The 120,726-nt window shown below is 35.8% G+C and overlaps 2 protein-coding genes, 1 non-coding gene and 3 pseudogenes across 14 annotated transcripts; 2 read left to right on the top strand and 4 right to left on the bottom strand.

Moving 5' to 3' along the window:
* The first annotated feature begins 6,482 nt into the window (after window positions 1–6,482).
* Window positions 6,483–87,355, top strand: PHC3 (polyhomeotic homolog 3). 12 transcript variants are annotated; one of them, XR_005653320.1, is made up of 19 exons: window positions 6,483–6,632; window positions 9,083–9,245; window positions 12,694–12,849; window positions 13,946–14,023; window positions 27,693–27,851; window positions 29,869–29,967; window positions 36,443–36,689; window positions 42,185–43,056; window positions 43,348–43,395; window positions 47,307–47,460; window positions 50,086–50,336; window positions 53,866–54,025; window positions 58,017–58,131; window positions 60,880–61,012; window positions 61,129–61,335; window positions 66,405–66,617; window positions 76,363–76,437; window positions 79,990–80,115; window positions 81,934–87,355. XR_005653320.1 is itself a non-coding variant. In XM_039865006.1 (16 exons), the coding sequence occupies exons 1-16, from the start codon at window positions 6,619–6,621 to the stop codon at window positions 66,557–66,559; spliced, it is 3,036 nt and encodes a 1,011-aa protein (XP_039720940.1). In that variant the 5' UTR covers window positions 6,483–6,618; the 3' UTR covers window positions 66,560–75,976. The 12 variants fall into 12 exon arrangements, 7 of the variants coding, with proteins under 7 accessions (XP_039720940.1, XP_039720943.1, XP_039720945.1 ...); XR_005653316.1 differs by having other exon boundaries at window positions 61,104–61,335; XR_005653319.1 differs by lacking the exons at window positions 79,990–80,115; window positions 81,934–87,355 and adding an exon at window positions 61,514–64,867 and having other exon boundaries at window positions 61,104–61,335; window positions 76,363–79,265.
* Window positions 33,976–34,099, bottom strand: LOC120604771 (small nucleolar RNA SNORA40). Its single transcript, XR_005653419.1, has one exon. It is a non-coding gene; the product is annotated as a small nucleolar RNA SNORA40 (small nucleolar RNA).
* Window positions 74,812–77,388, bottom strand: GPR160 (G protein-coupled receptor 160). The gene has a single exon (XM_039865014.1). The coding sequence runs from the start codon at window positions 77,354–77,356 to the stop codon at window positions 76,340–76,342; it is 1,017 nt and encodes a 338-aa protein (XP_039720948.1). The 5' UTR covers window positions 77,357–77,388; the 3' UTR covers window positions 74,812–76,339.
* Window positions 87,356–87,694: 339 nt separating the features above from the next.
* Window positions 87,695–88,308, bottom strand: LOC120604374 (60S acidic ribosomal protein P0-like; annotated as a pseudogene).
* A 15,504-nt stretch (window positions 88,309–103,812) lies between these two features.
* LOC120604375 (mitotic spindle assembly checkpoint protein MAD2A-like) lies at window positions 103,813–104,412 on the top strand (annotated as a pseudogene).
* A 7,651-nt stretch (window positions 104,413–112,063) lies between these two features.
* LOC120604705 (uncharacterized) lies at window positions 112,064–112,182 on the bottom strand (annotated as a pseudogene).
* Between the last annotated feature and the right edge of the window lie 8,544 nt (window positions 112,183–120,726).

Raw genomic sequence — 120,726 nt, 5'->3', positions numbered from 1 at the left:
CCTGTCCTTGTGAGTCACAGTGTAGACAGAAAAAATAGGCAAGAAAACAAATGAACAAATATACAATTACAAACTGTAGTACCTGCTCCAAAGGAAATAAATATGGTGTAGTGACAGAGAATAATGGTGGAGAGGAGTCTATAAATTGATCAGGAAAAATATATCCAAAGAAACGACATTCATGCAGAGAATTAAAGGGAAAGAAGGAACTACATTTACAAAGTATGGGAAAGAATATTCCAGGGTTGTATGGAAGGCCCTGAGGTAAGCAAAGCTTGATATGTTAGAAAAACTAAAAAGAAACCATACACAATGACACGGAAAGATATATTGTTAAGCCAAAAAAGGTGCGGAAGAATATGTTTGGTCCAATGCCATCTTTAATAAAAGATATATGCACTTATATATATGTCATGTGAAAAATCAAGAAGAATATACAAGAGCCTTTTAATAATGATTATTTGGGGACATGGAAAGAGTGGATTTTCACTTTCCACTTCATATATATTTCTGCATTATTAAAAATTTTGCACAATTTTATATTCGGGATCGACTAAAGCTAAATATTAAAATCAAATTCAGTATCTTTGTACGCTTCTGCTACAAAGCTTTTCCCCAACTTTTCATCCGTTTACTAGCTTTGCTTGTTCCCTACAATGTATTTTGTTCTACCTCCTGTCATCTCTGGAATTTTATGTATTTAAAGAGACTTATCTATCATAAATAGAAAACTAAATTAAGGTTTAATATAAAACTGATATGGCACTGTTTATTTTAATACATTAAGAGCATATAGGCAAAAATTTATTCTTGGATACTGACACTAAATATTTTAAAATATAACAGATGCAAGTTAAAAAATGTATAATGATAACTTTCAAAAGTAAAGACTACCTTATAATTTTAAAAAATCATAACCTTTGGAAATAGAATTGGAGGATTATTTTCCTTTACTTTGAGCATAATAATATGGGACAAAAATAACCAAAAAAAGTGAGCAATAATAATAGCTGTGCTGAGTGAGCATTTATTATGCTCTACTGTTTGTATACATTATTTCGTTTTTTTACTTCTACAATAACTGTGGTAAATATTCCTATTTTTCAGGTTAGGAAACTAGGGATAGGAGACGATAAGTAATTTCATTCATTCAATGCATATTTATTGAGCACTTAATGTCTTAAGAATTGGAAATACAGTAGTGAACAAAACATGGAGCTTACAACCTGGAGGTTGATGGAAGTAGTGAATAAATAAACAAATATGCACATAACATAACATCTGGTGCATTTCAGTGTTGTGAAGAAAACTGAAGTGGGCTAGGGACAGAAAGTCAGAAGACAATATTAGGGTAGATGGTGGGGAGTACTCTCTGAGCAGAGTTCTAAAAGAGCTGAGGAAGTTAGATCTGCGCGAAAGGCATCCCAGCTGGGGAATAGCAAGTGCAGAGGAGAATAAGCAAGGCCAGTGCAGCTAGAGTAGAGTGAACAAGAGAAAACTCTGGGCTCTCTGCTAAGTGTGATGGGAAGCCTCTGGAGGATTTGAGAATCAAATCAGTGGCATGATCTGATTTACGTTTTAAAAGCTTACTTAGGCTTCTGGGTGGAGAACAGACTGTAGAGGAACGAGAATAGAAACATAGTGACCTATTGCAGTGGTCCGGTGGCTGGGCCTTGGCTGATAACGGGGGAGTTAGTGAGAAGTGTCCAATTTGGTTTGTATTTTGACAATTTCATGCATGTTCATGGTAGTGTGGCCAGAGGTGAGGTTATATTTTAAAGGTGGAGTAGATAGGATTGCAAGAGATCACACTGCTTTGAGTGGAAGAGCCAGAATTCATATCTGTTTGTCTGATTCTAAAGCCCTGTATATAACAGCTCTTCTAGGCCGCCATGATGCTAAGCAAACACTAAGCATAAAAGCAGAATAGAAGTGCAACTATATAATATCTTCAAGTGTTAATTGAACACCTACTCTCTTGAAGTAAGTCTTTGGGGCACAAGGCAAAAAGCTCTGGACAGGATCTGTAGGCGATCAAAGTTCAAATTTTTCTTTTGCCATGGATTCTTCCTTAGTGTGGATCACATAACATCTAATGTCCCTTACAGCTTTAGTGTTCCATGTTTCTACTATTTAGCACCTAAGGAGATACATTAGAGAAATTTATACAGAGAAGCCCACAGATATGCAAGAGAAGATTAGACTTACAAGCATATGATTAACATACTGATTATTGCTAGAGGAGATGAGAGGTGGCAGGACTATAGTCTGTCTTTTCAGTTTCACTACTATTTGGTTTAGGAAAAGTATTTGGTTTTAGTGTATTACTTTAAAGGAGAAAACGCAAGTCTGTACATTGTGTCATTTCAAGCAGCATTGAACACCTATTGCATATTTAGGCATACTCAATGACATGTATTGAACACATCTAGGTGAGGGAAGACTTTGCTAAAAAGTTAAAAAAAGAAAAAGAGGAGTTTTTAGATTTACACATTACTTTTTTAAGACTTTACAACAATCTTATAAGATGTTGTCTCCCCTTTCTTCACATTATAAAACTAAAACTTGAAGCCGTTCAACCACTTGCCTAAGGTAGCTCACTTGGTAATGTAGCTAGCCCAGTATTCAAGTCTAGGTTTGCTGGACTTTTTGTCTCACCACATAGGATCTTATGAATGTGATCACAGGCTAGTTCAACCATAGGTCAGAGTGTGTGCTGCATTAACTACCTTGAAAGGGTCCAGCACAAGGTGATCAGTGCCATAGAATAGAGGTCAGCAAACTTTTTCTGTAAAGGGCCATATAGTAAGTGGACCATTATGGTGTCTGTTGCAGCTACTCAGCTCTGCCCTTGTGGCACAAAGACAGCTGTAGACAGTACATCAATGAATGAGCGAATATGTGTTTAATAAGACTTTCTTTAGGGACATTGAAATTTAAATTTCATATAATTTTCACTTGTCACAAAGTTTTATTTGTCTTTTGATCCCCCACACACACACAACCATTAGAAAATGTAAAAATCATTCTTAGCTTGAGAGCTGGACAAAAACAAGTAGCAAGCTATATATGGCTTGAGGGCTTGTGTTAATCCGTTTGGGCTTGTGATACTGTGATTTATAATAAATATATAATAGGTCTTTGACCTCATTCTTGGCACAGAGCTCCTAAAACCCTTGTAATTTTCTAAGTGAAGATGGCCCTAAAGCTGTGTTTTGTTATGTTAATGAGGTGACTTTTGGACCCCACTTAGAATGTGAGTTGTTTGCCAGGAAAGCCAATTATGTAATTATAGTCCCATTCCCTTCACCCTCTGTCTCCAGGGAGGGGAGAGGGACTGGAAGTTAAATCAATTATCAATGGCCAATGATTTAATCAAACATAACTATGCAATGAAGTCTCCATCAAAACCTAAAAGGACAGGGTTCTGGAGAGCTTCCAGGTTGGTGAACACATGAAGGTGCTACGGGAGTGGCATGCTTGGAGAAGGTTTGGATGCTCAGTGCTCCTTCCTACATATTTGGCTCTATACACCTGTTCCATCTGGCTGTTCCTGAGTTGTATCCTTTTATAATAAACCAGTGATCTAGTAAACAAAATGTTTCTCTGAGTTCTGTGAGCCACTCTAGCAAATTAATTGACCTTGAGGAGGGGGTTGTGGGAACCTCTGATTTATAGTCACTAGATCAGAAGCACAGGTAACAATAACAACCTAGCCTTGGTACTGGAGTCAGAAGTCCAAGGAGAGTGTCATTGAAATCTCCAATCTGTTGGCTGTTGATCAGAAGCACTAGTAACAGCCTGGGCTTTTGACTGGAATCTGAAGTGCAGATGAAGGGACAGTTTTGTAGGATTGAACCCTTCACATGTGGAATCTAATGTCTGGGTAGAGAGTGTCCAAGAATTGTTTATTGATATGGGAACCACCCCTCCCCTCCATATTGGAAATTGGGCTTCAGAACACCCAAAAGAGGGCTACTATAACAAATTACCATAGACTTGTGGCTTAAACAACAAACAATTATTTCTCACAGTTCTAGAGGCTGGGAAGTCCAAGATCAAGGTGCTGTCAGATGTGGTGTCTGGTGAGAGAGTTCTTTCTGGTTTGCAGAGGGGCATCTTGTTTCTGTAGCATCACATGGTAGAGAGAGAGAGAGAGATCATCTCTCTCATGTCTCTTCTTATAAGGGCACTCATCTCTTTTATGAAGGCTCTACTTTGATGACCTAATTACCTTTCAGAGGTTCCAAATACCATCACATTAAGGATTAGGGCTTCACCATATTAGAGAGAGGACAAAAATATTCAGTCCATAGCAATTTATGAGGGGAACCTTGGCATCTTTGAAGAGCTCTGATATCACTCCTTTCTGTAGGTCAGACCTTATAGTGGGAACTGCAGTCACTGAACTGGGAAACCTAAATGCAATAGTAGTAATTGGATCCTAGGGTGGCAGGGGCCAAGAGGCAGGACAATGGTACACTACCAAAAAATTTATAGTGTTACTCTTTCTCCTTTCATCAAAGGGACCTACAACCTTTTACCAGACTAACTGTGCATTGGGAAAATGGAAATAATCAGATATCTCGGGGACTACGGGACACTGGCTCTGAACTGGCACTAATTCCATGAGACCCAAATGTCGCTGTGGTTCACCACTCAGAGTAGGAATTTATGGTCAGGTTAGGGTTAGGGTTAGAGTTTTGAAATGTTTCTAGAAAATAATACTGGTCTGACTTTAACACATTCTGACTTGTAAAGCCAATCTGCATGAAGTGATGATATAGATATAGGCCTTAGATAGTCAAAGGAAAGATAGATGAAAAGGAAGTATTTTGGCTCTTTTATTCCAAATACCCCTTTGACTTATGCATTTGCCATCTTTAGGTCTAAGATTGCTTTCTTCATTATTGTTTTTCTCAACAAAAATTTCAGTAATACCAATGGACAGTTGATTACTGAGTGTTGAATGACAATGACATCACGTGAGCATGTCAGAAAAAAAAGAAAAGTAGTAATATCTTATTTTTGAGCATCTACAAGGAGTTTTCAAAGGAGACTTTCTCAGTGAGTTCTCTCAGGAGTCGTAGGAAGGGAATTGCTCTCAGAGAGGAAAATATGGTAAATAAACAATGTTATGAGATGGGAACAGAAGGTGAAAGGACAATTTAGCTTACATCAGAAGTGTTCTTTTCCCCTCTCTAGCGAGACTGTGGAACACAAGATTTTTAAGATTAAGTATACCTTACTTTTCATTAGACCACATTACACTTTATGGTAGATTTATATCAGTACTTTCTCAGTTCTTGAAATTAGTGCGACTCCACCAGCTTAAATGCAGTGGGTGGCTCCATAGTGTAGTGGTTAGCACATCTGCTTTAACGCAGAAGGTCCTGGGTTCATGCCCCAGGTGGAGTCACGGACATACCCAGGGTGCCCTGGGCACCTGCCACAATTGCACGAGCTCGTGGGAGGAGACACCTGGCTTTCAGAGATCCAGTTCTTAAGGGGAGACTGCAACATATGCAGGTCAGAGGTGGAAGTAGGGGGGTCGGGGGAGAATTAAAGAGAGGGAAAAAGAAAAAAAGAAATGCACAAAGAAGACATTGTTTGTGATCACTATGCTTTTTTTTTTTTTCCTGTGAAAGGCAGTAAAGGTTTATTATTCCTTGAACTTAAGGTTTCCAAAGCATGCAATGGATGTTTCAGAACACATTAGATTGTGTGGATATCTATAAAACCCATTCCACTCTCCAGATTAAGACTTCTTAGAAGAAAGGGACTTCTTATACTCACCTTTATGTTTGTCTCATCCTGACTCACAGTAGTTGTCATATCTATAACCATATTAGCAAACTAGTAGCCATTCCAAGTTTGCAAACCACATTAGCAAACAAGGTTGCCCTCTACAAACCAGAAAAAAGGCTCTCACCAGACACCACATCTGACAGTACCTTGATCTTGGACTTCCCAACCTCTAGAACTGGGAGAAATAACCGTTTGTTTTTTAAGCCACCCAGTCTATGGTATTCTAGTTTGCAATCCCTACTAAGTACTCAGTAAATTCAAGCCAAAGACATAAATGATATTCACAGGATAATCAAGATGATTCCTTAACCACCCGCCTGACCAGCATCCAGAACACTTTGAGCGGAAGAGAGGGGACTGCTGGTTCAGATTCCAAAAACTAATGCGTCCCAGGTAATAACCTTGCAGCCACCACGGCATTTCCTTTCCCTCTGAGACCTATGCATCCAATAATCCTTTTGGTATTTTCTTTTATCTCACTCTGCAGTTTGTATAGGCTTTGATATATTTTATATGTTCTTACAATTTTTAATTTAATAGTCTAAGCAGGACTTTTCATATTTTGGTTACAGACCCGTCCCCAAGAGGAAGAAGACCCTAGGCAAGAGAAAGCGAGGGGCTAGAGGTGAGCCACTGGTACCTAAATTGGAGAAACCTGGTCACTGTCCAGAGACAAGCAGAGCCTGAGTTTCAAGGGTGGAATTGGGAGCCGACGACCCCACGTGACCTCGGGGGCCCGAGCCCACCCCGCCTCTCCGCCCGCCGCCGGGGGGCGCATGCGCAGCCTGTGTTAGTGATGGAGGAGAGAAGATGGCGGAAGCGGAGTGAGTGACTTGCTGGTGACTGATGTCGTAACCGGGGGGCGAGTGGGGCAGCGACACGTCCCCAAAGGGAAAGCTCAGGGCTCTTTCGCGGACAGTGCGGGGAAAGGGAAACTCGAGAGCTTCCTTATCATGGAGGAGCTTGCTTGGCCCGTGTCGGGAGGCGGAGGCGAAGTGTAAAGCGTCCAGTTAACCTCGAAGCGGGAGCGCCCCTTCTACCGTCTGGTCCAGGATCAGCGGGGCCCTGCGCGCAGGATCACCCCTGAGACCTCGGCCGCTAGGGTTTTCTGGGGGATGAGCCCCTGTGGGCTTCTCAGGCTCTGTCATCCCTGCAAGCGGGCCCCGCGGGCAGCCTTGTCACGGTTGTCCGCGCCGGGGCCCTGCGGAGGCTGGGTAGGCTGGGCGAGCACTACCAGGCCTCCTCTGCGCTCCCTTCTTTCCCGCCCCGGCGCCACCCTACTCCGTGGGAGAGCCCGAGATGTGGAGCAGCTCGCCACCCTCCCCCGGCAGGCATGGAGGAGGTGTCCCAGCGCCGGCCTTAAAGCAGAGAGGTCTCCTGCGGGTCTGGCCAGGCTGAAAACACCCTGGAAAGAAAGATCTTCTTTCCTTTAGGTCTCTGGCTGCAGAGTGGATGACTCCCTAGAGGGCCACATTCTTGTGTGGCGGTGTGATGGTATGCATAGTTAGCGACGCAAACTTAGTGTTTCCTGGGTAGGCCTCTTGTGCACCAGGACTGCCGGATGTATTTTGCAGGCATTTCTGTGCGTAGACGGTGGAGTTACAAAAATTGTTCTTTTGTGCCAGGTGTCCAAATTCATTTCAGTGGTTTGGCCAGTTCCACTCACCGATGTTTAGACTTTGCCTGAAATTGGATTCTCTGTGACCATTTTTGGTTAATTACTGAACTGCTTACCATTGGGTTTGGATTTCAGGATATGGTTGAGCAGAATAGCACTCTAAAAGGACTAGAATTTCAGCTGGGGTTTTTTTGCGTATCCCTGGTACGCAGTTCATAAGTGTTATGACGGCCAGTAATTTGGAAAAAGTTTACATTATCTACCACTAAATCTGTATAATGTTGAACAGTTTGATTTGAGGCTGTAATTTGATTATTGGAAGGCAGTTTTAAAAACTATTTAAAAAACAGAAGCACCAAGATGTATGAGTCACTTCTTAATAAAAAAAAGTAAGCGAAGTTAGCTTCCCCCTTTTTTCTTTCATTTTTCCACTTATTAAATAGAGATTTTTTTTAAACGTTTGATTCCCTGAAGAGCATGTAAATATTTACATAAATGATATAAAGAACAAAGAAAACTTGTACATAAAAGTACACCATATGGGAGTAATGTATACGAACATAATTAGTGCCCAATTCCTTTGTCTTTTCCTGAAGTAGAAAGTGTTCTTGTTACATTCTTGTCAGTGCTGCTAATGTGAGGTGGGTCAGATTTTGTTTCTCAGAAGAAAAGACAGATAAAACCAGTATATTCTCGTGTGCTTTTCCCCATTGTGGTGCATTTCTAACCCTACAAAAACTACTCATTTCAGTTTCTAACAATATTGTGGCCCTCAGAATTGACTTAAAATGTTGTTTGACTTTATTGAGATACAGATCCTGTATACTTAGTGGAATTTTGTACAATAGTGAAGTGAATTTGTTATAGTGGATGGAAAACAGTCAATAAGTCTTGTACAAAAATGTACTTTACTGTCCATACTTGAGGAAAGTGACATAATTCTGCCGCTTTCAAAATTTCAGGCGGTCCTTTGTGAAAAAGAGATTTTTTGTAAGGAAGTGGGGAAATTGTTGTTAGCTGCTTTTTTACCCAGAGTAATCTGCTTATAAGAGTTATAAGAGTAATCTGCTTATAAGAGTTATAAGTTAGATGTAGTAATGACAGTGTTGTTAATTAATTATAGGAAAAGCCAGTGTGTTTTTTATTAATTTTTTTCTAAGAACTTATTTTTAAAGCAAAGTGTATACAGTAGCCAAAAATGAAGTTTATTAATGCAGGTCCTTAGACATCTTATTTAACGTATAGATAAGAATGACTTTAATTTGTAATTACTATGGTCAAAAGAATATAAATATTTTAAAGTATTCTGATGTCGCTTGGTTTTTTATTTTCCTAGTTAGTTTAGTATTCTCTCATCACCTGTTTTGGTTTCAAAACACTCATCTTTCAATAATGAAAAGATAAGCTTTAGGCCAATCTTTATCTGAGTCACATATCCTGAATCATTTTAATTCAAATTTAGTTGGTATTAAGTATTAAATGTGTATATTTGTGAAGTACTTTTTCTAAGTGCTTATAGTGATTGTGGTATTTGTATTTTGAGGGCCACTTTAGAAATTTAGACTATTGTTGATTATTTCTTTGAAATAATTAAATATTCTATGAGCCTGTAGGATAATGCTTTTGCCAATACAAACCCTTTGTGTTATTTACCAGATTTAAGGACCACAGTACAGCTATGGATAGTGAACCAAACCCTGGAACATCTGTTTCGACAACAACCAGTAGCACCACCACTACCACTATTACCACTTCCTCTTCTCGAATGCAGCAACCACAGATCTCTGTCTACAGTGGCTCAGACCGACATGCTGTACAGGTATTTCAGTTATAACGATGGATAGGCTAAGACTTAGGATGTCATTACTTTTTGCTTAAGCCAGATGAATCTGTTGTTTCTTATCCTCCAATAAGTTACACGATGTCCTCTAAATGAGTACAGTTAGAATTGTTAATGCTTGAAACAAGCAAAAAGTTAATAATCATTCTATTGAGAGAGTTTACAGTTGTCAGCATGTAGCTTATACAGTGATATGTTAAAATTATACTTGGAAGGTCTCTAGCTGCTGCTACAATGTGGAGACAATCTAGAGTTCTAACATGCAGAATGGCTCTAGGTTGTTATGGGTTATTTTATATTTAAACCCAAAATATAGACTTAGGGAGATCTATTCAGGTCTGTAGATGCTTTAAGAGGTTCATTTTAAACCCACGTGGTCTGAGAAAGATTCATTCTAAAGCTCTTAGGAGCAGAGTGAGAAGGGAATATTTAACTAGGAAAAGTCTTAGGCTCTTCACTTAGTTGAGAAAATGAAGTTTACTTGGTTTATTTATAATAATGGCAGTTGAGGCAATGTGTTACTGCATAAAAAGGGCATGGACATTGCAGTCTGATATGTTCTTTGTTTGAATTCTACATTTATCTGTTTATGAAGTTTCAGGCTTAGATTTTAGTAGCTTATGTTGCCTTGAGAGGCATAATCTTCTTGAGCCTCAGGAAACTGTAAGATGAGGGTGAGACCATCTACTTGATTAGTTATTATGAGGATTAAAGGAAACATCTAGAACTGTGCGGGCACATTAAATATACCCAGGAAATAATAATAGCTAATATTTATTGAGCAATTGCTATGTGCCAAGCATTTGGTAAATGATTTACATGGATTATCTCTTTTAATTCTCACTATACCTCTATGAAGTAGATACTATTATTATGTTCGTTTTATGTATGGGAAAACCGATGTTTTAAGTAGGCTAAATAATTTTCCTAAACTCATATAATAAGTTCTCTCACTTTAGATTTGTGCCTTTAACTACTCTGTGATTTATTTTTTCCATTATACCTGCTTACTTTATAGAATTCCCATAGTTGCATTCTACCCTGAAAATAACTGATACAGTCCTCTTCCCATTCATTTTTTGTAGAGTAGCTATCCAAGTATAATGGCTATTTAACTGTTCTATGTTTTAGGATTTTAAACTTATACCATTGGTAGAATCAGAATTGTTAGAGATCCAGTCAGTTCAGAAATTCAAACCGGAATGCAGAATTTCTTAATGTTCTTTACCTTTCTCTGAGGCAAGGGATATAGGGAATAGGATCTAAATCTTCGAGCATACAGATAGGTGATTGGGTATTTTTAATATGCCATTTTGTTCTCTAGTTTTTATCTAAGCTGGATGTGCTAAAAAATAAAGTGTTACTCAGATATAATGTACAGCATAGGGAATATAGCCAATAATATCATAATAACTTTGTATGGTGATAGAAGATTACTAGACTTGTTACAGTGATCACTTTGCAAGGTATATAGATGTCAAATCACAATAACACCTGAAATGAATATAATATTGTATATAAGCTATATTTTAATAAAGTTTTTAAAAAAATGTTACTGGAGAAGTATAGATACAGATATATCTCACTGGTTTGTATGAGATCACAGAATTGTTTCCCTTAAAATGTAGTCAAATCAATCTTTATCGAACTATTATTGAACCTAAGTAGTTCTTTAATACCTTCCAGCTTTCTTTTTCAGTCCCGTGAATTCTGTATAACCTCCTTGTTTGTTCTTTTAGAGGAACAAAATAAGAACAGTGTGCTATATTTTTAACTTGTGTTTAAAAAGTCTCTCTCCCATGAGTATAGCATTGAACAGTAATGAAAGACTATACTGACAATAGAAAAAATTACTATGATAAAAACATCTGTCAAAGAGATTATTCATTTGTTATTTCAGTTTGATTTTAGAATTTTGTTATGGAATTAGAAGAACACAGATAGATTTACCTGACCAAAAGAGACATATTGTTATAATTCTAAATTACTTAATGCTGGGCTATAGTCCCCTGAAGCTAGGGGTCAGAAGCTTATATTGATTTTGTGACAGGAATCAGTAGCCAGGTATAGCATTTTGTGGTTAAGAGATTAGATGTGAACACATGAAAGCAAGCAACACAAGGAAATATGCTCTCTTGGAATTTGGATAAAGAAATTCATGGCTTTGTGGTTCAAAGTGTCCTGTCTCAGACTCTCATGCTGTAGGATATGGCTCTATCACTCCTGTAATTCTTTGAAAACTCTAGTTTAATGCCGCTATTAGGGTTCTTTGCCATTGGGCATGATATGACTTTGGGATGTGGTTGCAGAGGACTGGCATAGTCATGACTTACCAGTACCAGTTGGGACAGATAAAGGATTTTCTGTTATTAGAATATTTGACTTTTCTACATTTATCTATTTATGAAGTTTCAGGCTTAGCTTTTATATTATAATAAATATTCATAGTGATTTACTTTTATAGGAATTTTTAATAAGAATAGTTTTAGTCCGTTGACATGATTAAAACAAGGAATTGCTGACATTTAAAAAAATTTGAAAACATTTGAAAAATTACATTTGAAAAACTAATTTTATGAAATAGAAATCACTGTATTTTTATGTGATTATTAATTCCCATTCTAAGTTTTTCAGACATTTAGAGAAAAATACAAAAGAGAAGATAAAATTCACCTCATCTAACTACCCATCGGTAGTCTTTTAATGTTTTCCTGAATATTCTTTCAAATTTTTTAACATAAAAATGGTATCTTACTCTATACACTCTATTTAATCTGCTTTTTTCACCTATATATTTGGGAAATTTTTTTGTTAATACAGATATATCTGTGTGATTCAATATAGTAGCTCTTAGCTGCATATAGCTATTTATATTTATATTAAAATTAAGTAAAATTAAAAACTCAATTTCTTAGTTGCAGTAGCCACATTATAATTGTTCAAGAGACACATGTGGTTAATGGCTACTATATTGGACAGCACTGATCCACATTACTATTAATAGCTGCAGGATTATACATATTTCTCTCTACACCCAAGCCCTGAATTCTATCAAATTTTGTCCAAAATAGTTATATCAGTTACATTCTTACTAACATTTGTGAGAATGTCTTGTTTCCCAGTTAGTAGTAGTATTTTAAAACTTTATCCATCTGAAAATTGGAAAATAGTATCCTGTTTTAATTTGTAAGTTTTGACTACCACTGTGATTGAAGATCTTTTCAAATGCTTGTTTGGCCCTTTTTTCTTTTGTGAATTGCCTATATTGGATAGTTTTAATTTGTACAGATTAATGAATCCTGGTGATATGTAATTAGGAGAGAACTGTGTTAAAAGCTTGATGATGTAGAATATTAAAGTAGTGAAATTTTAAACTACTTTTTTAATACTTTTATGGTTTGACATTTGTTCAATTGACCTATCACAGGTAATTCAACAGGCATTGCATCGCCCCCCCAGCTCAGCTGCTCAGTACCTTCAGCAAATGTATGCAGCTCAACAACAGCACTTGATGCTGCACACTGCAGCTCTTCAGCAGCAGCACTTAAGCAGCTCCCAGCTTCAGAGCCTTGCTGCTGTTCAGGTGAGACCGAAATAAGAATTATGAGGCCAAAGTTGATGTTATCTATGGATAATTACTAACAATAAATATATTGGGTATTTTTTCAGAGTTCTCAAATATTTTGTGATTATTTTTTAAGGAAATATAATAGGCTGCCAAATGGAAGTTAATTTAAAAAAATAATGGATCTTTTTGGTTCCACTAACTTTTGTACCACTGATTTTTATCTGCATCACAGAAATGCTGTGCTTTTGTCATGATTTTGTGTGTAAAAATCTAGGTACAACAGTGAATACTTAGGGTTACATGAATTATATTTACATTTTAACAAAAAAAGGTTTGTGTTTTTTTAGTATTCAGGTAATTTACACTTACTAAAAAAATTAGTATAAAATTGTTTATAAGAAGTAAAGTATCCTTTTTCACCATCCACTGCCATTTTTCACTTTTCAGAAGTGGCCACTATCACAGTTTAATATGTTCCCCTCCAGAAATTTTTATATAAAAATATGCATATGCACCTTTCTAAAATCTAATCATACTATACCTGCTGATAACAGGACGATTTTATGATTAAATGCTTGTGTCTTAAAAAATATTTTCATTAATATTCTACTGTTTATTTAAATAAAATTACGTGTGAGGTTTCATCTTCAATGTTATTAGAAGATCTCAGTTGAGTGACTTGAAAAAGGTTTATTTCTGCTGTAAACACCTTCCCAGCTGTTGCTCTTTCTTGGTAGTGTAATTTTAAATAATATATTCATGATATGAGTTAGGAAACTGAAACCCACTGGTACTTGATGTAGCTTCAGTTTCTTTTTCATAACGTCGGAGTGGTGATTCCATTTCAAAAAAGACAGACACCTGTAGAGTAAAACTGATGAAGAGTGTAGCTATTAAAATAAGACCAGCTTTTGGGTCTTCTGTTTTCGACATTCAGCTTTTTTTTTTTTTCTTAATCTTTTTGGCCAAATCTTGATCCACGTTGATTATAGAATGAATTGGTTCCTATGTAGACGTTTTGAGTTCTTGTGGTTTTGTGGTATTGTGGTACCAGAAAGTTTTTAAACTTAAGGTTTTTATAGACTTATTATTAAAGCTCTTATTATTTTAGGCAAGTTTGTCCAGTGGAAGACCATCTACATCCCCGACGGGAAGTGTCACACAACAGTCAAGTATGTCTCAGACATCTGTAAGTGCCCTAATTTTTTCCCTAGATTTAAAAATTTTAATTATCGCTTTCCACAAGTAAACTGTTAATATTTGCAAAGCTGTTACATTTGTTGAAGTGCTCTTTGAGTAACAAGTACCTAGAAATAGGAATGATAAGGTTCAAGAATTTAGAACTAATATTTAACTGTGAAAATCTGGGTCTTAAAAATATTTTTGTGTTATTTCTTATACAGGCTTTCCCGCTGATTATATTCAGATCTTTTGTGATTCTAAGTGATTGTAAGTGATTGCAGTTTTGAGTGTAATGAAAACCTGAAATATACAATACAGGATTATTAGGCTATGCATTTACTGTGATGTACTAAGGAATGTCATATCCTTTATAGACATCTAAATGTTTCTAGCTTTTTCTGTGAAATTCACGTTTTAGAAATTACACTTTTCAGCTTACACTTACTTGAGTTATCTGGATCAAATTTACAGGTATCTACTCAAGAGTATTATTTATTTTGAGAAAGGGAGTAAAAGAAAGCTAATTTGCTATATTGCACATGTACTGGGAATTTGCGCAGAGTTTCCTTGTTAAAAGAAATTTAACAGTAAAAATTCACAAAAGACCTGCATTGGTAATTTTCGAAAGAAAGACTTTTTGGTTTTTAAACACATGAAAATATATTTATCATATTATTAATAAATGTATATAAAACGACAATGATATACTGTTTTCACTCGTCAAATTAGAAAACAAAAACATTGAGACAGTACCCATTGTTGGCAAGGTTGTGAGAAAGTAGGTAGACTCATACACTATTAATGGAATGTAATTGGTACAGTGTTTCTGGAGGGTTATTTGGTAATGTGTATGCAAATTTAACCTGCGCATGCCCTTTCACGTAGCACTCTCATTTTAAGTGATGTCATTTACTGACAATTATGTAAAAATGACATAATTATGCAAATATGCATGGTTTATAATAGTGAAAAATTATAAACATAAATGTTCATTAATTGAGGATTAATTAAATGGTAGTTAACTCATTCAATAGAATATTAAAGCTACTAAAAATGCTTTATGTGTGTTTATAGAGAGACTTAGATTTTTATTAGGCATTAAGTTGAAAAAAGAAGTAAGAATGTCTAGTATGATCTCGTTTAACTTATTTAGGTTATTCAGTTTTTCTTTTAGTTCCAAACTTTCCATTTAGTTTTTCTTCCTATCTTCTCTTTCTTTGCTGAGAGTACATTTTTTTTTCATTTCTTTCAAACAGGCTCATAACTGCTCATTCAAAGCATTTTTATGATGATTGCTTTTCATTCAGTTTGAGGTCTTTTTGCTTCTTGGTATGATGAATGATTTTTGATTGAAACCTGGATGTTTTCATTATTATGTAATGGGACTATAGATCTTATTTAAACTTTCTTTTTTGGCTGACTTCTGAAAGGGAGCATGTGCCACCTCGTGACTATCATATAGGAGTAGAAGTCCAGGTTTCCCTCTTGGTCTCCATTGACACCAAGGGGGGCACTCTCTGTAATTGCTGAGTAGAGGTGAGAGTTCTGGCTCCTCACTAGGCCTCCACATATGCCTTCCTGGGGAAGAGGGATAGGACTGCCCTGTAACTGTTCGCCACATGGTCTCCACTGATACTGCAGTGTTGGGGTTTGTTGTTGGTGGTCGTCTATTACTGCTTGGCTGGGGTGAAAGCCCTGGCTCTCAACTTGGCCTTCTCTGACACTTACCCTTTGGAGGGAGTGGGGGTTGGGCACCTCATGACAGCCCGGTGAGGGTGGCAGTTTAGGTTTTTGCTGGCGTGGGTGTTGGTGGGGCCACAGTGTTTTCTGTGGTGTTTGGCTGAAGTAGAGAAATTTTTGTCTTAAAGATTTCTATGTTGCTAGGCTGTCCCTTTCCTGGTCTTTTATTCTGGAAAGAGCAGTCTTCCATTGGGCCTTTTATTTACGTGCATCCATCACTGTTTCTGGATTATCGACTTCTTTAACTCCAAGTTTGGGTTATATGAGATGAAAAGAAAACCCAAGGGGTTTACAACCAATGTTGTTCACTGTGTCCTGAGGTCTCTAGCCAATCTGCATACCTCCACCTTTTGGGATTGTTTTAATGTTTATTTTATATGTAACATGCAAGGTTTTTAGTTGTACTTAGGGGGAGGAATAGGGAAAAGTATGTCTACTCCATCTTCCTAGAAAATCTGTAATACACAACAAACTGTTAATCAGTGGTTATCTCTGAGGAAGATTGGAACTTCGTTTTGTTAATTTTTAAATTGCCTAAATAAAAAATATACTATTGCTATCTGAGACAGACAATACAAATGTATAGAGTAAAAGTGACTTCCCCCTTCAATAGTCTCCTTTACCTTGACATAGTTTTTTTGTGTGAAGCTTTCCTGTCTTTATTACTGTGCATTTCTATATACTAATGTAAATAGATAGGCCTATGGTTAATTTTATTTGTTTTAATATAAGGAAGTGCCATCATTCTGTATATACTTCAGAGTCTTTGGGCATTTTCAGCCAGAAAGGATTATGTGGCTGGAAATTGCAGTCATAAATCTCTAAATGACTCAAGGGCTGTTTGTGTCTCATTCCCTTTCTCTTTCTTTGTTGTTTTTCAGCTCTGAAAAATCTACATTAATCCCAGATGTTTTGATTTTAATTCACTATACTATTCTGTCAAAAAGGGAAAAACCTTATTTTTAATGGTTTCTAGTTACGGTGCTAGACCAAATGAGCTTTTGAAGCCCAGTTTTATGACTTCATTCATACATAATAGTCAGTCCACAAATATTTATTGATCATTTATTATGTGCCAGATACCCTTTTGGTGCTGGAAATATAGCAACATAACAGACAAAATCTCTGTCCTTATAGAGCTAGAGAGAGACAGATAGTCAGCTAGTATATAAAATGTCAAACTGTGGTAAGTACTATAGAGAAAAATAAAGCAAGGAAGGGGAATGGGATGAAGGAATTTGCTATTTTTAATGAGGGTGGTCAGGGAAAGTACTGCTAATAAAGATGGCATTTGAAAGAAGGCGAAGGAGGCAAACATGCTCAAGGAACAGGAAAGAGGGTTGTGTGGCTGGAGTGGAATGAGTGGGAGTACGATTTAGAGGTGACGTTAGAGACATAATTGTAATTCAATTACGAGATCATAAAAGCTTTGGGTTTTACTTGGCATGAGTTCAGAAGCTATTGGAGAGTTATTTCAGTAGGGAAGTGATGTGATCTCACACAGATTTTAACTTAACTATATTGCTGAGAATAGGTTCTAAGGGGCAAAGATAAAAGCAGGGAGACCAGATAAGTGGTTATTGTAATCTAAGAGAGAAAGATGCATGGCTTGGACCATGACGGTGATGAGTGAGATGAGGAGTGGTTAGCCACATTCTGAATATTTTTTTCTCCAGTATTTTATTATAGAAATTTTGATGTTTTGAAAGTAGAGCTACCAGGAAATGGTGATGGATGAATGAAAGATGTGCAGAAAGGTGAAGAATTGAGGATAACTCTGTTATTTTAACTTGAGCATCTGGAAGGATCTGCCAAAGCAGGTGTTGGAAAAGAAAATCAGGAGTTTGGTTTTAGACATTTTAAGTTTGGTATGTTAGATACCTACCTGTATATGTTGAGTAGACATTGGACATATGAGTTTGGAGTTCATGTGGGAGGTTTGGTGATTAGTGATGTCTTGTGCATCATTGAAAATTCAAGTCATGAATACATGATGACTTCACTATCAGTTGTGGAGTATCATGAGAGAAAGTTTGGTAGAATGGGGACAAAGGACCTGGATTCTAGTCTTAATTCTATGACTGACTGGTGACGTGACTTAGGGCAATTCATTTAATCTCCTTACACCTTAGCTTTCTTTTATGGAAAATTAAGGTGTCTAATTAGATGGTTTTTAGTCCTTTCATCCAGATGTCCCTGGGTCTAGATCAAGGAGAAAATGCAAGAGATAGTGCTATGCGTTGAATTGCATCTCTCCCAAATCCATATGTTGAAATTCTAAACTCCATGTGACTATATTGGAAATAGAGTCTTTAAGGAGGTGATTTAAGATTAAGTGAGGTCGTAGGGATGGAGCCCTGATCCAGTAGACCTGGTGTCCTCATAAAAGAGGAAGAGACACCAGAGATCTCTCTTTGCTATGGGAGGACACAGTGAGACGGTGGCCATCTACAAGCCAGCAAGAGCTCTTATGGCCGGCACCTTGATCTTGGACTTCCCAGCCTCTAGAACTGTGAGAAATAAATTTCTGTTATTTAAGCCATACAGTCTATGGTACTTTATTATGGCAGCCCAAGCAGACTAAGATAGATGGGGCTCTGGGCATTACCTTAAGCTGTAGTCAGAACAGTTCTGTGATCTGTTTGAATCTGGGAGTTCTGGATAAGATTGAGTTTGAGGAAAGGTTTTTCTAAAAACAAAGTTTGAAAACCAGTAGTTTAGATGTTAATCTAATATTATTTCAGAGTTTCTTAAGTACTTTATATATATATTATAAAAAACAGTGCCTGTCATGTAGCAGGTGTGGAACATATTTGTTGAAAGATGAAGTTATTGGACATATAATCAATTAGAATGTGTAATGCATAAAATTTTAATTCTTGATTACTACAAGTTGATCATCTGCAATGCAGAGAATCATTTTAGAATATATTCTGATTGCCTGCAGTTGTGTCATAGAAGAAATTGTGTATATACTTTGACCTCAGTGATGAGATTCTTTTGTTGCCAGTTATGGACAGGCAGCCAATTAGCAGGTACTGTATATCTGTTCTCCAACATTGTGCTAGTTTCCCTGGGGGTACAGATGAGTCAAAATCCCTTCCCTCAGGGACAGTAATATACATTTAAAGAATTATGCCTAGACAAATCAAATAGTAAGTAACATAACAGTATATAATTAAGTGATAAATGCTGTGGGAGTTAACAGAAAAAAGATCTTTGGGGATTGGAGTAGTTGAGGAACTCATCTTGTATGGGATTTAACCTGAACTTTAAGAAATATGTAGGATTTACAGAGGAGAGGATTCATGATGCGCTCATGATCCTGAAACAGCAGTGCTTACTTTCAGGAATTCGTTTCTGAGTAGGATTCTGTGTTTTCTCTCATGCTCATGGGGATAATCTGTGCCAGTACCTCCTTGTTTGAATGCCCACTTGGTCCCAGGCATGGTGTTCAGTGCTGAGGATTCCAGGTGAAAGAAAGTTTTAGGGTACAGTGTATTACAGGATACAGAAATGTAAATAGTCAAAGGACACTGTGATAAGAGTTTTCTTTTAATAGAATATCTTCTAATAACTACTTAAAAAGGGTACATGGAAGATAAACTTAGAATCCTTATAGGCCTGAAAATCCCCTCCCCATACCTTTTTAAATAATTATTTTTATATAAATTCTACATTGAAAATAATTTTTCTTAGGAAATTTGAGAGCAGGGACCATTGTTTTAAAAATTTTAGTATTGCTGAAGACAAGGATGATGTTAAGTCTCATGATCATTCCTCTGGGGGCAGTTGGTTCTTTTTCTCTTCAGCCTAGACAGATCATTTTAGATTTGCCTGTTGAGCTTTTTTGGAGTTTCATGAGGATGCATCTAGATGTTATTGTGCAGGACACTTGTTGGACTCTCTTAGTTTGAAAACTAGATGTTTAGTGTTCATGTATATGAAACTAAAAAAGTTTTTAAAAATATTTCTTTCTGTTTTCTCTGTTTTTTCTTTCTGGAGCTCCTTAACTGGATGTTGGTCTTTCTTGATTGATCCTTTTATTTCTTTTAGCTTTCTACTCATTTTCTGTCTTTATCTTTTTACTCTGTTTTGGGATATTTCCTTGCCTTTTTAAAAAACTCTTTTATATTTAGAAAAAGTTAGTTCAGCCATTGTATTTCCAATTTCTAAGAGCATTTTCTTATTTTTTCATAGTATCATGTTTTTCTGTATTGATGAAATATTTTGGAATCTCTGTTACAATACTTACCAGATTTTAAACCACCTTTTTTTCTGTTTCCTGAATAATTTATTTTCCTTAGGAACTATCTTGGTCTTTTTCTTTCATGCTGCTGGTTTTTCTCTTATAAGAGAAAGCAATTTTCTCTAAAAATGCTTGGTTTTCTGCTTATATTTAAGAATGATTATATATATGTATTTATTTTTATTTATTTATTTATTTTTTATTATTTATGCCTACAGCGCCTGGTCTTCCTAGGTGGTCTCCTATCCAAGTACTAACCAGGCCCGACCTTGCTTAGCTTCTGAGATCAGACACCAGACTTGTTCAGGGTGGCATGGCCATAGACCATTTAAGAATGATTATATATATTAATCAAGGTCCGTTTCTTCCATTGCTCTGAAGATCGGTCTGCTCCCAGTAGACCTCTTTCCTTAGTGGAAAGGCTGATTAGAATTTCTGTATTTGCATGGGGAATAGCAGCGTTGGTGACAGTGGGAAGAATATATTTTTGACGGGTTTAATATTGAAGGTATGCAGGTAGGAAGCTGGCCATTAGTCTGCTGAGCAGCTGTTTCAGAATAAGGAGAATATTACTTCAAGGTACGAGTGTCCATGTGGTTCTTTTACTTAGAGGAGGCCTTTCTTTCTAGGTCTCAATGCCTATTCTAGGTGGGAGAGGGGTGGGGTTATGACTGGCAAATCTGTATCATGGGTAGACCTGTAGATGAGCCTTCAGTTTCCAGCCTCACTTCTTAACTTTACTTCCATGTCTCTAAATTGTGGGTCTAAATTCACTCCGGTATATTTTTTTCATGTATTCTGGACTATAGCTTCCAGCTCTCTGTTTCTTCCATCAGTATGATCTCATCTTTGAGTCTAGAAATACGATGAAATAACTTGATACAGATGGCACCTTCCTCTGTTTTTTTTTTTTTGCTTTATTTGTGTTTTTTGTTTGATGATGTCCTTTCATCCCCAAGTTTTTAAAAGAATATTTAAACCTACAGAAAAATGGAAAAACTAAGCAGTGACCTTTGCATACCCTTCATGTAGCTATCTATACCAATTGTTAAGTTTGCCATATTTGCTGTATCTCCTTCTCTGTTTTCATATACACTATTTTCCTGATCATTTGAAAATAAGTTGATGACATCATGACCCTTCAGTCCAAAGTACTTTAGCATGTATTGTCCAAGACGGAGATTGTCCTATATAACCATAGTACCATATCACACCTAAAAAAGTTAATATTAAGAAATAATATCTATTATATATGCGATATTTAGATTCCTTCAGGAGTCTCCAAAATACCTTTTATTCTCTTTTCTCCCATCTAGGATTTAATTAAGGATCACACATTGCCTGTGGATAATATGTGGATAATATGTGGATAATATAAAAAAGTATGCCTGTCTTCCTCCCTCCCTTCCTACCCCTCTCTCTCTTTTTGCTTTCATGACTTTTGAAGACCTCAGGTCACTTAATGGAATATCCCAGAGTCCAGATTTGTCTTTTTTGTTATTGTATTAGCTCTTATTTCAGTGAGTTTTAGTAGTAGAGAAAGCAAATAGGTGTGCTCAGACCATTACCCTCTGTATTTATTGTTTTATAAACATGATTTATAATGGCTATATAATATTTTATCTCTTGCTGGCAGTTTTAATTTTTTCTTTTTCATTTTGTCATTATAAGTCAACCTGCATTGAATATTCTGTTATGTATTTTTGGATACATATCTAGTTATTTTCTTTTTAAAAATTTACTAAGAGTAACACTTATTGGGTGAATGAAATTATTTTTAGATCAAGAACCTTAAAAATGTTCAGGTTTCTCTAAAAATGTCTAAATCAGCTCAACCACATATAAGTGAATCCATTACGAATTTATTTAAGAGAAAATTACTTGCTTTATAACATCATTCTCAGTGTTCTATTGCTAATGTCCTCATCCTCTGTTATCTATTTTAAGAGGTACTTTAAGTTTTAAAACTTTTCAAGAATTTTAAAAAATATAATTTCAAGTGATTGAGCTTAAAACCCTATTGTAAAACTTATTACTAGTCTAAAATGAAACTGTGACCTGAATATTTATATTGTCATGAGCATCTTTACTGCATTCTGGTAAAATATTCCAGTAGTAGAGAAAAAGTAAAAAAGTGTTAAGTCCCCTTCAGCCTCCTTTCCCTGTCAGTCCTTCTGTCTCCCCAATTAGCTGGATATCTCTCCAGATCTTTACCTATGCATCATGGACATATATAGCATAAAGAAATGTGCATGTATATTTAACACATTTTTTTTAAACACACAGTAAACACAGGTAGGTATTCTGCATTTTGTTTTTTACACTTAACAATGTGTCTTGAGATTTTTTTAGGTTAGTACACAGAGCTCAATCTCACTTAAGCTGCTCTGTGTTGCACAGTATGGATGTGCTTTATCCTATATAACCATTGTATCTCAATTACTGGATATTTTAAGTTACTTCCAATATTTTAATGTTTCAACATTGCAGCTTTCTAGGGTATCGAAATCTGAAAGCAATTGGGGAATTGTGAGATTTTTTGTTTATTTGTTTTGCTGTTGTTTTTATAGCTTGTATTGCAGAAAATAGAATTAAAGGTTTTCTCTAATAGTGTAGGCATTTTATTTCATTTCATTATTAAAAATGTACATTCCTTAAAAAAGACATCCTTCATGGGTAGATATTATTACTTGAAATTTCTATATAGTGTTTTACACTTCTAGATATTTTGAATTACTCACAAATTCCCACTTAATAATGAGGCAAGAAAATTTATATGCTTCTCTAAAGTGATAAAACAATATAGCAAAGTAAACATTAAGAAAAAGGAAAACAGCATTTCCTCCTTGATTCTGAAGTTAATCCCTACCTAGAAAAGACAAAAACTGAAAAAGAAAATATAAATCATCCCAAATTTTACCCCTAGTAGACATTATTCATCTTTAACATCTTGATGACCAGTCTTCCAGGGTGTGTGTGAGAAATCTAATTATATACAGTTTTATGAGTACAGTAGTCCCTCCTTATCCACGGAGAATACGTTCCAAGACACCCAGTGGATCCCTGAAACTGCAGATAATACAGAACGCTTTATGTACTATGTTTTTTCCTATGCATACATAACCTATGATATTGTTTAATTTATAAATTAGATATGATAAGAGATTAACAACAAAAACTAAAAATAGAACAATTATAATAAAATTATGTGAATGGCTTTGGGGCTGTTAAGTAAAATAGGGTTACTTGAACACAAGCTCTATGATACTGCGACAGTTGATCTGATAACTTAGATGGCTACTAGTTGATTAATGGGTACAGTGTTGAACAAAGGGGTGATTCACGTTTTAGGCAGGACATAGTGGGATTATGTGAAATTTCATCATGCTACTCTGACACACGATTTAAAACTTACGAATTGTTTATTTCTGGAACTTTCTATGTAGTAATTTTGGACTTGTTGACCACAGAAAGTGAAACCACAGATAAGGGGGAACTACTCTGCATTATTGTGTGTATTATACAGTGCAGTCATTTTCTCTCAACATGTTTTTCTCAAATGATATGTATATATACATACACATAGAGATTTGTATATAATTATGTAAGTGGGATTATACTTTACATGTTATTCTGCAGTTTTTTCACTCAACAATGGGTCATTAAGATATTTTCATGACCTTTAATACAGGTATACATCATTCTTTTAATGTCTGTGTACTGCGTCTCTCTGTAGATATACTTGATTGATTCTGACCAGTCAAATGGTAGCAATGGCTCTCAAATGGGCTTTGGCTTTAGGGAGTACTTTGGGCCAGAGACTCTGTGTAACCTTCTTTTGGAGGCACCAAGAGGTGGTTGGCCATTAAGTGGCTTTTCTTGTCAGACTTGGTGACTCTTGGAATTAGTGCCAGTGGGGAAAGAGCTTCCAGTAATAGGGCTAAAGTTTCTTTATGAAGTGTAGGGTTTGAGGTATGAGGTGCCAGGATTGGCCAGGGCTTTAAAGTAAAAAGGAATTAAGAGTCTTGGGATGGAATTGACAGAGAAAGTAATGGAAAAAGTTAAGAGCATCTGATTCAGGTCAGCAGAGCAAAGCAGAAAATAGAGAAGAGCCTTATCAGTTGTGGAAAGGAAGGGAAGTTTCTAAAGTCAGGCCAGCTGTGGTGATGGGCCTGTGCAGAGGTAGGCACTGATCTCCTTGCTCTCATGGGTTGGGCATTCTTTAGTAGGCACTGCCTGAAATGTTATATACTACATGAAATGTAAAAATAAACATATTTGTCCTTTGGTCTCATAACTTAGACAAAGTGGAATGCAGGTGGTTAGGAAGTTACTATTTAGTTTTCTTACTTCCTTTTTTCTTTTTTAAGAAAAGCATTCTGTTTGTACTTTGTGTTCTACTTCCTTAAAGAGTACTTTCACATATTTTGGCTATCAGCCAATCATTTTTTAAAAAGACTTTTATTATGTTTTTGTTTAAGGAGTGTGTGGTCTGTCTTTACTAGAGTCAGTTAGCCAGCCTCTCTCTCCCTCTCTCCCTCCCTTTTTTCCTCCCACCTTTCATCACTAACTGAAAAAAAAAGTGCCAAGGCATTATTACTACAGAATGACCCAAATTAGAGCTTTCAGGATATAGGAAAGCCCCCTGAATGTCAAAATACATGAGTCAGAAAACCTGGATACAGTTTTATTCTGCTAAGTGATTTCATCTTTGGAGCAAGGCTTTATCCAAAGTATGTATTTATGGAGTGATGTAGAAAAAGAATAAGGTCGTGGGGGATTATTAATAATATATAGCACATCAAAAATATAGTTGTGCTAATATCACCACACTATATGCATTTTTACTCTGCTTAGTTAGGGGCTATAACAATTTTTTTTCTCTCTTGAATACATACATGCTCTTTGTCATGAGCTTATATATTACATTAAAATAGTGAAGTATGCCTTAAAATAACCTGACTTTTATTAACTTAATTAACTTATTGAATGAAGGCACTTTTATAGATATTGGATATATAAAGATGAACAACACATGGTCCCCACCCTTAAGGAAATTATTTAGAAGAATGAGGTATAAGTATATGCTAGAAGTATATGGAAGATAACAGGCAAAAAGGAGAGTTCTACTATGGGATGTAGGGATGCCTGCTCTCTATTAGAGTAGAATATATTTGAGAGGGAGTTGTTACTATATAGGTGGGGATGGGGTGGGGTTTATGGGTAGGGGGGTGATCAGTTCAGTCCTAGTGCATTGTTACCAGGGCTATATAGTTCTGAGACATCATGACATTGCAAATAGCTTCATATGACTAATGTGAAGGGTGTGTATGGAGAAGTGGAAGGAGCTGATGCTAGAGAGTCAGGGGAGGTTGAACATTATCCAGAATATTTTTAAGTGGTTGACTAATATTAGTAAAATCAGGGAAAAGTTATCTGGCAAGTAGGAGGAGGCAAGATTCCAAGTTAGGGAGATCAATTTGCAGCTATTTAAGTAATCCAAATGAAAGTGCCAGGTGCCCAGATTCTCAAACTAAGTGATTAAAAATCAAGATGAAAACAAGGAGAATAAAAGTGTAGAAACAGTAAGACACGTGGGTAAAGGAGAGGGAGGAACCTGCTTTGGAAGATTTTAGAAATGCCAGTTTCCATCTGAGGAGAAGGTGGTTTAAGAAGGAATGATGATGAGTTTGGTGTTTGAACATCTTTAGTTTGAGTTGGTAAGAGACTTCCAGAAAGATGTGTTCTGTAGGTATTTGTAGCTGGAACTCAGAATAAAAGTTTGTCATCAGGGGTTGAGAGTCATCAGGTTTGAAGTCTTTGAAACTATGAGAGTAGATATGATAATCTAGGAATTCAAGAAGAAAAGTGTTGAGAACAAAGCATGAATATTTGGGGGTTGGGCCTGAAAGAAGAGCTGGTAAAGAGGGTTGAGAGAGAATGGTCTGAAAAGCATCACTGAATTTGTTGATAGAGGGCATCGGTGGTTACTGCTAGTGGGGTTTTACTGGTGTGCTAGAAGTAAAAGCCAGACTGCAGACTAATTCTGTATATTATATTGTGTTTCTGTACTGAATTACAGGTTTAAAAATTTTATTAAAATTAAATACTTAAGAGATACAGCAATTTTAGAGAATTAACCAACTCTTGTTTTTAAAAACAAAAAAGTTTTTAAAAAACTTTTATTTTAAAATAATTATAGACTCAAAGGAAGTTAGAAAAGTAGTAGCAAGAGGTCTTCCTGTATAGTCTTCATTCAGCATCCTCCAGTCACTTGTTCACTTTAACAAATGTCCTGGACTAGTGCAAATGCTAATGTTTGGGATGGATTATGGAACTCTACAGGTAGTGTAAATTTTGATTCTGTACCCTCACATGGCACAAGCCTGGAGTTTTGATTCTTACAGGAGCCTCTTACCCTCTTCTGGGAGCAAGGCAGATGGCAAGCTTCTTTCTTGTTTCTCAGCTGCTTTTTCACATATTGAACAACCTTTTTGAGGACCTTGGCTCAAAATAGGGGATTTACCTGCAACTATCCTATGAAATAGGCTCGAAATCAGGTATTCTATATCTATAGGCCAGTATCCCCTGAGACTGTTTTGGTGTCAACTGGAACTTTACATCTTTGAGTTTTTTCCTTTCTGGCACCTAGAAATTTCCTTCTCCCTTTCCCTTTTTTGAATTCAGCTGTATATTCTAATTTTTCATGTTGATCTGGCATTTCAGAGAGTGCATGTGGCACAAGGATGTATTAGTCCATTCTGCCTTATTGCTTGAATCAAAAGTCTAGTAAATGATTTCTTAATTTTATTCTCCACTTTATCCACAAAAATAATTTGAGGTCAAATTATATTACTATTGTTAAAAATATTATTTATTTTTAAAGTGGATATTACATACATATGGTATGATATTGGAAAGACAAAAAAGGGCATACATGTCTTCCTTCGCCCTGTTCCCTACCTACCCCACCCAGTGTGCCTTCACAGATACAACCAGTTATTAGTCTCTTATGTATCCTAGAAATAGACTGTGCACTAGTTTATTCTTTAACAGATATTAGTCTCTTATATATCCTAGAAATAGACTATACAGTTTTAAATTTTAAAAGTGTTTATAACTTTATAACAAATACTTAGGATTTTTCCATCTGTTCAACAAGTAGCAATTGTAGTTTTCTTCTCTCAGAGCTTTTGAGAAGGAACGTTATACTAATTGTATATTACATGTATGTTTTTTATATATATGAAAGGATTATCTGTTTTAATTTTTGTTTACTTCATAAAACCCTCAGAATGTGACAAAAACTGACAAAATAGTGTAAACTGTTGATTTGAATGTTTTAAGTTACGTGGACTATTAAAATAATAGAACATTAGCCTTAATTTTGGGGAGATTGTGAAAATGATATTTTAAGAAACTGGAATCTTATTGAGACACGTTGAGGATGTCCTTTAAAATTGTTCTAATTACTAATCAGTAAACGCCGTCAGTTTTCATATGTGCAAATAATTGCCCAAAGCAGGAGGGGAGGGGCGGGGGAGACCATCTATTAAAGATGAAGCCCTCTCTTTTAGGTTCCTTTACCACTATATATACCATTGATTGTCTGACTACAACTTGATGAAATTCAGTGACATGGAAGCAAGAAATGGAAGCCTTTGACCTAATATGTTTTCTTCCTTAGATCAACCTCTCCACTTCTCCTACACCTGCACAGTTAATAAGCCGTTCCCAGGCTTCCAGTTCTACCAGCGGCAGTATTACCCAACAGACTATGTTACTAGGGAGTACCTCCCCTACCCTCACGGCAAGCCAAGCTCAAATGTATCTGCGAGCTCAGATGGTAAGATGTGAGCTACCAAATTTTTTCAGTGTTCAAGGACTTGAGAGAGATCAAAATGTTTCTTCATTTGATGCAATTAGAGACATTTTTCATATTTAAGAAATGTTTAACAGTTTTTTATGTGCATGTGCTTAGCCCTTGTACATTTATGTCATGAAAAATTCTACTTTTAATTAGTAGGCCTTCTTGGTGTATCAAATAGTAATTAGCAACATTGGGAGCTAACATTTCTGTAACATAGTGATTATTTTTTAATAGCAGATTTCATTGATGTCAAACTTTTTTCCACATTTTAACATCTCTGAAATTGAGATGCATTTTATAATTGATGGCATCTTACAGTTATAATTGGTGATATATAAAAGCATTGTGTATCTTTGATATCTTAGATTCGATGAAATAGAAATGTTAACTTGGTTGTTAACTTTGTTCGAATTTATATTGTGGAATCTTCTGAAATCTGGATTGGAAATCCTGGTAATTTACCAGATAATTCTTAGCTTTGGTTATTTCCATCTCAAATTCCGTAAGGTGATTTGTGTTTTTGTACTCATTTTGATCTTTTATTAATATAAGAATGTTAATTTGGCTATTTTGTATTTTAGTACCTACTAATTTCCTAATTTAACTGTTGAGCTTCTTTAAGGAATGTAGAAATTGGTTGACATTTACTTTATTTGATGTCTCTACAGATAGCTGGAAAAAAGCTCTGGCCCTAATATATATTTTTTTATTTTTTTGTCCGATGAACTGAATATATATATCTGGATCCCCAGATTTCAACTAATATTGCAAAGAAAGTTTCCCATCATATTTCTAACAGAAAGCAATGACATGACCCACCTTTTATTTATAGATTATTCAGTAGCTATTACCATGTTTCTGGATTTTTCGCCCCCATGAAATCTTATTTAATTAATAATATGCTTTAAAATTAGGCTGAACCATTTGAAATGGTTGTAATTTGACTGTTTTTGATCCTTTGCCAGTTTCATATGATTTAAGCTAAATAGAACATCTTCTCTTTAGGTTTAGTGCTTTCAGCTCTATGTTCTGGAAATTACTTTCTCCTGAAAGTTATACTTTGTTGTTTAATTCACTTAAATTTAATATATAAAAGACTGAAGTTTAAAAGATCCCTTGATTAGTAATTTTAAACAGGAATGGTTTTTGAAGAACCGATTAACTCTAGGCAATTTTGAAATAAAGTATTTACACATTCTTTGAAACAACTGTCATAATTTACTAAGTTGGGTTGGATAATCCCTGGGTAGATTGTATTGCCTTTTTAAATTAATGGTCTTCTGTTTTAGTATTGAAAAAGTCAGTTCAAAAGAGATGATTATAAGTAAATAAATCGAGTATGTCTTTCCTTCCTTTATTATTAGTTTTTTATGTGAAGCTTTTTTGCAAGCTGTTTTGTTGTTGAATTTTGACATGTTGTGGCATTTACTTTTAGAATGAATTTTTCTTTATAGGTAATTTTAAAATAAAGGGCAACCTAGGTTTGTAATGCAGATCCTATGTAATTGAGTGAAATATGATAGTGGAATAGTGGCATGGTTATCCTTTGTGATAAACAGGACTGAACAGACTTTTGGGTGTTTATTTTCATGTTTCTAAAATTTAATTTGTATTCAAGAGTCGTGGCTGTGGTTGTCTAATCCTGCCACAGTAGTTTTGAGTTGGGAGAAGTTTAAATATAATAGCTTATTTGGGGCAGAATTTGGTATGAGGATTTCATATTACCAAAATACGTATTCTTTTTTGAGCACTGATTTATTTTTCTACTCATCAGAATCATGAGCTGTTTCAAAAATGTTTGATTTCTTTTTTTTTTTTTTGAGTTCTCTATTATCAGAAACTTCTCTTTGTCATGTAAACCCTTTTGCTTAGGAGGAAGTCCTAAACTGCATTGTCTTTCTGTCACAGATTTCAGTCTCTTGCCTGCTATACATTGTGTGTGAGACATGTTCTTTTGTCTTAGGGTATTTTTTTGGTTTTTCTGTCTGTACAGCTGATTTTCACACCCGCTACCACTGTGGCTGCTGTACAGTCTGACATTCCTGTTGTCTCGTCGTCATCGTCATCTTCCTGTCAGTCTGCAGCTACTCAGGTGAGCTTGTCTAGCTTCATAATGTGGTACTTGAGGTCTGGATCTTCAGGTTAAAGATAAACATATATTTGTGCTTAAGTTACTGATGGATTCAGTGCTCTTTGTCATACATTTCAGATAGAAATTTAATAAAATACAATAATAAGAAATTTTTTTCTATAAAAATTATAATACCATTAAACAGATACCTAGGTTATGTAACATTAGTGAAATGAGTTTTTGCTATGACATTGTATGTTTAGTTTTATTGTAAAGCAGACATATTTCTCTTAAGTGAGATGTATTCTTTTGTGTAGATTCTTTTGTAAGCAGTTATCTAACAACTAAGTCAGATGGTTTTTAAGCTTAAAAATGAATCAAATTGGGCAAATTTTAAATTAAAAAAATTGAATAGAATATTCAATGAAAAAATGAATAGAATATTGAATATAACTTTGGTACTACAGGAAAAAAGGACCTTAACTTTCTCTTCACACCATTCACAAATATAAAACTAGAAGTAGAAGGTAGACCTAAAGATAATAGCCAAAACTATAAAACCTGTAGAAGAAAACGTAGGGAATATCTTTACGACTCTAGAGTAGGCAAAGCTTTCTTAGGTCACAAAAAGCACTAACCATAAAAGAAAATAATGACAAATTGGACTTTATCAAAATTAAAAACTGTTCTTCAAAAAACACTGTTACAAAAATGAAGAGGCAAGCCACAGACTGAGGGAAAATGTTTACAGTACATGTATCTGACGAATGACTTGTATTTAGAATATACAGAGTATGCTTACAACTTAATAATAAGATCATGAGCAACTCAATTACAGATGGAGAAAAGATTTGAAGACTTAACAGAAAAAGACATACAGAAGGCCAATAAGCACATGAAAAAATGCACAGCATCATTAATCATTATAGGAATGCAAATAAAACCATAATGATATCACTGCACACTCACTAGAATGGCTGATATGAAGGAGACTGGTGAGAATGTGGGGCAACCCTCCTACATTGCTAGTGAGAATGTAAAGTGGTCCAGCCACTTTGGAAGACAGTTTATCAGTTCCTTATAAAGTTAAGCATATGCTTAACATGTGACCCAGCAGTTCCACTTGTAGATGTTTGCCATGAGACATTTGAAAACATGTATTCACGTAGATATATATCCATAAATATGCATAGCTCTGTTCAGAATAGCCCCAAACTAGAAATAACCAATGTCCTTTAACTGGTGAATGGATAAACAAATTGTGAGTTATTACTCAGAAATAAAAAAGAACAAACTACTGATGCATCTCAGAAACATTATAATTAGCAAAAGAAGCCAGACACTAAAGAGTATATATACTCTGATTCCATTTATATGAAATTCCAGAACAGGCAAAACTAAAGTGAAAAAAATCCAGTTGGTGGGCCTGGGGCAGAAGGTTGGGGAGATTGGGAAGAGGCATGAGTGAACTTTCAGTGAGATGAAAATGTTCTATATCTTGATTGGGGTGGTGGTAACCTGGTATATAGACATCAAAACTCATCGAACTGGTTTGTTCATTTCATTACATGTAAGTTACACCTCATTAAAGTTGATAAAAATGTATTGAGTAAATTTTAATTTAAAATGACTGAGTAGAATATTACTTTGTATGAAAATAATTTGATATTTTTCCCTAGTTAATGTTTTAGACTATATATGGTAGAAATTGGTGTATCTTAGGGTCATCCTTGGCTTCTTATTTTTAATTTAGTAGTCTCAGTCTTCTGGTAAAAAGCAAAAAATGAGTAATAATAATCTTTGGTACTTTTTATAAAACCTCTTTATATATTATTTATAAAACCTCTTTATATATTATTTAATAATAAAGGCCAGTTTTCATATATCAGCATATAAAGATGGTGATCAGTTAAACTCGGGTTTCTCCTAACGAGCTCTGTGACCCTCCTTAATTCCTTCCCTTTGTTGGACTTCAGTTCCAACATATTTACAAAATGAGAACTTTGTCTTTGTTAACTTTAAGATTTTTTCAGCTCTAAACTTTTATATGTCTCTTTGTGGAATAGATTTATTGAAGTGGTGATCTTATTGCTTTGTTTCAGTTTATTAAAACCTAATAGAGCTAGATAATGATCAATTTCCAGAATATTTTAAATTTTATTTCTTATTTATACTTTGTCCCAGCTAAAATTTTAATTGAGTTCTAAGATACATACAATAAAAGAAGATAAATTGAAAACATGCAAGAAAAACACAAATAAAGGAAAGTGGCATGGAGCTAGGAGTGAAGTAGCTATTTAGATTACATGCATGAAGTCCTGCATGCACTTAAGTTCAACTCCCACTCTAGTCATTTACTAGTAATATATGGCTTTAGACAAGTTACCAATCATCTCTAATAGTTATATATACTTGCAGGGCCTAAGTCGAAGAATGAGTGATATGTATGTTTAGTATCTGGATCATTATAGGTACTCATTAGTACTTTTTTTCCAAGGGAGGGAATAGGGGTATCTGGGTTCATATTCTGACTTTAGCAGTAATTGCCAGCTTTGTCACTTGGTAGTTGATCGATTTTAGACAAGATCATAGTAGAGCATAGGGTTTATAACTTTGGACTCTAAAGCCAGATGTTATTTAATATGAGATACATGCTCTACCACTTTCTCAGTGTGTATATCCTTAATCTCTTGCCTGTTTCAACAATATAAAACAAATATTTAGAAAATAATTATAATGTGTACTTCATAGGGTTATAGTAAGTATTAAATATGTTAAGTGAAAAACAACAGTGTCTGGTACATAGCTAGCACTTACTAAATGTTAGCTGTTATTGTTACCTGTGCTAAGCCTCAATTTCTTCACTGTAGAAATAATAGCTCATAGTTGTTACAGGGAATAAATGAGACAAAAATCATAAAGTACCTAGCTTAACTACCTGGCACTTAAAGATATCACATGCCATTAATTACTATTTTCGTTATACATTCTCAAAAGATGAGTCACAAATTTGGTTCTTAGCTTTGAGGTAGCTAATGGTAAAGAGAGAAGTGCAGCCATTTAAAGGATTTACAGTTTCCAAGGTAAAATAAACCAGTTATTAGGAAAATACAACTAACGTGCTCTAGAGCACAGTCTATCTTGTGGATTCTTATGGAGAAAACATCTTACGATGTCTTTAATAGCATTATGAACATAGTCAAAGTAATTTATGAAAGTGACTTCAGTTTGATGTGATCCAGGTATGTGGCTCTGTGATAATCTGACCTAATTCAAGGATAAACTTTGAAGAACCAAAGGAATGGATTAACCTTTAGGAATTTTTCTACAAATGTTTTTCTCTGCTGTGCTTTCGAAATGGTAGTGAATGAGGCTGGCAGTGGTAGGTGATGCTAATACTTTCAATATTCTTGTGGTCACTTTCCTCAAGTTCATGGTTTTTATTTTTGAAAAATTTGTGCTCTAATTCGTTGATTTTAAAGCTAGTATTTGCAGTTTTTAAAACAGTTTGTAATTGAGAAATACCAAATTCGAAGTTTTATTTTAATATTTTCAACTGATAGAAGTCAGTATAAGTTAATTTTTTCTTAGTATTAATATTTATTTATAGCATATTGTCAGAAATGAGAAAATTGGAATATCCTACCCTTATTTACTATTTTAAATCTTCCATCCCTTCTTTCCACCATGCAAAAAATTTTTTTTTAGTTTTAAAAAATGTGATTTTCAAAAAGATATCATAGGACTAAAAGTATGATTATGGCAAAGTAAGATATCTTATTTATCATGGCTATCTGGGAAATGTTAGAATTGAGGAGAAAACAGCCCTTTGGATTAAAAATCTAGAAACTCAGCTCTTCAGCTAGCAATGTGGAATTAATTCTTAGTTTCCTCATCTGCAAAGAAGGGATGGTACGATTATTCATGCATTATTTGTTAGATCCAAATGAAATAATTTGATCATAGGAAAAGTTAGATGAAATGAAAGTTGGACATTAGAGTATCCTAATATTCTTTTTTCTTTTAAATCATGTTCCTTCTTGTATGTTTCAAAACTCATACTGAATGATGAGTTCTGGGTTGCAAAAGAGGATTTATTTTTTACATCTTTATATTCTTTATTTAGAAAGGGTGGGTTCTTTTTAAAAGTGAAGCTCTGTCAAGGAAATCTGATTATGTGATCTTTCTATTAATAGCTAAATTATTGTGTAATATACTTTAGAAGTATAGTTTACATGTTTGAAATTTGTTGCAATTGTTTAAGCCAAGATGACCATAGATATTTTAGCCATAGTCTAAAATCTATTTATATGTAGTGTATAATATATAAAATGCACACATATACATTTTCTTTCAGAATTCCAGAAAACAAATGGAAAATTAGAAGAAAAGAGTATATTATTCTATAGGAATGAACTGCTGCAGATTTTAGGGTTCATTGTGTCAAATTTTCATTTACATTGTGAATATGCTTTTCATTTGAAGGAAAAATTTCAAATTCTCAAGTTTTTAAGATTTTAATGTATCTTAGATATTCATTGAGATTTTTTGGTTAAATGTGAACAGATTTTAATGTTAGCCTAAGAAGACCATAAGTAGAACTAAATACTTACCCTCCCTCCCCACCCCCCCCCAAAAAAGTTCCATGTTATATTTCTGATAGAGGAGTATACCTCAGACTTCTGGAGTTTCTATTATTTATGCAGCACTGAACTGTGGGGTGTACAAAAATGAATGTCAGAGATGTGAGAGCCTGCCAGCCAGAGTCTCAGCATTTCACAGACAGATATGAGTAATTCTGAAATAAGCTAGACATTTGTCAGTTCTGTAAACCGATATGATCCAGATTCTGTGAGAAAAGCATTATATAGGGGAAGAGAAATGATTTCTAACCAGGGACTTCAGGGAAGTTTCTTTGGGAGAGTGAGTAGGATTTTAACTGAGCCTTGAAAGAGCTTTGAGGAAGAGGGGCATTTTAGGCAAGGGGAACTTGAGCAGGGCTCTAAATGAAGGGAAGGCAAGGCAGTTTGGATAAGAGTGAGCAGAACATTTTGGGTAGAATATGAGAACTGTGGACTGGAGTGGTGGAAAATGGGACTTGAAGTAGTTTGGGCCTAGACTTTGGAGGGCTTTGAGTGGCAAGATGAGAAATATAGATTTTAGCATATTTTATTTTTGCATTAAATTTCAATAATACAGCAGTTTTTGGTCCACTTATATTGCTATGAAATATTTGACAAAAATCAGAGAAGATACTCCATATGGTCTCACTTAGAAAATTCTTTCAGTAGCTTAGGATAGAATTTATTAAAACCTCAAATGCTCTGAAGTAAACATTTGTTTAGTGCCTGCTATTGGCTGAACACTGCATTTAGTACTGGGAAAGAGAAAGTAAAGCCTTTGAGTATCAGTTAATGATACAGTTGTAGAGACAGAACACACATGAAACTAAAGAATATTGATAAAGTCCCAATCTATCATTTGCTTTGTCACATTAGAATCTCTTACTTCAATTTCCCTCCCAGGGCCAGTGCTAGCATAAATGTATTTGGTGCATTCATTCCAGATAGGCAAAAACTTAGACAACTATTGGAGAGGCATTTTCTGCTTTGCTGTTTGGAAGTGTTATAAACTTCAGGAGAGAGTAATTGGGATAATCCTTGGCACCATACAGACTGGCAGTGTTTAGAATAGCCTGGGGTATTGACAGGAGCCATCACAGAAACCATTTCAAGGCCATGCACAATCTTTTCAGTTCATGAGGTCTCCGTTCTCACAGGCATGTGAGTATTCTGTAACAACAAAATTTAACTTATCTTAAAATAGGAGTTAATGAGAAATGCTTCATATAATTATCACAATGAAGTAGGTAATTTGATGAACTTGTTTTCTTACAAGATTAGTGTTTCTTTATAATCTCTTGAGAGCTGGTAACTTTTTTTTGGTTACCTGTATCTCATCTTTATTAAGACAACAATATTGTACCCATACTCTCCTAATTATGTGTAGTAACTTCTCACAAGTTTATGAGGTGCTTTTAACCTTAAAATATTTCACAGTCCTGGCATGGAGAAGTGAGACTGAAGTTGAAGGAGTTGCTCATTTTACCCTGTACACCCTGGGCTCTCCCACCTCTGCAACTTTGTTCAAGTTTTCCCCTTTTCTGGAATGACCTTGCTCTTCCTCCTTCTCTTTGGCTGTCTCCCAGCTGATAACTAAAATGCAATATGTTGCAGAGTAATTTACTCATATTCATAGTTCATTTGCTGTATATTATCTATATATTTATCTATGAATGCCACTTAATATTTAAGATAAGATTACTTAGAATAATAACTCCCCTTTCCTTCAGGATTAATTAGTTGTTTCAAGTGCTTGGTGCTTTATGTATGAAAAGCATACTATAAATGTGTTGTCATTTTGTTATAATGGGAATGATTACCACATCGGTTAATATCACTTGTTTCATCCTTATTTTTTGTTATGTGGTTCTCAGGTTCAGAATTTAACATTACGCAGCCAGAAGTTGGGTGTGTTATCTAGCTCTCAGAATGGTCCTCCAAAAAGCACTAGTCAAACTCAGTCATTGACAATTTGTCATAACAAAACAACAGTGACCAGCTCTAAAATCAGCCAACGAGATCCTTCTCCAGAAAGTAATAAGAAAGGAGAAAGTCCAAGTCTGGAATCACGAAGCACAGCTGTCACCCGGACATCAAGTATTCACCAGTTAATAGCACCAGGTGGGATAAAACTTTGTTGAAAATAGTTGCATTATTCATTTTCTTAGCAGGCAGAGCAAAACAAAAGATGTTCATTGCTGGAACAAGAATGATACTTTTAAAATATTTTAAAATGTGCATTTCTTAAGTTAAGAAAAAGAACATTTCAATATTGAAAAAAAATCAAAAGAGTCCAATAGCTAAGACAAATTACAATAATAAAATAGTGGTTTTTTTGGTCAGTCGACATTTGAATAACATCTTTATGTGCTGGTCTCATTATAGCAACAAAACCTTTTATTGCTTTGACAACAAGATTTGTCTGTAGCTTATTTAGTATGCTCTAGTTGTCATAGGTGAAAATTTATCACTTTCCAAAAATAAGAATTATGCATAATGATTTTCTTTACTACATTGCCTTTTTTCCATCTCTGATTTCATCTCAGAAGAAGATGTTAGAGAATCAACTAAGTCATTTTCATTGTTGTTAATCTTTGAATTCCACGTGCACTTCGTCTGCTATTTACAGATAACCTTGTTACAGGGTTCTCATGCTGAAAATGCTGGGGCCATCCAGAGTGAGTTTCATTACTATCTCTTCTGTTCATCTCAGAATTTCTCAGTGTTGAGCTTTCTTCATGTCTAATAAGATAAGGAATTATCTGCCTTCTTTAAAGTTAGCACTATTTACTTTGTCATCGATTGCATCTTTTTTTACCTTCTCATGATCTTCTCTTGTAGTTATTATTGTATCTTTTGTCTCCCTCATGCTGGATTTTTTCCTTTGCTTCTCAAGATTTAGGTCTCCCCTATTCTTAATATATCTGCACATATTTTAATACTAGTGTAATTATTGTTTATTGAAAGTATGTGTATGTGTGTTACGCCCTGGGCTAGACACTTCACTTTTGTTTCATTTAAAAAAAAATCCTCTTTTGATCCAACCTCATCAGGTAAGCATCTTCTTTCTATCCTTTTATAACTCTGCATTACTTTTAAGGATTCGTTTTACACTACCAGAGTCTGATTTTTCTCCACCTAAACCTATTTCTCTTTTCATGTTTCCTCTGTGCTAATATTGCTAACATTCTCTACATCACCCAATCTCAAAATGTTGGAATAGTTTGATTCCCCTAGTTAGAAATCTCTCATTACTTTGAAGCTGTATAGCATTTTTATGCTCCTTTATAGTACTTTTTCTTTTATAGTTATTTATATACTAACTGATCTTAGCTTTTCTATTAGATAGTAAATTCTTTGAGGGTAGGATAGTAATATCGAGCACTTATGTGTCTGGCAGTTTACATTTATGAACTCTTGCAATCTTTCTTCACATTCACCTTTTCATCCTTTTATCTGGAGAGCACTGTTACCTTACATGTACTGATCTACAATAGGTGGACAGTAAATATTTATTGGATTAATAATTGATTTTTTTCCATTTGAATTGTGGAAGTTATAGCACAGTTTTTTCCATTTTTACTAATTAGGTATCACTGCTTATGCTTAAACCTAGATTAAGTGCAGACTTTGTTATAATGTTTAAATTAATAAATATATTCATAGTATAGTTAGATGTGAATTTTTTTATACACGTCTGTGTGCAAGATCCTACTCTCTCTGTGGCTTGACAACAGGATTTTTATACTGAATTATCCAGAGTATTCTTAGCCTCAAACCGGTCTCTGGCCCATGTTGATAGGGGTCAGTGAGGAGGCAGCAGTGACCTACTGTGCTTGGAATGACTGCTCATGGGACAGTTTTTAGTGATGCCCTAGTTTTGATAGATGATAAAGGAGGGTAAGTTAATTTCCTTGCAAAGGGAATACTGCCTTCAGAGAAAGCTAGGAAATCTTTTAGGGTTAGTTCAAGCAAGGGAGATCTATTTTCAGATTTTCGGTCTCCCTGAATTATCAATACCTGGTTCTAGTTGACACTTATTCTTCCCCCCTTTATTGATAGTGTGATAATTTCCCTTATTCTGATGGGAATATTTTATGTAGGTATGGAGGTGACCAGAAAGCTGAAACCATCAAAGAGTCTCAGGACAAATGCAATTCCAAATTCAGATCTTATGTGTATTAGCCAAAATCCAGTATTCCATGGTGTCGTTGATTAGAAACTAAACCAAATGGAACATCCTAAATCACATAAACTTTTGCAGCTATCAGAGTTATAAATTTGTTAAAATTCCTTCAAGCCTTATGCTACAGTTATTCAAAGCAACTTGTATTTTTTAGAAAGTCAAAAGCTATATTTTCCCACCCTTTTAGTTTTTCTGCTCTTGCTATTGGGAAGTTGTTTTGAAGCTATTTTTTTTGGAGATGTTCGAATTGATAATTTGTCCTTTTCCTCAGTTAGAGAAGCGCTTGATCCTACAGATCACTTTCAAATATTAAAAAATCTATTTGTGTTCTGATGTAGTATTATAATGGACATGGTTATTGTTTCCTTGTATGTATTTCTAGGGTGCTTAAATCATTTTGTTTTATTCATTTCTTCTTGCAGGTGGCATTCCACTTGATAGTTAATAATTCTATTTTTAATATATAATGATAAACTTTAACCAGATGTCTAGAAATTGTTATTTTAGAGCTCAAGTTTTTTATAGTACTTTTAGAGCTTTTATGAAATTAGTCTAGTTGGGAAAAACATAACACCATTTTTTGCAGATATTAATTCAGTGTGTAGTGAAAAGTCTACATTAGTTTACTCAGGCTGCCATTAAAAAATACCATAGACTGGGTAGTGTAAACAACAGAAATTTATTTTTTCACAGTTCTGGAGGCTGTAAAGTCTTAAGATCCAGGTCTAGCAGTGTTTGTTTTTTGGTGAGAGCTCTTTTCCTGGTTTGCAGATGGCTACCTTCTAGCTGTGTCCTCCCATGGCCTTTCATCTGAGTGCTAGGAGACAGGATAGCGAGCTGTTAACTCGTTTTATAATGGCACTAATTCTGCTAGGTCAGGGTCCCACTTTTTTTATTACTTTATTTAACCTTAATTACTTTCTTAAAGGATTTATTACCAAATATAGTCACATTAGGGCTTAGGGCTTCAGTATGAATTTTTGGGGACACAAACATTTAGTCCATAATAAGAACCCAGACTCAGGACTGTGAGTTCTTGAGATTTCACGCAAGTCACTTAATGCTCAGAGTTTCTTCACTTGTAGTACATTGGATTTGTGTAGTACCCTGTCTTCCTCATGGGGTTGTTGTAACTATTAAATGAAATAATATATTTAATAGCTTACAATAATATATCTAATTATTTATAGAAATTAAAGAATTCTATTACATGTGTGAGAGATGATGCCAGTCATTAACTATCCAAATATAAGACCCCCGACAATAATAAAGTGTGTATTAAAATCAGAGAAGTAAACAAACATGATGATTCTCCAAAGCTCTAGGGCTCTTTTTATACAGAAATATTGTTTCAGATATCCTTATAATTATTTTGTAATATATGTTCTTGTCAGTTGGACTTATGTACTAATATATAATAGACTCACTTCGATTTCTGACCAAAGAAAAATTTCATCTTGGTAAAAGGATAAACTGTTAATCTATTGAATTATCAACTCTAGAATATAAAAAGATTGTTTACTTGCTAGAGCACAGAAAAAATTTTTATTCCTATGACTATAATATCCATTGTACTCCAAGAATATGTAAATTTTAATTATAACCTAAAGAGTTGAATTAAAGTGGGCCTTGGCTATTATAAATGGGAATAATAATATGTACCTACTCCACGGGCATTTTTTTTTCATATGAGAGATGCGAGAGTACCTTGAGCCCCTTGAAGGAGAGGCTCTGTATAGAAATCCAAGATTTTATTGAATACTTTATATAGAGTCTTTATCAGTACATTTATAAAGTGCTGACATAAATTTTTAGTCTTAGTTTGAAGTACCAGGCTAGTTATGTGAAAATTATTTTGTTAGATGGAATTTTAGATCTAAAATTCTTTTTTTCCTCATAATTCATGGATATTTATTGAACTTTCTAAATGCCTGTTTCTTAAGATGTTAACCAGATGTTAATTTCCTTAAAGGATCTCCAGAATTTTAAATATTAACTAACCAAAAGCAAAAATTTGGTTAGAAGTTGTTAGAAGTTTTTTATAAGGCTTTTGTCACAGTGTGGTTGAATATAAAAATAGATGCAAGACATTATAGCCTATCTTAACATTCTGAGATTAGGAGAAATTTTTGCCTTGTCTTTAGTTCTATTTTAAGAGTCTCATGCTGAGCTAGCCAGGCTTTAGATCTATTTTAAATGTGTATAATTTTTACATGATATTAATCCATTTTTTCAGTTTGTCTTCTAGTAAACTGAGTTTCTTCTTTTTTAAATTTATTTTCAGTTACAGTTAATATACAATATTATATTAGTTCGAGGTGTAAAACATACTGATTGTACATTTATATATAGTGAATCCAATTTCCATTCTCATTCAGATAGAGAGGATTTCACCAGCATCTCTCTGTGTATAAACATACGCACCGATATGCAGGAGAGGCATAATGATGGAAATACTTGATTTTGCTAATTCTTACATATATCATCCCTGTTGTGAGTTGCTCCTCTGTGGGGAAATCTGGTACTATCATTTACAGATTACTCTAGGTTTTTTCGTTTGTTTTTGTTGAGGGAGAGAAGTAAAACAAGCTCCTTTGTTTAGACAATATGGACTTCTGATTGCTTTACTCTCTCTGCAAGCAACTAGTGGTCTCCTGTATTTTGAAGGGCCCCTAAAATTTCATTTCTTAGTTATAGCGATTATTTGACCATGCTCTAGAATTCACATATCTGTTTTGCTTAACTGAATTAACTTTTTATGCAAAACATTTTTTTCGTGAGTCAGGTAATACCAACTCTTCATCTTGGCTAAGTTTGGAAACTTATTTGAGAGGCTTTATAGTAATTACATTGACTAATTAGTTGGAAGAATGTTTAGACACAGATTAGAAAAGATAAGACCTTTATTCTATAGATTTTAATGTTGCATTTTTATGATTTCGAAGTTATCTTTATATTAAACTTGTTTAGTGATACTGCTCTCTTCACCAAAGAAAGAATTCAAGTGGATAAACTTTGTTAACAGTTAATGTATTATAGAAGTATACACTTGAAACCTATATAACTTTATTAACCAATGTCACCCCAATACATTTAATAAAATTTAAATTATTGAAAAAGTAAAAATTAATGCAGTTATTCTGGGGACCTATAAAATATAATAAGAATTAATCATGCATAGGTTCAGATTCATAAAGTGTTTTAGGTGATTTTCTTTTGGAACTTACCACAGTGTAACTTAATTTATGAAATCTTTATAGTTTTCTAAGGAAAAGTTGTTTGTCATATTTTAAGTCACTCTTGTCTGGAAGACTTTTAATAGATTTCTGATGTTTATAACCTTCTGATGTAAAAACTTTCCTCCTTTAGATTTAAAATTTTCTATGATATTTTTAAAATAAATACTAATTGTCATTTTTTTCTCTCACAGCTACATATCCTCCAATTCAGCCTCATCCTCTAATAAAACATCAGCAGATTCCTCTTCATTCACCACCTCCCAAGGTTTCCCATCATCAGCTGATACTACAGCAGCAGCAACAGCAAATTCAGCCAATCACACTCCAAAATCCAACTCAAGATCCACCCCCATCCCAGCACTGTATACCACTCCAAAACCATGGCCTCCCTCCTGCTCCCAGTAATGCCCAGTCACAGCATTGTTCACCAATTCAGAGTCATCCCCCTCCTTTAACAGTGTCGCCTAGCCAGTCACAGTCGGCACAGCAGTCTGTAGTGGTGTCTCCTCCACCACCTCATTCACCAAGTCAGTCTCCTACTATAATTATTCATCCACAAGCACTTATTCAACCACACCCTCTTGTGTCATCAGCTCTCCAGCCAGGGCCAAACTTGCAGCAGTCCACTGCTAATCAGGTGCAACCTACAGCACAGCTGAATCTTCCATCCCATCTTTCACTTCCAGCTTCCCCTGTTGTACACATTGGCCCAGTTCAGCAGTCTGCCTTAGTGTCCCCAGGTCAGCAGATTGTGTCTCCAGCATCACACCAGCAATATTCAACCCTGCAGTCCTCTCCAATCCCAATTGCAACCCCTCCACAGATGTCAACATCTCCTCCAGCTCAGATTCCACCACTGCCCTTGCAGTCTATGCAGTCTTTACAAGTGCAGCCTGAAATTCTGTCCCAGGGCCAGGTTTTGGTGCAGAATGCTTTGGTGTCAGAAGAGGAGCTTCCAGCTGCAGAAGCTTTGGTCCAGTTGCCATTTCAGACTCTTCCTCCTCCACAGACTGTTGCGGTAAACCTACAAGTACAACCGCCAGCACCTGTTGATCCACCAGTGGTAAGCCCTTGGAAGCTCTTTGACTTTCTTGCTGTATTGAAAGTAAAAACGATTTTCTCCCACATTGTGTTATATCGCTAGATCTACATGCCTATGAATTTAAAAAGCTTGAAATTTCCATCTGTCAGTGTCTGACAAACTTGTTGTATGGAAAGAAAAAAAATTTGCTGTTTGTTGTAGTGTGGTTGCATGCTTGATAATTTGTGATGGTTATTAAAGTCCCTCGTTAATTTATTACTATTTAAACAAATCCATCTGCTATCTTTACAGAGTTGATTTTTTTTCCCCAAGGGAATGCATTTGAACCAGTGTCATCTGCACAAAGTTTTTTCTCTTAAGGTGATTATCCTTCATAGATCCCTTCTGTTGGCTTGTATGTTCTTAAACGTATGGTTTATCTAGCTAACCTTTTTTTGGTGGTATGCATTCTGAAGGCCTGGGCCATTAAGGGCTTTTGTTTCAAGGTGGAGGTATGCTTGTATGATGTACATTTTTGGTAAAATTATATTTTATAATTAAAATTTTGTAAAAACATTTATTCTAGGAAAGAATCTGACTTTGCCAAAACATTAACTCTAAACCATCTTTTAGAATTATTCAACTTATGATTTAAATTTCTTCTCAGGGAAAATACGTACTTAAAATATCTCTCATTTAAAAAGCTAAAAAGAATCTCAGTGGATGAATTGAATACTGAGGATGAAAAAAATCCATTGGGAGGAGTAAAAGTTTTGAAAAATTTAGATTGTGGTGAAATTTACCAGAATAAACCTCTAAAAATGGTACATGTTGCCTAAAATGAAAAATGTTTTTCTTCAAACATTCTCTAAAGCACTTTTATAATTTATAAAACAATTTACAGTAAAAATTAAATAAGGTCTCTAAATGTTTAAGAATGATTAAATTCATAATTAATTTATAACTTATGAAAACAGTTCCCAAAGAAGTTTTATATCAAACCTCACTGAAGAGATTTTATTACTTAAAGACTAATAACCATTAGCCCAGAAAAGAAGGGAGTTTCAAAGTCTATTCTTTAATGGGAAACATTTTGGTTCTCAGGATGCAGATTTATAAATTCTTTATTCTCGTCATTCAGACTGGCCTTAATAGGCGTAAAGAGGATTGAATTCCACTTCCTATTCACTTTTATTAAAAACAGAACTTGACAAAAAAAATAATGGGCATCTAGAAATAAGTTTGTCATTCAATTATCATGTCTCTGTATTTTCTTTTAATAGAGTTTCAAAGAGTTTACAGTGGATATTGTAACATAAAAACACAGGCTTCAAAGTGTACAGTACCTTCAAAGAATCAAATTAAATTTATATTCTCACTTTCTAGTTCAGTGAATTGGTTTTTAACAAGAATAAAATTTCTCTGTATGCCTTGTTTTTCTAATTGTTTTTGTTAGGGTAAACTTTGAAGGAACATATTTGAAATAGAAATATCAAAATAATTAAATGAAAGCTAAAAATATTTATAGTCTTATTTTGTTACTTCCTGTCATCTCTTAAAAATTTTTTAAAAAAATTTGTCACCCCAGTTTTGGAAGTTTTTTTTTTCCATAAAAATAACTTTAGGTTCTCTTACTGGTATGGGTCATACTTGCTATCAGTGTTTTCATGTTATATTTCTTTTACTTTTCTTTGAATATCAAAGCCTATTTATTAAATTGTTATCTTTTTCTTTTATCACCTTTGATCAAATCTGTTTGTTTTTTTATCAAATGACATTTTATGAATTACACATTTCTTCATAGTTCCCTGGTTTTCTCAGATATTTAAAATATAGAGATATATTTACTTAAGAGATGTGAAAATTTGAAAAATAAGTGTGAATTATCAAAGTAAAATCAATTGTGTTTTTTAAAAAGATATATCTATAAAACTAAGATTTTTCATTGACATTTAGGTGTGATAAGATTTGGTGAGAGTAGATCATTTAGAACTAATGTTCCATGGTTTATTTAAGAAAAGGAGACAGATGGGACTCATATACTTTATTGAGGTAGATTTGTCAGGCATTCTAGTTTTAGAGTAGTTGTAGTTATGAGCTAAACAAAAATTGTGATGTGCAGTTTTCTGATGATCTTGTAAGCTAAATCTCTACTTCTTTGCTTTATTTAATATTTTAGTTGTTGCAATTTAGGTTTTTTTTTTAACCTGATGATGCTGTCTGTGACAGATCTATTTTTGCCTACTTTTATTCATTAACTTATTTTGTCTTTACATGGGAGATTTGGAAGAAAGTGTGTGTAGTTAGGTTTAACTATAAAGAATGAAAAGTATTCTACAGTATTCTTTGATGGATTATTTCAGAATATGCTATTTGTGTTATGCTTCGCATTATTTTTTAAAAATCAGAATTTTATGCATGATCAGACTTTGATTCCTTAAAAGGTACTGTAGTAGGTGTTTGAAAAACTTGAGACAACATTAATATTAAAGAGAGTTTCAGCATTTTTAAAAGAGATAATGATCTTTGGAAGGAAAGTAATATCTAAAAAAAATGCTACACCTACACAATTGAACTGGTTGATCAATCCATACTTGTCTAATTACCTCTGAATCAGAATTCCCACCACTCCCTTAAATTAAAATAATCAGTACTACAGTGGATGCCCCTCACTAGAAGGTCTTTTTTTCCCCTTTAACCTCCAGGACGTTTTTTTGGATGACTTTCCCTGTATTGGACGTTATCATTTTAAAAGAGTTATCATGAACAGATATTAGCAGTCATTGTTGCATTGTGCAATAACAAACAACTACTTTCACTTCTGGAGATCCAGACATAAAGCAAGAAATCTCTCTTGGTGAAACAGGCTTCCAATGTTCCAATGCAGGGTTATGAACAAATAGTTTTTAAAATGTTGTCTACTTAGTAGCTAATCCAGATCACAGTTCTGGATATTATATTTGATATAAAATTATCAGTAACAATGAGACTTAAAAATTTTTTAAAAAGCAAAAGAAAAGATTTCTTAGTAGAGGTTTAGAAAGTTAGGAATATTTTTTTTTTAATTTTCGCTGTTGTTGGATATGCCTTTGTAGATGAAGTAGTAGTCCTTTTTATAACATGGTTTATGCTAGTTTCAGAAATCTTGACATTTTTCTATTTGATTACATATACATCAAATCATCTAACTTTTTCAATTAAAAATACACAATATTAGATATCACTTAAAGTGTTTTGAAAGTTTGTTGAAAGGTTTTTTGTTTTAACATTTATTAGAAACATTAATCAGTTTGGGTAAGTAATCTTAAGAACTCACAACCTTCGTAAATTTAAGTAATCTTTATACATAAAAAGAAGGGAGGTGAATTGCTTTGTGGCTTTTTTTTTTGTAAACTGTCATCTTTCAAAAATAATGGTTAAATAATGATAATCTAATGAAATATTAATAAGTTATTTTTAGTTATGAGGTTCCTACTCAGAGTGCTTTTGAGTCCATGTTTTCTTTTTAAGTATAATCTTTACCATTGGATAACAAGGTAATTAAGTTAAAGACTTAAAAACTTTCTTCTATAAGTATGGAAAATATTAAAGAACTAAAATTAGTGTCTCAAATGGTTTAGGATGAGATGTGTGTGTGTATGTGTGGATTATTTCAAGGATAGATATTGTCTATTTACTTGATATTAGCTTATAAAAAATCATTAGATTCTTGAGTAGATCAGAAGATTAAAGAAAAGATGTAAAGATATAATTGCTTATATACCTTTTTTGTAGGTACTCAGACATTACTTTTCATAATTTAATCTTTAATTCACATAAATATAATAAAGAGCTTGGGATGTATTCCTTTAGTCGGTATATTTCCTGATATGTTGTGTGTCATTTTGGAGATTTACTTAATGTGCTTGTGAAAAATAGCATCTATTTTGATTTATGATCATTAGAAATTAACAGAAACAATAGTAAATTCCCAGAGTACATAAAATCAAAATATTTCTTTTAATTCACAAAATTAAAAGTATGGCTTGACTTGACTCACCTTTTTGGAAAGCTTTAGTGAGTTGTAGCCTAGATACTGATCTGCAACTTACTTTTAGTAAAATATCATCAAGTATTAGGAAAACTTCATTTGAGTGAATTTAAGAGTTTTGTTTTCAACCTGTCATATAGTCTTTTTGCCTTGTTTTTAAGTTTAAAACACTTAGAATTTATTTTTTTAAAATTAAGTTAGGAACACCTTATTAAATGTATTTTTAGAAACATTTTAAGGTGGTGTGGTTTGTCATTTGCAGGTCTATCAAGTAGAAGATGTGTGTGAGGAAGAAATGCCAGAAGAGTCAGACGAATGTGTCCGGATGGACAGAACCCCACCACCACCCACATTGTCTCCAGCAGCTATAACTGTGGGGAGAGGAGAAGAGTTGACTTCCGAACATCCTTTGTTAGGTGAGGGAATATCTAAGTTGAGGGGAATTTTTATTGGATAAATGTTAATAATCAGAAAGTTTTTTTTTTTCATGAGAGATGGTATTAAACTAATTTGTTATGTAATTAATTGCAGGAAAGCATACATTAGAATTCAAGATTTTTTTTTGATGAGGGACAATTAGAACAATTAATGAGGAACCACCCAAATGAAAAAAACATCATAGCCTTCTAATTTTTAGTGGTTTGTACAGATGTGTTTTATATGCCCATTCAGATTCATGTGTCAAGCTATTTCTAGCTTACAAATTGGAATAAATCAACATTCTATCAAAAGATTTCAGTTATACTTTCCAAAATCACAGAGCGTTCTAAGTCATATCTGACAGTCTTAATAATTGCTTGCGATCCAGACTGAGTAAATGCTTTTCAGAGTGTTCTTTCCCAGACAGTACTTAAATTAAACCTCATTAATTCTTAGTGGAGACATGGATTAAAAAATTCTTGAGCGTAAAGCATTCAAATTCACATTCAGTACTTCAGTGCTACTTTTTAGTTCAAGTAAATCTTTTATATGCTCCTCCTTACAATATCAAAGTGACCGAATCCTAGATATTTTACTAAAACATCAGTATGACCTATCGCCCAGTGTCGGGGTCCTAAAAAAGGATACATTCTGTGTTAGGTTTTTGTTTTTTTTTCCTGTCAATAATTCATTTAGGTGATAAAGTAGCTCACACTTTAAATCTTTTCTGCTGCCAGTTTTAGTATGGCCCATGAGCTGTGGATGGTTTTAAATTTTTTAAATGGTTGGAAAAAAGTAACATGTCATGTGAAAATTATATAAAGTATAAATATCATTGTTCTTTAATAAAGTTTTTCACAACACATCCATGTTCATTTGTTCAAATATTACCTATGGCTGCTTTTTTTACTACTGTAGCAAAGATGTGTAGTTGCAGAGATGATATTGTCTTTTATAGAAAGTTTATAGACCCCTGCTCCTGCTAATAATAATGTTAGTTCAGGCTTTGTTGTAAATATTCTGTTTTTTTGAATATCTCTTGCCCCTTGTGATCATTCCAGGTAAGAAGAACCACTGTAACAGGCATGGAAACAAATTGTAGTGTGACAGTGACTTTGCTACCAAAGCAACACTTGCCCTCTTTTCTTCAGTATGCCACATCACTAACCCTTCGGTTCTCTTCAGCTTTTATTCCCTTACTACCATTGTGAATCTCTGGAAAGCATAGAAGGGGAGAAATCAATTTTCTTCCAATTTTTTTCCCCTCCTGAAAAATAGAAAATATTTAGTCAATAAAATTATATAAAATGTTTAAGACAAGTTTTTGCCTTTGCTTATTCAAAGTAATACTTCAAAAGAGATTTAAAAAAATCCATAGTATGAAATCTTTGTAGTTTCTGTACACTAGAAATGAATTTATGTTGTTGCAGATTTTCTGGAATTTTGATTTAAAGACAAATAGCAGATTGCAGTAATTGGATACTAACCTTGCGTTATGACTTTAAATACCCAATGAGCATTACTAATGGTACTCAAAGGAAATTTAAACATTTTTGAAATACCGAAACACAAGAATGTCTTCACATTTTTTTCCTCTCAGGGTATAGTCCGATATCCTGTCAAGCATATCCATCTGGCTAAACTGTCTAAGTACAATGTAGACTTGAGTCTTCCTGTAACTTCATACTTGTTACTCTCCTGTTGTATTTAAGTGGGAAAAACAGGAAGGTTGATATTTAGAATAACTCATCAAATCATGAGATAAACTAATGTGCAAAAATTGAGGGACTATTTCCATCTAGGATTCAGTTTTCATAAATCTCTGCTCTTTTAAAATTTTTCTCAGATATCTGTACTCATTGATATTCTCAGCTATCAGCTAGTTCTGTATTTCCACTTAAAGGTTTGGTGCTATTGAATGGATAGGTAAAGTCTGCATCACAGGCTGCCGGGTCTTATCTTATTGTGGTCCTCAAGAGTTTGAGGAGGAGGTATCACAGTGATTTAGCTCAACATTTTGCAATTGCCTGGTACTGCGGTGTTCTCCCTGACATACATAGTACCATTGAAGAGTTGTAAAAAAGACCTCAAAGAACATTCGTACATGGATTTGGATTAGCCTTACTGCTTGAAATACAGGTGATGCGACCTGTGTAGTTCATTAAAATCTCTATTTATTCTTTGGATTTCATGATCTTTTTTTATCTAAGCATATTTTCAAAGTATCACTCCTCTCCCCGCCATTTGGAATATATAAACAAGAACATAGGAAATTTAATACCCGTGTAGCTTAAAAATTCTTTTAACGCAACAATTTCAATAATTATTTCTAAACTGACATTCTAGAACATATTCATGTCTTATGAGACTGTTCTAACCATGGTTGAAATGACAACTGAGCAAGTTATTTCTTCTTCTGTAAAGTGAGGATAATAGTAGTTTTTATCTCATAAAGTCATTGTGCAGCTTAAATGCAGTCATAAATAAAAAGTTTTTAGAATGGTTTTTTAAAGCACCGGAAATTAACTATTGTTGTTGTTAATGATTATTCTTGATTTTTCTTTCAAGTCTGCCTGAACAGAATGCTAAAGATTAAAAAATTGATGTTTTTTTTTTTTCAGAGCAAGTGGAATTACCTGCTGTGGCATCAGTCAGTGCTTCAGTAATTAAATCTCCTTCAGATCCTTCACATGTTTCTGTTCCTGCTCCTCCACTCTTACTTCCAGCTGCTACCACAAGAAGTAATAGTACATCTATGCCCAGTAGTATTCCCAATATAGAAAACAGACCTCCACAGGCCATTGTTAAACCACAGATCTTGACCCATGTTATTGAAGGTTTTGTGATTCAGGAAGGATTGGAGCCATTTCCTGTAAGTAACAAGCAAATTTATATTTTTAAAATTATTCATGTAGCATTATTTAAAATTTAGTCTATTATTGCTCTCTAATAAGAAGCTTATAGTTTTATTTCAAAAAAGTTGTCATTCTTTTATCTAGAATTTATGTCACCTTTATGTGTTCCTAATATATTTCTGGAATTTTATGCTAGCTATTTAGATAAACTAAGGAGAAAGTTTTCATGCTATAAGGATATCAGTTTTATAATTTTTATAGAAAGGTAGTTGGAAGTTTACTCCAATGAAATAAACTTTTCTATTTTTTCTTCTTAGGGGACTGAAATGACACCTAGGTGTATTTTTCTTTAAATGGTATTTCTTGTATAATGTGATACTTTGGAAACTTTAACTTGAGTACAGAAAATAATAACTTTCCAGTGATCTAATACTTCTGTGTTACCCAGTTGATGGTTTATAATTATCAAATAGTAGATTTTTTCATTATTCTTAAATCTCAGCCTTCAGTCAGACTTTTAAATGCTTTAAAATGTTCACCTCAAAATGAAGGTACCTTATCTATCACTAAAAAGTCTTATAATTTGAGAGTAGCTATATAATTTATATGCTAATATCTGGAGATAAAACATTTTTCCTTAGAAAATAAAGACAAGTGGCCAAAATCAAAGAAAACAAAATAGTTATTTTTTTTATTAAGTTTATTGGGGTAATATTGGTTAATTATATACAATTATGTAATTTTCAGGTGTACATCATAATTTGACATCTGTATATTCTATTGTGTGTTTTCCACCCAAAGTCCAGTTTCCTTCAGCTAGTATGTATTTGATCTTTGATCTCCTTTACCCACTCACCCTACGAAATATTTTATTTTGAAGTCCTTTGAATTGTCTGACTTTTCAGATTTATGGGTAGTGAAGATATTGCATTGTGATAGTTGGTTGCTTATATCTTCAGTTTACTATGTGTGTATTAAACTTGGATCCCCTATAAGAATCCTGATTTACTGAGTGGAGGAAGTCTTTTCTCCCTAGTCCTCAGTGTTTGGATCCTGGCTCTGAATTTATCAAGTCACTTAGTCTTTTTGATCTTCATTTTGCTCAACTAGCAAATGGAGATTAATACTTTGCTCTTAGGATTGTTATAAGGATTAAATATGCATAAATTGTTCTATGTAGTACCGGGCACTTAATAGCCAGAGCTATTATTATCAGTTATTACTAGTGACAATTACAGTTTTGGGTTTTTTTTAGATTATAAAAGTAATACGTTTTTTTTTTTTAATGGAAAATTTGGGAAATGTACAGAAAAATCTCCATTAATAACCACGATGTATATATTTATATGTTTTCATATGATCAAGATTATTATTTTATATAGTTCTGCTTTCACTTAGTATATCTTGAGCATTTATTTTCTCATGATTAATAGTACTTTGGAAACATTTTGAATAACTATGTTTCACTTTATGCACAAACATAATTTACATAATTCTTCATTATTGTTGGACATTTAGGTTTCCACTTTTTCACTATTCAAGTAGTCCTGAAAAGAATATCTTTGTACATAAATTGTCCACATTTTTAATAATTTCTTTAGTATAAATTCCTAGAAATGCAAGTATTGAATCACATTACATATGTAGTCTTAAGATTCAATATATCGTACTAAATTATTTTCTGAAAAGATTATTTAAATTTATTCACATACCAGAAGTCTATCCCTTTAGCAGCACTTAACTTTGCAGTTTTTTTTCAGCAGTAACTTATAAATTTTACCTGAGGCATATTAAATATACTAACTGAACAAAATTTAGAAGTTTATGGATGATTATTCTCTCAGGTTAAATGTAGCAATTTCCAGTAAGTTATTGTTCACCACATGTGGCAGATACTGGAGACTTAACCAGAATTCTTAAATAGAATTAGAGGTTCTATTTTTTTCAGATTAACTGAGAGTTCACTAGTGAATCAGTAAATATTTTTGGTCTGGATTGTTTTTGCTGAAAACATTTCTAAAATAACTATTACTTATGACTTAACCAAGTATACTGAACATAAGTGAATTTTTTTGTTGTTGATTTTAATGTTGATGTTTGCAGATTTTTCCATTTCTTTTTGTGATTACAGTGGATTTGGTTGCTGAACTAGGAATCAGGAGACATGAGTTCTAGTCTTTCAGTTTTTATAAAGAAATCACCTAAACATTTTGAATATTAGTTCCTATTTATTTATTTATATTTAGTTGTAGTTGGTATACAATATTATATTAGTTTCAGGTGTATAATATCGTGATTTGACATTTATGTACCCTTACTTGTATGATCACCACACTAAGTCTAGCAATCATTTGTCACTCTGCAAAGTTATCCCAATATTATTGACTATATTCCTTCCTGTTCACCTTTTTCACCCATCCACCTCCCCCCACCTTCTGACAGCCATCAGTTTGATTTCTGTTTGTGAGTCTGTTTTTTCTTTGTTTGTTTTATTTTGGTGTTTTTTTTTTTTTTATTTTAGATTACACATATAAGTGAAGTCATATGATCTTTCTCTGATTTATTTCACTTAACATAATACCCTCTAGGTCTATCCATGTCATTGCAAAGGGCAAGATTTAATTATTTTTTATAGCTGAGTAATATTTCATTGTTTATATATACCACATTTTCTTTATCCATTCATTTATTGATAGATAACCTTTTGCTTCCATATCTTGGCTATTTTAAGTAATACTGCATTGAACATAGGTGTGCATATATCTTTTCAAATTAGAGTTTTGGATTTCTTTGTATAATACCCAGAAGTGGAATTGCTGAGTGGTATGGTGGTTCTAGTTGTAGTTTTTTGAGGAACCTCCATACTCTTTTTCCATTGTGGCTGTACCAATTTACAGTTCCACCAACAGTGCACAAGGGTTCCCTTCTCTTTACATCCTCACCAATACCTGTTACTGTTGACTTATTGATAATAACCATTCTGACTGGTATGAGGTGGTATCTCATTGTGGTTTTGATTTGCACTTCCCTGATGATTGATGATGTTGAGACTCTTTTCTTACGTTTGTTGGCCATCCGTATATCTTTAGAGAAATGTCTGTTCATGTCCTCTATTCATTTTTTGCCCTTATCTTTAAAATATACATAATAATGATCTATTCTGAGGAGATAACCCTACAAATAAAAAGCTATGTACATGAAAAATAAATCTTAAAAAAGTCATTGCAGAAAAAAAATTAAGGATACTGGGCAATCAAAATTTATAACTGATTTTTAAAGACTTTTCTTAACTGCTTGCTTAAACTAGGATGCTAGGTTCCATTAGACGGAGATTTTGAAGTATCCATATTGCTGATGATCTGAAATACAAAGTGTCTATGTCCAGATTGCCTAACCTTTTCTCAAGGAGTAAAATGCTTAATGAATGGATCTGATCAGTTGAACAAGTAAATTATCACATACCATTCTTTTCAAGAGGTTTTTTAAAACCAACTTATTTCTGAAAGTCTTAAAAGATTATTTGATTTTATTCTTTTTCTTTTGAAGGTGAGTCGTTCATCTTTGCTAATAGAACAGCCTGTGAAAAAAAGGCCTCTTTTGGATAATCAGGTGATAAATTCTGTGTGTGTTCAGCCAGAGCTACAGAATAATACAAAGCATGCAGATAATTCATCTGACACAGAGATGGAAGACATGATTGCTGAAGGTTTGTGGATTTTTATTCCTCGCAGATTTTTCACTTGGAAATATTCACTTTTATTCTCATATAATGCATTATTTGACTAAAATAATGGGAAATCTAACCAGACTCTTAATGGCCAGAAAATCAAAATAGCAAGATTGGTATTAATTTGCATACTGTCAGTTTGACTTTTGAAAGAGTGTAGGCAGGAAAAGATTCCATTATATATAAAAATAATTTAAAAATTTAGGATTGAAACAATTTTTCTGTCTTTCTAAGCAGACTTAAAAATATGACTATTTTAATGAGTTTGCTTAAAAATTTAGAGGTTCCATGGGTTGTTTGGTTTTAGACTTTCCATATTCTGATGTTTGCTATCAGGTAGATATTACAATTGTATTAAGGATGTACTCTTCAATAAAGAGGTGATTAAATTTGTTCAAAGAGAAAAATACCACTAAATCTCCTTAATGTCAAGGAATCCTCTTTTTATAGACTTTATTCTAATAGTGAATATTCCATAAAAGTCAGTGGTGTACAAAATGACTGCAGGAAAACAAATACAAATAAATGCAAAAATGATATATTTTATCTTTTATTGATTCTGATCATGGCTTTGATCATGTTGTCAAGAGATGGTTACTGAAGATTTTTAGGCAGGTGACATGAATAGGAATGATTTTGGAAAAACTATTTGTTGTCTGTAGGATGAATGCGGAGATTTGGCATGTACTTGTAACAGTGGGAAGAGGAAAGAATGAATTGATGGAAGACAAGGCGAAGTGTGATGTAATAGGACAACATGCCAGACAAATTAAGGGAAAAGGAAGATTTAAAGATGATTAATTTATGCAATGAGCAGTAAATAAACTATAGAGATCTAATTACAGTATAATGAATATAGACAACAGTATTATACTACAATCATCAAACTTGCTAAAAAAGTAAAACTTAATTATCCCAACAATTCAAAAGAAAGAATAATTAGGTAAATTGATAGAAGTAGTAAATACTGTTACAACAGCAATTATACTTAATATGTAAGTATATCAAATTAACATGTTGTACACCTTCAGTTTACAGTGTTACATGTTAAATATATTCAACAAAAAGGCAATCTATTTCATAGTGGAGATACTTTTACATAAAAAGTGTCAAAATTTTAAATAGTTCATAAATTACCAAGGTAATTTTATGAAGTGTTTCTGTTGTGTACTTTGGTGTTTATGGTAAGTCCTATAGGGTTAAATGGTGAAGTAACTTATTTAGTGGCTGTGGTTTTAGCGTAGTATATTCAGTTTAATTCAGTGTAATGTGAGGATTATTCTCTTAAAGAATAAACCATGTTTCTGTTTGGACCAGTTCTATAGCCAAAATATCTATGTTTTCCCTGATAAATCACACTGATTATGGTTTCTGTCTTGGCTTTTTTTTTTTTTTTTTTTTTCTTTTTTTACTGCTGATCTTCAAGTGAGCTCAAATCTTTAGGAAAATGAAAAAGTAACTTTCTCACACAAAAAATTGGGGACCTTTATTAGAGTCTATATTTTTGGCTACTTCATTAGAGACCCAGAATAATATTTGATTAAACAGGATAGAAGTTTAATTTTCTCTGATATAGCCCAAGAGTAAGCTGTCTGCGGCTCCGTGATGTTGGGCACCTAAGCTCCCAGTATCTTAAGGCTCTGCCATCCCTAGAATGTTGCTCTCATTTCCAAGATAGTTCCTCTTCATAATCACATTCTAATCAATGAGACAGGAGAACGGGTACCACGTGGAATTTGCAAGCATTGCCATTCATATGTCATTGGTCAGAAATTGGCCATACCTAGGGCAGAAACTAGTTTTTATTCTCAGTGTCTACTTTCCTAGCTAAAAATTAAGATTCTGTTACTGTGGGAGAAAAGTGAAGAATGGATATTGGAGAATTACCAGCTGTCTCTGCCATAGAATCCAGTCTTTATTAGCTAAAGCAACAGTTTTTAAACTCATTTGCCTGTGTAAATTTTTATTCACAAATGTTAGAGTAGCCTTGGTAACATTACCAAATGTGTTAAAATTCTGATCAAACAGAACAGATTTTGGAATCTATTAATGTTCTTCTCTTTATGAGAAATAAAACTGATATTCTATTTTCATTAGATTGTTAACCTTTAGACCATACTTGTTTGGGATCTATCTTCCCTTTCTTACTAGCAAAAACATTTCCTTCTCCTTCATAAGGTATTTTATCATCAAGTGTTGCATATTGTTTATTCATTAATAAAAACTTGAAATAGAGCTTTTAGTATAGTCTGAAAATGGAACCTACTTGAAGAATGGAATCTTTGGGGCTGAATTGGTGGCAGTGGTGTTGAGTGAGAAATTCTGTCTCTGGTATAGGCTTTTCAAGGTCAGGTTAGGGTACATGCTTAACAAAGTTAAAACAGTACTCCTGGAAGTTAGGACATCAAGTCCCAGGAATGTATTAAAGCCCACAGCTGTATTAAAGCCATCTCTAGGTCATGGGAAGGAGCAATTTTTATTTTACCTGTTTTGAGGCTATTTCTTCCCCATTGCTACTAAATAGATGACTTTTGCTTATGACGGTAGTCTTGAAAATTTCCTTAAAACGATCACTTGCCAGTTCTTGATTTGATCAGTCATGACAATGTATTTGGATATCCCTTGGAACTTCAAATATTATTTCACAGTATGTTTTTTTAGTAGTTTTTGCTGCCTTCATTTGATTTAGCACTTTGCCATTTCCTTCTCCAATAACACTAGGATAATATGAGTGCTTGAACTTACTGATATTGAGTACATGTTATCCAGGTCTACATTTGAGAGTCCCTTTCTTCATCGTAACAATCTTGGTTAAATAAATAGCAGAGGAAAGTACATATGGAGCTCACAGCTACAAGCTTTAGTTAGTGGAGTGCTTTTTTGCATATTTTCTTATGACTTGGGATAGAAATTATGAGGATGCAAGAAAATGGGAAAATATGGTGGATTTAAGAATTTAACAGTTTTCATTGAAGTATTTCCTAAGCACTATTACGGGTGTTGGTACTCTTAGTTCTTATGGGGAAAACAAGAAATGGAACTCTCACTTTTTTATGCCTACTTAATTTGGGCATTCATATAATCTTCATTGCAATTCTTTGGGAAAGGTATTATACACTCCAGTTTATAGATGAGAAAACTGTGGGTCATGAAGATTAAGTTGCTTGCTTATAGGTGATTGCTGCTGAATACCTGAGGATTTAGGGAGGAGGTTTCTTTGGGTCCTGTAGGATGACTTAAAGTTATGGATGTACAGGTGGAGGAAGGACACTCTAACTTAATAGAGAACATCCTGACCAAAAGGAGCAGAGGTTAGAAATCACAAAACTATTTGTGATTTTAAAGATTAAATGATTTTTGTTTTAATATAACTAAAAGTTGGGATTGCTTTATAATTAGATGTATACATCTTTATATATTCTTTTGTATACTGTGGATCTTTGAGAGTGTTAATTATTTTAACATGTTCTTCTAAAATCAGACATGTCAAAATTTTACCTTCTTTGGAGTCATCCTCATTCTCTCCAGTTAGAATTAAATGTTCTCTTCTGTATATCTCCATAGCACAGTATACCAAATTCATATCCCACACGGTGCTTTTTGAAAGTGTTCCTCCTGCAGCGTACTGACTATCTTATTCATTTTAATTTTGCTTACAGTGCTTAATAAAGTTATTTGCACATTTCTGAGATGTTGGAGTCTTAGCAAAATGAAACTTTAAAATGTATTGCTTGCTTATGTAGATAAAACTCCATAAAATTTTTATGCAGGAGAAAAAGGGAATTGGTAGAGGTGGTCATTTTTGGAGGCTTTTGCCTTGCCAAAGTGGCTGTGGATTGAAAAATTAAAAGACCCATTCCTTTAAGTTTCCTGGAGGATCTGAACTAGCAGCATCCAGCCAAAGTTAAGGCTAAAAGAAAATTTTCCACAATTAAATTTTTGTAAGATTTTTCCTTTTCTTCTTTTCTAGAGACGTTAGAAGAAATGGACAGTGAGTTGCTTAAGTGTGAATTCTGCGGGAAGATGGGATATGCTAATGAATTTCTTCGGTCAAAACGATTCTGCACTATGTCATGTGCCAAAAGGTATTTCTATTCTCTTGAGTTTAAAGCACAAACCAACAACTACTATAACAAAATCAAAAAACTTACAGGGTTTACCATCAGTCAAAACTAGATATTATAATATAGAGGAGCTACTTTGATATTTAGTTATTAAATTTTGCTATGTGAGAATTATAAATTCATAACAGTTTTATAGCCTAATACTGAAGTAGCCATCTCCCGATGGTAAGAATATGCTTGGGAGAATCCCTCCTGTGAATCGACTAATACTTAAGATATCGGAACAATATTTATCACCCGATTTTTTAAATCAGTATTGAAATACCTGGATTTATTTTATTTTCATTTGTTTAAACCATATCCTGTTAATTTTAGGTTTCTAAGTGGAATAGCTATAGCATTAAGTTCTCTACATTGTTACATTATCAGCAAAATATGTTTTCTAAATCTGTGTTTTCACTAGTAATATTACAAGTGAATAGTATTAATAACGAAAGAAATGTTTGGTATCCTCATTGATCTCGTCTTGTTTAGTTTACATTAAAAAATTCATTAACAGAATTTTTGATAATTGTAAAAAATTCATTAACAGAAACCTCATTTAAAGTGAAGTAGGGAGGCCAGAAGGGGGAGCTCTCAAGCCCTGTGTCCTTCCCAAAGCACAACAGGAAATCCTTTGTAATAACCCCTCCCAACTTACTTTTTGCCTCTATAAAGGGATTTCCTCTCCTTTGTTGAGGAAATAGAACAGAAAAATAGCAGAGTAAAGGGAAGAAGTATCTGACTCTCTGTGGTTGCATGTACTGGATTGTTCCTTGCTGTTCTAAAATAAACCCACTTTGCTGGACAGATATCTGGCTGATTTTTTTGTTTACAGTCAACATAATAAATCCTAACATAGGTATTTACCACTAAAGGTGAAGTGTATGCACAGGTTGATTATTTTGAAATTTGTTCTCTGTTTTAAAAAGAGTTTAGGTCTTAATTGTATACATCTAGAGAATTTCTTGCTTGAACCTATTATTTAGTATTGTGTCACTAAATTATACTTGGTAGAACTTAGTATAAGCATTGTTCTATTAAATTAGTAGAAGTATTTTCCTCCAAAAATAGTTCTTAATGGTCAGTCTATTACTCAGATATTCTTTTAGGTTCTTGATAGTCCTAATCAAATTATGTAACTCCTGTTTAACTTGGGAATTTTCCAGTTTGCATATACCACAAGAAAGAATAGTGACTCTCTGATTCTAAGAGATTCAAAACTCTGAGGGAAAAGGACTGCCTTTCAAAATATTTTAAACATTTTGACTATTTAAAAATATTTCAGGACATTTAACACCATGACTCTTCTTTCAGAGATGATTTCTGAGTTATCACATTATTATACCTTCAGGTGAACCTCTTTAGAAGGCTAGGGGTCTTAATGTAGGGAAATGCAGGTGAGAGAGCAGGGAAGAGAGGATAAATTAGGGAAGAACTGCTGCTGTTTACATGACTGCCTGTCTGCCTTGGAGATCTAAATATTTAGGGATTAAACAGCAAGTATAAAGTTAGTCCCTTTTTTCTGTTGTCAATGGGAAAGAAGTTTTGTCAACTGATATGAATGGCAATAAGAAATCTATAGCGCTGAGCCCACAGATGAGCATAATTAACACGACAGGAGCTTCTTAAATTGTTTTGAGGTAAAATGAAGTGGCCATCTGGACACTTTTTTCTTTTTTATATTTTTAGGGGAAAAAAATGCCTATTCATTCTCATAGTGCTCCTTACTTCCGCCTCCAGATATTTTCATTAAACATAGGTGAGGAAAATTTATTTTGGTCTCTGTATATTGGTCCTAGAGCAATTATTATTAGCAGTTAATTGGGATTTATTCTTGTCATTTTTCTGAAATATTATCTTAGCGCAAAAGAGTTTTGAAAATAAATTACAATGGCAGTTTCATATGTGTAAAAAAAGGAACTGCATGTATTTTTCTTAGCCTTTCTACAGCTTTTCAAAAATTGTTTCTTAGATTATTCCTTTTCACTCTCTAGGGCAGGGATTGGCAAACTATGCCCAGGCCAAGTCAATCCTGTATCTTATATTTGTTTTGTATGGCCCCTGAGCTAAGGACGGTCTGTATTAAAAAACATTTGATAGTCTGTTTTGATAAAATAAAAATCTTTCAACCAACCTTAGAGAATTCCGTATTTTTAAATTTCCCAAAGAGTAAGAGCTATGAATTCCTTGTGTAATTTTGAAATCTCAACTTTACATTTTTGCTCTTTGATTACAGTAATATTTGAAAAATTTTTTACTATCCATTTGGGATTTCCTCTTTTTGACTATATTAACCTCTTTTTGTTAATCCCTGTTTAGAAATTATTACTTGGGATAATAGTTTGGATGAACAACTAAGTAGTTAAATTCATAACTTCTTTTTCTCTTGGAACCTTGAATTATTTTGCTGCTGTAAAAATCCATTATCCTTTCTATTTTGTAGAATGTTTCCCACTGTTGTGCCGTTATTAGGAAAAAATGTCAATGCCTTGTTATAGGTGTCCAGTATTATATTGAGAGCTTAATTATGATATATGCAGAGTCCAATTTTTGACTGTCAGCATAAGTCAACCTGTTGAACACTATGGTTTATTTTCTGAGGTATTATAGTCCTTAATGAAGTATATGGCATTTATTGATTCACAAATTCACTTTAAAGTCATAATGAACTACTAAATGGAGTGTCTTATGTATCATTTAATATTTTTTCTTACTTGAATTTCTTAGGTACAATGTTAGCTGTTCTAAAAAATTTGCACTTAGTCGTTGGAATCGTAAGCCTGATAATCAAAGTCTTGGGCATCGTGGCCGCCGTCCAAGTGGCCCTGATGGGGCAGCAAGAGAACATATCCTTAGGCAGGTCTGTAGAAACCTTGCTTCAATGTACAATACCCTTTTCAGAAATGCAAGGAAAGTGCAATGCTGTATTTTACTTGTACTACATTTTCCAGCTTCCAATTACTTATCCATCTGCAGAAGAAGACTTGGCTTCTCATGAAGATTCTGTGCCGTCTGCTATGACAACACGTCTGCGCAGGCAGAGTGAGCGGGAAAGAGAGCGTGAGCTCCGGGATGTGAGAATTAGGAAAATGCCCGAGAACAGTGACTTGCTACCAGTTGCACAAACAGAGCCCTCTATCTGGACAGTTGATGACGTCTGGGCCTTCATCCATTCTTTGCCTGGTATGTAGTCCAGCACTTTGGCCTTAATATTTTTCTTGTGCATTCACACACAGGAATGATTTTAGATCCATCCACACCTGCCGCACAAAAGGTCTAGAGAAGTACTTATGTATATGTATTAAATTAAATGGCATTTGCTATTGAAATGTGATCTCTTTCCTCTTGCTTATTCCCTCAGCACAACTGGGTATTTTTTCATACCCCCCAAGTCGATAAAAACTGACTAGTCCTGCTTCTGCTGTGACACCTCAGCCGGTGAAGATATTAAAGGTGCTCTCTTCTCTTCAGTCTGATTTCTCTCGAGAGGTCAGTAGAGAGATTGAGTCAGACACTTCTTCCCTTCTGCTCTTCTATTTTTCTATTCTGTTTCCTCATTTCCTAATTTAACCTTTTAAAAAAGAAATAAGAGAGACTATAATTTTTTACATTTTTGAAAACTAATCAAGACCTTTTAGAATATGATAAATTTTGGGTTTCTTTTTGAAAAAACTCAGGCTGCTTCTTTGAAAAGAAGCTGCATTCTTTGACTCTTTGCAATAAGTAGACATCAAGAATACTTCTGAAATTTGCTTTTTTAAAGTAGACAACTAACATTCAGTTATGATATTCTTTTCCAATATTGAGGGTAACTTTCTTATTTATGTTTTCTGCTCTCTCATTTTGGTATTCTTCCCATCAGCTTAGTCTTTATGTTCATTATCTTTTTTCTTTAATGCAACAATAAGCTTTTATATCCACTTTCTCCAAGGGGTTGGCTATGAAAGACAGCTGTACCTTTTGCTCATGATGAGACTCACACTGGTTATATATGTTAAGATAATATATTTTTTTAAATCAGCAAATCTTATTCACTTTGGCCTTATGAATATGGAAAACAAGATTTGAAAATGTTCCACTTTGGTTTTATTGTAAATCATACCATTTCTCTTGAAACAAGCTTTCCAGAAAAATAATCCCCTTTGAACTTGTCTACAGACTTATTAAAATTAATCCAGCTATTTTTGCTAATTAATCTTTCTGTGAAGGTGACCACTATCTCAGAATCAAACTTGCAGCTAATGAGCTGTGTGAGCGAATAAAGTATATTCCGAAGTATTACTGCTTTAAAAAAAAATCTGTCAGCCGTTTCACTTTACATACAGAATTCTATGAGATTTTATTAAATTTGTTTTTCAGTAGCTTGTTTTAGAAATGCTAAATAAGTTTGTTGTTTTAGAAAAACAAGATATGGTCACTTTCAAAGAAAGAAGAAATTATTTAAAGAGGGATACATTTTTCATGGGAAGATTTTTAAGCACGTACCTAAAAAAACTTAGGTGTGAGTTAAGTGCTCACCATATGGGTTTAGAATCTGCTTTAAAACTGATGTATTAGAGGATGGCGAGTCTTTACTATGTTTGTGGCTTTAATATTTAATGAAATAAATTTTAGATTTTAGACCAATATAGATGTCTTCAGAATTAACCCTGGAATCTATACTGATCCCCTGAACTAGACTTTGATTCTATCATCTTTAGTAGTCTTAGTCTTGCAAGTGAACATGAGCTCTTTGTCAGCCAGATTTCTCATTTGGGGGAAAATATTTCTTTTACTTTGGGGAGGAGGGTTGGTTCATACCTTGAGGAAAGTGGTGAAATAATTAACAAGTAATAGATGGTGCTGAGTCTTCTGTCACTTCATATGATTTTTTTTACAGCTAATTTTCTAATTTTCCCAAGCTACCATTTGCTATGAGGCTACTCATGGCTGGCTACTTTTAATAGAATAAAGACTAGCTAGCTCCTTTGTCTTGTTCTTGCTTTGAGTTAAAAAAAAAAAAACCATTATTGCTTATAACTTGAAATGCTTGTCTTCTTGAGTTCATCAGGACAATTATGTTGCCAGTTGTTTAGAGAACATTACATGTCATTAAAAGGAGACTGCTTTATAATTAAGAATTGCTTAGGACTGTTTGCTTAATATAACTCTGCTTTTCTTTGATTAAACGGGAGTATTTCCAAACTGCTTTGATAGGCTAAATAATAAGCTTATTTGTGTGATCATTATTTATCTTCTTAAAGTTTTTTCGGAATAATTCCTGTAGCTTAAGGTAAATCTCCTATCAGAATATGCCTTTATCTTCATTTCTCTATGTTCCTCTGGCCTTTTGAGCCTCTCAGCTCATTCGGGGCTTTTTTATCCCCCAAGTAGTCTTACTGCCACGTTTTTTTTTCAGAGAACGAACAAGTTTGTAAATTTTATAATCTCTTGTATTTTGTTTCTTTCCAGTTGAGGATAGGCTTCACTCTTTCATCAGGGCACCTATTACTCCTAGAATTTTCTCTTCTCTTTGTGTAATGCCATCTTGTGAATTATCCTGGTGAGGCCATAATAGAGCTAGTATGCAGTACACCCCAATCTCAGAGCTGTTACCAGAGTGCAAAATTATTTTCTTCTAAACTTTCGTGCATTAAAAAGTTCTCTATAAAAACGATTCTTTTTATTTTCAGTTAATTGCAGTTTTCTTCTTTAACTCTTCCTTGATAGTGTACTGCCTTTTGCAAAGATCAGTTTATTCTGTATTTATTGATCTGTGAATCTGCAGATTTGGTTTCTCTGTAGGCTTATAAAATAGTAATCATCTAGAAACATGACTCTTTACTAATTTTCATACTAGTAGTGGGACTTGATTATTCTGTAGTATTGAGTGGCAGGTGATATCTTTTCACCAACCTTACTGAGGTCATTTTTTGTGTGAGGTGGGTTCGTTTGGGGTTTAGCTGGAAAAGTGACTGGATGCTTGCCAAATTCAGCTGGGACCCATGTTCATGCGCAGAGGTCCATGCCCATCCTGATGGCTGCTTCTGGTGATGTAAAGCCAGCTAAGCTGACTGGTTGCTGCACTTGAGATGTATGTTTTGTACATATCCCTAGGATGCCAGAAACCATGGAACTTTAGCACAGTATATCTTGAATGTCTAAATTTTTATAAAATTCTATTTTCCCTAATGATTTTCTGGGGCTGTATTTGCTTTTTCTTTTTTAAGTTACTTTATTTTTTCATTTCTATACTAACATATAGTATAACCACCTTTTTTTTGTGGTTGGCTTAAGCAAGTTGTGATCTAAAATTTTGAAGCTAATGCATTCATTTTGATCATGCTGCTTCCCCACTTTTCATTCTTTATTATTTTGCTAAATTTACTGCCCACCTACAAGAAAACATTTGAAGAGGGATCTCATAATGCAGAGGAAAAGGAGGAACATGCTATATATTTTCCTCATGGAGAACTCCTTGTTTCTATTCCCAAATGTAGCTCTTATGGTCCTCATTACTTCTCATTGCTCCTATTTTTTGAATCTAAGTAAGCCCTACCCTATCTTTCTCTCTCTTCTTTTCTTTCCTGTGTTCTTGTGAGTACGACTGAAGAGAGAAGAACATTAGTTCTTTCATATAAAGTGGATGAACTCACAACTAGATGCAAGATTAGTCAGTTTTGTCTGCCCAGTTTTGAGAGCTACCTCTGGGAAAAGAAAAGGGGCTTTTTCTATGGTGAGTAATCACATTTTAACTATATAGTTTCTTTTTATGGTAAATGGATAAAACCATAACAATTTTGCATAGGATATTTTTGAAATGTCAGTTTTTAAAAGTCTGATAAATTATTAAAATAGAGAAATTGATAAGCTGGCTGCTATATAGAAAACAGGAAATATACAGCCAACGGAGAAGATGGCAAATAACCAAAAGATGGAAACAGCTGAATACAGAAAAAAGTTTATATTACTCTTACAGATAATTTCTCTCTAGCAGATTTTATTTTTTGTTCCTTGTTTATTCACTCATTGTCCTTCACTTATCCAAAAAATATACATATCTAGCACCTACAATGCCTTGTGCTTGGTGCTGGGGTTATAGGTATAACATTATCTTATGTAAAACAAGAGAGTAATACATTTGCAGTAGAAAGATGATCATTCCAGCAAAGTTGTGGTATCCAAATGTTTAATGTAACCATTTCCATTTTTTATTATGTTTTTGTATTTTCCCTTGGAATGTCGATTTGAATAGACTTTAAGCTATACTTATTCTTAAATTCATTTTTATAATTTTACTGTCTAAGCAAGTTTCTACATTTTCGCATTCTCTCCTCTCTTGGTTCCTTAATTTATTACCTTCCTGCTGGTTTATTTATCCTTAGTGGGAATTTTATTCAGTAACCTGGTTGTACAAAATTTGGTAGATTATAAAAACATTTGAGGTTCAGCTGCATGCTAGCATTATTTTTGTTACCAGCTAAAGTACCTGCTTTATACTGAGAGCTGAAATATTGGTTATTTGGCAAGATTAGCCAGCAAGCTTATAATTTCAGTGAGAATTTATATTTTCTTATTGAAAGTGGAGATGAGTCCAGTGATATTAAGATTCGAAGTTAAAATTACAAGTCAAGCAGTATATTTCAGCAGCATTGCAATAGAGTGATACTATAATTTTGATAGATTGGTTCGGTCCTGAGTGAACAATAAAAATGTTTTAGATATGCTTGGCAATCAAAGGTTGTAAATTAGAATAAGGTACAAATGAAAATGAAAATGATACTCTGGTACATAACAAAATATTTCTAAATTGTTATTTAAATGGTAGAATGTTATGTTTTATTCTCTGTTCCTACATGTGAAGGATATATTATAGAATGATAAGTTCATGAGGTATAATAGTTAATCCAAACTTGTTATATATGTGACATTCTTCGAGGTAACACCATCATCCTTTTGTGAAGGTATGGTATTTCTAGATTGATTAATCTGTACATTTTACCTTTCTCTTACTAATTATTTCTTTAATATTATTTTTAGAACAAGAATTCCAAGTAAATTGCTTTACCTGGATTTTGTATTTGTTCTTATTTTCAGAATGCCAAAATATATTCTCTTCTTTAGGAGTGAACTCAAGACTACCATAAATAAATTTCATTTGTTTCTCAGGCCTGTATTTCAGATACTCAGACCCAGTGAGAGCATAACTTTGACTGTTAGGAATAACATCTAATTGTTGTATATAATTTTAACTTCCTCTGGTCATGCTGCAGGCTGCCAGGATATCGCAGATGAGTTCAGAGCACAAGAGATTGATGGACAAGCCCTTCTCTTGCTAAAAGAAGACCATCTTATGAGTGCAATGAATATCAAGCTAGGCCCGGCCCTAAAGATCTGTGCACGCATCAACTCTTTGAAGGAATCTTAACAGGATCATGAGGCTTTGAGATAACAGCAGTGTAACTCTTCTTAAACAAACTTGTAAGGTAAAGGCTCAGGTTGGCCTACAATATTATCACTTATTGTGGTGGATAGCCAAGCACATTGGGATCTCTGCATCAAAAGTTGACATTTCTTCTACAGATATTATAATTCATCATACATTTTCATAATTAGCCAACATTGGTGAAATTAATTTTACAGGTTACATGTAACATTGAAAGACTTGTTATAGAGGGCCATGATATTTTTCAAAGAAACGTGTTATACTAGATAATTTTTAAATGTAATGTTTATCATTAATATAAAGAATCCTTTTAAAAGTAATTTAACGATTTACATTTCTCCTCTTTTGATTGTTTTCTTATACAGTTTTCTACCCTATAAGTTTTCTATAGGTTGTCATGAGAGATAATTTAGGAATAATTTAGGAGTCCAGTGACTGGAATTGTTTGCAATGAGTTATCAGTATGCATTTAAAAAACATGTCTGTTAGAAAGTTGCTTTGTCTATAAAAAGGATTGCATTCTAGCATGAATAATACTGATCTGGAATGAAGAAGAGTTCGTTTCTATTCCAAACTTGACCAGGAATTTGATGTGGCTGAGAAAGTTTCACTCTTAGTTTTTGTATATTCAGAGCAGTGGTTCTCATAGATCAGTTTTGCTACCCAGGGGGCATTTGGCAATACCTAGGAATGTTTTGATTGTCATAGCTTGGGGGGGAGAGAGGGAGGGTTGCTACTGGTATCTAACATAGGAGACGGGGATATTGCTAAATATCCTACAATGCACAGGACAGCCCTCCACAACAGAGAATTATCCAGTCCAAAATGTTAGTAGTGGCAAGGTTGAGAAACACTGATGTAGGAGTGATAATTGTTTCTCTTTTTCATCCAAAGGAATATTTTTAAAAGATGAAACATGATAAGGAACACATTATACAATGGAAGTATTCCAGATAGGTAGCATTCAGTGTTCTGCTAAAGTATTTTTCCCAGTTTATGCATACGAGAAGAAGGGGATAAAAATTCATTAAATTGGCCTGTAAAATAAGGACTGGCATACAAATAATTTGACTCTGAGGTACTGATTCATATTGTCTTTCATATCTCTGTTCTCATCTGTACTGATGAAGGCATAAAATCCCTTATGAACCATTGTACAGCCTTTTGGCAAGGCAATAGTTTGTAGCAGGTATGTGTTTGGTCTTCACATATTTTCTGATGTTGAACATGCTGGGTCTAGCTAGAATACATATTCCTTTTTTCTTTACTACACCCTTGCATGCTTCCTACAAAGCACTTACCAAGTGTTATCTCTTGAATAATCAGATCTAATTTTGTATGTACATGTTTTAGGGGGAAAAAATTTAAAACAGAACCTGTCACTGAAGTTAGTGTTCTATTAGATTTATGACACTAAAACAAAATTGCTGTGGGAGCCCTGAGGGCTTTATAGTCCTGGACATCAAAAATGTGTTTCAGTCTTTTTTTCTCTTATCTTTACTATACAATGGAAATGTTTTAGTAACTGGAAGAACACACATATTTAGCAGAAATTCAGTGAGTGAGGAAGAGTCCAAGGGTTTCAGTCATTGTCACTGCTCTTTTCAAAGATTGTGTTGAGCTAGTAGAAGACTAAAGATGTCATTAAAGACATCACAGATATTTATCTTTTGGCTTTGTGTACATTAGAGAATGTTGATTATTTTTATACAAAAATACGGCGGGTAATTTTTTTAATCTTTAGATGCCTCTTGTTTGAATGTATGCTTTGTGGGATTCTTTTGTGTAGTCATGTTTTAAAAAAAAATGTTTACTGATAGTTACGTGTAGGATTAGAATGTGTAATATAGTGTAAGGCTCACGTTCCAGACCTACAATAGCTTATAGTCTATGTTACATATTTCTTTATATCACATTTTAAATTATTGGATTAAAGTTTCAAGGAAAGGTAGGTACTCTGTAGTCAGTTTTCATTGTGACAGTTGTCACACGATTGACTTTTCCCCTGATCTTGCAATTTCAGAACACTAGTATAGGCTAAGCATTAATAGGAGATGGCCCACTGTATGAGGGGCGGGGCACAAAAGGAAACCTACCCTGGAGTTAAAACTTTATTGTAGATAATAAACGAGTAATATAAAACTGATCATTTGGAAATAGATTTCCCCTTGCAATAATGATTACCTCCCATAACTATATTATCTATAACCTTTAAGGTATTAACTTTGAACTGTGTTATAGGTTCTCCCTTTATTTACTCCCTTTTCTAATAGCAGTGATTATATACTTACTAAAAGCCCCTGTGCCTAGCACTGTGTTAAGTATCCAAGAAAGCTTACAAGAGGGGTTTCCATTTGAGAGCACCTTATAATCTTAAATCTTATAATAATCTTAAGACTAGTTCAGATCTTCTCTTGTCTCCACTCAAAACATACCGGAAAATATACTCGCTTTTTTCAAGTGAGTTGTTTTATTTAGAAATGGCTCATTTGCTTTTAACTGGTAGTTCTCACCATTGATTCAGCTCTCTTTCTGTAGACAATTAACCCATCTTAATTTCAAAGCTTCTGTTATATATAAAGGATATAGACGATAACATTGGGTGTCCACCTCTCTCCTGAGCTTTAAACAGTTTTAGTGTGATATAGGTGGGGAGAAAGCTATTATTTTCATTTTCCTTCATTTCACTATTTGTTTTAGGGTTTTGATTCAGAGGGAATGACAAGCAGAAAGGGGATATGGGAAGTTCTTCTTGCTTTTGCTACCTAAGTTTGCATTTTCTGACTTCTTTAAACTGATATGCACTCTTTTCCTATTGAGAGAAAAAAACCCTACAAGTTTGAAATTTTATTTCCTTTAAGTCATGTGTTCCTAAGAAAGTAAACCAACAGCTGGTTTGTAAAAATTACTTTTTACGTGACATGGATTTTCATCAAGCCTTGTGTAGGGATGTATGTGTCTGACACAGCTGTGCAGCTTGTATAAATTAGTATAGTATGAGACAGACTTCTCTCCCCAAACCTGTCACTTTTTAAGTGGCATTTAACAATTTCCATGATGGTACTTTTAATTTGCTGTGGCATCCTCTAACCAGACATTTTTTTAGTCCCAGTTTAAGGGCTGTCACCTAGAAGTAGAGAAGGTGGAATGAGAGGGAGGAAATGTTAGTGAAGAGACTTGAACGGAGAGAGGTAGGCAAGAGACTTGCCACTTGTTTACCCCGCTTCAACACTGAACAAATTTCTGCACTTTCGAAGTTACTGTTCATGTTTTACCTAGTTTTAAATAGAAATGATTTTTCTTAAGTAGCCCACTTCCTATTTTTGTTTCCTGGTGTGTTGAAACACTTAGAACTGTATGGAATAAGTATAGTGCTCATTCCTTTGAGTAATCTTCATATATCCAGTGTGAAATTATAGTCAGACACTTATTCAAATACCAGTATTAGACTGAAATCTGTTACAGCGCCCCATATCACTGACTTGTTCAATTAAATGTTATAAAGTCCTATTATTTGTATTTGCAGGGTTTTGGTACCACCATGGCATAAGTATGGTCGGGAGGCAATACATACATTATTTAGTCTTAGATTGTATTTACGTGTGTATAAACAATTTTGGAGAGAATAAACTATTAGAGATGTATGTGAATGATGCTGTCCTCACAACCATATCGAGCAGATGAAATCCTGACTAGATACTTCAGACATTTTAAAGATCTATTTTCAGCCAGCCTGGTTGTAACAGCCTGGTTATATTTTGTGGTTGAAGACCCCTTATCCTTGGTGATTAGCAGGAGCACACCCTGTATATATGCGGCTGGCACTGAGAATTACCTAATAGCATGGAAGGGCCTTAACTAAATCCTTACCTCCCCTAAAGGCTCTGGTCCCAAGAAAACTCCAGGTGAAGACTTTCTTCTTCAAGAGAACTTTGCCTGAAAATGCACAGAAGATTTTGTAATAGGGTTAATTTTAGGGAGGTAACTGGGGCAGGGCTTTCTAAAACCTAACAGTCATGTTTTAATGAAACCTTTGGGCAGTGGAAACTGGCCCATCTATGCACAGTGTTTGCTCAGTCTTTCCTGTGCACCATATATGTAGCTAGCTAGGCCTTGAGGAAGGTTTTCCAGCGGGTAGGATAGAGAAGCAGAGGAGACAAACAGGAGGAAAAGCATTCCGAACCCAAGAGGACAGTACAGTTAACTGAGTGAGGTTGTGTGTTATGGATATGGCCTTCAGTAGTTCAAAATAATAAGTTGTAATGGTTGGATCACAGTTATAGCAATAACAAGTTATAGTTTTTATTATGTCAGGATTTACCTGTAATCAAACTCATTCTTTTACTCTCTTTATCAACTGATAGATGAGTTAGTGATTTTTGACTTCTGAAAAAGTGACATTATAATTGGGGAATATCTGTCAGAAACTCAGTGGTTAATCATTATGACTGAGTTATCAGAATTATAGAGAGTCTCTACTTTCAGATACCACAGTTGAATCAACCTTGGAGATTTTTATAAAGAAAAGCATTTTTAAGAGCATATTTTATTTGCTAGGTCGTATGTCAGTCTAAGAATTGGATGACTAAGAGCTATAGGTTTATCTTCATTAACGTGATTTCACTAAACACAAGTGTACCTCTGTTTCTTTGCTATATATACAGTAGTGTGGATCATGACGTAAACTGTTTAATCCACATTCATCAACATATCTAGAATGTTTGATTTCATCTGAAAGATTGTGATTCAATTTAGATAAGCACAAATACAGTATTAGGAAAAGTAAATATGCAGTCTTACTAAAATTTAATTACAACCTATTAAAAGCTGTACATCTTTAAAAGGATTCTTTGGGAAGATATTTTTCTTTTGCTAGAAGTCAGAAAATGTATCACTATAATTTCCTTCAGAGCAGCAACACAAACCATTTCTTGACTAAAACATGTTAAAAATTATATTACCTTCTTTGGAAAGTTTCCTAAATTTTAAAGAATTCTAAAGTTTTACATATTATTTTCAGAGCTTAATCTATTTTAAAATAATACTATGAGAAAGCTTTTTTTGAAAGTTGTAAAATACTAATACAAATATAATTATCATCATCATATTCCAGAGAAAAACATTTGGCTTTTCCTAACTTTCACCTTAGTACACATAATTAAAAGGGTGTGACCCCTCCTTTTCAGGTCTGACGCCCAGCTTCCCAAATGAAAGTTCTCCCTTTCTTCTCTAACACATGAACACACGCCTTTTAAGCACCATGTTTACAGAAGCTTTTGGGAAATGTTTTCCATGAATGTTTCATTTTCCCTTTTTCTTTTTTTAAAGTTTATGAACATTTTATTTAAAGATGACAATTATACTCTGTTAAAGAGGTACACTAGAAAACTATTTTTTTCTACCATCTTTGAAAAGTATAGTTATGCTCAGTGATACTGCTGGCATAAATATGAATCTATAGAAAGAAAACTTGTGCAGAGGTTTTAAAATATATTGTTTAAAAGAGGTATAGTAATGAATGAGTTTTAATTTGTAAAAAAGAAACCGATATAAATTTAAACCAGTTATGCTAAGATGGCATAGTTTCAAATTTGAGAGTACTACAGTAAGTCCTTTAGACCTCCTATTTAAATCGACTCCAGTAATCTGCTTAAGGATTAATAGTAGCCATCAATATTGGCTTAAAAGTTATAGTTTAGGGAACATTATCAGTATTAAATCTGTGCTTTTTTGGAGCTTAATTTGAAGGAGATGAAGAAGTTGGTGTTTCTGAGGGTTGTGGTGAAATATACATCAACCTATTTTAGAAAGAACTTTTCATTGTCAGCCTTGCTTCAAGCAAACCAGAAGCATCCAGTGTTTAAAACCTTTTGTTTAGAATGCTTTGTTAAGTCATAATTCTTTTTGTTTTAGTACTAAATAGTCTACTCCAATAGTAAATAACAGATGAATATAATCATTAAATTAATATGACAAATAATTGGGGTTTCATATCCAGTTGGTGAATTAGCTGTGTGCGATACTCTACGCAGTTAATTCTTAACCTGTTTCCTCTTCTGAATATACAGTATGGAGCCTATACTATTCAAAATGTTGATTTTGGTTTAAATCATCTCGGAGGTACCTCCCAGATCTAAAAGTATGATCCTAGGCCACATAATGGGGTGTTTTTAAGTTGTTTATACTTATCATTCCTTTTTTTTAATAGTTCATTTCATATTTCAGAGCTTTTGCTAAAAGATACTAATTTTTAAGCATCATTTCCTAGGTCATCAACAGTCTTTGTTCACCTAAGGAATAAGGTAGAAAATTCATATGGACAAGCAAATGAGGACATTTTATTAAATGCTTCTTGCTAGTTAACCACTGGATATATGAACATATATGAGCACTATTATTTATGCATTTATCCATTCATTTAGCAAACCATTTGACCACTTACTATGTGCCGTGTGGTGTACGTGACTTAAGGAACTAGTAATAAGTAAACAAAACCTTCCCAAACAAAATTTTGATTGTAATTTAAACAAATAATGGACATAATTATCATTACTTAATGTACTGAATGTAAAGTTGGAACTGATAGGGAATTTTTTTATGCATTGGGGGAAGGATTAGGCTAGATGACATCTAGGGATCTGAGTGAATCACATCAATTCATATAACATTTCATATATAAACATCAATCAACCTGATTATGTTACAAAATTAAGGGTACCTAACTGACATTAAGGATTTACATTTTGAGACTGTTGGGACAGCCCATATTTCTAAGAATTATTTTGACACTTGAACCTATTCCGGAGGTGTTGCTACATAAGGTGTGTGACAGAACAATATTAAGAAGCTGGTACTGACTTATAATATGTTTTTAACTACAAAAGCTTTATACCCAGTGTTGACAGTGAAGTAATTTTCTAAAACTGAAAAATCTCAAAGGAGATTGCTGAACAGGTTATTTCTTATTTTGTTTTGTTTTTTGTTTTTAAAGCAAGAAAGATTATATAAAATATAGTTATTACAAATATCTACTTTTTAGAAAGCACACGTGTTACATGGTAAAAGGAGGGTTTTCTTTAAAATGCAGGAGTGGTAAACAAAATAGTTCCATGTTTAAATTGATAAGTACTTGGGAAATAAACATTGAATGAGGTCGATTATTAACTAGGCAGAGATTCCTTACCACTTGAGGGTTCTGTGAATTACATTGTAATTCCTATTGACACAGCTTTATATATTAACATTGCTTATACTAACATTCTCTATAACGATAAAAAATGGAAATAACTAATATTAAAAAGACCTTGTATGCATCAGTTTTTTAAACCAGGAAAATGTCTACCTACATGTAAGATTAGAATCTAGAACAAACTGAAAATAGGAACACTAACATCCAAGTAACCAAGCTAGTTTGGGTTTAAAAGTTTTTCTTTGGCACTGGTTAAAATTTACTTTCAAAATGTTTTACTTTACTCAATTTTTCATGTATTTTATGTTGTTAAAATATATATTGCATATACTTTTTGTATATGTATTCTTAAAATTTAGAAAGTCAATGGAGTGTGCCAAGATGGTATAATTTTAGATGTCTAATTTAAAAGATGTTTAACCAGCTTCCCAGTCATGTCATTTCAAAAGCTTGATAGGTTCTAAAAACTATCCTCAGAGTAAGGAGTGAGCTTGTGAAGGTCTGTGTTGTAGATGGCAATGTGCAGGATGGGTACAAGACACTGGTGGCAGACGTTTCAGGTTTCTTTTTTGAATTAGTGCTTTTTGTCTTTTTGCTTGTTAAAATTTTGTTGTTGGTTTAACAAAGGCAAACTGTTGTGATAAATTTTTTTTTTTAATATTAAGTATTGATGCTTTAAGCACATGTTAACTGATTTTTTTAAAATTCCTCCTTTTGGTTCCTCCCATTGTTTTAAAAAAGACTTTCAGTTTATCCATCCTGAATGAACAAAGCATCACCAAGGAGAAACGAAAACATTTTTTTTTCTTTACAGAAAACAAATGTTAAGATTATATATAGTTGTATTCTTTACATTGGATATTGTATTAGAGTCCTCCTTACAGGAAATTAGTTTTAGCTCTTTTAGCATTAGCATTCCTATATTGGTGTCTATAGCTACAGTTTTAAAATGTATAATCTAAAAATGAAGTTAATTTTGCATTATAAGAGCACACCATGATCTATGTAAAAAGATTGTCCATTTGGTGTATTTTTTTAAAAAAGAAAAGGCACTTTCATATTAACAAGTAGCATGTGTATGAATTTTAGATTTTCCTATTTGTTGTGTCTGTATTCAGTGAAGTAAAATTAAGCATTCAAATGTTTGTTGATGGCAACATTAACTGTTAAATTAAAGCACCTTATATTCTGCTGCTTAAACTTGCTTGTAATTGCACCTTTGTTACCTGCACATTTTCACATAGAATATTGTTATAACATTGCTTCATGTGGGTCTGGATGGAAGGTTAGTGGGCCTACAGGATCATTTATTTATACTGTTTATAATTCAATAATATATTGTAGACCAGCTGTTAAGTTCATTTCTTTACAAATAAAAGCCTCTTCCATTTGGCTGGTCTATTGAATAATTTCTTTTTTTCTTTAAGCTTATGAGGCACGGGGAATACAGTTCTAAGTAAACAAACAAAAAGCTTAATGAGGGGTTTGAAAAAGTTATAACTTTTCCTGATTTAAAATCTGCAGAGTATAAATCTTTACTAATTAAGTGCAATATATTTTTAGATAATGATCCCATGTTATTCAATTAGAAAGCAATACATTTAGAGGAAAAGTAACAGAGTAGAGAGAACAAGGTTTAGATACTGCAAAATTAGACAGTGTCTATGTAGTTTAATGCATAAAGTGACTGGTATTTTGCCATTTGGACTGCTTTATTCCAGTAGTTCTCAGCCGGGGGCAATTTCACCTACCAGGGGAGATTTGGCAATGTCTGAAGACATTTTGGTTGTCATGACAGGAGAAGGAAATGCCACCAGCATTCTGCTAAATATCCCACGGACAGCCTCCCAAAATAGTTATCCAACCCAAAATGTCAGTAGTTCTGAGGATAAGAAACCCTACTTTACTTTTACAGTGTGATACATTGTCAATGTAATTATAATTTGACATGCAAGTGACATATAACTTAACTGAAAATGAATCTGGTATGTCATAGAAAGAGACCTAGTCACCACTCTCAATTCTGTGAAGTAAGCAACTGAAATTTTGCAGAAATATTTGCATTAAAAACATTTTTTTGTAAATTAGCTAGGTTTAAATTGAGCTAACTTTCTTCTTATATTAAAGAATATTCATACCATATCATTTTAAGAAAACGATCTTGAATTTCTTGCTTTGAATTTAATAAAAATGTTTAAGTTTGTATCATAGTTGGCAGTCAACCTCAGATTTACATAACAGTTTGCATCCAATAATTTTTTGGGTAACACGAACATCAGTATGGTCAAATGTCAACTCGTTTATTTCACTTTTGTATTAAATTAATATTTGTAACATGCAGTTTTTCTGAAGAGGTATAAACATTTTTCTTGGAATTATTTTGTTTAAAAAAAAAAAAAAAACCTAAATAATATCGTACCCCCAAGAGACACATTCTGAAGATTACTAGGGGGAGGAGGCTGCTTTGGTTCAGTTCATTCTTTATAGGTCCTGAGTCATCATTCTTTCCTGTTTGTAAAATGATGATTCTTATTGTAGCTGTAAGTTTTAACTATTTTTACCATGGCAACATATTAACAGATTATTATTGATATAGGCTTTTCAATTTGCTCAAGATTATGAATTGCAAGTGGAATGAAGCAGCATTTCCAGTTGACAAATGGATCCACAGGTAATGCGATGTCTCTTAAATTAAGCTTGTGACAATTAAACCAATAAACTGTAGCAATGAGAAAACTATTGACAAAGTACAACCACGGAATGTTCATCTCAATATATCCTGGAATCTCTACTTTAAGTATAAGGATAATTACTTGAAACAATACAAATGGTAGCCAAGTACCGAGAAAGCAGATAATGAGCTTGGGCAAGAGTGTTTTTTTAGAGTTCACAGTATAACTAGAGTGGGATGAAAAGGGGAAATATAAGATAGTCTCATTCATATAGGAAGTAATCCTAATAGCTTGTACCAAGGTGATAACTTCTGACCAAGAGGTTATAAAAGCCATAAATAAAATCATCACCATGGAAAATGACAGCCAGTAACTTTGAATGCTGATATAGAAAGGACACTGATAAGAATTAACATTCTGTGCATTCAGGTTTTGGGAGATAGACGGATCTCCCAAAACATAAACAAAGACTGAAATCCAAATTAAAATCACTGTAAAGAAATAAAATAATTTTTTACACTTAAATGCAAGCTTGGTGGTTTTAGAGAAATTCAGGTAATAATCGATATAAGCTATCAGGAAAACTGGATAATGCAAAAAGCCATAAGTAAAAGAAATAATTTGAGTAAACAGGCAGATGTGATATTTAGTAAACCTAATGCCTAAAAGTACAAAATCTCTGAAGTAGCATATAATGGAAATGTTGACCAAAAGTAAAAGATCAATGAATGCTAGCGAAATACAAAAATATTCCATAAAATTTTGATATGTGCTTTTTCTTTTCATTCCTAATGTGAGGATATTTAATAATATTTTTCCAAATATAATTAAGAATAGGAGACAGTTACCATCTAAGGGCTGATTTGTTTGATGTAACTGGTACTGAAAAGAGCAGTTCTCTGAAGAAAGAGCAGTCATATTTTTAGTTAAATTTCAGAAGGCTTGCTGAAGTACATACAATAAAACACTGCTTCGCTTATTTTCCATCCCTGCGAAGAAAAGTAAAAAGAAAACCATGATGTTATCTTGATGCTATCTCTATTTAAAACTTCACAGTGCAAGCACCTGTATTCCCAGAAAGTCTAATTTAATCCAGTCATCTCCCTAAATAAATATGTAAATAGGAATTTATATTTCTCATAATACTTAGAGATTACAGAATATGAGGAAGAATTAATGTGTATACTTTGATCATTTTTTGAGACCCAGAATGTCCAGAACTCTCAGACCTATAACCATAATGTTACATGTAAATTATTAAACTTGTAATAAGTACAGGTTTTAATGACCTGTAAAAAGATAAAATACTTTTATTTACTGGAGCCAAAACACAGGCTTAAAATAGCAGCCTGATGGTAACACCCAGAACAGTCACTGATAGCTGTTAACGCAGTCCCACTCTGACTCTAGACAATGTTACCTCACCCCCGCTTTTTGTCTCTTTGTGAATTTTAGAAATAATGCTTATGGGGCCCTCTAGCAATTTTCAAAACTTTTTAGCTGCAGGACCATCATTCAGATTAAATCTCTGAAGCTCAAAGACATAAAACAGATAGCTGAAAATAATGGGAACACTGGTAAAGGAAAGGAAGATAAAGATTTATCTCCTGGGCATGATCTTTCAGGTATGGCACCTGGAGAGAAGAGACAATACAGAGAAGGAATAGGGACTGAGTATGGATACCTGAGAACATTAAGAAGTGCTGGGTAAAGGCAAAGGAATGGGAGTTGAAGCCTGCGTGATAAATGCATTCGGAAGCAGGAAAAAGAAGGTGATGAAAGGTCAGAGAGGAAGAAATGAGGAAAGGATAGAATAAAAGGAAGGAAATTTGAGAAATTTATCCTAAAAAAGAAATCCAAGTTGACCCAAAATTGTTCAACCACAAGTGTTTATAAAATAAAACAAAGCAATATAAACAGTAACAAACTCCTCCACAAATGCCAACTGGAAATGAGTTAAAAATGATACATGGTACATCCTTATGATAAACTATTATGCCATTAAAAGTGTTTCTTGACTTAGAGGAAGACTTATTTTTCACTCCACCTTTTCTATACTTGTTAAATGTTAAACCCTGTGAATTTGTTGCATGTTAAAAAAATATAAATTTCCACAATGTTTAGTTAAGTGAACTGTAGGTTACAAAATTATGCAGGAACATGTCATCTAATTTTTGAGACATACATGTATATAAAAAACTAAAAAGGTATACACATTGACTTAATATGGTACTATTATACTTCTGAGTCTTTCTTAATTTCTCAAACTTTAAGGAAAAAATACGGGAATATCAAGTCTGAAAAGTGAAAAAACTGAATTTGACTAAAAGCACATAACCAATGATTAAATAATTTCAAGAAAATAATGAAAATACTGTCTGAGAATAAAAAAAGAAATCAGTGTGGGAGAGGGCTATCAGTCCTGTTGACAGACTGAATCCTAACTTGACTAAGTCTTTCTCCTAGCTGAGAAGAGAGTTGAACTTTCGGTGTTTGTCTTTTCATTCTCCAATTTTAGCAAGAATCCTGCTAAGTCAGGTTAGCCAGAACCTCTCATCTTCAATATCTGACCTCCCCTGGTAGCAGATTCCTCATCCCTTGCCCCTAGGCGACATGTGATCACCCTGGCCTGCCTTCAGCAAGAATCCATCTTACCCCTGGCATTTCCTTAGTGATATTCCATCCACTCACCCCCTCCCTACTCCTTTCCTATGAGTTCCCACTTGTATCTGGAATCAAGCCCAATCTCTTTCCATCACTGCTAAACCATACTGTCGTGGTCCCTACACCTTTGCAGTGGTCCTGAATAAAGTCTGTCTTAACATTCTTCAGTCATGACTATTTTTCTTTAACATACTCTCATGGCCATAAATCTACCATGTCATAAGTTCACTTATTAAGGTACACAAATAATGGGTCTGTTTACACACATGTGTGTGCATATATGCAAAGACAGTTATAAAAAATCATTTAGTACCTATAGTCATAACTATAGGTATAAAAGAACCAATGAAACAAGTTTTCTTGTATGCTCAGCTTATTTTCTATACTCAACTATACCACGTAGTTTAACTTGACCCTCTCCTGAAAAAGTTCCATTCCAGATTTGAGATATGATATACAAGGACCATGGACTCGTGATTACAACCTTGACAAATGCCACTGGCCTTAGATGTGTGTTACTTGGATAAGGAGTGCAGATGGAATGATAAGACCACGTGCAGCCCTCCTCTGCCAAGAAAAAAAACAGGCCTAGTTTTAAATAGCAAATGTTGGTTTAGAATGGGGGTAAGGAAGGGAAGTAGTGCGGGTTTATATTTATAAAGACCCATTTAAAAAAAAGTACCTTTGGAGTCATGATTATCTGTATAAAATCACTTCATCCTTAATAATTCCTATTAAAATAAGCTAAGGAATCCACATTTAGGCAACATCTAAGGGATGTTACCCAAGTTTCCATTTCATCACTGAATTCCAGAGTGGGGCCGACTGGAAGGCCAGAAAAGCAGGCTAGTCCCTGGAGAAGGGAAGTAACTCTGAGTGTCTCCTAGGAGCTAAGGAAGGCCATCAAAGGTGCAGGAGGAGGAGGAGGACCAGCTACAGCTACCAAGGCACTAACCAAGAACCTCCTTAGAAGAGGATGTGAAGAAGGAAGACAGGTGTCTGAAATGGAATATGTAAGAGAATCATAAAGCTCGAAGAAGCTTTCAAGATGGGGGGTGAGGAGGGGGAGGATACCCAGGAAAGATGTGCAACTTGAGGCAATAAAAAGCACCTGAAAGGAAGTGTATCAGAAAATGAGGTTTGGGTCATTTTATAATGGTTCCTGAATCTCATAATCATGGAAATCAATCAATACTTTTCAAGGTGATACCACTTTTATACCCCACTTCTCCTTTAAAACCACTAAAAATTATTCAAAATTCAAACATTTTATTCTTTAAACCAACTCCTAGGATAAGAAAAGTCTTTTGATAGGCAACCTGTCCAGAACTGTCCCTTGAAAAATGTTCACATTAACTCTAGGGATTCAGAGATTGATGAGATACAGTTCTTTTCCTGAATAATTTTTTAAAGAACTTATGAACCAACTCATATTGCTTCCATACAACTTAAAAACTTAATGTAGAAGTCCTGTCAAGGCATCGTTGGGCTTGCTCTGTGACCTGGCCAGTTTAGAAGTATTAGCAGGGCCTGAAGGAAACAAACCATGATTTCTTTTCACTGACCCAGTGTCTGCTTTTCTATTTATAATCCAATTAATTCTTTAAAAAACTAAAACACCGAACAAACCCCACCATACTTACTCTGCTTTCTCCAGTAGGTCTTTCTTGGCCGATGACCTTCCTATTTTACTTCGGTTTTATGGCCTTCAATTATCTTACTTTCTCGGTTCCCTGCATAGCAAAATGCCACATGAATAAACATTGCGAAAGACAGAAAACAAAAATAACCATCACTAACAGCTATCTTAGTAATTGGAGTTCCTTATAACTGGCTCCAGATCTCTGCTTAGAAAAGCTATAACTTTGTGGGATTACAGCCAGTAACTAACTGCTTATAATCTTTCCAGCAAAAGGAAGAAAAGGGACACTTAGATTGAGAGTCCACCAAAGCCCCTGAGATATGGGTGCATGTGATATGGCATCTATTTTAAGAAATCTTGCTCATATTGTAGTTTCACCCATGGGTTTTGGAGTGTAAATTAGCAGTTTTCATCCTGTTTGGTTACAGGACCCTTTGACACTTATTGCATGTTAGCATAAATCATATTTTTTTAAAATGAAAAAGTAAGGTAGCACTGTTGGACACTTCACAAATTGCTTTAGTGTCTGGCTCAATAGCAGACAGCTGAATTCTCATCTATACTTAATCAGTTGCAATATCACACCACGTAACTTTTGAAAAGTCCTCTGTACATTGATGATTGAGTAAAAAAATCTCTTTTCTAAATAGATAGTAAACTTAATAACTTCATAGTAATATTATAATCAGTTGTATTATGCATACTCAGAAAAGTTTAACAAAACCACGTGCATGAAACAGTACAATGGGAAGATGAGCACAGCTAACATGGTCTATTGCACAAAAAAACGGAATTAGCTCTAGCTGGATTTGCTGATCCTGATGAGTGGAGAAATCCTATGGGAGAAATTGTGTATTGAACCTTGCCCAGGGCTTTTACATACCTTTCATACATTCCTTACAGTAATCATAAAAGGTATGTATTATTTTTCCCCAGGAGGAAACAGGCTTAATAAGCATACTTCCTGAGATTGCATGACTGATAAGTGTTGGAGCTGAAGTGCAGTCTCGGGTCTGATTTCAAAGCTTGTGTTCTGCAGTGAGTCTCAATGGCTCAGCTCACAACTGGAAATGTAGAAAGGGACCCAATTTATGTATGTGAAAGAGCTTTACAAAAAGGTGACATTCAAATGACAGTGATTATGTTGATTATTGGAAGTTTCAGCAAGTTTTTTTTTTTTTTTTTGCAGAAATTGGCAAGCTGATTCTACAATTTTATATGGAAATGTAAAGGACCTAGCAGAGCCAAAATAATTTTTAAGAAAAAAAGTTGGAGGACTTACACTACCTGACTTTAAGACTTGCTATTAAAGGTACAGAAATAAAGAGAGTGGGTATTAACATAAGGAGAGTCCTATAAGTCAACAGAACAGAAGAGAATCCAAAAGTAGACCTAACCATTTATAGCCAGTTGATTTTCAACAAAACTGTAAGGTAATTCAGTGGGGAAAAGGACAACCTTTTCTAAAAATGGTACTGGAAAGTGATATCCATATGGGAAGAAATTAACCTTAACCGTTAACCTCACACCAATACAGAAAAATAAACTCAAAGTGGAGGATAAGACTAAATGCAGAAGTGAAACATATTTCTAGGGAAAAAAAAAAAAATCTTTCTGATCCTGCATTAGACATATTAGTTTCCAAGAGCTGCCATAACAATTACCACTGGGTGGCTCAAACAACAGAAATTTATTCTTGCACAGTTCTGGAGGCTAGAAGTCTGAAATCAGGTGTCAGCAGAGTTGTGTTCCCTCTGAAGGCTCTGGAGGAGAATCCTTCCATACCTCTTACAGCTTCTGGTGGCTCCTAGCATTCTTGGCTTGTGACAGCATCACAGCAATCTCCGTTTTTACATTGCCTTCTCCCCTGGTGCATCTCATTGTGTGTCCTCTCCTCTTTTTGCAAGAACACTGGTCAGGGGATTTACATCATACCCTGATCTGGTATGATCATACCTTAATTACATATGCAAAAACCTATTTCCAAATAAGGTGACATTCTGGACGGACATGAACTTTGGGGCACACTAGTCAACCCACAACACCAGGCTTGGCTTTCTTAGGACATGCACTCGTGCAAATACATGAGTTGATAAATTGGACTTTGTTGAAAAAACAAACACCTCTTCGAAAGCATAGTTAAGAAAATGAAAAGGCAAGCTACAAACTGGGAAAAAATATTCACCATAAATATCTGACCAATGACTTGGATCCAGAATATAAAAGAACTCTTACAACTCAATAAAGTAGCCCATTAGAAAATGGGCAAAAGGTTTGAATAGACACATTGGAGAAATGCAAATGAAAACTCCAAGCAGGTACCACCTCACACACACTAGAACAGCTAAAATTAAAAGACTGACGTGTGTTGGCAAAGAAAGAGAACTCAGACATTGTTTAAATAGTTTGGAGGTTTCTTACAATGTTAAACATCCAATTACCATTTCATCCAGTAATACTACTCGTAGGTATTTACTCAAGAGAAATGAAAACTTACATCCACAAAAAGACCCACAAAAGTGTGTTGCAGCTTTATTTGCCATGGCTTCAAACTGGAAATATTCCATATACCTGACACAAATGAGTACAGATGGTTTGCTTTCACTTATATGGAATTCTACAACAGCAAAACAAACCTATCAGGCTGGACAGACCACCAGTGGAACTCTGGGGCCAAGCGGAGGCAGAGGAGCACCAGGGACTTTTGTAGAGATGAACGTGTTCTATATGTGGATTGAGATGGTAGTTCAACAAATGTATATACATTTTTCAAAATTCAAATTACACTGAAAATGAGTGCATTTTATTACATTTTTAAAGGCTGTACATATCAGTATTGGATATGAAATTAAAAACCTAGAATTAATTTAAATATCCAACAATAGGAAATTGGCTGCATAAATTATGACACAACTTCCACTGAAGATGGTTTTTTGAATAAATGTAATTCTACTCCCTCTCATACCACTAAAACATCAATAAATTGAGTTTGTAACTGATTCTAAAATGAACAAGCAAACCAAATTTGTCACATTTAAGGACACTAGGGAACCAAGTCATTATGTTTTTAAACTGGTAAATACAGGGAAAGAATCAAGCATTTTTCCTGTCTTTTCTATACTAACTGTACTACTTGGTGACAAAAAAAAGTGAGAGGATATCTACTTTTTTACAAGTACTCTAATAAGTGAATAAATAATAATGAAATTTGAAAACTGTCATTTTGGGACCCCTTATGTACTTGTGGAAGCAGCCAATGGTCATCAACAGCTACGAACACCCAAGGGAGAGATGAAGGATGCACCACTACCTATGAAATGGACTTGCTAAAAACTTAGGACCCGATTAGCCTGTAGATTCAACTATTTATGTACAAAAAAAAAAAAAGAGCACAAAAGAACATGTTAACCCCATGGGATGCAGTAAGCAAAATCCAGATGGTGGTAAACGCTACCGGACAGAGAACTTACTTCTTCAAATAAACTATCAACAACAACACAAAAGATTAAATGAGACTAATGATATAGCAACTAAGTGCAATGTGTAGAACTTATCTGAATTCGTTAGAACAAAGAATTACAACTGGGAATTTGAACATTGATTAGAAATTTGAGGATATCAAGGAATTACTAATTTTTGGCATGATAATAGTATTTTGTTGTGATGGGCAGAATTGTGTTCCACCAAAATTCCTATGTTGAAGCCCTAAATTCTAGTACCTCAGAATATGACTGTATTTGGAGATGGAGCCTTTAAATGAGGTCATATGGGTGGTCCCTAATCCAGTCTGACCAGTAGCCTTATAAGAAGGGGAGACACCAGGGATGGGTGCACACAGAGGAACAGTGATGTGGGAACACAATAAGAAAGTGGCCATCTGTAAGCCAAGGGAAGGTCTCAGGAGAGACAAACCTGTTGAGACCTTGATTTTGGACTTCGAGCTTCCAGAATTATGAGGAAATAGATGTCTGTTAAGCCAGTCTATGGTGTTTGTTATGGCAGCCCGAATACATATGGTTATTTTTAAAAATATTTAAAAAATACATACTGCAATATTTACAGGTGAGATGTTTTCTGGAATTTGCTTTGAAACACAGTATGTGTTTGGTGGGCACTGATGGGAGTGTAAATAGGGCAGGACTATCTATGAGTTAATGGTTATCCTATTTGTGTATCTGCTTGAAATTTTTTGTAGTTTTTTTTTTTTTAAAGACATGAACTTCCAGGACAAAAGAATGTGAGAGTAGACACCAGGAAAAAAAAATCCAGAGGCTAGAAAAACAATTGGATGAATGGCAAATGACTTAGCATCTTGCTACTCAAAAGTGTGGTCCAAGGAACAGTAGCATAAGCATCATCAAGGAGCTTGTTATGAATACAGTTACAGAATCTCAGGTTCCAACATGGATTCATTGGATCAATTTGCATTTTAATAAAATCCTCAGGTGAATCTCATATACTGATAATAGACAAGAAAGCTAGCAGTGCTGATAAAGCACAGTGCCAACCTAATTTATACCTCGGGACCCTCGAAAGGCTGAGGAACTGTTGGCCCAGATAACTTTGAAAAGGGATGCAAAGATGGGGCAAATGAAACAAACAGGTCCCAGATCCCTTCCCTGACTCAGTGCAACAGGTGACTGTCTCGCCCCAGCTACGGACTAAGAATGGGGGTTTTCTCCTCGGGCAAGTGTAAAACAGGGTCTCTGGACTGTGGGAAGAGCTGCAGACAGAGTGGTTCAATGCTGAAAATGGAGTCTGAGTAAAAATATACATATCGAAAGTTGAGACTTCTCTTCCTCACCTGGATTTCAGGAATACCATTATCCAAAACATAAATATCCACAAGTCCTCCTCTAGTGATCAGCCTAGATATAAATAGGTAAAAGTACTGACATTGAGTCTTCCCTACGGACACATTCTAGATAGCACCCTACCCAAAAAATATGACTAGACATCCAAAGATCCTCAGTCAAAGAAAATCTCTACTATGAAAAGTCAAACCCACAAGCAGAAAAATAACTTGGAGGAAAAAGATACCATGCTAGAAGAAAACTTTATTTAGAAATTCATTGTTTTCAGGGAGAAAATATTGCATCCATGGAACAAAAGGAGGAAACTGTTTAAAACAACAGAAAATAAGAAGGCACTCTTGGGAAATAAAAATATGATGGCAGACATGATAAACTGAACAGAAGTTAGAAAATAAAGTTCAGGCCATTTCCCAGAAAACACAGAACAATAGATGGAGAAAAGGATAAGAAAGAGATTCAATCCAGCAGGTGGAAAATCTGAATAATGGGAGTCAGAGAAAGAGAATAAACCGAAGGGGAGCAAACCAAAGAAAAGCATATAATATTCTCTAGAACTAATAACAGTAAGAGTCCATCAGTGGCCACCTTGATAGAGGAAAACAGACCCACACTGAGGCACAGCAAAATTTCAAAACAATGATAAGAGAAGAGATTACCAATTCTCAAGACGAAAAAACAGATTTCATAGAAAGAATTAAGAGTAAATTAAAAACGAGTAAATGAAGGGAAAGAATAAAGGAATTACCCTGCTTTATACAAGAGGTACTACTGGATAACCAAGTAGTAGATGAGGGGAAGTATCTCTTCAAAGAGTGTTCCAATTTCTAAATGAAAAATAAATCTCAGATTTAGCATTCCACCATTTTGTAATTAGCTCTTCTCCCTCAACCTCCCATCCCTGAGTTAAGAGATGTAGACATTAAGCACCTATTGCTATGATCATCACAATGGGAAAGAAATCAGACATTTTGTGCCTCCTAGAGACTAAACCTGAGTCTGATCAAATCTCTGGATCCAGCTGCCAATATGCAAGAAATATAGAGAACACAAAACTGGAGACAATCCAGATTTCTATCAACAAATGAATGGATAAACAAAACAGTGGTATATCCATACAATGGAACACTCCTCAGCAATGAAAAGGAAGCAACTGTCAGTACATGCAACAACACGGATGAATCTCAAAATAATTATGCTGAGTGAAAGAGGCCAGGCTCAAAAAGAATGCTTTATGATTCTATTTACATAAAATCTTAGAAAATATAAACGCACCTATAGGTGTGTTAGCTATCCTGATGGGGTATTTTCATGGGTGTAGACATGGCAAAAGATATCAAATTCTACACATTAAATATGTGCAGTTCGTTGTATGCCAATTATACTTCAATAAAGCTGTTTTTAAAAAAGTAAAGAGATACAGAGGACAGAGGGACATACTGAGCTGTATTGTATCACGAGTGTGCAATCAGCAAAAGTCATACTGTGGAAAACTCTAAAGGTCCAGCGGTCTAGTTCTTCAACAGAACAAGGGAGAAAAAGGCTCGGAGAAGTCATCTATACAGTGAAAGACATGTAAAAAGACATCTTAAATAATGTTTTAAAGGGTAAAAAGCGGGGAGAGGGGCTGGGGTTTGGAGAGGTCACACGGAAGGGGCTGACAGAGCAGTTTTAGTTCTTTATCTGAGAGATAAGTTACAAGGGTGGTCACCTTATGATAATTCATTAAGCTCTACATGTTTGTGTATGCGTTATGATTCTGTATCTTATTTTTCAATAAAAAGATATTTAAAAAAATCAGGGTGGAGTCAGGCTTCTACGCAACACTGGAAACCAGAGATACTTTTAACTCCAAGGTACTGACAAGTTCAAATGTAAACGACACTTCCTGGCATAAAAACCACAGGCAAAGTCAAAAGAAAATGACAAACTAGAAAAAAATTACAAAATATTAATCTCCCAAATTTATAAAGAACTCCTGGAAATCAAACAGGAAAAAGATCACAAGCCCAAGTAATATGAGCAAAGGATCTGAAGGGACAATTCACAAAAAAAGGATAAATGGGTTTAAACATGAAAAGATCAGCATTACTCGTTAAATCAAAATTTTTTTTAAACTCGGAATTTAAACTATACTGTTTGCCCCTTAAGAGAGAGGGCTGTAGATGCTGCCACTGTCAAACGCCTGCTGGCCGAGGAGCTGGGAGGGGAAGACGGGTGTCCAGCACGTTCAGCAGTGTGGCTTCGCTGGCTCCCACTGTCTCCAGGCGTCATCGGCTGCGTGTCACTTAGGATTTCAGTGGCGCCTCTGAAGATTTTAGTGGTGACGCCTGAAGCCTGGAAAGAGGAGGTGTTCTCAGGCCACAGACCAGTGTTCTGGGCTGGCACAGAGACCTCACATGGGGCCATGGCACCAGCACAGGCGGCACCTGGCACCTTATTGTCCAGCAGCACGTCGCTGATCTCAGGTGAGGTCCTCCCTCGTGAACGTAAAGCCCACATGCTTGTGGACATGAGGTGACAGTTCCTCTAGAGCTGGGCCGTTTTCCAGGTGCCCCGGGATGGCCTCATGCACCTCAATGTTCTTGCCCGTCGGCATCACAGCTTTCCCGCAGATGGACATGCAGATCTGCTGCACCTGTCTGGAGCCCACGGTCTGCTCCCACAGTGAAGCAGTTGGGATAATCATCCAAAAGTTGGATGATCCCAAGGAAGTAGTTGGGCTTCCAGGTCTCCATGTCTTCCCTGGGCATCTGGGCGGTACATGAGGGATTGCCATACAGCATTTAAAAACAATGTCACTCTCATGACACATGCCTGGCAAGAGCGACTCTGACATTTTTGAAGACTAGGCTAATTGTCTTGTAGAATATTGCACAATTTGTCCATGTAATTGTTGCTTCAGTATTAGATAAACATTTTTTTCAAGAACACTATCTGGATTATGTGTCCCATTATGTCAGTTTGTCTCAAACTGGTCATGCGAAGTTAGATCACCTAATTAAGGACATCTCTGCCAAATTTTTCTAGTATGGGGTACCTTTTCCCTTTTGTAATCAATAATTAATCCCTAGAGTATAATACCTTGAGAGTGTTAGACTATGCTGTTCCAAAACGAAGTTTCATTTAATAGTTTTAACATCCATCCATCATCTTTGCCTGAATCAATTACCATATTGGGAATTATAAAATAGTAACTTTCTATGATTCATTCTGCTTTTATGAGCTGGCAATTTTTCCCTGGATTCATGGACTTATTCAGTGTGTTATAATCCACTGCCACCATTATTCTTTTGAATACCTACATTTTTCTAAATGTGTGCTGTCAGAGTTCCTCCAAGCTGGCTCCTGTATCCTCTTGACAAATTCTGGTCTTCAGACACTTGTTTACAGAGCCACCCAGTGACCTGATATACCCATTCGGACTGTTAAGTGAGAGAAATAAACTTGTATTGGATTTGCGCCATTACATTTTTTGTCAATTTTTACAGCATTTTAGCCATCCTACTTAATACAAAATACTTCTAATTATTCCTTTTCATATCCCTCCCCTCTTGGTATGTTGCAAAATAGTAACTCTCTAATTCTATGATTCATTGCTTCTGTTGCAAAAGTTATCTATTGTAAGCCTTCACTCTTTTACCTGTTCTCGGCCTCATGTAAGTATTCTTAACCTGAGCACTGACTTATGAAATGTGGTATTCTGCATGTACTTATATTACAGTTACTGAGGGCTCAACTGCATTGTGATTCATCACGGCACTGGGGCTTTTTCTGCCAGGAACAGGCACAGAGCCAATCATTCTCTAATTTGAACTTCCTACTTACAAAATTAATTAGCCTGCATTTGACTTGTCCAATTTCTAAGTACCTAATTTATCCAGCATCTCTGGCACACAAATAAACATACACACAATACATTACTGGTCAGGGATTAAAACTGATTAAATAGTATCCCAGACTATTCTCTGAAAGGTTAACTGAAAAGTGTTGTTTCACACCAGCACCAAATCCTTTATGTCTCTGTATGATCTTCTCACTATATAACTGTGGTATCATCTGAACTAAACTATGTTTCCCTGAGCCACTGATGATTATATTACACTTAATTAAATCAATGGCATGAGAAAGTCAAGATATATGTACCCTACTTCCTCTGGATCCTTACAACATTCTTGAAAAAATTGGGTTACACTGAAATGATTTAGTTTTCCATATAGCTACCATTAATTTTTACCCAATGCCCTAAGTTTGCTTGTAAATTAATATTCTGGTGATGCATATTTCCATATATCCCTCCCTCACAATGTGTCTTCTTATTTACTGCAAACTATACATCTGTATTCACTTCATCATTTTGGTAGGAAAAGATAATACAAGTATCATGTTCAGAATTAAGGAGAAAGGAATCCCCAAACTTTGTACTAGTCATTCAGGTTTTGCTACCAAATTTTAAGGAAGATATCAATAAATAGGAATATACCTAAAGAAGCAACAAATATGGGAAAGGGCTTCATAAGACAAACGGTTAAAGGGTCATAAGAATGGGAGTTGTTAAAAAGCAAGCTGTGTTAGTTTAGGAGCTAGTGTTTGTACCACCATCAGAAAGGTCTAAATACGTATGGGATGACTGTTTAGCAAACACGCTTATAAAAGGTTTAGTATTCAAAGGACACTTAAACTAGAGATTGCTTCTGAGCTCTCAATGACTGTCATCAACATTAGTTTTGCACTTAAAGGAAGGGGTTTAAGCATACAATGACCAAGAAAGTACCAATGAGAAATCATGCTCAACAGTTCCTGAGACCTCACTCACAGCCCCAAGCTACTGAACCCAGCTCCCGAGATGACTCAACCACCAGAGATGACACTGCTCAAGTTCAGTCGTCTGTGGTTTCCAAAACCATGGCTCTGTTTGTCATTTCTGAGAAAGTGAACCAGGCCAGTCACCTGAGGGAGATCTTCTCTCGCCATTATACAATCTGGAACAGGCTACCCAGTCAACCAGGGTCTAGTTCTCCCACAAGTCTTTGACAACAGCATCACAGACCTATACCAGCTTACTCTATTACCATAAACAGTTGCCTGTTTTGTTTCCACTCCCTCCAGAATCAGAAAATATAACATACCGATCTCTCCACAGATTGATTTTTTTAAAAGCAGCCTAATGGTAGAAGTTTCAGAGATTAAGAGAAATTTGGGGGAGCAGGTATGCCGCTTAGGTCAAATAATTCTACCTAAATACATATGGTGCTTTTTAGTTTATAAAGTGTTTTATGGAGATTGTCTAATTCAAAGTGTCTAAATTAAACTCCTGAACAGACCTCCATTCCATGAATGATGCCAAGATGTTCAAGTGTTACAAGTGAGTAAAATAGTAGTCTTTTCCCTAATTTGAGGTGAGGAGAAAGTGCCAACAAATGAAAAAGAGACATATTTACATACACAGAATGAAGGAAAACAAACTGTAGGATTATCCTGAAAGGTGCAGAAAAAGCTTCTGAGAAAATTAAACACTCATTCGTGATAAAAACTTCTTGGCAAAGTAGAAATTGAGAGAAATTTTCTTAACTGATAAAGGACCTATGAAAAATCTATAGCTGTTATATTTGTGAAAGACATTTTCCTGTGAAAATTGGGAACAAGACAAGGATATCTGCTCTGATCACTTCTATTCAACATTTTAGAATGTCATAGCCAGTTCAATAATGTAAGAAAAAAGGGCACAGAAATTAGAAAGATAAAGTAAAACTATTGATAGATGATGTTTATATATACAGAATATCTCAAGGCATCTACCAAAAATTTACTGGAATAAGTTAATTTAGTAAGATCGCAGATCAATATTTAAAATTGCATATAAAAATGTAAACAAGATTTGAAAGTGTAAAAACTACCATTTATAATAGACTCAAAAACATAAAATATATAGGAATAAGTCTTTTAAAATGTGTATAAAACATTAATGCTAAAAGCTGTAAAACACTGGTGAGAAAAACGACCTAACAAAGACTAATATTGTTAAGATGTCAATAGTCCCCAGTTTGAGATTTAATGTAGTCCTAATCAAAATCCGACCAGGCTTTTTTTGTAGAAATTGAGCAGCTCATCCTAAAATCTTTTGTATAGGAAATGCAAAGTGCCAGAATGGTCAAAAAAAGAATGAAGATGGAAGGCTTACACTACCTGATTTCAAGAGTGATAAACTACAGAACTGAAGACAAGTGTGGTACTGGCTTAAGAACAGACAAAAAGAACACAGTAGAGAATTCCAACAGTCCACTTGATTTACAAGAAAGTACCAATTCGAAGGAGGAAAGTCTTTTCAATAAATGGTGCTGGACCAAATGGATAGCAGAATGAAAAAGAACCACCTCAGTCTCGCCTCACACTATACAAACAAATTAGTTCAGGATGGATTGCGGGTCTAAAAATAAAAATTAATACTCTAAAGCTTCCAGAAGGAAAACAAAGGAATATATCTTTGCAAATACAACCTTGGGGTAGGTAAAGAATTCTTAACCAAACACAAAAGCACTAACCATAAAAGAAAAAAAAATGAATAAAGTGGACTTATTAAAATTAAACTCTTCTCATAAGAAAATGAAAAGGCAAGAAACACACTGGGAGAAAATATTCACATCTATCTAACAAAGGACTTGTGCCCATACTACCAGACAGACAGACAGACAGACAGACAGACTGACTGACTGACTATCTATCTACCTACACCTACCTACCTACCTACCTACCTACCTATCTATCTATCTATCTATCTATCTACCTACCTACCTACCTACCTACCTACCTACCTACCTACCTACCTATCTTGCCTACAAATCAATAGTAAAAAGACAGGTAAATCAAAACAAAAATGGTCAAAATACTTGAAAAGATACTTCAAAAGAAAAATGTGCAAATGGTCGCTAGCAAGTGAAAAGGTGCCTAGCATCATCAGCCATCAGGAAAAGGCTAAAACCACAATGACATACAATTTCATATCTATCAGATTAAAATTAAACCGATACCAAATATAAGAAAAGATATAAGAATGTAAAATGATACGACCCTCTGGATAACAGTCTGGCACTTTAATATACACCTATCCTATGATCTAGTACTTCCACTCCTAGGTATTCTACCCAGGAGAGAGAAAAATTTGTGTCCATAAGAGGACTTGTTTGACCACACCAAATGCTGGCAAGGATGTGGAACAGCAGGAACTCTCACTGCTAGTGGGAATGCAAAACAGTAGAGCCACTTTGGAAAACAATATGACAGTTTCTTACAAAATTCAACATATTCTTATCATACAATCCAGTAATTGTGCTCCTTGGTGTTTATCCACAGTAGTTGAAAACTTATGTCCACACAAAAATTTGTACGCAAGTATTTATAGCAGCATTATTCATAATTGCCAAAAGTGGGAAGCAACCAAGATGATCTCTGAAAGTGACTGGAAAAACTGTGATTATTCAGCACTTTATAAAAAGAGATCTATCAATCCATGAATAGACATGAAGAAAACTTAAACATATTATTAAGTGAAAGAAGCTGATATGAAAGAGCTATCTATTGGATGATTCCAACTATATGACATTCTGGAAAAGGCAAAACTATGGAGACAGTAAAAAGATCAGTGGTTCCCAGAGGTTAGAAGGGAAAGAGGGATGAATAAGCAGAGCACAGAGAATTTTTAGTATCACTCTGTATAATACTATAATGGTGAATACATGTCATTAGGTCCAATGACCTATGACTATCTAGAACTCTAGATAGCAACTGTGGTGGCTGGCAACCTACCCCAATAATGTTGTGAACTGGTGGGGAAAGGGATGACAGTGGTTGCTAGGGGTTTGAGATTTGGGGAGATGAATAGACAGAACACAGAGAATTTTTAGGGCAGTGAAAATACTCTGTATGATACTATAATGATGGGTACATGACATACATTTGTCCAAACGTACAGCATCCACAACAAACAAGAAGAGTGAACTGTAATGTAAGCTATGGATCTGGGGTGATTATGATGTTCGCCAACTGTAACAAATGTACCACTCTGATGTGGGACGTTGCTAATCGGGGAGGCTATGCATGTGTGGGGCAGGGTATATACAGGAAATTGTACCTTCTGTTTAATTTTGCTGTGAATCTAAAACTTCTCTAAAAGATAAAATCTATTTTAAAAAAAGACTTGTACAAAGTTAGGCAAATATTTCTTAGATATGTAATTAAAAGCACAAACTATAAAAGAAATTGATAACTGAGACTTTGACAATATTAAAATTTTTTTCTTTAAAAGGCAGCATTTAAAAAATAAAAAGATAAGTCATAAGTTAGGAGAAAATATTTACAAATCATATACATGATAAAGAACTTACCTCTAGAATTTAAAAAATATTTGAACATTTTTATTCAAATATTTTTATTTGAATATATAAAAAAATTTTGAAACTCAGTGAGATGACAGTGACAACTAACCCAATTTTAAACACGAGCAAAAGACTAAACTAGACATTTCACCAAAGAAGATATATGAATGACTAATAAGCACATGGAAAGGTGCTCAACATCATTAATCATTTGGAAAATGTAAATTAAAATTGCAGTGTGATACTACAATTTGGTTATAATCAAAATAACTAACAATATTGAGTGTTGGCCAAAATGTGAACAAATCAAATCTCTCATACAGTCATTTCTGGATAACAGTTTAGCAGTTTCTTAAAAAGTTAAAACATAAAGATATTATATTATCCAGTAATTACACTCCAGACTCAAGAGAAATTAAAATATAGGTCTATACAAATACCTGTATATGAATGTTCAGACACAAAACACCACATATTCTAGTATTCCATTTATAGAAAATATCCAAAAAAGGCAAGAGACAGAAAGCAGATGAATGGCTGCCTGGGCTTAGGGGTGAGGACTGGCATGAGGGAACTTTGGGGGTGATAGAAATATTCTAAAATTAGATTGTGGTGATGGCTGTACAAATCTATAATAATCACAGAACTGTACACTTACGATGAAATGACTTTATGGCACATAAACTACATCGCAATAAAATTTTTTTTAAAGGACTTGTACAAGAATGTTCATAGCAGCTTTATTTAAAATAGGCCAAAACTGGAAGCAATCCAAATGGTCTTCCAAGGAGAATGGATAAATTGTGGTATAATCAAAGAATGAAATATTGGCTATTAATAAAGAACAAGCTACACAACATGCATGAATCTCAAAAACATGTTGACAAAAGAAGACACTTTAGTTGTCCTATTGTATACTATATTCCATTTATAAAAGAGTGTTCTCTTTTTTTCTATTATTGTGTTGTGTTCCATTTATATGAAGTTACGAACAGGCAAAGTTCACTTTTGGTACTAGAAATCAGAACAGCAATTGCCTCTGAGGTAGAGAGATTGACTGCAAAGGGGCACAAGAGAACTTTCTGGAGCATGAAAATGCTTCTGTATTTTGACAGTGATGTTTTTTACATGGGTGTATACATGTATCAAAATGCAACAATTAGGATCTGTGTATTTTACTATATGTACCTCAGTAAGTTTTTAAATGATTAAAAATGCCAAAAAAAGACATACTGCTAGTCAAACTATGAAATCAATCAATCCTATTTATTTTCAGATCCAAAGAAGATATGGTGTGTATCAATTTTGAAATCATAACATGTTGAACAGTTAATATAAATGACTGGATAATAATTTAATACTCATTTTTAAATGTTTTAATTATGCCATGTGATACATACACATATGTATATTTAACATATGTATGGTATAAAACAGTCAAACTCATTTATTCTTTGTATATTCATTCACTCATTTACTCCAAAAATACTTATGGAAGACCAAAAATATATTCTAGGCATCCAAGTTCAAACAGTGGCTCAATCACAAATACAATGCTGATATTTCACTTTTATATCAAAATCTGAGTGTACCTTACAGAATAAAGTTTACTTAACAGGAGTTTCCTGGTTTGCTTGTGGGAGGAAAAGTGTTAGATAACAAAACAGACCCAAACATGAAACAAAAACAAATTCGATGCCAGTCAGGTCCAGTAGATTCAGGACTTGTAAGTTAGATCCTGATTTCAAGCCTCTATTAACTGCAGGTCTTTCTGCTCCACCTCCCGCCCTCTCCAGCCACAGGAAGGCAAGGCTAACTTGTGCAAACACCCCTTGAAGGAAGTTGCTGCCTGATCAGCGGCATCTATTACAACTTGGGACTCAAGCCAGGAGCAAGGAAACGCCGCCACCACAGGCAGCCACCTACCTTTCTGGTAACTTCTCCTCCACTCCCCCAGACACTTTTGAGTCTGCTCTAGGCCGGGGCTGGAGGTGTGATGACTAACTAGGCATGGCTGCTGCACCCCAGAAGAGTTTGTCTACAGACCACACTACCCACTGCTGTGGAGGGTGCAGTGTCCGGGCACCTCCTACACTCCTGTTGCATTTTAAAGAGTGTTTAAAATGTTCATGCCTTTTGACCCAGTACCTCCACTCCAGAGATTTATCATAAGAAAATAATCAGAGTTGAATGAAATAATTACTACATGAGCAGCTCACTTCAGCATACTTAACATACAGAACACTCTCCTGCTCCAAAAGAATCAAAACAACTTAAATGCCTAACAAGAGGGAAGTAATCAAATGAATTACGATAGTCATAAGATAGACTACTATCTGCAGCCATGAAAAAAAAAAAAAGCTTTTCAGAAAAATTAAAGACCTGGAAAATGCTGACATATAATGTTAAACAACAGAAGCAAAATTAAAAACTGTATATATCAGGGCTTCTCACAGGAGGACATAATGGAATTCCCCCTGCCTCCCAGAGATTCTGCTGATCCCTGAATCAATGTCACTGAGGGAATGTGCTCTTGTCCTTAGATAGTCCTACTGAATGGGGGATGGGGAGGTTAAAAACCAGTGGTGCAGAATGAGTTGCTCTAAGATGTACCACTCTGGCATGCAGATTATTTCAGCTGAAAATAATCAAGGCCCAGAAGGCTCAGGAAGAAACTGACCTTCTCCCCTACTGCTTAAAAGAATTCAAAAGACTTACTCCAGGCAGGAAGCTACCATCATGAGATGACTATATTTTAATATGAGCTAGGTGTGACTGACAAGGAGAACCTAGAAAGGCCTATTTGACAAAGTCTCCTCTCTGTGCCATTTTCAAGATGACCCAATACACATTTGTTTACTAAACAATAACTCTTTTCATCTTGCTGTGAATTGCCTTACTTACCCCTAAGTTCTGAATGATATATATACCTCATTTTGCCTTGCTGTCTTTGGAATTTTCATGCTTAAGTGAATTCCCCATATTAAAACTTGATTTTTTTCTGTTAATCTGCTGTATGTCATTTGAATTATCTGACCAGTCAGAAGAACTTTAAGGGAAAAGGGGAAAGAAAAGAAAACTTTTTACTATTTAAAACCTTTGATTCAATAATTATTAAGTAATTATTCTTATAGGAATCTGTCCCAAATAATGTGAACTGGAATCAAAATGTAAAAACACTGTCTCTACTCACACTTCTGACACCAAATGTGTAGGTTTTTCTATACCAATCAATTCTAACACTAACTACCCAGAATTAGTGCAGACCCCACAGGTAGAGGGCTCAGTCCCACAAGACTGCTTCCCACTTTAGATGCCACTTATAAGTTCCAGATTGTCACCTGTACTTCTAACAAACAGCTATAAATCAAGGGAGTCCAATGACCCCCTCCTCAGGCTCAATAAAACTCAGGGAAACACTTTACTTATATAAACCCCAAGAATAAAGATTCATTTGACGTGAACCCAGAGACGAAATTTATTTGCTGGGATGGACCCCCCAATGATCAATTGAGGGCCCAAATTTCATAAGTTATCAGAGTCTAGCAGCCATCTCCTGACAGGGGCTTCCTAAGTATTTTCTATACCCAGACAGAACCTCACACTGAACTCTTGGTTTCCCAAACTGTGCCCTGCTCATTTACGCCCTTCTGAGCCAATTATCATTAAGAGAGTTCTTGGTTTCATCTTTCAACCGATGGACTGAGACCTGCCTCATCCAATCAGAACTGCACGATTATATCCTCATTTGCATTTAAACCAACCAATCAGAACTGCTCCATAATCAGGATGCATAATGCTAACAAATCAGGACTGTAAGATTCACTCCATCAGAATCGTATGAATTTGGATACCTCATTTACATAAAGTAGACCTTATGTAAATCAGGATGCATAATGCTGACAAATCAGGACTGTAAGATTCACTCCATCAGAATCGTATGAATTTGGATACCTCATTTACATAAAGTAGACCTTATTGGGGACCTGTGTGGGAACTTCCTCTATAAAAGGCAGCCTTCCCTATGTCTCTGTGGAGCACACTTTTGGTTTCTACCAGAGGCTGCATCTCCTGGGTTTGCAAACTTCACATGAATAAAGTCTCTCCATTTCCTAATATTTTGGGGGGGAGGGATTTTTTTGGGGGGGGAATTTTTGTTGACATTATTACTGATTTATTATAAAGGATACAACCTAGGAACAGCCAACTGGAAGAGATGCCTAGGGCAAAGTATGGGAAAGGGTGCAGAACCTCCATGCCCTCACCTTCTTGATTAAATCATTGGCCACTGATGACTGAATTCAATCCCTAGTATACCTCCCCTTCTTAGAGGTCAGGAGGTGGGACTGAAAGCTGCAACTCTCTAATAACCTGGTTGGGTCCCCTGGCAACCAGCTCCCCATCTACCAAGAAGCACTTCATGAGCATAAACTAGGGCAAAGTATGGGAAAGGGTGCATAAACTAAGGTATGGTTAACAGGGGCTTATTATAAATAACAAAAGACACGCCTTTCACCAGCTGCTCTATACCAGGAACCAGGAACCAGTGATGAAGACGAAATGTATCACAGAATCAAAAGTTTATGTACATTCAACTTAGAATGATTTACGGCATCAAAAAAAAGAGCAACCACTTTTCCCAAATATTAAGAGAAGGGCTAAAAAAGGCTGAAATAGCATGCGATTACTACAAATGGTATTTGTAAAGACATGGAAAAATGCAATGACACACTTTAATCACAGCATGACAACTTCGTTTAAATGCTACATAAAATGTATTAAATGTATAAAGAACAAAAGCAAACAAAACAAAAGTGGGATAAAATACACCACAATGTTAATGGCTTTGGACCCTGCGATAGTGAGCTCATAGATATTCTTTTTCTTCAACTCTCCAGAATAAAATAAATTGAAAGGAGGGAAGGTGCCAAGCAGGATTAGGAGGCAATGGAGACAAGAATAACAATGGAAAATGGAAGAGGCAGTGGAAAGAAAGCCATTCAAGGGCTGGTTAGAAGGGAGCAGGCTTGAGGGCTTATTAGCTGGGGGATGGGATAGGGGTGTGGAGCTGTTAGATATCTTACTGGAATACGTGGCTGGGAGTAAAGGAGGAGAAATGAGAGGAGGAGAAAGGTCTGGACCTGGGGCAGGAAGAGGAAGGAGTCCAAAAGCCCAAGGCCTCTCCTCTTCCCTGACCCCCAGTGGGTACTTCTATAAATGGTCTGGGCAGGAGCGGTTAACAGGGGTGACCTCTGTCTGCCTTGGCTGCTTGGACGGGACCGGCTGCCCGTCCATTAAGCCTCCCTGGACACAATGCATGCTTTCAGCTTCCTGGGAACATCTTGGCTTTGAATCTCTCCCTTTCCCTCCCCAGGATATCACTGCTCACTATGATTTTTTAAGGGAACAAGGGAAACAAACTTGTGTTGCTTTCTCTGATAAAGTAAAATGAATAGCCCCTTCCTAGGTTCTCATTTCTAGGCTCATTTCTGGCCTGAACCTCAGTTCACTTTTATATTTCTCCAGACAGGCAGCAAAAGGCATTAGAAACAAACACAAACAATAAACCTGCACCCCTGGTTGAAGGTCTAATTAGACAGCCCTTTTTAAAACTATAAAAAGTACTATGTAAATATTAGTTATTGACATCTTTAAATCTGCTGGTGTACTTGTTCTATGATTTCACCTTTAAAGGGCAAGTCAGACAGTCCTTCCCCATGCCTGCTCATAACATTTTTATTAGCTCTTCACAACATTCCTATGAGGTGTGCTTATCCCCAGCTGACAGCAGAGGCACCGAGGACTCAGTCGGTTGCAAGCTTCTGCCAAGCAGTGGCAGACATGGGGCTGGGACTCCTGTATCCGCCCCTATTCCACACTGACACCAGTCTGCTCTTCCACAACAGGGTGGAGTCTGTGCCCAAACAGAATGTCAGGGGATTCTATCTCTTTTCCAGAGTCAGTGTGGATTTTAATCCCCAAACAACAGCGCCAAAGCCCTGGGTTCACAGCCACCCACTCCAGCCCAGTTCTCTTCATCAATCCAAAACTGCTGCTGCTCCAACTCCCTGTGAGCATTTGTCATGGAGAACATTTCCCTAAGGCCACGAGGCAGCTCAGATGGGCAGCCCACAGCTCACCCTGAAAATAGGGAGGTGAGAGCTGTTAACCATTTCCACCCTGCAGCCTTCCTTCTAAATTTATGGGGACCCCCTCTTCCCCACCCTCACAAATAAAGGCAAAATTGAAGGAGGCAAGACTACCAACAGTAAAAGCTAACCCACAGCAAATCCTTATTCCATGCCAGGCACTGACATACCATGTAATTCCTCACAGCCCAACATGGTAGGTATTATTAATACTTCCATTTTACACAGGAGAAAACTCAGGGGCAGAGTGGTTAAAAAAATAGTCAAGGCTACACAGGTAGGTGGGAGAAAAACTGGAAATAATCCAGCAGTCTGGCTGGAGTCCACACTCAGGATCATTCTCTCACCTTTGTTTGCTCTGGGAGATAATCGATCAGCCCACTTTTCCTCGCCACCTGCCTATTTGACCAGGGAGTTAGTGATCACCTACCTGAGGGAACACGAACCCACACACCTGAATCCCAGAGCTTTCCTGGAAAGGATCCAATCAACCAATGGCCTGGCATTCACAGAACACCTTGGTCTCTAAGCTTATGTCTTTCAACCAAACAAGACATTGTACTTGCAGCCCTCCTTTGTTGTAATTTTCTTCTCTCACTGGGGCATGTCGAAGGGGTTCAGAACCAGCCTCCCCAACATGCGACACTTTGGCATGTTAATTATTTTGAGCTGACAGCTATCGAGACTCTGTAGGTTCACAAGAAACTTTTACTTCTCCCTTAAAGATTTTAAATTGGAGACCTTACAAGAAATAACATTTTATAGCTTATCTCTACGGCAGGGCGAACTTCTAATTACTGAACATCTGCTCTTCTTAGCATCTTGTGAATGACTTTTCTCTCCTCTGAAGCCCCAAGGCACCTTACCTCTTCCTTGGCTCAGGATGCCACATATATCTCATTTTCCCTCTACTGTCTTTGAACTTCTCATGTATGTGGGTCTCTGACTCTCTTACATATGCGGGGTTCATATATGTATGTATATAATTAAATTTGGTTATTTTCTCTTGATAATCTGTTTCATGTAGACTTATTACACCAGCTGAAAGTAACTTGAAAGGTAAAGTTTCTTCCCCACCACAATGGTCATACCTAGACTGATAATTCTAGTGACAAATTCCTAAAAACAGTACATGACATTTCCTCAAAACCATTCTACAAGGTTCCACTGTGGTACTTCCTCTTCCCCTTCTTCACCCCCTGGCCCCCTACCCCACAGAACTGTGAACACTCAGATCCAGCGGAAGGAAACAAAGATCTAAATAGAAGCTTCAACTGTAATGAAATTCCAAGTATAGACAGAAGTGACATCTGTCCCATGACACTTAACAGAAAATTTCAAAATGAGAAATTAGGCCACCCTTGGACTTGCACCACAGAAAGCTCTCAAAGGCTGAGCTGTAAGCACCTCAGTTCCTCACCCCCGCAGAGCTTTCGGACAGAGCTATGTCCAGGCAGTGTGTAGGAGCAGATCTGTGATTAGTTGGAGAGGGCTGGGCAGAGAAGGAAGAATAAGGAGTAGCTTCACAAGTCCTGGGAACCCTCAGAGCAGCCACAGAGAGCCAATGCACAAGCTCAGGACCCATTTGGACTCCAATATCAGGCTGCTTAAAGAAAGAAGGCTCCTTGGTGCCCCATCTCCACAGGATGCCCTGGGGACCTTCCAAGATGCACAAGATGCATCTTCCCCTACACACAGAATTAGTGGTTTGGGATTTTAGAAGCATTCCTTTTCTCCACTGCAGCTTGCCCACAAATGTACTCCATTTTTTATTGTACTGCAGAGGTGGAAAACTCTAAAGTTCTATGTAAATAAATAAAGCTAATAGGGTGTGAGCAAAATAATGACATATCTTGTATTTTTCTGACATGGAAGCACTGCAGAGTGAACAAAAGACTCTTCATTCTCTCAAAGGAATATACCCTTTCCTATTTTTCTAGGGAGAAGAAAATGTCAACCTACCTTTTGCTATCCCACTTGAGATAGATGCGCATGTAGAAAGACCTCATACTGTAAGAGAAAAAACAGTGTAAGCACTATTGTCCACCGCCTCGAGGACACGGGACACTTTAGGGAGTGGTAGAGACCAAGGAGTGTACTACTATTCTCTAGAGAGAAGGCTGCTTCAGTACTGCCTTTGGAAATTCTTGTGGGTAGAATATGTGAAATCTCCCAATTTTCAACATTGGTTCAGTTTTCTTTTTCACTCTAGGCTGGCCTGATAAAATATCTGTTAGTTGGATGTGGCCCATTTCCCCAGGTTGTAACCAAGGCAGTCAAGTGTGCCTTGGGGGCGTAGCTCTGCTGTATGCTAAAGGTAGTGTGGAACAGCACAGAGGCTGGAAATAATGTAAATCCAATAGATTTAAATTTAAATCCTGGCTCTACTTTCACTAGCTGCAAGACCTCAAGTAAACTATTAGCCTCTCTTATCTACAATTTCATCTGCAAAACAAGCTGACAATACCCAACTTAGAGACATTTGTGAGAATTAAAAATATATGTGTAAAGACTACCATGAACTCTCAACAAATGTTAAATTTCCTTCCCCCCATCACTAAAGAAACGAGTTGGCAAGTCTTACTTAGCTTCTTTTAGATTTTGATGTTCTCATCTGTTAAAAACTTAAATAATCTTCCAGCTCGGCTGCTCCACCTCACAGAATAGGATGAAGTGATGTAGATGAAAGCAAAGTGCTTACAAATTAGAAGAGTTACTGATCTGATTGTCAACACACTTTCCTCTCATTTCTAGGCCAACAACTTGCTTTTCTAATGTGTTTATACCCTCTAAGCACTAACTTGCTTTTCTAATGTGTTTATACCCTCAAATAACATAATGGAAGGAGAAGACGGTGTCACATTTGTGGTTATTCCTTAAAATAGCTATTAGCAATCCACTCTCCAGAGTTCAATTCCACTATCTTCACACTGAGGGAGAGTAAACATTATTAAGTCATTGCCTGGTCACTTAAGGGCCAGGAAAGTTTCTTTCCTTTCTCCATGCTCTTGTTTTAGAGAACTGAGGCAGAAAATAAAGTCACTTAACAGAAGCATATATCTTTTATTCACACACAGAAACCTGAACCACAAGCCAAACAATTTCACTTATGTAATAAAATGAATTCACTATGATATTTTCCTACTGTAAGGGTACTTTTGTTCATTCTCTCATTTTCCCATACATTGAGAGAAAACTGGGACATGCTTCGGCATTTCCTCAACTGAATCCTTAAAGGATCTTTACCACTTCTTTTACACTAGCAAATCTACACTAGGCAAGGTCTAGTCTGAAGGGATTTGTCTAACATTTCAACTATCACAAATAGCATTTACTTGGCTTGTTTTCTCTTAAAAGCAAATAGGCATTAAAATCAGTTCCACTGAAGCTACTAAGAAATACGGGTTTATCTTTGAGGAGTATGCCTAACCTTCCTCTACCGAACTTTTATAGCTCCCTAAAACAATCATTACTTTTCCAAATTACTAATCATGACAGAATGAGTAAGAATTACATGATAAATCCAGAGGAAGGAGAAAAAAACGAGCAAGTTGAATGCATACAGTAACGATATTACTCCCTACGTCCTTCTTCTTCAAAACACGGTTCTTAGAAAGGAAAAGAATAGTGTGAAATTTTTTAGGACTCAATTCTTTGCTAAATATTTACATGTCATGATGCCTGAAGCAAAAAAAGGTAAGGTCATAAAAAATAAATAAATAAATAGATCGGGGGCATGCTACAGCTCTCCCGGGAGCAGGGCATTGCCCTGCGTGGGAACGCCGAAATCATGGCCGAGTTCTCATTTGGCATCAACGGCATTTTATATCAGCATGGCAGATATCCATCTGAAACCTTAACTTGCGTGCAGAAATATGGACTTACTTTGCTTGTAACTGCTGATCGTGAGCTCATGAAATACCTAAATAATGTCGTGGAACAACTGAAAGATTGGTTATACAAGTGTTCAGTTCAGAAACTGGTGGTAGCCATCTCAAACACTGAAAGAGGTCCTTGAAAGATGGCAATTTGATAATGAGTTTGACAAGGCTGCCAAAGATGACAGCACACCCAGAGAAAAGTCTCAGAAGGCTATCCAAGATGAAATCCACTCAATGATCAGACAGATCACAGCTACAGTCATGTTCCTACCACTGCTGGAAGTGTCCTGTTCATTTGATCTGATATATACAAAGATTTGGTTGTACTTGAAAAATGGGAAGAGTCGGGACCACAGTTCATTACTAGTTCTGAGCAAGCCCGTCTTCATTCCTTCACTACTACAATCCACAAAGTAAATAGCTTGGTGGCCTACAAAATCTCTGTCAATGACTGAAAATGAGATGACAACAATGATGTAATTCTCTAATGTACTTTTCCTGAAGCCAAGTCAACTATAGTTCATGTGTTTTATTTCATTGGTTAATTTTTAGATGGGGAAACTTAACATACTTCATTGAGCTATGCTTAATTGTCCCATTGTTTGGTACCTGTTGGGCTTTTCATAGGGTGGACATAATTTTTCTGCACACCGTTCAAAAGGCAACCAGCACATTACATCAGCGCTGTAATGTCAATTCCTTTGAAGGTGGTAAATACAGAGGGAAAAAGTTTTGCTATAAAGCTAAATGCCTTCCTAAATCAGACCTTTTGGTCAAGTAGCTTGACTCAGAATATAGGTAGGGAGATATCTGAATGTGAAACAGCAAAAGAAGTCTGAATATTCAGAATCTTTGTTTAGATCCTAAAGTAACTGGTAATCCATAAATGTCAAAATATTGCTATTAGGTCCTTTTGCCATTTATTTCATTTGTATAGTTTCCATATTTTGAAAAAACTCCAATTATTTGATTTTAATTTATATAACTTACACCTAAAAAGCTATCGATATTCCTACTGTTTAAATTCCGGTGATACAGAACTCTTAAAAATGTCTTTTTGTATTTTATAAAATCAAGCTTTAAATGACACTGATAAAGTTAAATGAGTATGTTTAAAAAAAAAAAAGTCTCTTTTAGGTAATAAGTAGATCTCCACTCACCCTGTGATTTGTTTTATAATACACACTTTTTATTGATGTATGAAATGTTTCCATAAATGTACACAAATCCTAAGTGCATATGGATGTGTTTATTACTCTGAGCTTTGTTTTTTGATGAGTATAACTTGAAAGGATTTGGGCAGTTCAGAAAAGCTGCTAACACATTTTACACAACCAGTCTGTTTGGAAACAACTCAACCCCAGGCTTACTAATGCCCTTTGTATAAAAAAGCTGACCCAGCATCCACCTGCATCAACTTGATCCGCTCAGCTCTGCCACACTCAGCAAACACCCTACACCTTCTGAGCAAAATAAAGCGGCATCCATGAGGTTAAAAAAGACTTTCTGAGGCTGGAGAGGCAGCCTTTACACCCAATTTACAAAGACTGAGGATCTGTGCAAAGCCTTGCCTTCCAAACAAAGCTTCACAGGTGGTGGTGGCACTTTGAAAGGAAAATGCCAAACATACAAAAGTAGAGACAACAGTGCCAAGTAAGCAATACCATACCCCATACCCTTCATCCAGCTTCAACTATTAACAACTCTTGGCCAATCTCCTTTCATCTCGATCCCTGTCACTACTTCACTAGCAGTGCTCCCCAAAACTGGATTATTTTGAAGCAAATCCTCAACCTATATTTCAATTTTAGTATGTATCTCTAAAAGATAAGGATTAAAAAAAGAAAACTGTAATCATGATACCATTACCTAAAGTAACTAAATAAAACTAACATCTTTAATGCTATGAAATAACCAGTACGAATTTCCTCTTGGCCCAATTTTATAAAACCTTTTTCATCAACTCAGGATCCAACCAAGGCTCACACATTGCATTACCGATGGTATGTCTCTTAAACGGTTTTTAAACCACAGATACTCAGTTCCTGTTAAAAGTCTGAAAACCACAGGGGAAACGATTTAACTTGGGGCGATTAGTAATTCTGAGAGCCAAACACTCATTCAGGTCCTCTGCAATTCTGATCTGTGGGGGTTTAACTCAGAGTTTGAGCAACAGCCCCAGCTCCTTACCCGAATCATGTGCAGAAGGTGGGGCGAAGCGAGCGCGTTTCCTCCGGCTAGATTTTTCCTCTGCAGGCAGGGTCTTCGCGGTAGCCTCAGGAATGCGGGGGAGCGGGCCCTGCTGCCACGTACCAAGGCCACCTGCCTAGGTGAGAAAAAGCTTCAGCCAACGAGTTCTCGAGGGCAGTCCCAGATTATCTAGAGAGAATTTCGAACCAGCTCAGGCTGGTCATAGAGGAACCAACCCGGGCGCCATGGTCTCCAAACACAAACAGCTCTGCAAAGCCTTGGGGCTTAATCCCACAGCCTGGTGCGCGCGGGGACACCGTCCCCAACTCGCCAAGGCCAGGAGAGGGGGAATGTAAAGTCCGTCCCAACGAATACACGTGCGTTTAAGTAACTATACACAGAGAAAGGAGACAATTACAAACATCTATTTCTATAAAATCATGTTTTTATGATATTTAAGAGCTATCTCCCCCGAAAACAGGATGCGAGCGTCTGAGTGTGAGTATACGCCCAACCCAGGCCACCAGGTTCCATCCGCTATCCTCCTGGTCCCCAAGCCCACGAGAGCTCCAGGCGCGAAGGCTACGCAACCCCCGCCCCTGCCCGCCCAAAAAAGTCAGGTTCGGCGTCTGTAGCTTTCAGCCAACACCCCCTCCTCCCCAACACACAGACTAGGACCTCTTCAGTAGTACAGAAAGCCCAGCCTCAGAATCCCTGGAAGGCTGATTCCTCTCCCTCCTCGCGCAGAGCGCCCGTCTGGGAAGCGGCGAGCGGGGCCGGTGCCGTTGACCACCCGGACTCACCCGCGGCGCGGCAGCTCCCGGCTCGCGCTCCGCGTCCCACGCGCAGGGCGCTGGACCAGACACGCGACAAGGTCGCCGCACCGGCACCTGCAGCGCTCGGCCCCAGGTGATCGCCAAGCGGGGGGCGTGAGCGCTGCGCGCTCCCCGGAGGAGGGGAGGGAGCGGCGAGCACCAACCCCGGGACCCCGCCGCGACCAGGAAGTGCGGGCGTCTGCACCGAGCAGCCTTTGAGCGCGCACGCCCCGTCGCGACCCCGGCGGGAGATGGGTGGAGAGCGCCGCCTGCCGGCGGGGCGGCAAAACCCAACGAAAGCTGCCACTTCGGACCCGCGGGAGAGGAGCTGACAGAAGTGACACCACCAGGGTGCAGATGGAGGGTGACATGAGTGGGAGACGCTCGGCGCTCAGTGAGACCCTCTTCTGCATGCCAGCTCTTGAAGCCCCAACCCCAGCACAAGGAGCTTCCATCTTCCCAGTTGGGTAATCAGGAGTTCTTTGGCAGTTGCCTTCAGGTTGGCGTATACACAGGGTTACAGAACTTGAAATGTGCATGCCATTAAGAAACCGCCTGTAGTGCACTATGAATTATGATTTTTAAATAAAAGTCTGCAAATAGCACATTTGCAAATAGCACACTTATATTGCATTGTCTTTTTTTGTGTCAACAGTGCTAATTTGATACTCAGCAGATATTTGTTAAGTACCTAGGACTTTTAAACATTTGTTAAGTACCTAGGACATTTAAACATTTAAAATAGGGCACACTTTCCTCCTCCTCCTTTTCATGCAGGGCTTTGAACAAGAGGATTGGCTTGGGCCTTAACCTCCCAGAGAGCCTGGACTGGCCTGGCAAGGAAGATAGTTAAGGTCTGCCCGAGGGTGCAATAAAAACCATGATGGAATTAAGTATAGGCTGCTAGAGCAACTGAGGAAGGGCTTGACTCAACCTGGGGAGGTCAAAGAGGAAGTTCCTGGAGAAGAGGAAAGGTGAACTGAGGCATAAAGGACTACAGGATTCACCAGGATGTGAGGTGTTTCAGCCAAGAGTCCACTGCCACAAAGGCATAAGTGGAAAGCTGCATAAAGTGCATGTTCTGACAGCAGAATGGCAAGTGTGTATAGCTGAGAAGGAGAGGATGTAAGCTGAGTTAGAGCAGGGGTTGTGGGAGCCACATCACGTTCCTATCAAAAATAACAACTGCCATCTATGGAGCATCTAGCATAAAACAGGAGCTGGACACGTATCACTTCAACCTAGGCTCACACCAACCCTACAAGGTGGGTTTTATTCCCCTTTACAGAAGAGGAAAATGAGGACTAGAAAGGTGAAGTGCCTTGCTAATGACAGGGCTGGGACTAGATGTCTCTGAGAATCCAGTCTGCACTCTTAAAAGCCTTGTCGCAGGCCAATCTAGGAGGCTGAATTTGTCTTTGGATGCTCCTAGCATCTTTAAGTATCCCCAAATGCCCACTACTCTCTCTCCATTCCCAAAGCTTGTACCAGCAACTACCTGCCCTCCCAACCCATCCTGTCTAAGAAAGATTAAGGAGTATATTGCTGTGCATATCAGACTCTGTCACAAGGGGAACACTGTCTCTGGGGCTGGTGGAGAAACTGTGGCAGAGCCCCTGGTTATTCCCCAACATCCATTCTCTCCTTCCATAATAATAGAATTGAAGCTGAGTCTAGGGCTGCTTAAAACATAGACTACATTTTCTGCCTCTCTTGCAGCAAAATTCATCAACAGTGGTGCTCAGAGCCCCTGGAATCCACTTAAACCAGCAGCACTTCTGAGGGAGCTGTTCCTCCTCCAACATTCTTAATGTCAGGTATTCATCATGGGGAAGATGCTGCTTACTGCCTCCGCACTAATCATTCCCCACTTTTCCTTTTAAGAGAACTCAGATTTTGCTCAGGGAGGCAAGGTGCCGCACTAACATGCCTACCTTCCCAGAAAGCCTTTCGGCGCAGTCACATGACTCAATTCTGGCCAATGAGATATAGGAGGAAGTTGCCTAGAGCATCCTGAGAAGGTTTTTACTTTCCTGATGCAGACACCACTAATCCCTCCTCCTGTTGCCTTCTGGTTGTGAGGTTGCTGTCAGGTGTGAAAAGAACCTGTGTTTTGTGACCACAGGGCAACAGTAAAGAGAAAAGGAGGAGCCCTCCCAACCCATCCTGTCTAAAAAAGATTAAGCAGCACCAACCCAAACTGCCTAGCTACAGACCTCTTATTAGGTGGGCAAAATAATCCCTTTACCTGTTTAAAGTACTCTTGGTCAGGGTTTGTTACAGCAAATGAATACAATTCTAATGGATACACTGTTCTTTACAAAAAAAAAAACAAACAGATTCAAAAACCCATCTAGCCAACTCTACTAATACAAAGTGTTATAGCAGAAAGAGGATAGGTTTTGGCATGAGACAATCCGAGTAAGAGTTTCAGCTCTTCCATTTTTTTAGCTAATGACCTTGGGTAAATTTGTGAAATTAGATTATGTGTTGTAAACTTAGAAGTTGTCATAAAAACACAAGGCACTGTTCCTGGCATATGGTGTGATTAATAAATGATCATTGAGATAATTCTCATCTAACAGTTTTTGGCCTCTACCAAATGGATACCTGCCAATATGTAGATTCAGAATCACAAATCCACTTCCCAGTTTCACCCCTTAGACAAATCTTTTTGCACAATCAGATCTCAAATGCTTTGCAACAAAAAGTCAATCTTAAAAGTTTCACTAAAAACCATCACTTGCCTAGCATCTTGCTTCCTCATTTCCTAGACTATATCTGCTCTACCAAAATTTTTAAAAAGAAAAGAAGCACATGCTTTGTTGTGACCAGTCATGAACTGCTGACACACTAATTTAACAGATACAGGTGCATGTTTCTGTTTGACTGTCTTTTAGATAAGAAACTCTAATTTCAATGATTCTGGGTTTGTATTTTTAACCAAACAAGACGTTTCAATGGTCCAGAGCATGCTTTTGTTGAACCTATAACATGGCCCTCTATGCTGAAATCGAATAGCATTGAAAATTAATATTAGTTGCTTAGATTTTTAGTTAAAAAAATAATACACGCTTTCAAACACTACTGAAGTTTTTAAGTAAAAAAAAAATTAATGCAACTTTTTAAACCTGTATTCTATTAATAGACATTTAGGTTATTTCTAGTTTCTCTCAATTATAAATGATATTGCCTTGAACATCTTTGTCCATTCATGTAAGCTCACCACTTCTCCCGACTCCACTGCTTCCCACTCCAGGTCCAAGCCATCATCCGTCTCTTGACTGGATTATTGGAATAGCCTCCCGAGTGATTCCTTGTATTTGCCCTTGCCTTCATGCAACCCATCTGCAATGTAGCAGCTACAATAGTCATGTTAAAATGTTAATCAAATATTATCCCTCTCTGCTCAAAATTTTCCAGTGGCTACCCTCTCAGAGTAAAAATCCGACTTATAAAACTATATTGTCTGCCCCCGTTGACATTACCTTTCTGAACCATCTCCTTCCACACTCTCCTCTCTGCTTCAGCCATAAAAGCTTCCTCGGTGTTGTTTTAACATGCTCAGTATGCTTCTGCACTGAGGACCTTTGCACTTGTCTCCTTTTTTTGGAACTCTCTTATTCCAAATACCACATGACTTAATCCTTCACCTCCTTCAGGTCTTTACTCACATTAAAGTCTTCTTGGACCACTGATCTAAAATTACAAAGTGACCGCTACCTCCTGGTCCTCTTCCTTGCGCCCTCCTTTCCTTTTAGCACTTTTCATCTTCCAACATACTGTATCTTTTAAGTGTTTACCTTTGTTGCTCTCTGTTTCCCCTCCACCCTTCCACCCAAAAATGTGAGCTCCAAGAGGGTAAGGATTTATTTTTTTGAGAGTAGAGATTTGTGTTTGTTTTGTTTATTGCAGTATCTCCAGCACCTAGCCCAGTGTTGAGTGAATGAAAGTGTGTTTAAATATGTAAGGTAAGTTCCTGAAAGTAAAATTTATGGGTCACAGAGATTTCTGTTTAAAATTTTAATCAACTGCCAAATCGCCCAAATTGCTCCAAAAGGTTGATGCAACATTCCTACCAACTGTGTATGAACATCAGTTTCCCCTGACACTCACCAGTATGACCACACATATTGTCTCTCTTAAATTTCACTTGAATAATTACTCAGTCAGAGTCTTAATGACAAACAGGAGAATTTACTGTGGCTAATTTAAGTTAAAAAAATTTTTTTTAAGGAAAGAACACAGACTCCCTGGGCAGACCAGAGAGCCAGGTGCGCTTCAGCAGACAGGAGCAGTGGCCAAAGCATACCTTGGTGGCTGCTGCAATGAAGGCCTCTCTGCTGGTGCCTCTGGGCCCAGATGCCCAGTTTGCCCTCCTAGACCACCTGTATGTTGTTTACATTGACGATGTCAACCCTGCCACTCATTCTGCTCTGTAATAATTCTTGCTATTGTTTACCTTAGTTTGATATTTATATGGATTTATTGCTCACCAACAATCAATTAACGGAATGTCTTTCTGATTCTTGAATTTTTTATCTTGAACTGTCTTTTGATTATCTAGATTTTGCAAATAACCTTTTCCACAAGGGTTGGTGGGTATTCTCTGAGTCATCTCTCCTCATATCTATCATCTCTAATCACTGGTTTGTCTTTTTTTTTTTTTAACCTCTGCCTACTGTATTTTATCCAGCCCGTCTTCCAAGTCATTGATTGTTTTTTCAGATATAGCTATACTTCTTCCAGCTTTTATTGTGGTTTTCATTTCCAAAATGGTTTTTTTCATGGTCGATACCATTTTACTTCATCTTTCTCTCTGTTTTTGCATATCTCCTTTTGAAGCTCTTTAGCAATGAATCATAGGTGCTTGTTAAATTCTTTGAGAATGATGTATTTTTCTTAAATATTCTTCTATATTTGTCTATTTTTTTAGTTGTACTATGCATATAGCTTAAGTTGCATTTTTTCTCTTTTTATTTATTTTATTTTTTAGGCAAGGCAACCCTTGGTTGACCTCATAGATTGCAAGGACTTGTCAGCTTGCAATCCCTTATTTATTTTATTTTTTAATTTATTTTTTATTATTATTGTTTTTCTACGCCTACAGCACCTGATCTTCCTAAGTGCTCTCTCATTGAAGTACTAACCAGGCCCGACCCTGCTTAGCTTCCAAGATCAGATGGGATCAGGCTTGTTCAGAGTAGCATGGCCACAGTTTTTCTCTTTTTGACTCATCTATATATGTGAGCAGTTATCTGTATCTGGGTCTGCTTTTTGTTCAAAAACAATTTGGACAGGGTCAGTGGAGTAAGCCAGCATAGTTTACAACTTCAAAATGAAATTGCTGCCTCAGAATGCTCTTTCCAAGTCATCTATGTTGTTCTTTTTCTCAGTGCGATAATTTCCTCCCAAGTAAGATGTTGCTGTGGACACCTGTAATAATTCATAGGTGTTTTGTCTAGTGACTTTGTGTTTAACTGTGCTTAATGGACGCTAGTCAGCACCTGCAAAACCAGTTTTGTTTTCCTCTCTCTTCTCCCTCCCACTCCCAAGCAACCTCATTAAGGTAGAACCCAGACCCCAGAGAAAACAGAAATGTCTTATGAATTCAGTTTTATCATCAGCCCCACGTTCCTCAATTCTCACATTCCTCTTTGTCCACGCAAAATTCAGTTACCGTTGGGTTTGTTTTGTCTTTCCTTTTAATGGTTAATATTTAGGGAGAGATTAACAAAGGTTGTGTCAGTATGAGTTCTAAGTGTTTGATATGTATTACTTCATTTAAACCTTACAACCAACCTTTTGATGACTCTCATTTTAAAGATGAGGGACTGGAGGCAAAGAGAGATGAAATAACTTGTCCGAGCTATACAGTTTGTAACAAACGGAACCAGGATTTGAGTCCCCAGAGCGGCTGAACTTTACTATGCTGTTGTAACTAAAGGAACTCTCCGGAACGGCTAACATCCTTTCTGCTTGCTACGGCCTTGCTCAAGATCGGAAGAACATTTCTTTATAGTCTGGATTTTGGAGTTTGTAGTTATTTCCTTGTTTCCAGGTGGATTTGTCTAATCTTTTTATTGTTGTTGTTTCTCTTATTCATTTTAGTAGATTTCCTGGAGAATCCTAGCATTCACACATTGTACTTTGACTTTTCCCAGAAATCTTTTGTAGCGTTATTTTCAGATAAATTGCAAAGTATTATTGGCTTCCCTTCCCTGGGGTCTCTAACTCAATAGCCACTAGACACATATGACTATTAAGCTCTTAAAACATTGCTAGTCCAAATCCAGATATGCTGTAACTATAAAATATACACTGCATTTCAAAGACTTAGTACAAAAGAAATAATGTAAAATGTGTTGATAATTTATTGATAATAAATTATATAATATATTGATAATACATATTATATAATAAATTACATAATATCTTGATAATATATAATAAATTATATAATATACTGATAATATATTGGAATGATAATTTGGATATACTAGGTTAAATAAAATATGATATTAACATTAATTTCACTAGTTTCTTCTTACTTTTAAAATGTATCTACTAGAAAATGTGAAGTTATGAGTGTGGCTCACATCATATTTCGATTAACAGTGCTCCTCTAGGGTTTTTTTTTTTTTTTTTTCATGTAGCAATGACTTCGGCAAGATGGAGTAGGCATTGCAAGGGACAATATAGATCCTCAGATGAGTGACTTAAATATATTGGTGGTGAATATGTGGGGGCATGTGTGGGGACAAAAGGCAGAGATGGTATGCTCAAGAAACTTGATTTAATAGGTAGACTCACCACATAACCTCATCTGTAATCAAAACTTTCCACCCATGGCACATTATTTTCTGCCTGTGCAAATGCCACCAATAATCTGTACTGGTCCTTTGTCTTTTCTGTAGTCAAAACCACACAAACCTATTCCTCTTTCTTGTTCCTCTTTCCCCAAATATCTTGCTGATCAAGTCATGTTTATTTGTTCTATTGATTTCATACATTCTACATTTTATCAACTGAGCATACCATTCAAAACATTCCCAAACATATGTGTTTCCAAGTAAAACAAAAGGGGAAGAAGTCAAAGACAATATAAATGAAACAGATTGGCTATGAGTTGATCATTGTTGAAGCAGGGTGATGTGTATTTGGAGGGAAATTATACTATTCAGTCTACCTCTGTATATGATTGAAATTTTCCTTAATAAAAAGTGAAAAACAAATTTCCAAATATTCATAATTAATACAACATTTCTTTTGATGGTTCAAGGTCCATACATGCAATTTACCCTAAAAATTTCTCCTTTTTAAAATATAATAAATTTCCTCTTGGTCAGTACCCATCCGTAGAAGGTAAGCAGACAGGATATACTGTGCAATGAAGACAATAGTGCAGAGCTATCAATTTGGCTGATAATGTAGGCTAAGTTCATGGCAGGCAGTAGCTTCACAAATTGAGAGCTTCTAGCATATTTCTCTTTGCAGGTAAGACTTGGTACAAAGTCCAAATTTAATGTTTAGTGCCCTAGACCCACAGGAACCTGGCCTTATCAGTAACAGGTTTTCAACAGCTGCTGTTTTCCTATGAAGGTGTGCATACGTAGTCCTGAAACCAGCATACCAAGTGGAAAGCACTGATGAATTGTAAAGTGTCTTTTCTTTTTTCTCTTGCAGCAGTACTCAAAGATTACTCATAAGCACCAGCATAAAGTTTAGGGTGGCTCCTTCTGGAGTCAGACTCCTAATTTCAAATCCTGAGTGACTTAGAGTTATCTAAGTTTTTAATGCCTTGGTGGGTTGTTTGTTTGTTTGTTTGTTTTTTAATCTGCAAGATGGGAATAAGTCATTTCTTAAAGAGTGTTGTAAAGATTAAATGTAATCATTTGTGAAGTAGGCTTTGTCCCATACCTGGCCCCCCCAAAGGAAGGACCCAGTAAATGTTAGCTGTCGTGTTTACAGCAAACTCCCGTTTATTCTTAGTTGTCTGACACTTTGTGGGTTCTCTAGCTTATTAAATATTCTGGCCTCTATATATAATACATGAGAAATTACCAGTTTTCAAATAATTAAATGACTGTCCTTTCCACTAGACTCAGCTCTTTGAGGAAGGATCATGTATCATTCATCTTTGAATCCTCAGTGTCTAGCGTAATGCAACTTACAATCTTTTAAAGAAGTCATATTGACTATAACAAAATACACTTAAAGGTCTGAACATTGCTCTTGTAGTTATAAAAAGTTTAGGACACTGGTCTAGCAGCAATTTATAGTATAAAATGGTTGTGGCTTTTGTGTTTACCTTTCTTGGGGACCTCATTCAATAGGCATTTATGAAGGGCCTCCTATACGGAAGGCATTGAATCATTTGCTGGATGCCACATGAGGGAATAAGACACAGTCTTATGCCCACAGAATTTATTTTTAACAGAGGAGACAACTTTTTGCGACTACTTACAAAATTATCTATATATAATCGGAGGAGAAGCACAAGGTACTGAGAGAGCTGTGAGGGGCCTTTTGGGCAGTGACGAGCCGGGTGATAGCAGAAGCAGGAGTAGCTGAAGCTGAACAAAGAGAGCGAAAGAGGATAAAGGACGGGCTTTTAGGGCACTAGAAATAGCCCACCCTGAAGGCCTCAGGACCATAAGGAGACAACATAAAATGCTGGAGGAACTGAGAAGAGGCAGTTTGACTGGGTCTGGGAAGGGGACTAGCCAATTGTGATCCGTAGTTGGAGAAGTCAAGTCAGCAGGGATCAGATCACCACAAGCCGCGTGAAGGATTTAGAATTTTATTCTGAATGCAAGAAAAGATCTCTCCTCAAAAGCTATGACATCTGGAATTTGCTTCAAATAATCCAAGAACATTGGAGACAGTGGGTGGGGTATACAGGAAACAAAACCAGCCAATTATTGATCACTATTGAAGCTGCATGAGACTATTTAAACTTTTTGTGACTATTTAAACTTTTCCATAATTTAAAGAAAAAGAAAAAGAAAAAATACCTCTGGCTACAGTGAAGAGAAAAGATTATAGAGGAGTAAGAACAGATATGAAGAGACCTAACTTTGCTATAGACAAGATGAAAAAGAAGATAGTCTTGAACCAAGGTGGTAGCAGAGTAGGATATGAAGGAAGCGAATAGATTCTAGTGATAACTGAGAACTCAAAGTGCCGCGTCCTCTTTCTACCCTACTGCGTGACAAGGTCCGGAGATGGGGACAGAGGCTTCAAGGAATGCATCGTCAAGAACGAGGACGTGGCGTGTGTTTAGGGATAATTGGTTTCTTAGAAACGATCCTATTAATAGGGGGAATTTGGGTAGCACAAGTTCTAGTGAGTGTAAACGCTATACAAATGGATTTCCTCAAAATTGGCTCTGAGGAAAACATAGTAAATTCCCTGCGTGTGGAATCAGCTCTAGTCACCCTGATGTGTCCAGAATGCGTAAACCCTTTATTTGAACAATTATTAAGGGAAATTCCTTTTGATGCACCTCTTAAAGATATTATGAATAAATTATAACAAGCTGAATTACTGGAACCAGTTTATACTCCTGTTCCCACGCAGTTAGTAGAAAAATTAGTAAAGGATAAGAAATTTACTCATAAGCCTGTGCCTACTATAGAAGGGCCTCCTTTTGTGGCCTAGTGGATAAATAGAAAACTCTGGTATCCACCTAGGGGGGCTAATAGTATGAAAAGATTACCTGATCTTCCTTTGCCTTATACAGGAGCTTATAATAAAGATAGTATACATATAGTGAATAAAGATAGAATTCATGTGCCTTATAGTAGTTTAAGTTTCATAGAAAGGCTGGCTAGGTCAGGATCTCCTTGGTGCTTAAAAAACAAAGGAACAGAAACTTAGCTTATGAAAGCAGCTTTGTAAAACTGATTTTTATAAATATTTTCCTCATTACTGCACCAAGGAAACTTTTGAACAGCTATGAGAAAGGTTCAGCTTGAACTTTAGATATAGCATAAATCAAATAGCATTTAAAAGATTTCTTCAGGCAGAAAGAAGAACAATGTCTGCCCACAAGCCAATGCTTGCTGTTATGAATACATCTATCTATCACCTTTACTTAAATCAAACTGTATCTTACGTAATAGATATAAGAATTAAAAGTTTAGATTGTTCCATCAGGTAGTTCTGTTCTAATGATTGAGAGAAAAATGTACTAGTTAATCATGAACATTAATAATAATATACTCTATAAGATTTTTCTGCTTCGCCTAACCACAGAAATTTAACTCCCTGTTACCTTAACAACAAAGTATAATCAAATGCCAAAATAAAAAGTATAAAAGTTGTACTCAAATCACAATAAAACGGAACAGTGTCACACCGCCTCTGAGTTGTGTAGTCGACTGTCTCCCGCGCCGACGCCTTGCCCACCTTTGGGGCCCCCTGGATCCTGTCGTGGCTGGACCGCGGCATCAAAGAGATAGAATCTGGTGACTGATTAAATGTGAAGTGGAAGAAGAGGGAGCTGTCACAAATGGATCTATTTTCTGGCTTGAGCAATTAGCTGGAGAAGCTCTTGTGAGGATGAGTGACCTGCAAAGGGGAGGATTCTGATGTAATCTCTCTTGATACTTCCCATTAACTCTATCTACCATCTCGAAGTTTAATGTAATGCAACAAACATTTGTTGCATTCTTCCTATGCACTAGGCACTATATTGGGAACTACTGAGTGTGGTAAAGAGGAACATGCAATTATGAATACAATAAGCTACCATAAATTGAGTGTCTGTGATGGGAGAGGCATTTTACATACATTATCTATAATCCTCATGGCATCCTGGCAAAGTACATATGATTAGGCCTATTTTATAGATGTGGAAACTGAGGTTCAGTGAGGTTATGTAATTTGCCCAAAGTCACAAAGCAGGCGTGTGAGGTAGAAGTCAAGTTTTTTGGCTTCAAATTCTGTGGTCTTTCCACTGCATAATACTGCCTCACAGGAGAGCTGAAAAAGCAGGTGAAGACATTCCAAAGAATAGTCTATCCATCTCACAGCTGTTTTTCTCAAATTTGTCCTGAGACTGACAACCACGTTCATGATCCGAAAGGAGTCTAATGTTAATATACTGCCTAGAAATTAATGTATGAAAATTCTGAGACAGGTCAAGCCAGTTAATCACATCCATCATAAAGAACCACGATTATCTCTTAATCAAGTTAAATTACCTTTTCCCAGATGATATCTTTTGCCCTTTGAATTCAATTGCTAGAATAATGTTCCAGAGTTTCGTGTGTTTCTTCCCTGGAGGACAGCACCATTATTGTTTCAAGATGAGCAGCAGGCAAGATATCTAGTACTTTCTCGTCCCTGCTCTTCCCAGAGGCTGTAGAAAATGCCTGTTTTGTCAAGTATTTGTAAGCCTGCATTTATTTATTTACTTAATCTAGGCAATTATTAAAAGCAAAATATATCCAAATGTTAAGTTTGTTTCAACGACATAAAGTGAAATGTGGGGCCTTTTCCCATTAAGTTTTTAAAAAAATGTCAAACATGCAAAAAAATATATATATACATATATATACATATATATACATATTTTATATATATATATATATATATATATATATATATATATATATATATATATATATATATATATATACCCCCAGCCTTCCCATCATCCCGCTTCAACAATTATTAACTCACAGCCAGATTTATTTCATCTATACCCATCCATTTCCTCCCAAATGATTTGGTCATAAGTAAATCCCAGACTTTGTTTCATTTCATCTATAAATATTTCAGTATGTATCTTTAAGAGATAAGGACTCTTTGGGGGCCAAGTGTCTTGTAAAGCATTTCCTGAGACTAGATTATGGGATATTTGCCAATAAATGGCTCAGATGTTTTCCAGAAGGCTGCACTTGGAGAAGTGGGAGAGTGGTAAGAGACAATAATGCTGGTCAGCAGCAAGCCTTGTGTGAGTGTGTGAGAGGCCACCACAGCACCAGTGCCTACTCAGGACAGATCAGTTCCACACTTTGTGAAAACCGAGACTTCACATCTTGACCCACACTCTTTGTTGTTAGCTTTCTCTTTTTTTGGTCAATCTATTGATGCTTCTTCCTGTGTCTTAGGTGGTGTTTTACTGACTCCAGTGGTAGAAATTCAGCAGAGGTGGCAACATGGTGACTGCCTCGTTTGCAATGTCCTTGCACGACAACCAACTCACTTCAATTGAAGCAGTAACAAAGCTATTCAGGAAAGCTGACTGCAAATTCCGTGAGGGTAGAGACCGGATACATAGCTGTCTCCCCACAATGCCTGGCAGAGTGCTTAGCACATAGCAGATGCACAGAAAATGGTTGTTAAATAAAGGAAGGGAAGAAGAAAAGAATGTATGACTAATAGAAAGAATGCTAAAGTTTTGGAAATGGTTACATGTGACAATAAAGAAAGCAGCAAGGGAATAAAAATCTATGAAGAGCGTGGTAGGCAGAATAATGGCCCTCTTGAAGATGTCCACGTTGTAATTCCCAGAACCTGTGACTATGTTGCCTTTAACATTTGTGCACAGATGTGAAGAAGTTAATTATCTCAAGGTGGAGAGATTATCTTGGGATATCTGAGTGGATCCAGTGTAATCGCCAGTTTTTATAAATGAAAGAGGGAGGCAGGAGAGACAGAGGAGATGTGACAACGGAAGTAGAAGTTGGAGTGATGTGAGTGCTGGCCTTGAAGATGGAGGAACACAGGCAGCCTCTAGAAGCTGCAAAAGGTAAAGAAACAGATTATCCCCTCAGAATCTCCAGTAACAGCCCTGCTGGCACCTCAATTTCAGCCCCAGACCCATTTCAGACTTCAGACCTCCAGAGCTGTAAAATGATACATTCTTGTTGTTTTAAGCCACTAAATTGGGGGTAATTTGTTAAAGCAGCCTTATGAAACTAAATTTGGACACTCTTTGCTCTCGTTTCTTTGTAAGCTAAGTGATGAAGCCATTATAAATCAAGGCATTGAAGACTCTATGGAAAGTGTGTATAATATGCTTCTAAGGCAATCCTGTTGTCTCTACATTAAAAATATATTCTGAATCTGCCCTTTTCCCATCTCCATGCTGTCATCGAATGCATGCCATGTGCCTCTCTTACCACAGCCTCCTAACTGTAGTTCACTGTCCAGAGCAGCCAGTGGGGCCTCTCCATCAGAGTACAAGACTCCTCTGCTTCAAGCCTCCCCTCTGGCCCTGGCATATAAAGCCCTTTGTGCTCTCCCCCATCACTCACGAAGCCTCGTTCTGAACAAGCAGAGTTCCTTCCTATCTGCGGGCCCTGGCACTGCTGTCTCCTGCCTGGAGCCATTTCCTGGGATCTTTATGTGACTGAACTTTCTCCACCAGGCATCTGTTCAGATGTCACCTCCTGTGAGAGGCCTTCCTTAAACCTAAGCCAAAGTCCTGGCCTCACCCTTCCCTGGCTCTCTGGGCCACTTTAATATATTCAAGAACACTTATCATTCTCCAAAATGTTCTCATTTATACACCTGTTTATTGTCTATTTCACCTCATTGGAAAATAGGCTTCTAAGACCCTGGAGACCTTGTCTATCTTGTAACAGCTGTATCCTCAGGTCTTAGAACTGCTTGTTTCATGTATACTGATCAGTGATTTATATTTACTGAACAATGGATGGATGCATGCATGAATTATTGGCTATTAGGGCTGAAGCTGGACCAGAAATTAAGATCCTCACATAATTGGGTCATTATTGCTACTCTTTA

This window comes from Pteropus medius, unplaced genomic scaffold, assembly GCF_902729225.1.
Source record: "Pteropus medius unplaced genomic scaffold, Ma_sr-lr_union100, whole genome shotgun sequence".
NCBI lineage: Eukaryota > Metazoa > Chordata > Mammalia > Chiroptera > Pteropodidae > Pteropus > Pteropus medius.
The sequence above is the reverse complement of the archived record's forward strand: the minus strand, read 5'-3'. Positions and strand labels throughout refer to the sequence as shown.

What these genes read in the sequence shown, in the direction of transcription:
- PHC3 (XM_039865006.1), top strand. An exon ending in CACCTGTTGATCCACCAGTG is followed by an intron (nt 43,057 to 43,347) that starts GTAAGCCCTTGG and finishes TTTTTCCCCAAG; the next exon opens with GGAATGCATTTGAACCAGTG. An exon ending in TTCCGAACATCCTTTGTTAG is followed by an intron (nt 47,461 to 50,085) that starts GTGAGGGAATAT and finishes TTTTTTTTTCAG; the next exon opens with AGCAAGTGGAATTACCTGCT.
- GPR160 (XM_039865014.1), bottom strand. Translation starts at nt 77,356, where the DNA reads ATGACTGCTCTTTCTTCAGAGAACTGCTCTTTTCAGTACCAGTTACAT.